The following is a 129,117-nucleotide window of genomic DNA, read 5'->3' as shown; positions in this document are numbered from 1 at the left end:
ACCATTGAGGGTGATGCTTGCTGTGGGTTTGTCATATATAGCTTTTATTATGTTGAGGTATGTTCCTTCTATTCCTGCTTTTTGGAGAGTTTTAATCATAAATGAGTGTTGAATTTTGTCAAAGGCTTTCTCTGCATCTATTGAGATAATCATATGGTTTTTATCTTTCAATTTACACTTTGCATTATTCTTAAGTCAATCTTCCTAGGACTGAAGAGCTCCATATGTGCCTTTCACTTGGTACCAAGCTTTATTCTACATTTTTAAGTTTCAAACAACAGCTTTGGATTGGTTGGTTGGTGAATTGGTTTCCAATGCTGGCAGTTATTTCCTGAGACCCACTTTTCATCTGGATGTTTGTGGAGACATAAATGAAATAAGACAAGATAATGGAGCCTAAGGACTGAGCTGGGAAAATCACAGAGCTCCCTAATATGTAAACTTTACTGTGAACTTCTAAAATGTGTTACTTGAATGTGACCTGCATCAATATGCAGCCTTCAAAAAAAAAAAAAAAAAAAATCTCTCAAAGAGAGACCATAAGAAACTAAAGAGAGAAATCTTTGGTGGAAATGGATTATACCTAAGAAATTTAAAATCCATGCTGTGAGGAAAACCTGCCTCCTATTTCCTTTCCAAATTTGAGAAAATAACAGAGCTTTGATGAGCCTGACACCCACGAGAATTGGTAGTGGGCTGAGTTCACAGGTATGGTGTTCAAAGAAAATTCAGGGATCCAAAGAACTCTGGTATAAGATACATGAGTAAAACCAGAGTTCGCCTACTTTTTCGGAAGATTTATTTTAAGATCTGATTCATTTATCTTTAAATATACCTAATTCCACAACGTGAAGTTCTTATGGTTTTTTCCTATTTCAAGTTAGCCAAAAGCACAGTCTTCCTTTAGCTGTGACTCAGACTTCTCTGGGGGAAACCCTTTCAGATGCATCACTCCCACTGAGATGCAGGAGTCAGCCTTCTGCAGAAGTGGATGGAGCTTACCTGTGGTGAGTCATCTCTGCCTTAATTGTAGCCAGAGCCAGAGTTAGAAGCTCCATTTCCCACAGGGTGATCTCTGATTGCATTCATTCACCCTTTAATGACTCACTTTTGCCAGCCCTGGGACGGGTTGTTAAGAGACCAGCCAGGAAGGAAGTGCCCTTATATTGTGCCCTAACCAAGATCCAAGGGGGAGGAACCAGAGTAAGGTCCAGGGGAAAGCCATGAGCAGATGGTTTAGACCTGTTTCTCTGGATTTGAAGGCAAAGATCTTTCCCCTTATGTTTATTTCCTTATACTGAATTATGTCACCTTTCATGGAAGGAGACCAAGTACTTCTTCAGCTTGCTTTTATGTAGCTTAGCCCAGAGGCCCAAAAGAACTCCAAATACTCCCTTCAGAAGACAGCCCAGTTTTCTAGGGCTGAGATTTGGGGCCAATATCATTGCTGCGTGTAGAATTCTTAAAGTCAGATATTGTGAAATTAGTAGTTTTATACAAGGACCAGATCTCCCATACCTCATCCTGTTTTTGAGCAGTACTTATGGACCCCAAGGACATTTTATTTTTCACTCTTTAATGAAACCTCACCTTATCTGGGAGGAGCTGATCACAATTTTCTCTTAACCAAAAATTAAATATAAACTGTCAGCCTTTTTTCAGTTTATAGTGAATGTCATTCAATTTAAGTAAAATTCAAAGCAGCTAAGACTACACATAAATTGATGAAAGCATGAAATCATGGCAATTTAAATCAAAATTTTGATTTGGGAAATTGGAATTTACTAGATATAGTGGCCACAGGAGAACTCACTAGCAGAAACTATTGGCAAAATTTGAAATGAACCAAAAATTGACTAATAAATTTCCATTGTAAAATGCTTATAGAAAAGACTGGATCCCAATGAACAGAATTACAATAAAATGAAAGTACAGTGCATAGAAAATTGATCCAAGAATTGAGCTGACTTAATGGAGTTGCTTTATAGAATTTCTTGATGAAAATTCATCAGTATTAGCCCAGTTAAAATATCTTTATTCAAAAACATTGAATAAGGGCCTTCCCTGGTGTTTCAGTGGTTAAGAATCCACCTGCCGATGCAGGGGACACAGTTTCGATCCCTGGTCCAGGAGAATCCCACATGCCACGGAGCAACTAAATCCGTGGGCCACAGCTATTGAGCCTATGCTCTAGAGCCGGTGAGCTGCAACTTCTGAGCCCACGTGCCACAACTACTGAAGCCCATGTGCCTAGAGACCATGCTCTGCAACAAGAGAAGTCACTGAAATGAGAAGCCTGTGCACCGCAGCTAGAGAGTAGCCCCTGCTAGAAGCAACTAGAAAAAGGCCGTGCAGCAGCAAAGACCTAATGTAACCATAAACAAATAAATCTTCTAAAAACAAAAAGCATTAGATGAAACCACCACAGAGGTTCAAAATGTCCAGGGCCTACATAGGGGCTATCAAAGTGAAGTTGTCCAGATAGTCATTAGCTGTATGGAGCAGGAGAGAAGTCTAGACTCCTGACAGAGGGAAATCATCAGTGAGTGATATTTCAATGTCTGGATATAGATGAGATCAATGAAGGAGAATGTAGAGTAAGGAGAAGAGCACTTGTAACATCCTTTGGTAACATGGAATATCTACATTTAAAGCATAAATGGAAAAAATTCCATGAGAGAAACTGGGCCACAGATATAGGCAGAAAAACAGAAGGTGACACCCAAGTTATAGGAGGAAAAAATTTCAAGGATAAGCAGCAGTGTTAAATGCCAGAGAGACATAATGACAAAAATGCTTGTTGGATTTGTCCAGTAGGAGGCTACTGATCCTAGCAAGAGCAATTCTTGTAAAGTGGTGGGGACTGATTGCAGTGGGTTAAGGAGTAAGCAGGGTGTAAAGAACAAAAGATATATTTTAAAAAACAAGGGGTTTCATTTTATACAAGGACCTTCAATGATCCACAATCGAAGGACACAGTACAGCTATATTAATCCTTCCCCATAAAACATACCTGATCCCCAGGCTTTTTTAATAACTTTTTCTTAAAAGACTTATCTCTCTTAATTAATAGCTTTCTCCATATCTTATATCTAACTTGCATTCCAATATCATTGATATGGATGTGTTTTTTCTCCTCCAGTTCTCATATTAATAATATCATCAAACAAATATTAGATGACATTTTTAGGGTAGAAAAGGAGAGTTACACTATAGTACCAGTGAATTAAAAAACAAAACAAAAACACCAATAGTCACTGTGGTAGGCTAAATAATACCTCCCCACTCCCCCAAAATGTCCATGTTCTAATCCCCAGAAAGTGTGAATGATAACCTTACACGGCAAAAGGGATTAAGCATATGGGATAAAGTTAAGGATCTCGAAATGGGGAGATTATCCTGGATTATGCAGGTGGGCCCAACATAATCAGGATTCTTTAAGAGGGATGAAGGAGAAGTTAGAGAAGAAGGTGATGTGATGACAGAAACAAGGATTGAAATGATACTTTGAAAATAGAGGAAGCCAATGAATAGAGGTAGCCTCTAGATGGTAAAAAAAAAAGGGGGGGGGGGAAAGATGGAAATAGATTCTCCTCTCAGAGCCTCTAGAAGGAACCAGCCCTCCTGACAACTTGACTTTTTGTTGTTGTTCAGTTGCTCAGTTGTGTCCAACCCTTTGTGACCCCATGTACTGCAGCTAGGCTTTCCTGTCCTTCACCATCTCCCAGAGCTTTGCTCAAACTCATGTCCGTTAAGTTGATGATGCCATCCCACCATCTCATCCTCTGTCATCTTTCTCCTTCTGCCTTCAATCTTTCCCAGCATCAGGGCCTTTTCTAATGAGTCGACTCTTCGAATCAGGTGGCCCAATTATTGACTTTGGCCCAATGAAAAGAACTGTAAATGTCTGACTCCCCAGACTGTAAGAGAAAAGTTTGCTGTCTTAAGCCACTAAAGTTCATAATAATTTGTAACAGCAGAAATGGGAAATCAATCCAGACACTAAAATTATTCTCCAAAATTCTAAGAGAAGTTAACAATAGTTCCTTAATAGTTCCTGTAATAGTGACAAAAGACAATGGACACCTGGTGCTGAGGGATGGTGGTGAAGAACATGGGTTAAGACTGCTTAGGTTGGGACTTCCCTGACAGTCCAGGGGCTAAGACCCCACCTTCCAATGCAGGGAGCACAGGTTCCATCCCTGTTCAGGGTGTGGAAGTAAGATCCCACATGCTGTGAGTTCTGGCCAAAAAAAAAAAAAAAGACTGCTTAGGCTTGCATCTGGTCCTGTCACTTCATGGCAAGTAGAAGGAGAAAAAGTGGAAGAAGTGACAGGTTTTACCTGGGGGGCTCCCAAATCACTGCAGACAGTGACTGAAAGACACTTGCTCCTTGGAAGGACAATTATGACAAACATAGGCACCATATTAAAAAGCAGAGACATCACTTTGCCAACAAAGGTCCATATTGTCAAAGCTATGGTTTTTCCAGTAGTCATGAGAGTTGAACCATATAGAAGGCTGAATGCCAAAGAATGGATGGTTTTGAATTGTGGTGCAGAGAAGACTCTTGACAGTCCCCTTGGACTGCAAGAAAATCAAACCAGTCAATTCCAAAGGAAATCAACCTTGGATATTCATTGGAAAGACTGCAGCTGAAGCTCCAATACTTTGGCCACTTGATGCAAAGAGCTGACTCACTGGAAAAGATGCTGATGGTGGGAAAGATTGAAGGCAAAAGGAAAGGGGGTGGCAGAGGAAGAGATGGTTAGAGACCATCACCAAGTCAATGGACATGAATTTGAGCAAACTCCAGGAAAGGAAACACCAAAGCAAACATTCTCAGAAAACATATCTCACAAAAGGAGATAGTGGAGGACAGGGGAGCCTGGAGTGCTGCAGTCCATGGGTTTGCAAAAAATTGGACATGACTTTGCAACTGAACAACTGTCCATCACTTTCTAGTTGTATAATCTTGAAACATTACTGAGCTTTTAGTGGGCTCAGTCTCTTAATCTGTAAAATGGTGACATTAAATGTCCATGATGTAGATTATTATGAGGTGTGCTTAGAAAAGTGGCCCACTGTAAGTGCTCAATCAATGTTAGCGATTTCTATTTGATTCACCAGCTGTAGTGGCACCACCATGTGGTAATATCACAGTTCCCTCAGCCTACCAGCTTTGAAATTGTGTTTTACCTAACAATTTTTAATACTGGCATTTATTTCAGATTTTGTACACAAAGCATAGTTGATTTACAATACTGTGTGTTTCAGGTATACAGCAAAGTGATTCAGTTATACATACACATGTATATATTCTTTTTCAAATTCACTTCCCATTTAGGTTATTACAGAGAAAAGAGATTTTTATCCACTTACCTACATGGGCATTAACAGAAAAATACAGCTCAAGGAGATGGTTAGAATTTGGAGCTTATACATTGTCTTAATAAGGTGTTGTTGCAAATAATCAATAAACAATCTAAATAAGAATAGAAGAGAGTTTTATTCAAGCCAAACTAAAGATTATAGCTTGAGAAACCACCTCTGAGTAGCTCAGAGAATACCGTTCCAAAGAGGTAGGGGAGGAGCCAGTATACATATAATTTTTGACTAGAAAATATATACATCTTCACTGATCAAGCATAGATGTTGATAAAACATTACTGCTAGTCACAAAGGACAGATACCTCAAATTAACGATTTTAGTGACTTTCTATATATGGGAAGATGCAAGAATCTAGGGTCATTTAAATTCTTCCTGAGGTATGCATCTCAACTATCTAGGGGCCAGCTTATTCAAAACACAGAATGCCTCACCCTGTTTTGGTCCCCACCCCCCTCAATTCCCTTCAGGGCTCCCACTGCGAGTCACAGCAGTGGGTTGTGACTTAGTCCTTTATATAAAAGATGGTGGGCAACATTCTTTGGATGGTTAAAGTATGTGTACAATGTATGGTTGACAAGTGATAAGACAGACTGTTTTAGTTAGCATAAAGTTCAAGCCAAATTATGTATAAGCCAGAATAACTTCCCCATACTTCAGTATGTGAACATTTCTTCCACCAAAGGGAAGGGAAAGGGGAAGGAGAAGGGGAAAATGAGACCTATGGGAATGCAAATGATTTTTAAGGAAAAGACAAATAGGTTTTTCAGAGAATAGAGATGATAGTTTTGTGAGAATGTCTGCTTTGGTGTTGTCTTATTCCTAAGCCAAATTCCCCTCTTCAGTGATAGGAGTCCATCTTTCCTGGTTGCTAGACTGTTGGGGAGAGGATTTATAACAGTTGAATTCTTTTGTGAGGCTCTATTTTTAGGTAGATAAGGGGAGTTCAAAACAAAATTCCTGAAGTGGTATATTCTGGATGCCTTCAACAGAAAGAGATAAGTATGTGAGATTGGGCAAGGCTCTAATAGTTTAGAAAGTCCATTTCCACCACCACCTTTTCTCTGCAAAGTAAAATGTGCCAAGAATGAGGAGGAAATGGATATCTTTAGAGTAGCTAATAAAGAGAATGATTAAAAAACATATATAACACCAGTATTTTGAATAGAATGAGTTCACTAAGATAAGTGTGTTTGAACTCAACTGTGTCTGACTTTTTTGCGACCCCATGGACTGTAGTTCACCAGGCTCCTCTGTCCATGGGATCTCCCAGGCAAGAATACTGAAGTGGGTTGCCATTCCCTTCTCCAGGGGATCTTTCCAACCCAGGGATTGAACCCATGTCTTCTGCACTGCAGCCGGATTATTTACCGCCTGAGCCATCAGGGATTCTTGCCTGGAGAATCCCGTGAACAGAGGAGCCTGGTGGGCTACAGTCCATGGGGTTGCAAAGAGTCATACACGACTGAGCAACTAACACACACACCTGAATTGAAGTTTGTCAATTAATCACACACAAAAACGGGAAAGAGTACCTGGAATGAGGTCCCCCAAAGTGCTTAAGAGGCAGGCAGATGAAACCCTGCAAAGGAGAAGGAGGAGTAATCATAAAAGTAATCGGCACAACTGGCGGTTGTAGTGCCAGGGAAACTAAGGAATGAGATTATTAAAGGAAGGAGAGACCCTCAGCATTTGATGTTCTGGAGGTCAAGAAAGGTAAAAATGAATAAAAATCCTTCAAACTCAGCAACATGGATGATGGGGGTGGTCTTGACTAGAGCAGGTCCCCTCCCTGCACCAGTGGAACACAGAAGGCTGCTTTTGATGGTTTTGATCTCAGGGTGCCTCAGTCTCCAGCAGCTTGAAGCAGGATTTCAGTTTCCAGCCAGAGGTTGAGGTCAGGCCGTATCACTGACAGCACTGAATCCCAGACACTAGACCACCAGGAACAGTGGCCAGGGACAAGTGCCTGGCCTGTCACTGTGTGGCAATGAAATTCCACATCAAGATGGAAGGTAGTAAGTAAAGTGTTTATTAGGAGGAAAAAGAGTACGTGTGGGTAGACACAGGGGTGGGCTCAGAGAACAAGTTGCACCCTCCTGGTAGTTTGAATCACTTGTATGGGGCACTTCTTCCGGGTTTCCTTTGGCCAGTTTGAGGAGTGGGAGGTGAGAAACTAGAGACTAAAACTGTAGGCAACTCTTACATCACTCGACTTTGCAAGAGGAAAAAGTCTTTTGAAGGTGGTTTGGGGCAAGGCAGGATTTTTCTTGTAGGAAGAAGTAGATAAGAGACAGAGAAGTTGAAGATGAGAGAAAAGATGGTTCCTAACTGGGGTATATTCTTGGGCGGAGAAGCCACATTGCGCACTTGATTCAAGGTCTAGAAGACAGTAAAGGGTCAAGCTGTGGATGACACTGAAGTCTAAAACGGGTCAGAAAAGAACGAAGCCAATACACAGCCTTGAGTATGTAAACTGCACTCTCTTCAGCCCTAGACCAGCTGTAGTCTGAAGCCCCACCCATCCCTTAAATGCCTCCCCTTGGATGCGGTCTCAACCTGTCTGACAACAAGTGTGTTGTGTCCATTCCAAAACCAAGGGGAAAAGTGAAAGTATTAGTCGCTCAGTCAGTGTCCTATATATTCTACATATTCTATCTATATATATTCTATCCTATATTCTATCTATATATATTCTATATATTCTAGAGCAGTGCCTCTCAAATGGTAGCTTGCATCAGAATCACCTGGAGGGTTTGTTAAAACCGATTACTGGATCTCACCTACCAAGACTGCGGTTCAGTAGTTCTAATGTGCAGCCTGATAATTCGCATTTCCCACTCGTTCCCATGAGGTTTCTGCCTCTAGTCCACACTCTTGAGAACTGCTGCTGTCCTAGAAAAAGCTGTATACCCCGATGAGACTCTGCAGAGTGGATAATGAACTTTGTACTGTGCTCCAGGAACTAGCCAGTGCTCATGTTTATGCCACAGAAGGCAGCTCCGCACCAAGGTGAGTCTCTGTGCGTGCTGAATACAAGCCCAGCCTTACCCGGAGCCATATGGGCCTCACGGAAGGAGGGCGGTCAGCTAAGGGGCTGGAGGAAGGTGAGAACCTTCTCAGGGGATGCTACAGGGTGACTTTTGAGCTGGGGCCAGATGGCAAGAAGGATTCTACCAGAGGCAACAGGCAGGGTTAGGGATGGGGAACAGCATTCTGCTCTGCAGGATCAGGTAGTGCAAAGGCAGCATGCATCAAGTGGGAAAAGCAATGTACCGTTCCGCGTATGTGCGGAGTCCCTCATGCTTACTTGACACCTGCGCAGGCATCACAAGAATTTCTACCCGCCCCCAGCCCCCGCGTTGCCCAACCTTATGAAGCAGATAGGTAATGGTTTCAAATTCATTAAAAAAAACAAGGACCATGGCATCCAGCCCCATCACTTCATGGCAAATAGATGGGGAAACAATGGAAACAAAGATAGATTTTATTTTCTTGGGCTCCAAAATCACTGCAGATGGTGGTGAGTGCAGTCATGAAACTAAAAGACACTTGCTCCTTGGAAGAAAAGCTATGACCAACCTCAGTTCAGTTCAGTCGCTCAGTCACGTCCGGCTCTTTGTGACCCCATGGACTGCAGCATGCCAGGCCTCCCTGTCCATTAGCAACTTCCGGAGCTTACTCAAACTCATATCCATTGAGTTGGTGATGCCATCCAGCCATCTCATCCTCTGTCATCCCCTTCTCCTCCTGCCTTCAATCTTTCCCAGCTTCAAGATCTTTTCCAGTGAGTCAGTTCTTCGCATCCAGTGGCCAAAGTATTGGAGTTTCAGCTGCAGCATCAATTCTTCCATTGAATATTCAGGACTGATTTCCTTTAGGATGGGCTGGTGGGGTCTCCTTGCAGTCCAAGGGACTCTCGAGAGTCTTCTCCAACACCACAATTCAAAAGCATCAATTCTTCTGTGCTCAGTTTTCTTTATAGCCCAGCTCTCACATTCATACATGACTACTGGGAAAACCATAGCTTTGACTAGGTGAGCTTTTGTCGGCAAAGTAATGTCTCTGCTTTTTAATATGCTGTCTAGGTTTGTCATAGCTTTTCTTCCAAGGAGCAAGCGTCTTTTAATTTCATGGCTGCGTTACCATCTGCAGTGATTTTGGAGCCCCCCCAAAATAAAGTCTGTCACTGTTTCCACTGTTTCCCCATCTATTTGCCATGAAGTGATGGGAGCAGATTCCATGATCTTAGTTTTCTAAACGTTGGCTTGAGTTTTAAGCCAACTTTTTCACTCTTCTCTTTCACTTTCATCAAGAGGCTCTTTAGTTCTTCACTTTCGGCCATAAGGATGGTGTCATCTGCATATCTGAGGTTATTAATATTTCTCCCAGTAATCTTGATTGCAGCTTGCACTTCATCCAGCCCAGCGTTTCTCATGATGACCAACCTAGACAGAATATTAAAAAGCAGAGACATTGCCGGCAGAGGTCCGTCTGTCTAGTCGAAGGTATGGATTTTTCAGTAGTTGTGTATGGATGTGAGTTGGACCAAAAAGAAAGTTGAGCGTGGAAGAATTTATACTTTTGAACTGGTGTTGGAGAAGACTCTTGAGATCTTGAGATCAAATCAGTCAACCTAAAGGAAATCAGTCTTGAATATTCATTGGAAGGACTGATGCTGAAGCTGAAACTCCAGTACTTTGGCCACCTGATGCAAAGAACTGACTCATTGGAAAAGACCCCGATGCTGGGAAAGATTGAAGGCAGGAGACCCGGTTGACAGAGGAGGAGATGGTCGGATGGCATCACCGACTCCATGGACCTGAGTTTGAGCAAGCTCTGGGAGTTGGTGATGGACGTGGAAGCCTGGCGTGCTGCAGTCCAGCGGGTCGCAAAGAGTCGGACACGGCTGAACTGAATTGAACTGAACTGAACTGAAGGGTTTCAAATAGCCAGACTCAAGTCCGCCGGGCCAGTTCGCAGCAGCGCCGCGAGCGGCCAGTAGGGTGCGCTATTCCCGGTGCCTTGCCGGATCTAAATTGACCTGCGCCTGCGCTCACGCCTGCGCGGGGCTTCGGCACGTCTTCGGAGGCAGGGGGAGGCGGGGGTGGGCGAGCGGTCTGTCCTACGCCTGCGCACTCGGACTAAGATGGCGGCGGCGGCCCGCTTGGGCTGGGGAGCTGCTGCCGCTGCCGCGGGGCTGCGGAGGCGGTAGGTGGTGATCCCGGAACTGCATAGGGGTGCCGCTGGGCTTAGCCATCTGAGCGGTGGTCGTCCCGTCCGCCCCCTGTTAAACTGAGTGGGGAGAAGTGCCCCTGACCTTGCTTTGAGGTTCACTCCCATCGCCGAATTAGACTTGAATCCAGAGGTGGGCACCTCTCGGTGAGGCAGCTCTGCGACCCAGGTTCTGTCGGACCGTGCCATTCCTGGTCCCAGGGTCCGAGACCCGGTGCCTGAATCCCTGCGGTGGGGAGACTCGCAGAGACCGACTGTAGGGACCCCACCGAGGAGCTCTTTTTAAATCGTGGCCCCTCCGTCTCCTCTACTACGTGCATTTCCTCTGCCCTTTAAACACAAAATCAGAATGTCAGACAAAATGTCATCATTTTCTCAGTGTAGCCCGGAAAGGGAACGTGACCTATCTGAGGTCACACAGCATCTAAGTGATGAACTCATGTGCATCCAGAACCCTAGATTTCCCCCGCCCACTCCTACCGACTAAACCCTCTAGGTTTCCTTGTCTTTCCTCTTTCTGTTTGCTCTGTCTTTGACATCTGTCAGCATGGATTAGGCGAATGGCATCGAGGGCATAAGTACCTGTTGTACCCTGATTTCTCGAATGGAACAAAAGGATCAAAGGGCATAACAAAGGTTGACCTCCTCAATGTTAGGGATTTTAGTGCTAATGATGCTCTTAAAGTTAAAATGCATTTCCTAAAAAATTAGCTTTGCAGAAGGAGTTTTTGTTAGTCACCTCTTGTCTCCCCCTCTTACTCCTGGAATAATTTAACTCACCTTTACTATTTTATTACTCTAAACTTATTTTTTGTCAGATTATTTGTCCTTTCTGCCTTTTCTGTCCTCGATGTCCTTCCATAGTCCAAGGATCCAAGATTTAGGGAGTGTGCTATAGATAAAAATGTCTTCACCCCAAACCTGAATTCCGTTTAATAAACAATTGTACTACATGGTCTAGCACTGTTTTAATCACTTTACATCGATTATCTGGATCCATCTTTGCCTTAATCTTTATGAGGTAGCTGTGAATATTAACTTCATCTTAGAAATGAGGAACGGAGGTAAGTCATCAGGCAAGTGGCTAGGGACAGAAATGAAGACAGTTCCTCCTTTTTGCAGGTGAAAAGAATCAGAAATGTAAAAAACAAAAAATGATAATAAATATGCTTAAAATTCCTCAGTGAAATAAAAATTGGAATGGATGAGTGTATTAATATTTAAAGTAAACTGGATTTTAAAGTAATTACATCAGATTTCTAAAATTTTCGCAACAAATGTCTCTTTTTGTTTCCTTTTCCAGTACTATTTGTTTTTCCCTTCTCCTTTTGTTTTTAAGTTGTCAAATCCATGAAAAGAATAGCCAGTCAACACTTGGGAAATTTTGTAACTCTGGGTACTCCATTCTGATTATATTCAGGGTGAAATACAAAACAGGGTCAATATGTTGCTAATCAAAAAAGCACATAGGCTGTGGACTTCTTTAGCAGTTTGGTGGAGAATAGTATACTTTCTGTTAGACTTTTGGAGGCATTTGAAATACATTTCAAAACAAATAGCAGAGGTTATCTTTTTCCAGGGAAACATAGTGGTAAAGACTGAAAAGGAGGGAGAGTTTTCACTGTATTTACTTTTATTCCCTTTGAATTTTGAACCACGTGACTCTATTACATAGTTGTTTTTGTATCTGAAAAGGGAAAAAGTTAGTAGCTTCGCCTTCAAGCATAGCTAATAGTCTGGAACTCCAGATTTTAAATCACAATGTAGATGCATTTCTGTTTCTTTACACCAAATATTACAGTATCTGTATACACTCGGTTTTCAAGGCTGTACATTTCACCTTGAGCTCTTGTTTTTAAATTGTAGATATTGCTTGCCTCAGGGAGTGGAAATAATGATGGAAAATGAAAATTCACCTTGGTTATTGTTTTCATTATGGTTTTTTTTTATATATGAGAAGTAGAAACTTGAGCTTATCTCCTAAAATGTCATTTTTGTTTTTAAATATAGATTCTGTCATGTGACGAATCCATATACAATTAAGAAACAGCTTCTGCACCAGTTTGTCCAAAGACCGCTTTTCCCACTCCCTGCAACCTTATGTAACACAGGTAAAATTTCATCTCTTTTAGAGCAAACTGCCGGAATGAAATTTTGTAGGTCGCAAACAGTGAGAATTTGTGAATTTTCTATTCAGATGCTTATGAAAAGAATATAACATTTTTTCTATCATAAATCACACTTTATTTGCTTACACATATCATTTGGCATTAAATTTCAAGAATCCTGAGTACGGTGTCCAGTAAATCTGTGAAATCTTAGCATGTTGTGTAACACATGTTCTGAAACATAAGAGTTACTCAATAAGTAATTTCTGAAATGGAGATATAAAAAGAAGTTACAAATGTGTATGAAGAGAGGATTTGAACATTTTTGCAATGTGACCACCGTCTTGTGGTTAGGGAACCTTGGGGCAAGGGTGTGTGTGTCTGTCTGTCTGTGACTGCCTACCTAAATGTGCTTATGGAGCTGTAAGAGTTTGGATTCAGCTCTTGGCCCATCTCCATTTCCATTGCTGTCTTAAACTCCTTATGGCCATTCTCTGGAGGGTGGCCGACTCGGTCTTAGGGCAGAGACCTTACCTCCCCTGTATCCTGGGGCAAAAATAGGATTGCCTTCTTTGACTCTTTCCTTGAATCACAGAGCAATTTGGGCATAAATAATAATTCACCTTAAGCTACTTTAATTAGACTTAAATTTTGTGGGACTGAATTATGTAGTCATCTAGGCTTTCAAATTGGAAACCTACTTATTTTAGTCTTTGATATTGACTTCAGGAACCATTTATCTGTATTTTGGGGGGGAGATTTTATCTACCTTTTTATCTGTTACCTATTGTACCCAGCATAATAGGAAAGATTTTACAGCAGTCTTTCTCTCTTGTTGTAACCCTTATGACACTTTCAGGGGATCTTTCTGGATGATGGAGCTGAGAGTCATTTTTGAAATACCTAATTAAGTCTAATTTAGACTGTAACTGGAGTGATTTTGTTAACGCCTAGTCAGATTGCTCCTTTTGAAGTACCTTTGTTCATTGTTAAAATTTATGTAGTAATATCATATAAGGTCATATTGTCTACTTCAGACATATTTACACTATACTCTTTTAAAATATTTTTTACATTTATAGTTCTAAAGGTATTTCTAAAGTTTTTTCTTTCTGCATGTATAGTTTTACACACAAATGGAGTAAGCAGAATAAAGCCAGATTTAATTCTTTGAATATTGGCAGAGTGCCTGATATGTGCAGAGATTTTGGCTACCAATAAATTATTAAGAAAGGCCCCAGGAATGATTGATCAGAAACAGGGTTAAAAGAACCTTATTTTCTGTGTATTTACAGAAAGTGGTGGCAGCTTTTTCTATCATGTTCCGTCTGAAAAATTGTTCCCTTGTCAGAGGACCTTATTGCTTGGAAGTATAAATATTTTAAATCAAGTATTAGGTTGGCCAAAATATTTGTTTGTTTTCCATAAGACAGCTTTAACAGAGTTTAGTTGTCTTTGATAGTGTGTTAGTCGCTCAGCCGTGTCTGAGTCTTTGTGACCCCATTTACTGTAGCCCCCAGCCTCCTCTGTCCATACAATTTCCCAGGCAAGAATGCTGGAGTGGGTTGCCATTTCCTACTCCAATTGTTGTCTTTAACTTCATTCAAAACAATTTTGTTAGATTGTATTCTACAGCTGCCATATCAACATGCATTTTTAAAAAAGCTTATCGAATTTGAAGAACTTTTTATAGTTATTATAATATTGAAGACGGAAGAAAAAAGGAACATTTTCAGCATATTATACTTTATTATTTCAAGAAAGGTTAAAATGCAGCTGAAGTGCAAAAAAAGATTTATGTAGTGTATGGAGAAGGTAGTATGATTGATTAAATATGTCCAGGTGGTTTGCCAAGTTTCAAGCTGAGGATTTCTCACTGGATGATGCTCCATGGTCAGATAGACCAGTTGAAGTTCGTAGCAATCAAATAAAGACATTAATTGAGAACAGTCAGTGTTATACCATGTTGGAGATAGCCAACACACTCAATATATCCAAATTAAGAATTGAACATCATTTGCACCAGGTTGATTATGTTACTCACTTTGATATTTGGATTCTGCATAAGTTAAGCAAAAAAACCCTTCTTGGCTGTATTTTGGCATGCAATTCTCTACTTAAACATAATGTAAATGTTCTATTTTTAAAACAAATTGGACAGGCGATGAAAAGTGGGTACCATTCAATAATGTGGAACAGAAGAAATTGTGGGATAAGCTAAATAAACCACCACCAACACACCAAAGGCCGGTCTTTATCCAAAGGTGGGATTGGAAGGGAGTCGTATATTATGAGCTCTTTCTGGAAAACCAAACAATTCCAACAAGTATTTCTCCTAATTAGACCAACTGAAAGGAGCAGTGAAGGAAAAGTGCCTGGAATTAGTCAACAGAAAATGTATAATCTTCCATCAGGATAACACAAGATCACATGTTTCTTTGATGACCAAGCAGAAACTGTTACAGCTTTAAAGTTTTTTATTTTGAAACTAAGGGAACTTTCAGGCCAACCCGGTACTTTAGTGTTAAGGTTATCATTTAAAATTTTTCTCCTTTATATAATTTGCCTGGTCACCAAGTCACCAACCCAAATCTTTACAAGACAGTGACTTAAGCAAAATGTATGGGAATTTTATTCTACTTTACCAAGGAAATGACTCATCATCAGTTAGCTGGAATTGTCTGGAGAGGTGCAGAAACCATCTCAGCTGTCAAATTAGAATGTTCTTTTGTAATAGTTAAGAGAAGTATTTTTATACCAACCATATGTTTTGCCAAATTTAATCATTTTCTAATTTAAAATAAAACTGTTAGTTTGTGATATTTTACTCTTTCTTAAGATATGTGATGTGAGGATTATGACAGAAAGACTGATCTTAAACATATTTTTCTTTTATGCTTGGCACTAATAAGTCTGAAGTAGCACTGTGCACAGTGGTTAAACAAGTGTTGCAGAATTGGCCAGGCTTGAATCCAGGCTCTGTCACTTAACTAGGTGAGTGACTTTGAGGTTTAGTTTAGTCATTTATAAATTAGGATAAAAACAGTGCTTCCTTGGCAGGATGTAAGGATTAAATGATATAATTCACATAAAGTGCTTAGCTCAATATGCAACACATGATAATTACTCAATAAATTAACCTATTTCCATGTACTGCTCTAAGATGAGAATTGGGTGTTTTTTTTTTTTTTTAAAGTAAGAAGGTTTATTTTCATCATAAATAACCAGAACCTGTTAAATAGTTTTAAACTATTAAGACCTCAGTATTATCTTTTTGTCCTGCAAGCTGTTATCATAAAAGCAAGGTAGGAAATTCAGGATTCTGTTATTCTCAATCTAATCATGGCCTGAGAAGAAACAAAGAAGAATTTCTGAAGATAATTTTAAAATATCCTGAAAAGTAATTCACGTGGAGTCTCACTTATATGATGATTTATAATGTCACTATACCTTTGGACAAGTTATTTAACTTTTAGTAACTTAACAAGTAATCTCTGAGTCTCAGTTTCTTTTTTTGTAAAGTAGGAACAATAATACCTTCTTCATCGGATTGTTAAAGGCTTAAATATATTTAAAGCACTCAACCCTGTCTCTGACATGTAATGAGTAAACATAAAATAAATGTTATTATAAATTTATTTGTTTTTTAAAAATGTTAGCACTTTGGGAAGTGATGATCATTTGTAATTAGAGCCAATTTGGTGTTGAGTTACCAAAGAGAATGCATCAGACTCCTGAATTATGATATGCCTTCCTACTTAGGTATACGATTTTGCTAGAGTTTGTTGAGTAACAAAACTATCTAAATAATCAATATAAAATTCAATGTAGGGACTTCCCTGGTGGTCCAGTGGCTAGGACTCTGAGCTCCCAGTGCAGGAGGCCCAGGTTCGACCCCTGGTCAGGGAGCTAGATCCCACATGCTACAACTAAGACCCAGAGCAGCCAAATGAATAAATAAATAAAATTAAAAAAAAAAAATTCAATGTAATTATCCTAAATATTTTGATAAATTTGTTTATCTTTAATAATTCTTCTTTTGTAAGCTTGAGCAAAAAAGCTTTATTTTTTTGTTTTCTAATTTTTCTTACATCTTTTGGTTCTCTGAAAATGAACACTTCATAGTCCATAAGCTTGTTAACGAATATTTTTTCCTAGAATAACATTCCTTTTTCTTTTTCTCTTTTAGTGAGATACATGTTTATTCAAACACAAGATACCCCGAATCCCAACAGTTTAAAATTTATTCCCGGAAAACCAGTTCTTGAGACAAGGACCATGGATTTTCCCACACCAGCTACGGCATTTCGCTCCCCTCTGGCTAGGTATAGTAGTATTTTTTATTTGCTTTTACCGAGAGACATAAATAACTGACTTCAGGGGTTAAGGTCGCCTTAGCTATTGCACTTTTATGTGCATTGCATCTCTTCAGTATAAAGATTGTTTTCTTTTCAGGTAAACAATAAAGAAAAACAAGATTTGATATTGAGAAACCCTTCTCTTGAAAAGTGATGTACTTAAGAGATCTGTAGCATGACTAAATAGAATTTATATTTTTACTTTTAAAAAATCTATCAAAATGATAATATGGCAGATATCCTTTCTAAATCTTTAAAACGTTTTTTAAAAAAAACATAAAAATGTGCTCATTTTATTCTCAAGGATAGCTGAATTTCTAGATGCTTCAAAATGGAGTAGTTTCTAAAATATTCCTCTCAATTATGAATGATAATAATTATTAGATGTGGCATGAATTTTTAATAAACTATTGAGTGGTGACAGTTTTTATTCATTTTTATTGAAGTATAGTTGATTTACAATATTGTGTTAGTTTCAGGTGGATAGCAAAGTGAGTTTTTTATTTTTCTTTTCAGATTATATTCTATGATAGGTTATTAAAAGATACTGTATGTAGTTCCCTGTGCTACATAGTATGCACCTGTTGGTTATCTGTTTTATGTGTAGTAGTCTTTATCGTTAATCCCATCTTTCTCATTTGTCGTTGTCTTCCTTTCCCCTTTGATAACCGTAAGTTTGTTTTCTATGTCTTTGAATCTGCTTCTGGTTTGTGAATAGATTCATTTGCATTATTTTTGAGGTTCCACATTTAAGTGATATCATGCAGTATTTGTCTTCTTCTGACTTACTTCACTAAGCATAATACTCTGCTGCTGCTGCTAAGTCGCTTCAGTCGTGTCCGACTCTGTGCGACCCCATAGACGGCAGCCCACCAGGCTCCGCCATCCCTGGGATTCTCCAGGCAAGAACATTGGAGTGGGTTGCCATTTCCTTCTCCAATGCATGAAAGTGAAAAGTGAAAGTGAAGTCGCTCAGTGATGTCTGACTCTGTGCGACCCCATGGACTGCAGCCCACCAGGCTCCTTCGCCCATGGGAGTTTCCAGGCAAGAGTACTGGAGTGGGGTGCCATTGCCTTCTCTGATAATATTCTCTAGGTCCTTCCATATTGCTGTAAATGGCATTATTTCATTCTTTTTTATCATTGAGTAATAGTTCATTGTGCCACATCTTCTTAAGCCAGTTATCTGTTGATGGCCACTTGGGTTGCTTCCATGTCTTAACTATTGTAAACAGTGCTGCTATGAATCCTGGGGTGCATGTATCTTTTGGAATTAGAATTTTCATTTTCTCTGGATATATACCCAGGAGTGGGATTGTTGAATCATATGGCAGCTCTTATTTTTAGTTCTCTAAGGAACTGCCTTACTATTTTCCGTCCTGGCTGTACCAATTTACATTCAGTGGTGACAATTTTTAAATTCACTAGATAAAGACATATTAAATGTATGTCAGATGATAAGCCACAAAGGATAAAATTTTAAAACCCCTTTTAAACTGATAGCTAGAGGAAATCATTTAAAATAAAAAATGTTAAAGTCAGTCACATCAACTGAAATTTTTGGTGACCTAAGTCTGATACTGATTGCCAAGGATATTGAGAAAATAAAACTTAAATAACTGTTTCTGTGTACACAGAGCCATTTTATGTGTCTCATTTAGGGGAGCCAGAAATATGCTTATCTCAAGAATGGTTTTTAAAGTTTCTAGTTAATCAGTGTGCAAATTTCCTTTGACCTAAACGTGCCACTTCTTGGAAGATATCTTAGAGCATTTGTTTTTTGTGCTTTTAAATACAAGCCACAGTAAGAAATATATTATGATGCACTATACATGTACACACATACACATATACATACAAAGATATACCTATATCTGTGTATACATATGTGTATATATATATGAATCACATACATATGTGTGTGTGTATATATATATATATGAAACAAGTGTTTGATGAGGCAATTTTTGCCCTTATAAGGTATGAAACTTGGTTATATTTCCTTTCTTATGCTTTTTATATTATTTTGTTCTGTTTTATTTTATTGAATAAAATCTTGGTTACTACATAATTCATTTTACAACTTACTGGTGGGTTTGAAAAACACTACCTGAAAGAATTACCATGTATATACATAAGATGTGTTCAGTGGTGTTCATTGTAGCCTTGTTGATAATGGTAGTAAGTTAGAAACAATCTAAATATTCATCAGTATGGATAGTTAGATAAACTTTGTCCATCCATAGCCCAGAGATATTGAAAAGGATGAGGTGGAACCATATTTACTGTTATAGAGTGACATCTAAGACATATTGTTAGTGAAAAAAGCAAGTTGCAAAGCAGTGAATACATTATGTGTTATTATGTGTATGAAAACAAAAGACAAAAGTGCACTGACAAAAAAGGTATGGAAGAATGTATATCAGACTGATAACAGAGAGTTCTCCAGGCCAGAATACTGGGGTGAGTAGCCGTTTCCTTCTCCAGGGAATCTTCCCGCCCCAGGAATCGAACCAGGGTCTCCTGCATTGCAGGTGATTCTTTACCAGCTGAGCTATTCAGTTCAGTTCAGTAGCTCAGTCGTGTCCAACTCTTTGCGACCCCTTGAACCGCAGCACACCAGGCCTCCCTGCCCATCACCAACTCCCAGCAATAGTTTGAAATGTGTACATCAAATATGAGCTCACATATTTAGTATTTTTAAAAAAGTAAAAATAAAAAAGCCCAAATTGATTCAGTTATAGATTGGTTGGAGATGATTTCTGTCAGATGTTCAATTGGCCAAAACCCTTTTCAGATTAATCTTTGGGAAGTCACCCATTTCTTGAGTTTACAGAATTTGTTATCTTCAGTCAATCTTATTTTTGTTAACAGAGAACATTTTTGCTGTAAACATGAGGACGGAAACCAGTCTGTCCTACTGGTCATTGTGTCCCTAATGCTTAGAATGGCGTCTGTTACTCTATTCAAATATTAGTTGAATGAATGAGTAAACAGTAATATGTCTGACTTCAGGGAGGCATTTGAGTTGTTTTTTCCTATCCTTGTAGAGAAGATGAAGAAATACAAGCAGAAGGTAGACCTACCTCTAAGGACATGTGAAAGGGCTCTGAATCTCTGTAGTTGGCATGTTTATTCAGGACATTTTTAAAACCAGCAACATTAATAAGATGTAATTACCAGTTTTTCAGATGATAGGATTTGCTTACCTGTTGGATGACAAAATTCAGAGATATTTTAAAAAGTTTCATTAGGCTGGAATGATAGGTTAAAGCAAATAAGATAAAATCTAGCAAAAATAAATATTAAGCTGTGTGCTTAAATTTTTTAAATGCCTAGCACAGTTATGGGATAGAAGAATCTGACCTCTCAGTTACGTTAGACATATGCTTTAAAAAGTCAGTCAAACTTTAACAGAGTCCTAGTGTCCAGCATAAGAGAGGTAATAGTTTTTGTATTCAGAACAAGTTAGACTACCTTTGGGAGAGTATGTTCAGCTCTAGGTATTGTATTTTTTTTTTTAATTTTTAAAATATTTTCCTAATTACTCACAAGGTTGATCAACTTCTCATGTGTTTGTGAGTGAAAGTCGCTCAGTCGTGTCTGACTGCTTGCAACCCCATGGACATCCATGGAATTCTCCAGGCCAGAATACTGGAGAATACTTTCCCTTTTCCAGGGGATCTTCCCAACCCAGAGATTGAACCCAGGTCTCCCCAGTTGCAGGCAGATTCTTTACCAGCTGAGCCACAAGGGAAATCCTAGGTATCGTATTTTGTTTTGGACATTGATGAATTGAAATTTTCCCAAGGAAAATAACCTAAATGACAAAGCATTATAATAATGCCTGAAACTCCTGTTTCAGCTTTTTCTTTCTTTTAGGGACAGAACTTCTTTTTTTTTTGCGGGGGGGCACAGAACTTCTAAACTCTTTCCTCCAAGCAGTCTCCATGATATGACCCATTCTTCTCTAGGGAAGAATACTGGAGCGAGTTGCCATTTCCTACTCTAGGGGATCTTCCCAGCCCAGGGACTGAACCCCCACCTCTTGCGTTTCCTGTATTGGCAAACTGATTCTTTACCATTGCATCCCTTGACATAGATCAGATGTCTTCTTTTGCAGCGTGCTTTCATTTGGGGAAAGAAAAAGCTTTGCTAATAGTGCTAATCTAGGGTCCTACTTAGAGGTCTGTGTTTTGATTTATTGGATCATAAGCTGCAACCAAAAACTTTGTGACGACTTGCAGATTTAACATTAAGTGGTTGTGTAAAGGACCCAGCTGACATTGTCTCAGAAAAATTCCTAAACAATTTCAAAGCAGTAATTTTGATAACATTCTTGCAATGATAGACAAAGGAAAGGAGAACTCCAACTTCCTTGGAGTATGTCAGCTTTTATTCCTAAAGTTGGGGGAAAAGGATACTGCTCTAGTGTCTGCTAGGTGTGGTACATGTATCAGTGTTTGGGGAGGGGGCCGTATTTCAAAATCCTTTGAAGGGTTTTTCAAATTATAATCTGCCCCTCTTTCTCTCAAAAATTAGCTTTACTGAAGTATAATTTACGTACAATAAAATTCGCCAATTTCAAGTGTACAATTCATTGAGTTTTGATAAGTATATACAATTATGTATCCACCAAAAAAATACAAATATAAAATTTTTATCACAGCAAAAGATCCTTCATTTCCCTTTGTTTTCAGTCTCCTCTTGCTTCATCTCCCTGGTAACTTTTTTTTTTTATGGCAATGACTTAATTTTTAAAATTTTATTAAAAAATGCTTTTTCTAGAAGGGAGGGGATATATGTATACTTAAAACTGATTCATATTGTTGTATAGCAGAAACTACAACTTTGTAAAACAATTATCCAATTAAAAAAGATAAAACCAAATAAAAAATGATCAGTTAATCCAATAAATGTTTTTTCTAGCTTCTGTGAGATGTAGTTGTCATAAAACATTGTATAAGTTTAAGATATACAGTGTGATGATTTGATACAGATACATATTGTGAAATGATTACCACAGAAAGGATAATTAATACATCTCTCACCCTGGTAACTGTTGATCTTCTTACCCTGTTGTTCAATGGCTAACTTCTGTCCAACTCTTTGCAACCTCATGGGCTGCAGCACACCAGGCCTCCCTGTTCCTCACTTACCTCCTGAAGTTTGCCCATGTTCATGTCCATTGAATTGGTGATGCTACCTAACCATCTACCACCATTTTGCCTTTTCTAGAGTTTCATATAAATGGAACCATACAGTCTTTTCTGTTTGGTCTCTTTCATTTAGTATGATGATTTTGAGAGTCATCCTTGTTCTTGTAGGGATCTGTAGTTCATTTCTCCTTACTGCCAAGTAATACTGTTGATACAAAGTATGTGTGTGCTCAGTTACCCAGTCCTGTCTGCTCTTTGCGGCCCTTTGGACTATAACCCTGGGCCATACTGTCCATGGGATTTCCCAGGCAAGAATACTGGAGAGCCATTTTCTCCTCCAGGGGATTTTCCCACCTCTCCTGCACGCCTGGCATTGCAAGTGGATTCTTTACTGCTGAGACATTGGGAAGATCTGATACATTGTATGGTTATTCCCAATCTGTTTTGTCATTCCCTCGGGCTTCCCCAGTGGCTCAGTGGTAAAGAATCCACCTGCAGTGTAGGAGAGTGGGCTGAATTCTTGGGTTGGGAAGATCCCCTGGAGAAGGAAATGACAAGCCACTCCAGTATTCTTGCCTGGGAAAGCCCATGGACAGAGGAACCTGGCGTGCTACAGTTCTTGGGGTTGCAAAAGTATCAGACATGACTAAGTTATTATCTCTCAATTTTTATTTTTTCACAGGCAGTTATTTAGGATTGAGGGAGTAAAAAGTGTCTTTTTTGGACCAGATTTCATCACTGTCACAAAGGTAAGCATAGAATTATATAAAACAAGATGTTGTACTTTTGGTTTTTTCTGAGTCCATTGCTGCTCTCCAGAATATCCATGTTTAATGTGTTTTACACATACTGTTATTGAAAATCTCAAGTTTACTTCTCATATTTCTCAAGATAATTATTTAATAGAATTCTCAAGTTGAAATTAACTTCCAGATCCTTTGTTTTTCAAGAAAGAAAAACATAAGCTTCAGAGAGTTAAATGCAGTATGCAAGACTCAACCTTGGCAGGACTAAAATTTAGGTTTCCAAGTATTGTTTTTACTAATTCTTAGCTTACATTGATAGAGTACAAAGAGAAGCTAGTAAATGATCTAATATATGTATCAAATATATATATATATATATATATATATATATATATATGACCAACAGGATGATTGAATATTTGTCTTCTTTCACAGTGAGCATTTATAAAATGGCACCTGGCACATTTTTGTGTCAGCCTGCCATCCCACAATGACACTTTAGAGCTTCACAGATGAGAGCAGTGGGTTGTGTACTTCTGCAACACTTGGATAATCTCTTAATGTCAAAAAATCAAGCTAAATATGCTATACCCATCCAACATCTGAGATCATATTTGCTACAAAAGACTTTTGTTTTTAAGTGTACTAGATTAATGAGAAATGAATTACTTAAATTTAAACTCTGCATATTCTTTTAAATCTATAATTGATACATACATGCTGAACTTAATCTCTTGTCCAGTTTTGCACCAAAATAAAAAGTATTCAATGAACTCCTCTTAAGCAGTTTGGAAGGATTCCTCTTATTGATTTACTTAGTTTTATTTTTTACTGTACTGGGTCTTCGTTGGTTTCTGTGGGCTTTCTCTAGTTGTAGCGAGCAGTAGCCACTCTTCCTTGTGGTGTGTGGGCTTCAGTAGTTGCAGTACCTGGGTTCAGTAGTTACAGCTCGTGGACTCTAGAGCACAGGCTCAGTAGTTTGTGGCCCATGGGTTTAGTTGCTGAAAGGCATATGGAATCTTCCTGGACCAGGGTCGAACCAGTGTCCCCTGCACTGGCAGGCAGATTTCTATCCACTGCACACCAAGGAAGGCTATGGATTGTTTCTTAAGAATACCAGTCTTGTTGACAGTCCACAAGTCCTCTAGCACAGCCATAGATGAGACATGTTATAGTTTGGGTTCAAAAGTTACGTCTTCAATGCTTTTAAGTAATATACATAGGTTGAATTTTTTTAATAGTCATAGGATATCCTGTATAGTTCATCAAGCAGTTATATCCTATTTTATTAAAAGAATGGAAAGTCTGTTTATTATCCACTGTAAACATAGAATCCAACTCTTTTTACCTTATGAAAAAGTTATCATTTAATCATTTTTATATCCCCTCTATGGGGCATGTACACACACCACACTTAATACAGATTTGATGAATGATTGAATGGGGATATGTTCTAAGATTGTATCTTCTAAAAGTCATTATAAGCCAGCTCCTCAACAATAACTGACATATTTTCCAGAAATGTGTGCTATTGCATGTTATAGAATATAAATAGGGGAAGAGTCCTAAAAGATTCAGAGTCTTGTTTTGTATTTGTCTTTGCTCTTGGATGAAAATGTAATGTTTTCCTTCAAATATTTACAGGAGAATGAAGAATTAGACTGGAATTTACTGAAACCAGATATCTATGCTACAATTATGGATTTCTTTGCATCTGGCTTACCTTTAGTTACTGAGGAAACACCTTCAGGAGAAGCAGGTAATGTGTTGGGAATTAATATTTAGCTTTTTAAAAAAATTGTTCTAGTTTCTTCACATTTGTCTTGATTTCTGAAAGCATGGGTAACAGAGTTTTGTTATTATACTATATTTAGCTCTGGAACCAATTCCAGAGGGGATAAAACCTCATGTGTACTAGTTTTACCCATCATTTTATGAAACGTGTGTTTACATGGAATATATTATAAAAAACTAAAAATTTCAACTATAAAAATTTCAAGCTATTATTTATTAAATTATATTTATGATATTATACTGTAGTATAATATAATATTTATATTGTTTTCAAAATAATATAATGCTCACCAGTTTGCCCTTCTCTCAGATTTAACAGGAGTTAACTTTCTGCCTTAATTACTTTAGAATCATTTCTAAACGAACTATTAAAGATACTACCCCAGTTTACTTGCCTGGAGAATCCCATGGACAGAGGAGCCTGGCAGGTTGCAATCCATGAGGCTGCAAAGAGTCGGACACGACTGAGTGACTAAGCATGCACGTGTGCACATGTCTACACACACACACACAAACATTTGTATAATCACCTTTAAATGATACAATTTAACTTCTAGATATATACTCTAAATGAGTCTGATAAATGTACACAAGACAACATGTGGAAGCATATTTCAACATATTTCGAACATATTTCAACATGTTCATTGAAATATTTAAAAAATATATTAGCAGTTAAAAGGAGTGAGCTTGATTAGGAGATACTGATGTGAGAAGATATAAAAAATATTAAGTGGTAAAAGGAAACTGAAGGGTTTACATATTCTTACAAATGTACCATTTATGCAAATTTTAAATAATACATGGAATAGTTATATGTGTTCTTGATAGAATATATGTAAAACTGATGTATCATTTTTAGAGCCTTTAACTACCTCTGCCAAAATGTAAAAATACACAAGGCTGTTGACCCAGCACTAGAAATTTACCTCATAGATATATTTGCAAAAGTACACTGAGGAATACTTTATATCAACACATAGGATTGTTAGAAATAGCAGCAAACTGGAAACAAATGATTTAAAAACTAGCCAAATGAAGACAAATTCATACAAAAATTATTTTGCACTTATTTGAAAATTGAGCCACATATTTACATGCTGATATGGAAAAACCTTTTAGGTCTATATTAAATAGAAAAAAGCAAGATATATAACAGTGAGTGTAAATATAGACATGTAAATGTAAACATGTACTAGAAGGGGGTTATATACTAAACTAATGATAGTGGTTGCCTATAGAAGTGATGATGGCAAAAGGCACTTAGGTTTGCTGATGTAAGAGAATTTTAACTTAATTATATTCTGTTTATTTTATTAAAATCAAAGTTGATATAATTTAATATTAATATTGGTATTTATATTGTTGCCAGAATCCTATTGTTTGTCACAATGTAATTTGAATTAGCTGCATTTTTAGTTTTCCCAATGATAAAGAGATTTTTTTCCAAATAAATATAAAACCCATAAAAATAGACATATGTGAAGATCTATATATAACCTTAGGAAGTAAAAAGGAAAACAAAAATGGGCCTTCCTGGTGGTCCAGTGGTTAAGAATCAGCCTGCCAGTGTAGGGGATGTGGGTTTGATCACTGGACTGGGAAGATGCCACATGTCTCGGAGCAGCTGAGCCCCTGCACCGCAGCTGCTGCGGCCGAGCCCGCTAAAGGCTGTGCTCCAAACGGGAGAAGCCCCCGCAGTGAGAAACCCAGGCAGCGCCGCTGGATAGGAGCGCCTGCTCCCTGAAACCAGAGAAAGCCCACGTGCAGCAGTGAAGACCCAGCATAGCTAAAAATAAAAAATTAAATAAATAAATTTTTTAAAAAAGAAAAAAATGAAACAAAATGAAAAAACCAGGTTTTTGTTCAGATTTGTAGAACATTTGAGAATTCCAATAAGGCTTATATCTGTACTTAGTATGATTGTCATCATGAAAACCACTAAATTGAGGGATTAAAAATTTAACTTATAAAGTAGTTAAAAAAAACTTAAAAAGTGCCTTTTTGTCTCAAAGTTTTCATCAAGATCCAGACAATGTCTTTTCTTTGCTTCTTTTCAGTCCTTGAGAAGGATGAAAGTTTACAAATGTATTGGCCAAAAAATTAAAACCCTAACACCATTAGTAGATCACGTTATTTCAGTATATTCACAGTTATCACCAAATGTTGATCAGTGCGCCTTAGTTTTTCTTCAGAGAATCAAATGAATGATCCTTCCATTTCCCCCATATTACTTATTTCACTATACCAAGTTACATGTTCTATGCTTTTATTTTTTTAATGAGACATTAAGTTAAATCACTTTATTTTAATATTTGTACTTGCATGGATGTAAAATTTCTTTTGTTGATATGTTTTATTTGTAATTGTTTCTAGGATCTGAAGATGATGATGAAGTTGTGGCAATGATTAAGGAATTGTTAGATACTAGAATACGGTATGTGTTCGTCTTTCTACCTGATCAGTTATACTACAGTGTAGCAATGAATTTTTGAATCTCTGAGTAGTACAGAGGAACTCTGTAGTAGAGTTCCAAAACAAGTATAAATTAATGTAAACAAAATAGGTAACCATAGAAATTGAATTTTAAAGTCTGCAGTTTCTTTACCATCTGAGACACCAGGAAAGGTCCCTCCAAAATTTATAACACTGTCTAAATATAGTCAATAATTTATGTAATTTATCTTTCATGGTCACTATTTCGATTTGATATTATTATAATACCAAATTTCTTAGAGGAAAATGACTTAACAGTGTTTGGGAGGACTGTGAGGAGAGAAGGAGTACCTCTTTTCAGGCTGCTGCCCCAATTTTGCTTATAGTAAACCAACGGTCCTGCTGAGAGTTCCAAAAGAATCTAGGTAAAATACACAAAAAGTTTGTTGTTGGACAGTATGATATAGCTGCCAAAGCAAATAAGATTCTGTAGAGAGGGGAAGCACACTGAAGCTTCTCTTGGAGTATTTACTCATTCTTGGTGTGAGGTTAGAATATGAGAAGGTGGGCAAAGAGCAGCCACTGAGAAACAGAGAAACTGTGTTAACCTTTAGCAAATTTGTTGAGATTTGGAAGAATGAAGCTTTGACTTTAAGGAGCAAGACCCCAGAGGAAAGAAAAATGTAAGCCTTAGCACTCAGAGCTTCTCCCCACAAGGCACTTACTTGTTTTTAGCTGTGGAAGGGAAGAGACTAAGAAGTGAAACAAAAGACAGCTGAAAACCTGAGCAGAATTTTGGCACTTTTATGGTGCTGGGAGCGATAAAAGTTGAAGTTTGGGATCTGTCAAGGTGAGTGGGGCCTCAGAGAACATCCAGGCTCTTAGTTGGGTTCTCTAGAGGACTATACCGTTGAAAGAGAGAAGCCAGAGGTAGACCAAGTCTTATGAAACTATAGGCCAGTATTGAATGAACTTAATTCCACAGAGGGTTAAGCTGCTGCCACAAGATAGGATGAACCCTTTCTAGTATAATATAATCCCAAGTCACTTTCAGTTCAGTTCAGTCGCTCAGTCGTATCCGACTCTTTGCGACCCCATGAATTGCAGCACACCCAGGCCTCCCTGTCCATCACCAACTCCCGGAGTTTACTCAAACTCATGCCCATTGAGTCGGTGATGGCACCCAGCCATCTCATCCTCTGTCGTTCCCTTGTCCTCCTGCCCCCAATCCCTCCCAGCATCAGGGTCTTTTCAAATGAGTCAACTCTTTGCATGAGGTGGCCAAGTACTGGAGTTTCAGCCTCAGCATCAGTCCTTCCAATGAACACCCAGGACTGATCTCCTTTAGGATGGACTGGTTGGATCTCCTTGCAGTCCAAGGGACTCTCAAGAGTCTTCTCCAACACCACAGTTCAAAAGCATCAATTTTTCAGCACTCAGCTTTCCTCACAGTCCAACTCTCACATCCATACATGACCACTGGAAAAACCATAGCCTTGACCAGACGGACCTTTGTTGCAAAGTAATATCTCTGCTTTTTAATATGCTATCTAGGTTGGTGATAACTTTTCTTCCAAGAAGTAAGCGTCTTTTAATTTCATGGCTGCAGTCACCATCCACAGTGATTTTGGAGCCCCCCCAAAAATAAAGTCTGACACTGTTTCCACTGTCACCCATCTATTTCCCATGAGGTGATGGGACCAGATGCCACGATCTTAGTTTTCTGAATGTTGAGCTTTAAGCCAACTTTTTCACTCTCCTCTTTCACTTTCATCAAGAGGCTTTTTAGTTCTTCTTCACTTTCTGCCATAAGGGTGGTGTCATCTGCATGTCTGAGGTTATTGATATTTCTCCCGGCAATTTTGATTCCAGCTTGTGCTTCTTCCAGCCCAGCGTTTCTCATGATGTACTCTGCATATAAGTTAAATAAGCAGGGTGACAATATACGGCCTTGACGTACTCCTTTCCCTATTTGGAACCAGTCTGTTGTTGCATGTCCAGTTCTAACTGTTGTTTCCTGACCTGCATACAGGTTTCTCAAGAGGCAGGTCAGGTGGTCTGATAGGCCCATCTCCTTCAGAAATTTCCACGGTTTATTGTGATCCACACAGTCAAAGGCTTTGGCATAGTCAATAAAACAGAAATAGATGTTTTTCTGGAACTCTTGCTTTTTTGATGATCCAGTGGATGTTGGAAATTTGATCTCTGGTTCCTCTGCCTTTTCTAAAACCAGCTTGAACATCTGGAAGTTCACAGATCACGTATTGCTGAAGCCTGGCTTGGAGAATTTGGAGCATTAATTTACTAGTGTGTGAGATGACTGCAATCGTGTGGTAGTTTGAGCATTCTTTGGCATTGCCTGTCTTTGGGACTGGAATGGAAACTGACCTTATCCAGTCCTGTGGCCACTGCTGAGTTTTCCAAATGTGCTGACTTACTGAGCGCAGCACTTTCAGAGCATCATCTTTCAGGATTTGAAAAAGCTCAACTGGAATTCCATCACCTCCACTAGCTTTGCTCTTAGTGATGCTTCCTAAGGCCCACTTGACTTCACATTCCATGATGTCTGGCTCTAGGTGAGTGTAAGTGATCACACCATCGTGATTATCTGGGTCATGAAGATCTTTTTTGTACAGTTCTTCTGTGTATTCTTGCCACCTCTTCTTAATATCTTCTGCTTCTGTTAGTTCCATACCATTTCTGTCCTTTATTGAGCCCATCTTTGCATGAAATGTTCCCTTGGTATCTCTAATTTTCTTGAAGAGATCTCTAGCCTTTCCCAGTCTGTCATTTTCCTCTATTTCTTTGCATTGATCACTGAGGAAGGCTTTCTTATCTCTCCTTACTATTCTTTGGAACTCCGCATTCAAATGGGAGTATCTTTTCTTTTCTCCTTTGCTTTTTGCTTCTCTTCTTCTCACAGTTATTTGTAAGGCCTTCTCAGACAGCTATTTTGCCTTTTTGCATTTCTTTTTCTTGGGGATGGTCTTGATTCCTGTCTCCTGTACAGTGTCACGAACCTCCATCCATAGTTCATCAGGCACTCTGTCTATCAGATCTAGTCCCTTAAATCTATTTCTCACTTCCACTGTATAGTCATAAGGGATTTGATTTAGGTCATACCTGAATGGTCTAGTGGTTTTCCCAACTTTCTTCAGTTTAAGTCTGAATTTGGCAAGAAGGAGTTCATGATCTGAGCCACAGTCAGCTCCCGGTCTTGTTTTTGCTGACTGTATAAAGCGTCTCCATCTTTGGCTGCAAAGAATATAATCAATCTGATTTCAGTGTCGACCATCTGGTGATGTCCATGTGTAGAGTCTTCTCTTGTGTTATTGGAAGAGGGTGTTTGCTATGACCGTGTGTTCTTTGCCCTGCTTCATTCTGTACTCCAAGGCCAAATTTGCCTGTTACTCCAGGTGTTTCTTGACTTCCTACTTTTGCATTCCAGTCCCCTATAATGAGAAGGACATCTTTTTTGGGTGTTAGTTCTAAAAGGTCTTGTAGGTCTTCATAAAACCGTTCAACTTCAGCTTCTTAGCGTTACTGGTCAGGGCATAGGCTTGGATTACCGTGATATTGAATGGTTTGCCTTGGAAACGAATAGAGATCATTCTGTCGTTTTTGAGATGGCATCCAAGTACTGCATTTTGGACTCTTTTCTTGACTATGATGGCTACTCCATTTCTTCTAAGGGATTCCTGCCCACAGTAGTAGATATGGTCATCTGAGTTAAATTCACCCATTCCAGTCCATCTTAATTCACTGATTCCTAGAATGTCAATATTTACTCTTGCCATCTCCTGTTTGACCACTTCCAATTTGCCTTGAGTCATGGACCTAACATTTCAGATTCCTATGCAATATTGCTCTTTACAGCATTGGACCTTGCTTCTATCACCAGTCCCATCCACAACTGGGTGTTGTTTTTGCTTTAACTCCATCCCTTCATTCTTTCTGGAGTTATTTCTCTACTGATCTCCAGTAGCATATGGGGCACCTACCGACCTGGGGAGTTCCTCTTTCAGTATCCTATCATTTTGCCTTTTCCTACTGTTCATGGGGTTCTCAAGGCAAGAATTCTGAAGTGGTTTGCTATTCCCTATCCAGTGGACCACATTCTGTCAGACCTCTCCACCATGACCCGACCGTTTTGGGTGGCCCCACACAGCATGGCTTAGTTTCACTGAGTTAAACAAGACTGTCGTCCTGTGATCAGATTGGCTAGTTTTCTGTGATTCTGGTTTTAGTGTGTCTGCCCTCTGATGCCACAAGTCACTTTTGTTCTTCATATGTGTTGTCCTCATTTATTGTCCCCAGAATTACTAGTCATAGAATTTGGAAACTGAACCAACAGAAAATAAACAAATCCATTGATAAACTAGATGTGAGAGTTATCAGACATGATCTTTAAAATGATTGTGAATAAAACATTAGAGAAAACAGAAATCAGATGAATTTCATCAGAAGACTGGAATCTATAAGAAAAAGTAATTCTGAAACTAAAGTATACAATAGCTAAACTTAAGAATTCATCAGGTTGAATGTCACATTGGATACTGTTGGAGAGATTAATGTACTGGAATGTATTAAAAGGGCAGTAGAAAATATCCAGCTAAAGCACAGAAAAGAGAATGGAAAATACAGCCCCAAAAAATGATAGACATAGAATATGTGACAAAAAAAAGTCTCACAATATCCTGTAGGCTTTTTAATATATGTAGAATTTAAATACATGACAAAAATGTATAAGGTGATAAGTATAAGTGTTCTTCATTCTTGGCATTATCTGGGAATTAATAAAAGTATAATTTATTTTGCTGTGCTGTGCATGCTCAGTCACGTCTGACTCTTTGAGATCCTATGGAGTGTAGCCTGCCAGACTCCTCTGTCCATGGGATTTTCCTGGCAAAGAATACTAAATTGGGTTGCCATTTCCTTCTCCAGTGGACCATCCTAACCCAGGATCAAACTCACATCTTCTGCATTGGCAGGCAAATTTTTTTACCACTGAGCCACCTGGGAAGTCGGCACTAATCTATATTAGAGTCTAAGAAGTCAAGTAGGCATCTGATAAACAATCGATAGTAAAAGACCATATAACCAAAATTCAATAGAGGGGTAAAGTAGAATAATAATAAAATAATACTTGTTTAATCCAAAATAATGCAAAATGATAAATAATAAGATGGTTGTATAAACCCAAATATATTAGTTAATGTACATAGGTTAATTAACAAGAAATAAAAGTGTCAGATTAAAAAGAAAAAAAAAAGTGTCAGATTGCCTGTTGAAAAAAAGCTATGTACTGCCTATAAGAGAAACATATCTTAACTGTAAGGACAAAGAAAGGTTGAAAGTAGAAAGATGGAGAAATACATAGCATGCAAAGAATGGATAAGAGAAGGCTGGTACAGTTGTACAGATATCAGACAAAATAAACTTTATAGCTAAAGACATTACTAGCAATAAAGAGAAATCTTTCATAATAATAAAAGGGTAATTTCTGTGAGGAATATACACTAATTTTAAACATATGCATCTAATAACAGCTTCAGAAGAGATGAAGAATATTTGACAGAACTAAAATGAGAAATAGATAATCCGCAACTATGGTGGGAGACCAACACATCTCTCTCAGTAACAAGTAGATCAAACACATACAGTGATGAGTAAAGATATGAGAGTTTTACACATATGATTAACAAACCGGACTAAATTGACACACATGAAACATTACACCCAACAAGAAGAAAGTACTTATTTTTTTTCAAGTGTACATGGAAGATTTTCTAAACGGGACTATATTCTGAATCATAAAGCAACCCTGAACAAATTATATAGATTGAAATCATTGAAAATATTATTTTCTACAGTTAGATTAAGCTAGATGTCAGTTATCAAAAGGTATCTACACAATCTGTATGTATGTGGAAACTAAACAGTGCTCTTCAAAAACACCAATGGTCAACAAAGAAATCACAAAGGAAATTTAAAATAGACTATTTGCCTGACCTTCGGATAGGCAAATTTTTTTTTTACAAGACATAAGAAAACTTAAGAGAAAGACATAAAGTAGACTATAATAATAATAAGACTTCTTCATCAAAAGATATCACTTACCGCAAAGAAGCAAATCACAGATTAGAAGATATTTATAATATGTATGTCAGAATATATTTAAAATCTCTTACATAATGTTAAGAAAGAGACAATCAAATAGAGCCTGGGGCAGTCTCTTCACAAAAGCGCTGGAGTGGCAATTTATGAAAGACAGTAACCAAATGACAGTAAACATGAAAAAGTACTCAACCTCCTTACAGATATTCAGATTAAAACTGTAATGAAATATCACTGCAGATCCACTGGAATGATTAAAATTATTAAAACTGACACCACCAATTGTTGGCAAGTTTCGGGAGCAACAGGAACTCTCGTGTACTGCTGGTAGGAATATAAGTTTAAATAACTTTGGGAAACCATTTGTCAATAGCTACTAAAGCTGGACAGAAACATATTCTTGATGAGCAGTTTCACTCTTGGGTACATTCCCAGTTGTAGTTTATTAGTATGCCATAGGACATTTGTAAGAATCTCCATAACTGTGCCATTTGTAAAAGCCAAAAGCTGGTATTAACCCAGATGTCCATCAACAATAGAATGAGTCCTTCCCTGGCAGTCCAGTGGCTAAGACTCCATACTCCCAATGCACGGGGCCCAGGTTCAATCCCTGGTCAGGGAACTAGATCCTACATGCTATAGCTAAGATCCAGAGCAGCCAAAGAGATAAATAAGTAAAAAATAGATATTAAAAAAAGAATGGATAAATTCTGGCATATTCACTTAATGGAATACTCTGCAGCAGTGAGATTGAATGAACTATTACTATATGCCACAATGTAGACGAATCTTGCAAAGAGAAAAAGAAGCCAGATTTAAAAAGTTAATACTTTGTGTTTTCTAAATGGAATTTATGTTTGTAAACTATAAAGTTAAAAAGCAGGCAGAATTTGTCAGTGGTGATAGCAGTTGGGATAATGGCTACCTTTGGTTGGGAGGAGTGGTCAAAAGGAAGAATAGGGGGGACTTCTGGGGTTCCAGTGTTCTGTTTCTTGGTCTAGAACATATATATGTTCAGTTTGTTAAAATTTACTGAATTGATCATACGTGATTTATGCATTTTTTTGAATTATCTATATTTCAATGAAAAGTTTTAACTGAAAAAAAAAAAAAGCCAGCACATGTCAGTCTCCCTCCATTTACTTAAAAGAAGTGAATGAGTATATCTTAGGTAATCAGTATAATTATTAGGAAATTTGAAATCTTAAATGATATACAAGATTAAGATGCAATAAGCAGATAAAGTTCTTGTATGAATGAATTGGCATTTTATCTGAAAGTTACAAATGAGACTAGCTACTAACTGTTGTTATTCTTGTTTATAAAAGTGACTCTAACTTTGAATTTATTAATATAAAATCTAAGCTCTATGTTGTATTAAGTTTTTTCAATAAAAACTTATATTATTTTAAATATATCTGTGTCTACAGGCCAACTGTGCAGGAAGATGGAGGAGATGTAATCTATAAAGGCTTTGAAGATGGCATCGTACAGCTGAAACTCCAAGGGTCTTGTACCAGCTGCCCCAGTTCAATCATTACTCTGAAAAATGGAATTCAGAACATGCTGCAGTTTTATATTCCAGAAGTAGAAGGCGTAGAACAGGTATGCCAATATTGTATGACAGTTTAGATTTAGTATTAAAATGAATTTTTTGGAAAGAAAAGAAATTCATGACCTGACATTTTCTTCAACTGCTATATCATTGTGTTACCATTATTATCAGGCTCCTTCTTTGAGAATTATCTTAGTGCTAATAATTACCTGCTATGTGCTCAGCAGTTTTCCAAATATTACCTCATTTATTTTCTAGTAACACAGTTTGTTAATATTAAATAAGTCACTTTCATTTTGTACTTGGGAAACAGAGGGCATATTGCTGTTTTGACTGTAGAAAAATTATGAAAGGGAAACATGGAATTTTATAGATGACATTTACAAGTCTTTAGTGGAAGAGCTCTACTACTTCATATTTTTTTAATTAATTGATTAATATTTGGTTGCACTGAGTCTTTGTTGCTGTGTGCAGGCTTTCTCTAGTTGAAATGAGCAAGCGCTACTCTTCATTTTGGTGCACAGGCTTCTCATTGTGGTGGTTTCTCTTGTCACAAAGCATGGGCTCTTGGGCATGCAAGCTGCAGTAGTTGGGGCTCATAGGCTCCAGAACACGGGCTCAGTAGCTGTGGCGCACAGATTTAGTTGCTTCACGGCATGTGGGATCCTCCTGGACCAGGGATTGAAGCTGTGTCCCCTGCATTGGCAGGTGGACTCTGATCCACTGGACCACGACGGGAGCCCCTCCACTGCTTCACATTTAAATACTTCTTGTTCTTAAACATGCAGGCAAGAAGCCCTTCAAAGAATCACACTTTGTTGTACAAAGTACAGTTATAGAGTTTTAGAGCTTTATTTATAGCCTGAGGTCAACATTTTTTTCCTGCCCAAATATATCTAAGGAATATATACTACCAGTATTTTTCTCAGCAGTAATAGTGACCTTCACTGCAGTAATTCTCAACCAAGAGGCAAGGACTTATGGAGAGCGATTATCAAGGAAGGAAAGAGTATATGGAAATTAAAAATTTGAAAAAACACCAGGTAATTCTGTGCCTTTAAGGAGAGGGCATCATCTCTCAGCTCCTGTGAGACTCACTCTTTTCTGGGCAGCACTGAAACCTGTCCCTGTGGTCCAGCACACGCCGTCTCCTCTTTGAATTCTTCCTAGTTCTTCAGTTGGCGTTAAGCTCTGCTTTGGTGCAAAGCTTCTGTGTGTCTCGTTCAGCTTTCTGGTAATGGATACGTTCCTTGAGAGAGTTACAATCGTACCTAGGTCTCTGTGTTCTTCTGTAACACTTAGCCTTGTGTGTTGTACTTGTTCTTTACATAGTTTTCATTAAATATTTAGAAACATTATTCCAAATTTAGGAATATTTTGCCTAAGATAGAAGTTGATTGACAACATTTTTTTGATTGGATGGTGCTGAGATAGGATGTAAAAATATCAGTTCCCTGAAAGTAAATATCCATTTTTTATTCAGCCCAAAAGAATCTGTGAGGGAATTGATTGTCTCAGATCAGAACCAGATTCATCTAGATTTTGAAAAAATTAATTTTGGCCCCCATTATCCTCTGTATGCCTTTTTAAAAAATAGTTAACACTTTGCTAGATTGACAAAGGAAGGTTTTTATTCACTTGTCCAGGGTTGGGTGATGAATTGGCAGTAGGATTATAAACCTGAGTTGGTTTTAATTATACTAGGTGTGGTTAAGAGAAAAAATAGTGTTAGGTTTATATAACCCTTTTCTTTTCCAGAGGAGTTGGTTTTTATTATCTGAGTAATATATTAACTCATGAAAAGATACTAATCCTTTCATTTTTTCCTTTGAGTATTCATTAGTATTTTTCCATAACTTACTTGAAATGAAAATCTTCATATTTTTCTAAGGTTTAAAATGAACTTTTATCTGAGTAAGACCAATGTAATTAGTTGCTAGTATATTTTCGAGCAACTATAAAGGTGTAGTTTCTTTACCTTTTTTAGGGATTCATTTTTCTAATACATATTTTTGCAGTAACAATTCAGTATATTTCCCTAGGACCATGCTTAGGGAAATAAGATGCTTTTGAAATAAAAACAAAAAAAATCAATTCTATAAGTCATAGAGCTAGGAAATACCAGTTCATCATGATAGTCCTCTTTGTCCACCTGTGACTCTGCTTTTGGAAACCTCCTTTGGAACAAGGAACAGAGACCAATGTTTTAATTAACTTGCTGCCTAATATGCTACTGGAGATCAGTGGAGAAATAACTCCAGAAAGAATGAAGGGATGGAGTTAAAGCAAAAACAACACCCAGTTGTGGATGGGACTGGTGATAGAAGCAAGGTCCAATGCTGTAAAGAGCAATATTGCATAGGAACCTGGAATGTTAGGTCCATGACTCAAGGCAAATTGGAAGTGGTCAAACAGGAGATGTCAAGAGTGAATGTTGGCATTCTAGGAATCAGTGAATTAAGATGGACTGGAATGGGTGAATTTAACTCAGATGACCATATCTACTACTGTGGGCAGGAATCCCTTAGAAGAAATGGAGTAGCCATCATAGTCAAGAAAAGAGTCCAAAATGCAGTACTTGGATGCCATCTCAAAAATGACAGAATGATCTCTATTCATTTCCAAGGCAAACCATTCAATATCACGGTAATCCAAGCCTATGCCCCAACCAGTAATGCTGAAGAAGCTGAAGTTGAACGGTTTTATGAAGACCTACAAGACCTTTTAGAACTAATACCCAAAAAAGATGTCCTTCTCATTACAGGGGACTGGAATGCAAAAGTAGGAAGTCAAGAAACACCTGGAGTAACAGGCAAATTTGGCCTTGGAGTACAGAATGAAGCAGGGCAAAGGCTAATAGAGTTTTGCCAAGAGAACACACTGGTCATAGCAAACACCCTCTTCCAACAACACAAGAGAAAACTCTACACATGGACATCACCAGGTGGTCAACACCGAAATCAGATTGATTATATTCTTTGCAGCCAAAGATGGAGACGCTTTATACAGTCAGCAAAAACAAGACCGGGAGCTGACTGTGGCTCAGATCATGAACTCCTTCTTGCCAAATTCAGACTTTAACTGAAGAAAGTTGGGGAAACCACTAGACCATTCAGGTATGACCTAAATCAAATCCCTTATGACTATACAGTGGAAGTGAGAAATAGATTTAAGGGACTAGATCTGATAGACAGAGTGCCTGATGAACTATGGACAGAGGTTCGTGACATTGTACAGGAGACAGGAATCAAGACCATCCCCAAGAAAAAGAAATCTAAAAAAAGCAAAATGGCTGTCTGAGGAGGCCTTACAAATAGCTGTGAGAGGAAGAGAAGCAAAAAGCAAAGGAGAAAAGAAAAGATATTCCCATTTGAATGCAGAGTTCCAAAGAATAGCAAGGAGAGATAAGAAAGCCTTCCTCAGTGATCAATGCAAAGAAATAGAGGAAAACGACAGACTGGGAAAGGCTAGAGATCTCTTCAAGAAAATTAGAGATACCAAGGGAACATTTCATGCAAAGATGGGCTCAATAAAGGACAGAAATGGTATGGAACTAACAGAAGCAGAAGATATTAAGAAGAGGTGGCAAGAATACACAGAAGAACTGTACAAAAAAGATCTTCATGACCCAGATAATCACGATGGTGTGATCACTTACACTCACCTAGAGCCAGACATCATGGAATGTGAAGTCAAGTGGGCCTTAGGAAGCATCACTAAGAGCAAAGCTAGTGGAGGTGATGGAATTCCAGTTGAGCTTTTTCAAATCCTGAAAGATGATGCTCTGAAAGTGCTGCGCTCAGTAAGTCAGCACATTTGGAAAACTCAGCAGTGGCCACAGGACTGGATAAGGTCAGTTTCCATTCCAGTCCCAAAGAAAGGCAATGCCAAAGAATGCTCAAACTACCACACGATTGCAGTCATCTCACACACTAGTAAATTAATGCTCCAAATTCTCCAAGCCAGGCTTCAGCAATACGTGATCTGTGAACTTCCAGATGTTCAAGCTGGTTTTAGAAAAGGCAGAGGAACCAGAGATCAGATTTCCAACATCCACTGGATCATCAAAAAAGCAAGAGAGGTCCAGAAAAACATCTATTTCTGTTTTATTGACTATGCCAAAGCCTTTGACTGTGTGGATCACAATAAACTGTGGAAAATTATGAAAGAGATAGGCCTATCAGACCACCTGACCTGCCTCTTGAGAAACCTGTATGCAGGTCAGGAAACAACAGTTAGAACTGGACATGCAACAACAGACTGGTTCCAAATAGGGAAAGGAGTACGTCAAGGCTGTATATTGTCACCCTGCTTATTTAACTTATATGCAGAGTACATCATGAGAAACGCTGGGCTGGAAGAAGCACAAGCTGGAATCAAAATTGCCGGGAGAAATATCAATAACCTCAGACATTCAGATGACACCACCCTTATGGCAGAAAGTGAAGAAGAACTAAAGAGCCTCTTGATGAAAGTGAAAGAGGAGAGTGAAAAAGTTGGCTTAAAGCTCAACATTCAGAAAACTAAGATCGTGGCATCTGGTCCCATCACCTCATGGGAAATAGATGGGTGACAGTGGAAACAGTGTCAGACTTTATTTTTTGGGGGGCTCCAAAATCACTGCAGATGGTGACTGCATCCATGAAATTAAAAGATGCATACTCTCTGGAAGGAAAGTTACACCCACCTGGACAGCATATTAAAAAGCAGAGACATTACTTTGTCAACAAAGGTCCGTCTGGTCAAGGCTATGGTTTTTCCAGTGGTCATGTATGGATGTGAGAGTTGGACCATAAAGAAAGCTGAGCACCGAAGAATCAATGCTTTTGAACTGTGGTGTTGGGGAAGACTCTTGAGAGTCCCTTCGACTGCAAGGAGATCCAACCAGTCCATCCTAAAGGAGATCAGTCCTGGGTGTTCATTGGAAGGGCTTATGTTGAAACTGAAACTCCAAAACTTTGGCCACCTGATGCGAAGAGCTGACTCATTTGAAAAGACCCTGATGCTGGGAAAGATTGAGGGCAGAAGGAGAAGGGGATGACAGAGGATGAGATGGTTGGATGGCATCACTGACTCAATGAACATGGGTTTGGATAGACTCCGGCAGTTGGTGATGGACAGGTATGCCTGGCATACTGCGGTTCATGGAGTCGGAAAGAGTCGGACACGACTGAGCGACTGAACTGAACTGAACTGAATATTCAGTTGGCTTTTATGTTGCTAGAATATCAGATTTTGATGCAAACCTTGTGCTGTTGATAGATTTATTCTTACTAGATTGGTGTGCATTGTTGCAGAGTATTTTAGGTAAGCAAGTAAGATTAAAATCATGAAAATAGCAATTTCTACTCCTTAATTCTTGTATTCTCTTTTTTTTGTTTGTTTTAGGTTATGGATGATGAATCAGATGAAAAAGAAGCAAACTCACCTTAAACTTATTTGAGTGTTCTGTGGGCCCTGCTGTTGGACTTGTTGATAATATGTACTAAGCTTTTATTATTAATCTGCTAAGCAACTAGGATTAATAAAATATGTCCCTTCGGAGAATGATATATAAATATTGCATGTTTGCTTTACCTCATATGAGTTATTTATAACATCCTGAATCATCTTCTGTACACGTGGATTTTATCCAGGGATATTTTTATTTTTGTTCTTCATTTCTCATGGTTCCTTCTTTGCATAATGTGTAAAGCAGTTTAAAATACATTCCCTACCCCCAATCTGATTTATTTACTCTTTCAATACAGAAGTAAATAGGGAGAATCTTAAGATATTTTAAAATGGCTTCACTTTTTATGAGATGTTTTAAAATATTTTTACTGAATTTTTACCTTGTTAAACACTAAACAATTTTAGTTTTAAAATAGTATCTGGTGACTTCCCTGGTGGTCCAGTGATTAAGAATCCACCTTGCAATGTAGGGGATGCAGTTGGATACCTGATCAGGGAACTAAGACCTCATGTGCCCCAGAGCACTTGAGCCTGCATGCCACAGTGAAAGATCCCAAGTCCTGCGACTAAGACCCGATACAGCCAAATAAATAAAATATTTTTAAAAAATGGTATCTGGCTAGTAGCTCCCAATGTAGTATCATGTAACTTCCCACTGAAAGACCAAAAAAAAAAAAAAAAAAAAGAAAAAATCATAATGTTGAAAACTGATAAAGAACTAAGTCCTAGAATATAGACAAAATTTCTATTGATTACAAGACAGCAGACTGAATTGAGAAAAGCTGCCTTAGTGTGCCATGCCAGAAATTTCGACAGTTATCTTTCTATTAACATAATGCAAAGAGCCAACTCATTGGAAAAGACCCTGATGCTGGGAAAGATTGAAGGCGAAAGGAGAAGGGGGCAGCAGAGGATGAGATGGTTAGACAGCATCACCAACTCAATGGACATGAATTTGAGCAAACTCCGGGAGATAGTGAAGGACAGGGAAGCCTGTCGTGCTGTAGTCCATGGGGTCGCAGTGAGTCGGACACAACTTAGCAACTGAGCAACAACAACTTTCTACCACAGGGGTAACTGTTTTCAGATGACCCAAATAGCAAATTACACGTCTCTCTTGTTTTTGATGGGACTTCCCTGGTGACTCAGACAGTAAAGAATCTGCCTGCGATGAGGGAGACCTGGGTTTATTCCTGAGTTGGGAAGATGCCCTGGAGGGTATCAACTACCCACTGATAGCTGATAGTGGGTAGGGAACAGCTACCCACTCCAGTATTCTTGCCTAGAGAATTTCATGGACAGAGGAGCCTGGCAGGCTATAGTCCATGGGGTCGCAGAGACAGACAGGACTGAATGACTTTCCCTTTCACCTTCTTGTTTTTCTTTAGGAATTCAGAGACAGCAATTCATAGACAGTATCAGGGAAGGAAACATAAGTACGTTGGATCTTTGGAACTTTGTTCCTCAAAAGTATGGAGGTTAACATAGGGATGGAAACAAAAAGAACTCCAGCAGTTGTGAGTGCTGGAAAGAGAAGTTTTTATTTTTTTTCTTTTGGTTCATAGAACCGGGCATTGCGGTTGGAGAATTTGTTTCCTGAGCCATTATGGATGAATTTAGGTTAGACTTACTTTGGGAATTACTTTGTAAGCTAGGCACATTAAGCTGCCCTTTAGCTGAAGCTACAGGAAATTGAGATTGTGGAGGAGATGCAGTTAATCAGTCTTGGGTCTGGCCACAAAATAAGTGGCTGAGTGGGGGTGGGAGATTCAGTTACTGGAATATAGGAACTCACAGAACTGAGAGGCCAAGTTATTGGAAAGATTCTCTACAAAAGGGAGCAGCTATGAAGAACAAGGAGGAAAGGTGGAGAACATTTCTCAGCACACAGTGTTGTAATCAGAATCTGGAAGCTGTGAAATGTATTTGGAACTGCAGGAAGCTAAGTAGGACTTGAGTGTGAAGTGGAAGGCCTCAGCTGGAATGGGGCAGAGGTAGGCAGTGCTTCGTGCAGACAACGCTATAGAAGTTCTTGGCTGCCTACCCTTCTTACACCCAGAGAGTTTATGCTGAGACTTTCTTCTCACTTCGAGGTCTTCTCAGTTACCATTTGCTTGCCCTGTCCCCAGGGAAGATAGGTCTCACCTCAGTCCCAGGGGATAAATTATGACTAGTCTAACTCAGTACATCTTGACTCCTTTTTTCTTTGCCAGTCATTAGTCTTAAGTATGGACACAGTCGTGTCCGACTCTTTGTGACCCCATGGACTATGCAGTTCATGGAATTCTCCAGGCCAGAATACTGGAGTGGGTAGCCGGTCCCATCTCCAGGGGGTCTTCCCAACCTGGGGATCAAACTCAGGTTTCTCTCATTGCCGGTGGATTCTTTACCAGCTGAGCCACCAGGGAAGCCTCTTAAGTATCGATACATGACCCAACTCTGCCTGTGAACTGAAAGAGAAAGTCTATTAGAAAGTTCTGGAAAGGTTGTCTTCCTTGATTGAGAGAGAATGAAGTTTATATGTAAAGAAAGCTCTTTGCCTCTCCATTACATTCCTCCCTGCTAGGTACACTGTAATATGAATACTTGATGTCCAAGGCTCTGACAGTTAGTTTGTGGTCATGAAAAGCCAGTTTGCTAAGAACAGCAAAGAAAAGGGGGAAAAAAAAAGGAGACCTGGATATTTGAGGACTCTATTGACCTTTGAGCTAGTCCAGGAACCACCCATTTTCAGAGTATCATGTGAGATAAAAGGTTTTCTTGTTAAAGCTACTGTTATCAGTTACTCTCATTTGAAGCTGGTTGCCTTCTAACAAAGAACCTGGTAAGTCATGGAGAACTTTGTAAGTAATTTTACTGCTTAATTATTTGTGGCAGACAGTGCCAAATGTCGATCCTAAAATGACAACAAATTTACATTTTTATTTACTTAATTTTTTTTTCAAATTTACATTTTTAACTAAGCCACTTTTTCAAGTTATTTTTTCAATCAAATATTAATTTAGGTGTAGTTTAATCAGGTAATTGTTTTTCATTTTGAATGTTTTAAGTTATATTTAATTTCCTCCTCCTGGACAGCCCCAAAGAAAGTAATCATTAGTTAGTTGTTTTTCACTAAAACAAAAATAAAAATTAACCTCTCAAAATGTATAAACTTTTGTTACATGAAATATTCTTGGAAGCACTTTATGGGACATTTCAATATGTATTTGAAATAGAGATTATTGGCCAAAAGTAAAGAGAGCACCTGGAGGACTTTTTACTAAACAAAATTAGGGTGAAGCCTATCATGGAAGGAGTAATTTCCCCCTCTACCTCTCTTGAGTTCTTATGAATGGACACATAATTAAATTGATACAAGATAGATTAGCTGGAGAAAAAGAAAAAAATTTAATTCTTATAGAAGTCTCATAGTAATGCGACCTAAGAAGTGGCCAAAGCAGTTAGCTTTTATATTTTCAGACAAAATTGAGAGGGATTGACAGAACAAAGAAATTTAAGTTTGGGTGCTTAATTAGTAGGACTTCCCAGGTGGCTCAGTTTAAAGAATTTGCCTGCCGATGCAGGAGACTTGGGTTCAGTCCTTGGTTTGGGAAGATTCCCTGGAGGAGGAAATGGCAACTGACCCCAGTATCCTTGCCTGTAAAATCCCACGGACAAAGGAGCCTGGCAGGCTACAGTCCATTGCGTTGCATTAAGCCAGACATGACTGAGCACACACGCTCAATTAGTAAGGAAAAAGTTTGGACTTGGGTAGTAAGGTAGAAAGGAAGTGACAAAGTTTGTTTAGATAACCTTCTGGTCTGAATTCCTTATCTCTACTGATAAGGATGTCTTCCTACCTCCCAGTACAGGAAGGGTACCTGTCACATGGAAGATTTATTTCCTGCTTTCAGAGAGACAGGAGAGTCAAAGAGTCCCTCTTGTAATGGCTATTTCTTAAGTAACTTGAATTCAAAATAATATGTCTGAGGCATATTTTGGGGTGCCTGCCTTGAGCCCCAACAAGCCCTAAACAGAATGATGAGCAAAGTATATAAAAGGAGCAAACTTTGATTGCACATTCACTGTGTGACACTGTTGTAAGCACCTTATATTTATGAAGTCATTTAATCCTATGAGATTGGTAACTATTATTGTTTCCATGAGGCACAGAGAAGAGAAGTACATATTCCATTGCCATAGAACTTAAGGGGAAAAGCTGGGAACATGAACCCTGGGCATTCTGGTTGCAGAGCCTTTGCACAATACTATACTATTTTGCCTTTAGGGAATTGAACCCATGTACCTTTCCTGAGTATTACTATATCAGAGAAGGAAAAAGGCGTCTCTTGTCTTCATAGCTGCTGCTTTCTAGTGGACAAACGTCTTTTCCATCTGTTACTTGCTCCAGACCATTATGAGCCAAAGCAGTGCATATGGTGGACAGTTTTTAATGCAGGAATATGAAGCTAGCTACTCTCCAGTCCAGTGGGAATTTACATCCCTTTGTGAGGGTAAATTTACACTCCTAGCCTTATGCTCTGCTTCTCCACATCAGAATTATCAATGACAATTCCACAGGGTGCTTACAGTCTGCAGAATCCACTTTTGGAAGAAACTCCAGAAAACAGTATTTTCTGTCACTGTACTTTTCTAGCTGTCTTTCAGCTCTAGGCACCTCCCTAGAATGGTCCACTTTTATTTTGGCGCTGGTCACATCCTAGAGGACAGAAATAGTAGACAGGACTGGTTAATCTCGTGGTGTCCAATTTGTTGACAATTTCTTGGCAGTAGAATGAGTTTCTTTCTAGCAGAGGTAGAAAACTTGCCCCAGGTTCTGCCTACTGGGGAAATTTGGAGCCACCCTAGAGGGGAGTATTGGGAAGTGTGTTCATTGTTCATTCTAGTTGGAGTCAGTACCTCAAGTTTGTCCTCAAACCTGAGGAGTGGACATCTTTTGATTGTGTGTCTTTGGTGACCCCTCATTCTTTTCATCCTTTCCTTTGAAGACCTTCTACATCTTCCTGACTCCATGTGGCTCTGTCCAATCACCATATCCTGTCTTCTTTTCCATGGAAGTGGGGCATATGACTCACACTAGATCCATCAGAATCCTTGCCTAGAATATAAAAAATGAGGATGGAGAAGTAACCTCCCTCCCCTTGGACTGCAAGCTGGAAATACGTGATTTCAGAGCTGTGTGGAGGTCTTTTCCTTGTCCATGAGGTCACACAGAGAGACAAAGAGTTCTGACACTGTTTGTGTCCCTGGATATAGATGTACTTGAGACACTTTGTATCTCTGTCCTTCCAATTACGTTAGCCAATAAATCCCCTTCTTCAACTAGTTTTGAGTTTTCTCTAGAAATTTAAAATAAATACATATATTCACACTGAGGAAATCAGTAAGATCAACCTTGGATGTATTAGGGTTCTCTAGAAAAACAGAACTATTAGAACATACAGGGAGAGAGAGAGTGAGAGAGAAGGAGAGAGGGAAGCATCTTAATGCTTCTTTTTTAAAGAGGGAAAATGCAAAGATGCAAAAGTTGAGGATTTTTCTTTAGGGAACTGCCAATAGATTAAATATAGTTAGACCATAAGATGCTTGAATAGAATGGTGGGAGATGATGCTAATAAAACTGACAAGAGCGAGATCTGAATAACAAATGGTGTGTGCGTAGGAGTCTGGACTTAATCCTGCAGGTGAAGGATACCCACTGAATTGGAAGCAGAGATAAACAGGATCTGATCTAGATTTTTGAAAGATCACTCTGGTGTGAAGGTGTATAGGATTAATTGGGGTAGTGGTGGAACCAAAGGGGTTCACTAGAGGGGTCTTTCTGAGGCCGCGACTGGTGCCTTCTGTTCTGTTACTTTCCTCTCAGAGGCCTTTGTGGCTCAACCTACTTCTTTTTCCTTTGATCCTTGTTACCATCTTCTCTGTTCACTGAAGTACACTTCTCCACATAACTCCAGAAAAAGTGGGCTATTCATGTCCCTGCTTCCCATATTCTTTTAATGCACAGACCTTTTAAAATATTGAGATAGGGGCTTCTCTGGTGGTCCAGTGGTTAAGAATCCACATGCCAATGCAGGGGACACGGGTTCCATCCCTGTTCCAGGGAGATCCCACATGCTGAGGAGCAACTAAGCCCACGGGCCACAATTACTGAGCCTGTGCTCTAGGGCCTGTGTTCCGCAACAACAGAAGCCACTGCAATGAGAAGTCCATGCACCACAGTGAAGAGTAGCCCCTGCTCGCGGCAACTAGAGAAAGCTTGTGTGCAACAACAAAGACCCAGTGCAGCCAACAATAAAAGTTAATTAATTAAAAGTACTGGGATATAATTGACTTATATTAGTTCCATGTGTATAAAATTATGGATTTGTACTTACTACAAATGATCACCACAATAAGTCTAGTTAACATCCATCACTGTACAGCTATAATATTTGTCCCTGGGGATCAGAACTTTTAATATCTTAGCAACTTTCAAATACACAATATGGTTTCATCAATTATAGTCATCATCCTGTACACTACATCCTCAGGACCTATTTATCTTACAACTAGAATTTTGTACCCAGGCCTTTTTAATTTTAGTAATTTATTGCTACTTATTATTATAATCCAGATGAGGGATAACAAAAGTCACAAACATTGGGGCATTTAAAAATCTTATAAAGCTATTTCAATTATGGTTCTTTGTTTCATTAGCAAAGACAATGAAATCTCTAATGGCCTTCAGCCCATCAGTTAGCATGGCAAGGAGAAGGCTGAGAACCATCATATTCAACAGGATCAGGGAAATGGACTTACATAAAAAGAAAATGAATTACACCTTGTTACTGTCATTATTATTATTATCATTTTTTTGAGTTCAGTTAGTTCAGAACTTTCGTTCAGGAAAGAAAATCTTTTCCATTTCCTTAGATGTTTGAATTAGACCCAGATGTCCTGTTTCTTTCATAGATCATTTTCCTTCTCCTCCAGTCCGTATCCCCAAAGGTCCAACTATGGCAAAGCGCTGTGGAGATGGAGGTAAGACAAAATTCTTCAGTATTAGTGTCTTGACTGATGGTTACAAAGGCTCTTTGTTGCAGTTGGTGGGTGAGCTTGCTCAAGGTTGGGCTGGGAAAATATTGACCTTCAAAGTTTCTTCCTGGCAACTGGTGCATAAGCATCTTCCAAAATAGCTGTAGAACGGACAAGACAAACTGATAATCACGATAGATGAGCAAGCAGAAGAGGAAAGCCAGGGTCCGACAGATAATTAAGTTTGAGCATGAGAACTTTGGTGACACTGGGTAACATTTTCTTTGTGGCATCAACAGGTTTTCTGGTGATGCACAAAAGTAATGTTCAAACTTTGGAATCATACCTTCACTCCTTGGCAATATCACGAAGATTCTGCCAGAACCTCTTAGATGACAGTTCTGGGGCTAATATGTACATGCACAGAGACTTTTTTGCCTCTTGGTCTATTAACAAACAGCAAACAGCTCACTGTTTTTAAACTTTGCTATGGGTAATTAAGGAGCCTATTTCAGGGCCTGAAATATTAAACGACTTTCAGGTGAGAAATACTTTAATTAGTTAAATGTGACATTTTCCTGCCTTCCTTTGGTTACAGTGATAAAAGGGCATCTTTTTTCTTTTTTTGAAAACAAACAACTTTTTATTGAGTATAGTTGATTTACAATGTTGGGTTAGTTTCAGATGTACTGCAGAGTGATTCAGTTATATACACATATATATATATTCAGTTACACATTCTTTTACACATTCTTTTCTATTATAGGTTATTACAAGATGTTGAATGTATTAATAGTTTCCTGTGCCATACAGTATGTCCTTGTTGGTTATCTATTATATAGTATACACTACTACAGTAGTACACACTACTCTATATATACTATTATATAGAATTTGGGGGTTAACATATACACACTACTATCATATAGTATATATAGAGTAGTGTGTATATGTTAACCTCCAAATTCTAATTTATCCGTCCCCCCTTTCCTTTTTGGTAACCATAAATTTGTTTTCTATGTCTTTGAGTCTATTTCAGTTTTATAAATAAGTTCACTTGTATAATTTTTTAGATTCCACATATAAGTGATATCGTCTGATATTTGTGCTTGTCTGATTTACTTCATTTAGTTTGATAATCTCTAGGACCATCCATGTTGCTGCAAATGGCATTATTTCCTTCTTTTTATGGCTGAATAAAGTTCCATCATATATATATATATATATATATAATATATATAGAATATGTAATGGAATATAATGCACCTTCTTTATCCATGCATCTGTCAATAGACATTTAGATTGCTTCCATACTTTGGCTACTGTAAATAGTGCTGAACATTGGAGTGCATCGTATCTTTTTGAATTAGTGTTTTCATCTTTTACAGATACATGCTAAAAGGACATCTTTTTTCCTCTAAGAAAAACTGGAAAGCCCTTTGCTCTTGATTAGATAACCAACCATAGAAAGTCAATTCTGCTAAGAACATAGGACTTTTCCCACTCATTCAGAAACATTTTTGATCTCTTACTTTGTGCAAGGGTATACTAGGTGCTGGGTATGCAAAGACTTGTTCTACTCTCAAGAAGCTTAGTTTTGCAGGGAAATATACAAAAAAAATCATAAAATATAGATGCATATTGCTTTAAAGGCGGCAGCTCAAAGAATGAGAGGTTAACGAATAGACTTAAGTCTCTCTGGGGAAGACAAAACGGGTTTTCTCCAAGAAGCAGTACTTAGGCAGAGACGGGCTGGGGATTCCCTGAAGATTATCTAACACGTGCAAAAGATTGAGGATGTTGAGAAACTGCCTGTTCAGAGTGTCAAGGGCTGAAAGGTAGACTAGGAAGACATCAGTAGTATGAGAGGCGTGGGGTCAGAAGATCATGCGGTATTCTGTATATTACATAAATTTTACTTGATTCTAGTCTTGGGCCATTAATCGAATTATGATAGCGCTCTACATTTGATTAAAGATAGCAGTTAAGTCTTCTTAAAGCAAATGCTGAGGTAGTAAATTTTCAGAAACATCATCTCTCTCTGATTAAGTCTCTCTTGGCAGGAATGGTGCCTTAATTCATAGAATTAATCATTCATGAGCCCAAGCTAAGGCTGTCAAATCTAGGCAATTCCTACACTCCTCTCCTGTTGGCCATCCGAAGCCTGGGCCAGCAGAGTTTCTTAAACCCGAGCGCATAATGTTCGATAGTTGAACCTTACAGTCAGCCCCTCCGCCTCTGCAAAAAACGGTGGGGATGGGGAGCAGAGGTTTTAGAGGCCACGCATGTGACTTAAAGCTTAAGCTGGGACCTGAATCTCCTGTCACCAGAAAGACTGGCCGAACCTGAATACTGCGTTTCTCCCCTCCTTTCACTCAATCCTTTGCAATTTCTCATCAATCTTCTGTCCTTTTCTCTCCCTGACTTTTTGTTGGTCCCCCAGGGTAAGGCCTCCTGTTCCCTTCCTCCTTTTACGCTCGATAGGGTGCTGGGGCTTGGGGCCCTGGGCTACACGAGGCGGACGACGCACGCTATTTGCTTTGCTAACAAGTCCATCCTCTTTACTAATCCTTTCGTCGTTCCCTGCCAGCCGCCGTGTTCCTTATTCCCCGCAGGGCAGTGCCTCGCGCTGCTCGCCCCTGGGGCGGGCGTCTCCAGGAACCTCAAGCGGATGCGGCCACGAACCGGTGCCACGTCTCCGCCGCCAGCAGGCCAGGGCCTGCGTGGGATCGGGGGCGGGGCGGGGCGGGGCGGTGCGAGGAGGCGGGACCTGCGCATGAGCGGCGCGGGCGCGGCCCAATGGGACCTGCGGGCGGTGGCGGCGGCGGCGCGGTGCGCGCCGGGGGGCGGGGCCCGGCGGCAGTTGCTGGCAAGCCCGGGAGGCCGAGACCGCTGTCGTTGCCTCCGCCGTCGCATCCCCTGAGGGAGTCGTGTCGGCGCCCCCTTGGTATCCAAGCCCACGGGTTGCCCTACAGGCTCGTGTACGCTCCCGGACTCGCCAGCCGCTCGCCATTCGCCTTGCCAACCGTGCCTCCTGCAGCATGTGTGGTAAGGGGGCCGCGGGCGGGGGGCGTGTTGCAGGGCGGTGCTGGGGTGCAGTGCGGGCGCCGCCGAGGCCGGTGGCGCCGGCGGGAGCGGGAGTGTGGAGGGTGCGAAATCTGAGTATTGGGCCGGGGGCGTCCCGCGGTGGCTGAGGCTGCTGGGGGCGGGGGCCGCTTCGGGGAGCTGGAGTGTGGGGGGGTGGACCTAGGAGGGCACCTGAGAGGAGGGCGGGCCCTAGAGGAGATCTGGGGGGCCGAATGGGGGCTTTGCGCCAAGAAGAGAACCAGGAGGGAAGAGCAGTGTGTGTATTGGAAAAGGGGCGAGGGCTGAGGGAACTGAGGTGTGGAGGGGAGTGAATTCAAAAGAGTCCAGGTGAGTGAGGCAACCTGTGGAACATCAGGTGAGGTCTCTTGAATTTATCTCGCATGGTTCTAGGATTTATCCTTTAAAAAATACTTAATTTTAGTTGCTTTCTTTCGGGCACGCCCAGCAGAAAATAGAACTATACGATAATGACATTACGCATGATCTTACTTCCTGCCTCCCCCCCCCCCCCCGCCCCCATGTCAACAGAACCCAATGCTGATCAATACCTTGGCGAATGGGCCCGGAAGTGACCGTGGAGAGAGATCGTACTTCATTTATCACTTGAGTGTGCTTCCATTTGAAACACTTCCTTATGAGAAATATTGGCCTACATTTAATGAATGTTTTACCTAGAACAGCTAAAACCTGAAGTTAGGCCCTTCTATTCCATGATTTGAGATTTAGTCATTTTAATAAGTAACCTGAAAGTGGTGTGAGTTAAAAGGGGCTTCCCAGGTGGCGCTAGTGGTAAAGAAACGACCTGCCAATGCAGGAGATGTAAGGAGATGTAAGGTTCGTATCCTGGGTCCGGAAGATTCCCCAGGAGGAGGGTATGGCAACCCACTCTAGTATTCTTGCCTGGAGAATCCAAAGGACTGAGGAGCCTGGCGGGCTACAGTTTATAGGGTCGCAAAGAGTCGGACACGACTGAAGTGACTTAACACGCAGGCACAGTGAGTTCAAAAGGAATTGTCAGAATTATATCTGAAATGACTGATATGCTCTAAAATTGGTACTAACTGGGCTATTGTAGGTAAAAAGAATTGAATTCTTACCTTCCTTATTGAGATTTACAACGACCTTACCCCTGGAAGAAAAACACCTTTTAAGGGAATTACGATTGTAAGAGAATTGAAGCTATCCGGGAAAATTACTCTTTGTAGCCCTTTTCAAGAAGAACTGAGCAGGAGGTAGCTTGTGCTGATTAGTGTCTCTTTTTCTTGTATTTAACTTAATGCTAATTTCAGCCTCTAAAATGAAGAGCAGGTTTAAATTTAGAGTAGACTTAAAAAACTGCACAAAAAACAAACAACTATAAATAGCTTGCTGAGATTATTAGTGGGAAAGCTGACTTTAGAATCAGTTACACTTTTGCTATGTCTCAGGGTAGCAGAATGGTTTTCCGAAAGACATAATTTAGTTTGGAGCTGTAGGGTAATGAATTTACAGTCCCCCAGTGTGCTTGGTTTGGTAATTAAGTGTTACTGAGTGATGAAGCATTCACCTAGTCAAGTACCTGGCTTTCTGGTTGCAGATCATTTCTTATCTTGTTCCAGGAAAAAGGAAGTAAAAAATACAGTACTATAAAAGAAAACATAAGATCTGGTGTAGACAAGGTTCAGATAAGAGTGGAGGTTCAGATTTTAGGGTGGAGATTAAATGTTAGACATTTTCACACAGCCAGCACCCCCATTCCTCAGTGTTTCACTACTGAGGAAACAGGTGATGGAGCAAGAAATAAAGAACTAGTATTTGAGGCATTTCAAAGGTCCTGCTTTTAACCTGGACAGAGTTTTACATGATTCCAGGAATATCCAAAATTTATCTCCTCTTTGGTGTATGGTTCTGAAAGTTAACTGTTAAGACAAAATTTGTCTTTGTTTTCTCCCACATATTAATTATTGAAATAAAATTTCTAGGCAGAGGAACTGAGTGGGGATGAGATTAGATGGGAAAATTTAGAGGTTTACTTTGTGAATACCTGCTGCTTGTTAAAGGTTTTAATGAGGGTAACAATTCTCTTTTGATAGGTTTTTCCAATCAGAAATACTGGTAAAACTGTTATTTATCAGATTGTATTGGGATGTTAGTGTTACTGAGGGGAAAAAAGATTTTATGGTCAAATAAATTTGAGAAGCAAATTTAAACAATGCTGAACTGACTTTTAAAAAAATTTTTTAAATTGCAGGACGAACATTTCATGTGACCTTCCAGAGAAAAATAGTGTATCTATTTTCCAAATTTATTTTGTCTTCCTCTTATTCTTGATTATTTGGAATGTACTTTGTCCTTTATAATCTGTTTTACCTTTGGCTTCAGCGAGAGAGTGTCAATTCACTTAAACTTCACACAGCTCTTAACAGATTTTGCTGTTTTTTTTTTTTTTTTAAATAAATATGGGATTATACCTTTTTGTTCCAGTGGTATATATAAGTGACATTTTCATAAATGAGATCGTATTTAAAAGCAGTTAGAGAGCTGCAGTTAAAAAATATTCTGAAATGAATCCTTAAAAATTGTTTTGTAATTATACTGTGTAATGGCTTTGGGTCTATTTAAGTGATGCTGAGACTGGCTTCTATGATAAATCATAAAATTAGTGATATTGCCATTTTCTTAAACATACTGAGTATGAAGTAGGTGTGAAAGAAAAGAATTATTGCTTAATGAGCATTTTCTCAGTTGTGTTCCCTGGAAAAGGAAAAGTTAACAGGTTCTGGTAATGAGCAGTATAAGGTGGGAAAGAGTTTTGTAACACATAAGTTTGGGTAATTCTGCTTTTGGAGATTCTCAATTAGCAAGTTTAAAGTTTTTAGGAAGTTCTACAAATAAACCTGTTAATTTTGTTTAACCCAGTATTTCTTAAATCTTTAATTATGGAGACTTTCTTTTACTGTATGCCTACTTAGCATCCTGCAATAGAGTGTTCTCTCTGTGGTTTCAGAATTTTTGACTGTACATTTTAGGTACCTAGAAAGTACTAGAAGGTATTTGATATGTATGTATAACTGAGTCACTTTGATGTAAATCAGAAATTAACACACCACTATAAAGCAACTATACTTCAATAACAAAATATTGGTAAAAGAAAAGATATTTGAAGTGATCTCTTTGTACTTGGCACTCTGCCCTTAGGAGAGACGACTAGAACAAGGGAATTGCCTTTAAGGAATTGCTGTCTGATTGAAAGGAACAGTAAATACACGTGCAACAGGTGTGGGTGATAATTACAGTCCTTGTTCATTGCCATGTTTTAGAATGCGAGTGAAATGAATAGAAATTCAGAGACTTGTTAGGCCAGGAATGTTCCAGATGACAGGATAGGACTCTTGGTAAGGACTGCTGCCAGCTGGTAAAGAACTAGTGCATTGTGAGAGACGCCAGTGATGACACATTTTACCGAACAGTGTATGAAGTCAGAAATAATAAATTAAGAACCACTACCAGTGGGTTTGAAAGAAGAAATTGAAGTACCAGCAAAAGAGGCCAAAGAATAGTAGTTAGAGGCACAAACATTCCAAAGTGGTATATTGCCTTAGTGGAAGGTCTGTAAGAGTTAAAAAAAAAAGTCATTCATGTTTAATACTGCAGAGAGAGATTAATTGGCATTTGGCTATAAAGAAATCGTTAGAGAAGTTACACATATGAAGGTAGAAGAATTTAAGTTTGCGTTCAGGAAGAGAGCATGTATACCAACAAAAGAGACAAGATTGTGAAACTGAAGTCCCTGATAGAGTTGAAAAGTTGATTTCCAACATGTAAGCTGTGAAGTTAAAACCAGGTGTTAACTGGTTGATGCACACCCTAAGCATTGTCTCTAAATTGACTGAAAGTTGAGCTAGATCATCAGATAATGAAAATTCAACCCACTGTTGTGTAGGACAAGGATGCCTGATGTGCTGCAGTCCATGGGGTTGCAGAGAGTCAGACACAACTGAGCTACTGAACTGTTGTGTAGGATCCTCATAATATTTTGATGTTAACAAAAAGTTCTATATTTACAAAATCAAGGACTCACTTATCAAGACTTACAAGTAGGAGAGGTTTGTTCAAGTAGGAGAGGTTGGTTCATCGAATAGTGTGTAGAATATCTTTCTCTATTTTGAGTTTATAAGGAAGGATAAAAGAGTTTATAAAGTAGTATACCCTTAAGATGAAGAGGAAGGCTTCAGTTCTGCAAAGAATCTACCAGAAATGAGAAAGAAGCTGGGAAGAGAAAAATGAGGATTTAAGAGTTAGTCTAGATTCTAGACTTTAGCATAATATCTGGGGGTGATTTGAAAGTTAGACAAACAATGAATTAGCAGAACTGGTCAGCAGTTGGGAGGGCCTCTAGGAAAGTAGACCTCAGATGGATGGATGACCTGAAATGGATGGATTTCACCGTAGGAGTGCTCAGGGACACAGGTGACAGCGTAATGGGCCCAGAGAGGCTGACTTGGCAAGATGATGAAAAATTGTGGTCTGATGTGATTGATCAGAGAGAAGCAGGAGAGATGGAATGTTGGAAGGTGTGCAAGCAAGGAATGCATGCTTTTTCTCAGGAAAGATGATGACAAAGGTAGACTGTGAGGGAGTGTATAATTAGCGATGTCAGGGTTTAAACACTGCTTTGAGTTCCAGGGTGTTAAATATGCAAGAGAGAAATGTTTTGGAGCTCCTTCCAGTGGCCACAAGTATTTACAACAAAGTAGGGGACAATTCAACCGGCATTTTGTAACTAGGAAAAAGATTTTGAACAGTTAACAAGAAATTGAAATTTCTCTTGTGTCACTCCATATAATTTTTTCTTTGTGTTTTTGAGGTTGTAGAAAATGTTCTTTCAAATATTTCATCTTTTAGAGGAATCTTACCTATAGACTGTGCCTCCATAATTATAGTATTGACTGTGTTTTTATTGCAAGTATCTAGTTGGTGTGTATAACTTTAATTGCAGAATTGTTTATAATTACAAAGAGTTAGGAAAGCCTCAATAAATAGGTAAATGGCTGGGCAAAAAATGAGAGCTCTATTATGAACTATTATTATTATGCAGCCATTAAATAGACTGGGGTGGATGTGTTATACTGACATAAAAAGATCTCCAGCATCTTAAGAGAAAAATACAGAACAATATGTGTATTATCACATTCATATGCTTTTAAAAAAACCTCTAACACCATATACATCTAAGTTTATATATGTTGAAAAATTCATACCTGAAGGTTTGGTGCAATGTGTGTGGGATTAACAGTAGTTATCTCCTGTATGGAGGTAGAAAAGAGATTTTTTACAATTCATTCTGTAGGATTTGTATAATTTGAATCTTTAGTGATAATTTGTAACTTGTTATAAGAAAAAATTTAAAAAGGAAACAAGTGATATTGTGGTTGGATTGTTTCAGAAAATATAAAATTTGGAGAAGGAATTTGATCTTAATACTGATAAACTCCAATGTCTAGGTTCTCATCAGAATATTGAAGCTGTCAAGTGAAAAAATACAGAAGAGCAAAATTTCTTCCTGAAACTAATATAATGTTGCAAGTCAATTATGCCTCACATAAAGTAAAATTTTTTGTTCATAAGAACCTATATTAAACCAGACATAGAAACTTTAATAATTTGATTGGTCAGCTAAATTGCAGTGTTTTCATTTCAGTACAATCGAACAGTCTTTGCCTATAAGTAGATTGCTTTTAAGCAGGTGTGTCAAGTCTGTGATCTAGGTCATGTCTGAATATCTTGTTAAACAAGGTGCTTATAAGTGCTTTTATGTCATTGAATTTAAGTTGCCATTTTCTGAGAATGATGCTTGTAGGTGCAGCCTCTTGCTTCAGTTAGGGATATATTTATTCCAGGTATATTACATTAATAAGAAATTTTCACTTTGGAAACACAAGCCGACTTGGCAGTAGAAAATCTCCTGTGCTCTTTACAACTACTACTGTTTGTGGCATTGGAACAATTACTGAAGAGCTGTGAAGAGTTGGTTTTTAGACTTTTATAGTTACCTTAAGCAGAATTGTTTATTGTGAGGTTTGACAAGACAAATATCAAAGACCTGAAGTAGGGATTGCTACTCTGTCATTTTGAGTTGTGAATACCTACCCTGTAAACAGCTGTAAATATGCTCTGCATGCCCAATTGGCAATTGTTTGTGGTTCTGTTTTCCCCAAGATTACAGATAACCCCCTAACCCGAACAAGTGGGCCAGCTGTGCTCTCAAGGGGCTGGTGTGTAAATCAACAGATTCATCCTCTTTATCTTTCATTTTCCTAATGCTGGATAACTAACTTTCTTCTCCCAGCTCTGATACTTTGATCTTAGAAAATTTCTCTATGTGTGTCATCCTTTTAATCCTTTTAGTTTCTGCCTAGTTATGCAAGGAGAAATATTGCTCCTACTACTTCCTCTATTCTACCTCTTCTCTTTTACTTTGTTCCAATAGTGAACCAAAACAGTGACAGTAGTGATTATTGGTAATTGTAGTGCTTCCTCTCTTGAGAGAAAGGCAGGTTTTGAATTGGAATTGATATATGGTATTTCATTGAATCTAAGATGCCACTTATTGGGAAATGTACCATTTTTATATGGACCACAAAGAGAAAATATGAATGTCTTGAACTCAGTGTTGGCAGTATCTAAAGGCCTAGAAATTGTTATGAGAACACTTTCAGAGTATCATAGGCTAAGCAATATAGTTGTCTTTACCTTAAAGCAGCGGTGAATCTTAGTATTGCTAATAGGGAATCAACAGACAATATTAAAAAACATACATACTTATGTGAAACTTTCCTGGCGGTCCAGTGGTTAACACTCTGTGCTTCCATTGCCGGGCGCACAGGTTCGATCCCAGGTTGGGTAACTAAGATCCTGCATGCTGCAGTGAAGGTCAGAGATCCTGTGTGCTGCAACTAAGACCTGGCGCAGCCAAATAAAAGAAACCTTAAGTTTGTTTGGAGAGAGATATTGGTTTAGAGAATATTTCTCTTCCTATAAAATTGTACTTAGGATCTCAGGATCCACACAATGAACCAGTGTAAACCAGGGAGATTGAAGTTAGGAAAAATATCAAAGTTGAATGTTGTTGAATTACATGTGTTGAAATTAGTGAATTTAATATGACATCACTCTGAATTTTCTTTAAAAAAATGTATTGAGTCTGTCTATAACTTGTCTTAAAAACAATGTTTTTGTCATTAACATTTAAATTGTTTTAAAAATTTGTATTTGATTATTGTATTTCATCTTTAATTCTCTGAATATATTATTTTTTTGCCATCAGAATTACATTTCTTTAAGTGAACAAACCAAACAAAAACAAGAATGTAGAAACACAGAACAGAGTGTATAAAGTATACAGAAGTAGAAATATAATGTTGTGTGTGTGTGTGTATGTTAGTTGCTTAATCGTGTCCGACTCTTTGCAACCCCACAGACTGCAGCCCACCAGGCCCCTCCATCCATGGGATTCTCCAGGCAAGAACACTGGGGTGGGTTGCCATTTCCTTCTCCAAAAGAAACTATAGAAAGAAAGAAAGTGATGTCGCTCAGTCATGTCTGACTCTCTGTGACCCCATGGACTGTAGCCTACCAGGCTCCTCCATCCATGGAATTTTCCAGGCAGGAGTACTGGAGTGGGTTGCCATTTCCTTCTCCAATAATGTTGTATACATGCAACTTATTACCTCAATAAAAAAATAAATACTTCATAAGTTATACTGAGTTAGAAAGAAATGCCTCAGTATTACCTCAATAAAAAAAAATTAATCTCAGGAAAAAAGGAATTACATTTCTTTTATTTTTATTTATAAAAAAATTTTTGGCCATGTTTCACCACACGCAGGATCTTAGTTCCCCAACCATGGATTGAACCCACATGTCCTGCGTTAGAAGTGCAGTCTTAATCACTGGACCGCCAGGGAAGGAATTACATTTCTTAAGGGAGAGCTGATTTAGTAGTGAATTTTTCTGAACGTGCTGCATTATTGGGATTTGGACTTCTTTAAGGCTTTCCAGAGCCCACAGCCTGCAAAGAATTGTTGACAGTGTAATATGTCATATTAGTTAATGATTTTTATTTTTTAAATTTTTTTTATAAGTTAATGATTTTTAATTGAATTAGGTTGTATCCTCCTTTAGCAGATTATTTAGCTGATGCTAATCACAGTGGCGGAGAGTAGGCTAGTTGAGAACGTGTGTTCTGTTAGCACAGTTATATTAAAGTTTTATTTTGGGAAAATATTTATATTTTGTGTATTGTCCATTAATGAGATAACACAAATACTTATTTGGGAATGATAGTTTTCTGTGTGTTTAATCTTTATCAAAGGCCAGTGACCCATGGGGGTTAAAGGGTAGAACATATAAAAGTTTGATTTACAGTTGGGTTATTATTTTAGTTTTTACATATTCTAGATACTTTATAAAGAAACAGCAGTAACAACAAAACCCCCAGACCTAATGTGGTGTTGTGGTGCTGTGCATGTGAGATGTTTGTACAGTGCCTGATAAATTAATAGATCTTTACAATTATAATTTTTCAAAATATGAATGAATATAGAATTTCTATAAGATTGTGGCCTTCTGCTACCTTTTTTAGAAAAGCTCAAATAATTGTTTCATGTTGTTTTGGAGTTTAGTTTTAAAATGTGATTTTCTTTTTTTTGGGGGGGTGGTATGGTATTCAGAGAAAATTGCACTGTACTCAGAATGGTGTTCGGTATACATGTTATGATTTTTTTTGGTCAAATATTAACAATGTAATATTTTTGTATTCTGAAATTCTTTGATAAGACCAAACTTTTAAAGAAACATAGATTTTCAAATGAAATAAAAGCTGGTCATTCCAGAGTTCTGCCCCACAGAATTAATCCCTTTAAGAATCAGTGGCATTATAGTGTAAGATAGTTAAGAAAAAGGAAAGTTCTTTCATAAGTAAGCTACTTGAATTTATATTTCCTTATATTTTGATTTTCAGTTTTTATACATTTAAGCTATATTCTTGCTGGCCAAAGCACAATCATGGAAGACCTCAGAATATTTCCATGCTGCTATTCCTAAAATGTGGATTTCCTTTACCTTTGTTCTCCTGCCACTTTACTGGATCAGTTTATGTTGTACAAGTCCCTTTGTTTATAGTTTTGCTTTTCCAAATGATCGCTCCTTTTCTATGAATTCTCAGTTCAGGTTCAGTCACTCAGTCGTGTCCAACTCTTTGCGACCCCATGGACTGCAGCATGCCAGGCTTCCCTGTCCATCACCAACTCCTGAAGCCTACTCAGAATCATGTCCATCGAGTTGGTGATGCCATCCAACCATCTCATCCTCTGTCATCCCCTTCTCCTCCCACCTTCAATCTTTCCCAGCTTCAGGGTCTTTTCAAATGAGTCAGTTCTTCGCATCAGGTGGCCAGAGTATTGGAGTTTCAGCTTCAACATCAGTCCTTCCAATGAATATTCAGGACTGATTTCCTTTAAGATGAACTGGTTGGATCTCCTTGTAGTCCAAGGGACTCTCAAGAGTCTTCTCCAACACCACAGTTCAAAAGCATCAATTCTTCAGTGCTCAGCTTTCTTTATAGTCCAACTCTCACATCTATACATGACTACTGGAAAAACCATAGCTTTGACTAGACGGACTTTTGTTGACAAAGTAACGTCTCTGCTTTTTAATATGCTGTCTTGATTGTCTCAAGAGTGAGAATTCTCAAGAGTTATTAATATGTATTATAGTTATTTGTCCTTTACTAGAATCTGGTGAACAAGTGAGAAACCGTTGCTCCTGTGATGATTACATACTTTTTAGCCCATTTTTCTTTATGATTAAATGATTTAGATTGTGAGTATTCTTCACATCATTGCTATTTATAAGTTATTTATTCCTAAATGTGTTGATAGCATGGTCATTGAAAGTAAGAAAAATTATTCTGTCTGTGTAAGTTTTGTAGGGTACATATGTTGCTTAAAATATTTAGTTCAGAAAATGTTTTCCTTTAAAAATAATGCTCAGTGTATAGAACATAAATCCCAAATTTGCTGGTTAATTTTGAAAAATAAATTTTAGTTGATAAAATGTCAATGATGAAGGTAAGTCACCAGTCTTATAAACTTCTTTGAAAAACTAAACATATTTGCTTCAGTCTTCTTTATATGTGTAAGAATTTCCGCTTTGAAAAAATTTCACTGCCTTTGAACAATTTGAAGTGGAGATTTCGTATGGCAAAACCAATACAATATTGTAAAGTAGAATAAATAAATTTTAAAAAATGAAGTGAAGATTTCTTTTGTTTTCAAAGATAAACTCAAGCTTCACCTTTTTTGCACATCTTATACATTATTATGCAATATATATATTATAACTATGCCAATTTTGATTCTCTAGTCAGAATTTTCTATTAATTAAATTTGTTTATTTGCAGGTATATTTGCTTACTTAAACTACCATGTTCCTCGCACAAGACGAGAAATTTTGGAGACGCTAATCAAAGGCCTTCAGCGATTGGAGTACAGAGGATACGATTCTGCTGGTATTTCCTTTAAAAAATGTTACGGGTGTTGCATGATATCTTGACTCTCAATAAAAAGTGTTTTTTGTTTTCAGTTACTAGACTTTTTAATAATATCCATTTTGTTGTTTCTGGTAAATCTAAAATCTGAAGAATTTTTGTTTTTTATCGTATTTAAAGGGTTTGTTCATTCAATTTCAACAACATTACCATTTATGTAGAGTATTGCTTCTTATGGGTCTCTTCTTGTGCTAAGAATGTTACTGTAAAAAACAAGTTACTGGGGACATTTTCATTTTAGAACAGAGTTTTTGAAGACCTTACTCTGGAAATTTTTTTTTCTTTCCTATAACTTTTAATTTCTTTTTCTCCATGGATTCCATGCTTCTGGCATGTGATCTTGCCCAAGATTATGTCTTAACATAAATGACAAAGCAAAGAACGTTTTTTTTTTTTTTTGTCAACTTTATGTTCTACTCCAACTCCTTCCCTTAATCATATCTGGCTCCCCAAGACCATCTCCGGTTTCAGTGATTCCCTCGGAGCATTCAGCATATAGTTGTACTCATGGCTATAGTTTATTATAGCAAAAGAATAAAAAGCAAAATTAACAAAGAGAAAAGGTGCATGGGGCGAAGTCTGGAGGAAGCCAGACATAAGCTTCAGAATTCTGTCCCTGTGGAGTCCCCACACATGCTTGATTCCCACAGCGAGTTGGACAACATGTGTAAAATGTGTACCAGGGAAGCTCATTACTAACTCTGTGGGCTGGTCGTGTAGATACCTGGTGCCTAACATGTACCAACATTTCAGGCTCTTCGAAGGGAAGTGCATGTTCAGCAGAAGCCACATTGTTTGCTCCAACAGTATAAGTGCAGTAAGCCATTCTTAATCAGTTAACATGGTGGGAACCCTCTTAACATTCAAGTTCACAGATGCCAGCCAAGGGCCAGCTTTGCAAGCAGGCCTTTCTAAGATAGCAGTCTTGGGCCTGCCATATTAACTCTTTAGTGTACACTCAACATTGCCCTAGGTAATGGGCATTTATCTTCCTTGACTCTTCCTCGAATAATGGAAAGTCAATTCCTCAACTCCTTTGTTTTTCAGATTCTCTCTTTCCTTCACCTCTGACAACATACCTTCTCATTCTCTTCCTAACTTGATGATTATTTCTTTTTTGTCTGCTTTGGCAGCTGCTTTTCTTTCACCTATTACTTATTTTAAGTGACCTACCTTTAATGGTACCTCTAGAGTAACTTTTTCAAATTCTGTAGGAACTTTAGTAGAATCTTGAGAGCTGTGTGTCCTGACATCCCTTCCTTACCCTGCTTCTGAGGTGGTGCCAGTCTTCTGTGTATCTCCATTGTGCTGCAGTTGCAACCTGTAGTACTTTTATTATAGCCACATAACATATTAAAACCACACTGTATGGTAATTATTTTTTCCTTGTCTGTCTTCTCTTGGCAAATTGGAGAATAGGAACTGAATTTTCTTCATTTTTGTCTCTATCATGGTTCTTGACATATAGTACATTTTCAGTAAATTTTGAATTGGTAAGTAAATGAATTAATTAGATGAAAAAAATTTATTTTTCACTTATAAGTTCTGCCTTATGGTCATAGTTTCTAAGTGGTAGCCAATTTCTAAATCTTGCTTTTCTACCTCTGAATGATTCAGGTGTGGGAATTGACGGAGGCAATGATAAAGATTGGGAAGCCAATGCCTGCAAAATCCAGCTCATTAAGAAGAAAGGAAAAGTCAAGGCACTGGATGAAGAAGTTCACAGTAATGTACTTAGTTTGTTTTTTGTCCCCCCTCCTCTTTTCTTCCTTCTCCCTTCCTTAGCAAATTATTTTTCCTCCCATATTTTGGGGCCCATTTGAAGAATAGTGATTCTTAAAGTTGAAGGGAGGGAAGAAAAGTAGTTTTGATATTGTTTGTACTGCTTTTAATGTACCTTAGTTTCAGAAATGGTATTAACTAGGGAGGGAAATAGCCATCATTCCTGAGGAAGGGACATTCATAAGACAAAAAGTATTTTTGACAGTGCCCTTATTCACATGGCTTCACTTGGTGGTTGGCTTCACTTTGGACTAAAATGCTAAGTTTGGATATATCATCAGTCTGGCTGTTGCACCTTACAGTAGGTCTGATACAATCAGGTAACTATCATATTTTTACCTCGTGATTTTCTTACTTCCCGAGCATAAAGTAGTTGCCAGAGGTACATGTTCCATCATATAGGGCATACTTTACAGTATTTATTATTTTATGCATATACATTTTATTTTTTCACAGAAAACTTGAAAGCAAATACTTTGAAGTAAATTGATTGAAAAAACATATTAAAAAATCTTCCAAAAAACAAAACAAAACAAAAATCTTCCACAAAACCCAGGAAACAGTAGGTTTTTTTATATACCCGCTCAAATGGGCCGTCGTTATCATTGTAAAGGGGTATAGGTGAAAGAGGAGAACAGTGGACTTAGTCATCGTTAACTCTTGCATAAGCCAAACATTCAGCTTTGTGGCGCAGTTGATGCTTGAACAACATGGATGTGAACTGTGTAGATTCATTTATATGGACATTTTTTTTTCCAGTTGTAAATACTACAGTGCTATACCATCCATGGTTGATTAAATCTGTGGAGGTGGAACCTTGGACCCAGAAGCTGGCTATAAGTTACACGTAGGTTTTTGACTGCTCACTGAGTCAGCACCCCTAACCCCTGTGTTGTTCAAGGGCCAGCTGTACTCGTTTAACAAATTGACAGTATTTATTTTGAATCTGTTGTGGATAAGGTTAGCTTGAAATAAAGCAGACACGCAAACAGCTACACTTCAAAAACTTGGTTATAAATATTTAATCTACTATGTGTACTGCATCCTGTTTACCAGTTTGAATATAGTAGGTTTTATAGGAGAGAACAAACGGATTGGTTTCAGTTTCAGAGAGAGCTAGTTCCCACAAGTTGGAGAGGCTAAGAATATGTAGGGATTGGCTGCTAATTATATTTGGGCAGTAAAGGTGAGAAGGGAGGACCTTCTGAGTAGATTAGCTTGGGTAAAAGTAAGAATAGAGAAGGCAAGTTTGATGGAATGGTAGATACCTTTTAAAGCTTCATTGTTGGTCAGTGAGTATGGGAGGCTGGAAGGGAAGATGGTGACCAGAATCACCATCTCTGAATGTCGTCATATTGAAGCATGATCCTTCCTGCAGGAAAGTGATCCTTTTTCTGGAATGGTCACTTGGAGACAGAGCTGGCGAATTTGTACCTGATGAGTCGCTTGGGAGAGCAGTCTGGCACTGTCTAAATGGGAGATGCCTGTCCCTTATGGCCAGGCACTTCCACTCGGAGACATGACAGTAAGATGGCATTGCAGCAAAGTTTAGAAGCAGCCTCAGGGTCCACCAGCAAGGGAGTGGGAGAATACGTTGTATGTGACAGTGAATGACCATATTTAGCTTTGGAAGGTGTGTACCAGATCTGACTCTGCTTTCTGAGAACCGAATATTGGAGTGAAAAAAAAAAACCAAAACAAAACATGTGGAAGGGTATGTACAGTATTGTGCTATTAAAAAAAAGAACACTATAATTTATAGCTGTGTTAGCACAATAGAAGTTTGAAGGCACAGGTGGGAAAGCTCTTGTGACTCTTTTGGGGAGGAAAGGAATGAAGTAGGGTATAAAGGAGGCACCAATTGCATTTTTTTAAATTTTATTTTAACATTTCAGGACTCAAAGAGATCTAAAGCATAAATGGCTAGAAATTAACATTTGTTAATTTGGAGTGTGTTGTTTGGATATTTGTGGTGTTTATTTTGTTATTGCCAGCAAGTGTTAGTGTTTAACCTCTTAAGATGAAAGGGAAGGAAGACATCTTAAAGAAGGTCATTAGACTGGTTATTGGTAGCGTCTGACTTTGATAATACTTGCTGACATTTGTTGCTTTCTGTGTCCCAGACGCTTGACTGAATGCCTTCTGCATAGTCTTCGTTGTAACTATGGAGTAGCTAAAATTATCTTCCTCATTGCAGATGAGGAAATTGAAGCTCAGAGGAGCAGGTACTGACTTTAGATGGTGTCAACAGTAAAACCAGTGAGGTTTGGGAGCAGAGGAAAGGCAGAGGATTGCTATCCTAGATCGTGACAACTAAAGATTTTTTTAGTATTTTATATCTTAAAGCTGTAAAGCACAAATGGTTATATTAATATGTTAACATTTGTGCTCTGGGTGTAGGTATTTAGATGTTTCGTTATTACCAGCAAAGTAAATATGTTTGGACTATTAAAAAAAGAAAGACGACACCTGAGAAAAGGTACACAGAGAACAAAGCCTCAGGGGTGAGTGTGGGGGGAAGAGAGAAGATGCAAGAAAGGAAGTGATGGCGGCGCTCCAGCTCAGAGAGGTGGGCACAGGCCGGGAGTTAGCTTTCCTAGGGGCTGAGGGCAGAAGAAAAGCTGATTTAAACAGTTATGAGGTGAAAGAAAGCTGAGTAAGGTAGAGATTGAGGGACTACATAGAATTGAGTCTTAAGGAGAGTATAAAAGATGTCATGAACTGTTTGGGAATTAAATGAGCGCTCTCTCAGTTTAATTAATAAGGAAAATGGGTACATGTTCCTTAAATGGCAGCAGTGAAATAGGCTTGGTAATTACTATGAACTTGAAATAGACTCAATTAACAGAATTTTGTGACTGTCAACGTTGCTTGGTAGCTTGGGGTGTAGGGGGGAGAGAAAATTGATTGTAATGATATCTAGACTTAAGGTTTAATGAGGGGCTTTAGAGTGGATAGAACAGTGAATAGAAACAGTCAGGATTGGAACCATGATTAATCTGTAAAACCTGAAAATACTACTTGTGGGGAATTTGTATTGTTGTAGCAATGATTGTTTTCTTATTAGACCTTAAATAAAGTTCCTTTGGCAACAGTGTACTAGGTATGGTAATTACCTTGAGTTTGAAATGGATTCATTTTATAGATGCTTTTTACTTTCTCTGATGTACTTTCTCTTGCCAGTGTGTGGGGGGAACATACTGCTTTCAATTACAGTTAATGTTAATCCAAAAAAGCTAGTTACATGTTTTCATTGCTTGTATTGGCCTGTTAAGTAGTAATAAATGGTGATCCTTACTTTTCTGGAGGTCATTTATCAGATTGCCTTAATTATTTAGAACACCATTAAATCGGAAAAGACATTGATGATTTTTCTCCATTGGTTGATTGAGCTAGCCAACAAAAATTTGAGTATCTGCTCTTTATAGCTTAGTGCTTAGTATTCAAAGATAATAAGACAAACTCCTCCTCTTTGTAGAACTTAAATTCTGGTGGAAGCCGGGTTGACAACATGTCCAATGTTGTAATAGTACAGCAGAGTGTACACTGTGGTTTTAGTCTTAGGCTCTGAAGGCAGCCAGTCTTGGCTTCAAATTCTCTCTCTGCTTCCTATAGCTATGACCTAGGGCAGGTTTTATGACCTTGTGAGCCTGTTTCTTCATCTATAAAATGGGGACAGTTATACCTAATAGTACGTAATTGTATTGTGAGGATTCAGTAACAGAATGAATATCTATTGAGTACTTGTTGTATACCAGCCATTGTTCTAGGCCCTGAGGACAGAGAACAAGATAAGCAAAGTCTATGCCCAGATGGAGCTTACTGTCCAGTGAGAGAGCCAGACAACAAATAAATACATAATATCAGGTAGAGGTCAGTGCTATAAAGGACAAGTATGGTAGAGGTGACATTTGAGCAGAGATCATGTGATTGTCTGTATGAGGGAATTCTAGGCAGAGGGAACACCAAGTGCATAGATTGTGTGGGCTTAGCCTGCTTGCAGCTGGAAGTCAGTGGGGCTAGAGCTCAGTAAGTGAGGAGTAGAGTTCAGGAGATGAGGCTAGAGAGGAGGCTGATGGTTAGGGCACAGAGGGTCTTGAGAACAATGGATTTTGCTGTTTGCTGGGAAGCCATTGGAACATTTTGCATAGGGAGTGACGTGATCTAACTTCTTCTTTGAATGGATCACTTTGGCTAGATTGTGCAGAAGGAAGGCTGGACACAGGGGCACCAGTTAGGATTCTGTTTAGTAGTCCAGTGTAGAGATGCTGGTCAGAGTGATAGGAATAGAGTGAGGAGGTGTCTGTAGTACCTCACACAGGGTAAGTTCTCCATAAATGTTAGCTGTTATTCTTTGTAACAGGTGCATTGAGAGCTTTGAGGAATGACTGGAGAGGGTTGGGAGATGAGGATGGAAAGGGGATGGAAAAGGTAGGTGGGGGCCAGATGGTGAAGGGCCTTGTATATCGTGAAAAGGTGTTGGGGCTTTATCTTGTGAGAAAATAGTTCTTGAGTTGATGTTAGAATTTGAGAATCTATGTATAAATCCCTGACCAGGTTTAGGATGATTCATATGGGTAACTAGGGATGCAAACCACATTTTAAGTAATTGGAAGTCTATTCAAGGATTTTAAGCATTGTTTCTTGATCATATTTGTATTTTAGAATGACCTTTGATTAGCCAGGATAAAACCCACAAAGACTATATATGAAACTGCATGGACTTTCCTGTTCAGACTTCTCAGCAGTTTGCTCTTAATGTCGACCTAATTTGATAAGCTTTGTTATCTGCTTCCTTAGCCAAATGAATTTTGTATGTAGGCAATTAAAAAGGGGACATTCTTAATAAATACTAGAACTCTTTTTTTTTTATTTCTTTCCCCTGGAAGAAGCAAAAAGAGTTCATAGGGAGAAGGAATTAGAGTATGTGCTTTTTAAAACAGGAACACGAGCCTGTAACCTCATGCTTTCATAGTGTTGCTTTGTTCTCAAGGACTGTTCTTTGATTTTGGAAACTCTTCATACTTGCAGTTTATGGTTTGAGATACGGGCCATTTACTGGGGACCAAAGACACTGTGGTTCATAAGGCTGTGTGGCACTGAGAAAACGAATTTCTTTTAATATACTAATTAAAATGATACTAATTTTTTTTCAAAGAAAGGATTAAATGAGATTTTTAAAGATCACATTAACTCTTTTTGACCATAAGTGTGAAAATTGTCAAATTTGTAGAAAAATGGAAAGAATAGTACATTAATCATCCATATACTTCATCTGTTTTTACCAGTTGTCAACATTTTGTCACATTTGCTTTATCTCTTTGTACATACTTCTGGGGTTATTGGAACCATTTACCCTAAATGTTTCAGCTGCATTAACTCCTCTAAGTCTTTTAATTACTGTTTGAATAAGCCTGATCTTCAGTTTTAATAATTGTATATTCCAGATGAATAAGACTGTAATAATTTAAATACAGCTTATAGCATTGTCCCTACAGTTTGATTTAATATTGGAATTTTTTATTTTATCTTCTTCAGAACAACAAGATATGGATTTGGATATAGAATTTGATGTACACCTTGGAATAGCTCATACCCGTTGGGCAACGCATGGTGAACCGAATCCTGTCAATAGCCATCCCCAGCGGTCTGATAAAAATAATGGTATGGACGGATTGTACACACTTTGGAATGTTTGTATTTTGGAAGCCAGTAGGTAGCACGTAGATACATATATCACAGCTAACTGGATATCATAGCAATTAATCTGTAATTATGTAAGTGTGTGTTTCTAAAAAGTAAGGATGTAGCAGATTGATTTGTCTCCGAAGAGACTTCTCCTTTTCTCTCCTTTCTTCCTTGCAGTTTACTCTGTTATTTGTACTATTGAGTTTGCTACAGTCTAAATCTTGCTAATGGTATGCATCTTGTGGTATCATTTCACATGATTCATGATTTTCTATGTCTAAATACTTCTATAAAGAGAAGTTTCTCCATGTTAACAGATTGATTGCCCAGATGTACAGATTGTCTAAGAAAGGCAGGATAAATGTTTAATTTTCCCCCCTTTATTTACCATTTTTCAAATGAAGTGGTTCTAATGGTCCAAGATGAACAGATTTCTTCATTGTTATTATAAATTCATGGGTTTGAAATATTTTGTTTCAAAACACTGAAGTAGTTCTCTGTATTGATGCACAAAATTATCTTTAGTCACTGGGAGCTTCTTCAGGTTGACTCCTGAGTACTTTTGATGTGATCCAAGTAGGTCCAGTAGTCTTTGTTATTTTGGTATTTGAAGATATGGCAGGTTTTCTAATCCTGCCCCAAACTTGAAATCAGCCAACTTTCTAAGGAACCCTAGTTCCTTTCAGTGGAAACAATAAAGACTCTAAGCCTGGGTATCACAGTGGCTGTGGTGGTGGGTGTGGAGCAGATGGTGGAAGTAGGGGTACCACTTACAGTGGGAGCTGCGGCCTGAGGGAGTGGGCGTGGCAACCGCTGAAACACAGCCCTCTCTGTTCCCTCTTCTCCTGGGGCCTTGTTACTCCCCTCTGCCAGCTGCACTGGGTGAGCACCTTTGCTGCAGGAAAAGGAGAAGGAAAACATTGAAGAAGACCACCAAAGGAGTAGTAGAAACCTTGTCTTTCATAACTCCTGGGACACAGAGTCTTCCAGCAGTGTTAGTGGTGGGAGCAGCAATGGCAACAGCATCAGTAACCTAGACAGGGCCAGTGGGCTTGAAAGCAGCTTAAACCACCTCATCGCCAGTCCAGCCCAAAGCACCCCCAGCCTGTGCCGAGCAGTCCATGCTGTGCCAAGGCTGTTACTTCCACATCAGCCAGACCCTGGAGGAGGCCCACTTTTATAGCCAACACTACTAAGAATGGCTTCCCATGTGATGTGCTGGCAGTTTCTTGCCTTCCGTGAAGGAATAGTTCTGTGCGTGTTTGATATTTCAACTTATAGTGTTTTAAAAAGTTGCACAAAAAAATGCCTGTTGGTTTTTCAATCAGTATTTGAAATAACAGGTTAACAGGCAGTTGTTTACTTGTGGTTTTGCTGCACTATTATGATTTCAGAAAGATTTTGAAGCAGTTTGTTATAGGCTGCTTTTGAGTGTGGGTATCAGGGTAACCATAGGAGGAAATCTCATCTGCATGTTGAATCCATAGTTTGTCCAGTTCAGATTGGTTTCTTTTTTTTTTTTTTTCAGATTGGTTTCTATATAGACCTGTAAGTTAGAAATTCTACTTGATGTAAAAAAGGCCTTTAAAAAATGTGAGAGCTTCAGTTTTTAAAATTCAGTACACTAGAAAAGGGGGTGCTTCCCAGGTGGCGCTAGTGGTAAAGAACCCACCTGCCAATGCAGATAGACGTAGAGACATGGGTTCGATCCCTGGATGGGGAAGATCCCCTGGAGGAGGGCATGGCAATCCACTGTAGTATTCTTGCCTGGAGAATTCCATGGACTGAGGAGCCTGGTGGGCTACAGTCCTTGGGGTCGCAAAGAGTCAGACATGACTGAAGTGACTTAAGCACAGCAAAGCAAACTAGATAGAAAAGAGTATCTAGTTTCTAAAAAAAAAAAGTCTGAGTTTTTTCCCAGAATACAGAAAGCTTGATTTAGTTTTGCTAATTGGTATACTACCTCTTAGTATGCAGATGTTCTGTTGAAAGTACTCTTTCCTCTGCAGTAGGAGAATAATCAGATCCAAATTAAACTATGTAATAAGCACCCTCCCTGATAATTGTCTTCTCTCTTTATTGTATATTTGTATTTCCAGAGAGGTCTTTCAAACACTTGGATACCCAGATAACTTATTACCATTATTCCTCCAGAATTACCGTTATTCCTTCAGAGCCTACATCACACTGCTCAGTTCTGACAGTCGAGAAATATGTAATGAATTTTTGTCTTATAAATTTGTCCAACAGTAGCTTATGTGATCTCATTGATAGTTCCACCTTATAGCGTCAAGAATTAAGGCGTGGGCCTCCCTGGTAGTCCGGTGGTTGAGAACTCACCTTGCAGTGCGGGGATACAGGTTTGATCCCTAGTCTGGGAAGCTCCCACGTGCCCCCAGGCAGCTAAGCCTGTGCGCCACAACGGCTGAGTGCATGTGCTCTAGGGCCCGCGCTCCACGGTGAGAGAAGCCGCTGCAAGGAGAACCCTGTGCACTGCACCCAGAAAGTAGCCCCCCTTTCACTGCAACTACAGAAAAGCCTGAGCAACAGTGAAAACCCAGCTCAGCCAGAAAATTAAAAACAACAACAAAATCTAAAAATGAACTAAGGCATTGGTGAAGGCTGACAAAGTGTAAGCCATCTGAACTGATGTCTGAAATCACAAGTACTGTGAAATTATGGGAGAAGGATTCACTTACTGCTTCAAGTAAGCCCCAGCAGGAACTAGAGGGCCACATTCTACCACTGAACCTGGAAAAATGGATGCAGCATAGAAACAGATGAGCAGAGGCATCTCTAGAAGGAAGTGTTTATTTAGAGACGGATTGTTCCCATGTCATTTAGTCATACTAGAGAGCCACCCAAGTTTGAATAACTTAAGGCATCTGTGAGTCTTCTTCCTCAGTGACAAACTCTCTGAATGAGGAGCCAGGATGGGTTGAGTCATCTGCTCAGGAGAGGGCTGTGGGGAAGCCTGCCATTGTATGTGGAGGAAAGTGCCATAGAATCTACCTGAGTCCTCCTGTCACTCACCCTCCTCTCTGCTGTGAGTCTGCACCACATACACAGCAAATCTGAGGAGTGCAGATAGCTCTAGAAGGGAACGTTCCTCCTTGTGAAGATTTGAGAAGGATACGGGGGCAGAATGAGATTTTTTCATGTGACAGAACTAAAGGTAGAAGATGAGGGTAAACTACGTACCCCCTTTTCATGGTTGGTTTGTTCCTCTAAATGGGTAGGGTTGAAAGGTCGGTTACTTGAAGTAGAAATGTAGAGTTGTGAGGGAAAGGTTCACAGGCCTGTGCTTATGGAGTAGATGGTTTGTGCAAGAATTTTTTTTTTTAACTACCACCTTCCAAGTTCTAAAATCATCTGTTTGACAACGATTTTAAATTTCAATGGGTTTGATGTCAGGGAGTATGAAAGGATACATTGCTAATATTTTATCTAACAAAAGAGCAAACAACTAAGTACTGTAAGAAGACAAGCTGTCTGAGCTCTCAGACACACGTGTACGCAACACAATTCAGAAATACCCAGGAGGACTCCTGCAGGCTTAATGGATGGCAGCCTACTGAAACATGTATTCAGAACGTGGAAAACTCAAGAAAACACATTTTTAAATTTCCTACCCAGCTGAAAGAAATAAAGATGAAACCGTCACTGAAACAAAACAGTTTTTTTCCCCAAATAAGTGCAGTTTTATAAAGTGCTAGGCTAGCAATTAATTCTTTAAATTTTAAACTTTATTCTTGGAATTTTCTGTTAAACACAAGAAATAATCTCCATCCCATCCTGCTTATTTTCTGCAGTCTTGGAAGCCTGAGATACATTTCTGTTATGAGGCTTCTTGATAGTAAATGGGCACCTTTTAAAACTTCTGTTAGTTCAAGCTACTAACACTTATATATATTTTTTTCTTATATATTTGTGCTCCAAAAAAAAAAGACTATAAACCAGGGAAGTGCTTATTGCATCTAGGCCTTTTCAGTGGGCAGAGTGTGTGTGTCCATGTGTACATGCATAATTTAAAGAGAAAATTCAGATAATTTTACACTAATCCAGGGCTATACGGTTTTTATTTTACCTCATTGATTTATATGTTTCCTGTCAATAACACTTAAAAACTTAGTTCTTAACACCAGCAACATACTTATATGATCTATGAAATGATACATGTACAACAGAATCATAATGCCAACACTGCCACAACAGTATATTTATTGTCTTTTGTTACTTTCTTTTGTACTTAAGGGATATCTCTCTAGGGATGTATAATCAAATTACTGTATTTTGGAGTCACTTGGACTAATCCTTCTGTACATGGTTGTGCTGCTAGCTGGGTACTGCATTCTGTTGATGTATTTTATTTTGAATTTTAGGGATTTTCTTAAACAGCTTTTATGTAAAATATTTGCATAGTTCTCTGAGGTCACACCTGTAAAAAAGACATACTAAAATAAGTCTAGCTTCTATCTTATTTCCTCTTCCTTATTTCATCTCTTCCTGTATATAAGCATTTAACAAAATTTTTAGTGTCAGTTCTTTCATGGTTTTTAAAAATAAGCGAATACATACATATGTATATATGTACAAATATACATATGTATGTGTGTATGTATATCCCTTTGAGGTAAGATTTTGTAATTTAATTCAGAAGCCACCTTTTCTAGGTTTTTCATACTTCACGTAATTATTGGATTGGATTAGAAAGCTAACAGCTGAAATTTTTAACACTGACAATCTTTATAAAAGATTCCTGAAAATGTATATCTATGATTATATTTTGAGAATTTGGCCTTAACTTCAGGCTTTATATCAGCTATTTATGATTCTCTGTGTTCTAGCATTAAAATTTTTTTAAAGTTTTTATAGTATTATTTTGTGGTATCTTAATCAAGTGACATGTTTATTTTATCATTTGATTTGTAGTGCATTCAGTTCAAGCTCATTTAATGTAAGACCAGAATATTAGATCTTTAAATATATTTTCATAGTTATCAAATGTTATCAAAATAAAATTTTGATAATTTGATATAAAATTGAATTGAGTAGTAACTTCTCTCCTGACTTACATGAACTTTGAATAATAAATACACAGTAATAGTCTTTACATACACTCTAAGTGGCTAAAAATAGTGTTGTCAACTCTTGATTTCACATTTTTAACATTTTTGAAAGTTAATCAAAAATATGAATGAGAATTATCCCACTATCATCTGTATTTGATCTCAGAATTTTCTGTAACCTCAGGTAAATAAACTATGGAACTGAATAACTGTTTTTTTTTCTTGCTGAGTTCTATAACTTTAGTTTTGAACTCATTTAGTATAAACTGGATAAAGCCTTTCTCTTTAAACTTTGGATTGTTTTATGCATAAGAATGAATGAACAAAGAAGTGAGAATATAGTTAGTTCAACCCTTTCATTTTGCAAATGGAAGAAACTGGCCCAGGAACATGCTGCTTTTGCGTGATGACATTGGACTGGTATTTTAGCCACAACTGAAGTTGATGCCTCTAAACTCCAGTTTATTCTGTTAATTTGTTATACCCACATCTAAGCACTGTGTGCTTTTACACATGGACTATGCTGCTGATCTACCTGAAGGTAATCTGATGATGAAAACTGGATAATACTTGATTACACCTGGAAGTACAGTGTGTTACAAATTTTTTGACTTGAGAAAAAAATCTATTAATAGTAATGGCAATTTATTGTGTTTATTAGACCTATAATTTTTTGGTCATCAGTGATTTTATCTCTTTTTAGAATTTATTGTTATTCACAATGGAATCATCACCAACTACAAGGACTTGAAAAAGTTTCTGGTAAGTAAAGTGACCTAAAAAGACCACCAGTCTTTGAGAATATTTCTGATGAGAGCATTGAGGTTGTTTGGGATGTGCAGTAAATCCTATCTGGATATGATTAAATAATTCCTACGACAGTTATAGGGTATGGTGGTTTATTGGACTTTTCTTTTGTTGACAGTGGAACTTTTTTGTTTCTTATATGAAAAAGAAATAATTATTTGGCTTTATTATAAATAAAAGCTTCAATAAAATTAGAATTTGGAAGGGTCTCTTTTGCATTGTGAGAGACCTTGTTTGTAATTTTTAAAAGTTTCTAGAGTGTCAGAAGACTTAAGACAGGTTGAATGAAAGCTCTATGCCCTAAATAGCTATGTACTACATAGTCATGATGATGATGATGACCTTCATTAGTGATTGAGCAGAGCTGTCCAGTTCAACTTTTCTGCAATGATGGAAACTTTCTATACATGTACTGTCCCAGAATGGTAGCCCCTGTCCAAGTGTGGCTGTGGAGCTGGGATGAATGCGGAACTAAATTTGAAATATTATTTCACTGTAAATTTAAGCAGCCACATATAGCTAATGGCCATTGGATTGGATAGTGAAATATCATTATTAAAGAAAGAATCATTATGTTCATAATGAAATTAATGTTTTGTGAATGTTACATATTTCATTATATTTTAATTATTTTAAAATTTATTTAATTCATATATGTCATATATAGATTTGTATAATTATAAGTATTTGTTCACAGGGAATACCTTACTATTTTGGGTTCCACATAATTAGATGGTGACCTTAATTTTGAACAGTAGGTATAATTAGTTGTATGGTGGTCAAATTAAAAGTTGGCTAATGAGATTTTTGAGGAAAAAAATTAGGTAGAAAAGATTTATATTCTAAGAATATTTCCTTAAATGTGTCAATTTTTTTTTCCTTTCTAATTACAGGAAAGTAAAGGCTATGACTTTGAGTCTGAAACAGACACAGAGACAATTGCCAAGCTTGTTAAGTACATGTATGACAATCGGGAAAGTCAAGATATAAGTTTTACTACCTTGGTGGAGAGAGTCATCCAACAATTGGTATTAAACCACACTTTTAAAGATAGTTATTGCCAATGTTAATCACAATAAATAAACTCTTAAAATATGATAAGTAGGAACTAGCCAATTTTTTAAGTATTTTTTGCTTTTATTCCTCCATATATACAAAACTGTTCAATTTGAATAATTTTGAGACTGCTTTAATGATTTTACTTGTTTCACTATAGTTCAGTGTCATGGGAATGAAAAATAGTCTAAATGTAAAGAGTTTGTCGACAAACTGCATACTCATACACAAACCCATACATACCACACACAAGCATGTATATAGTACATAAGTTGGGGATTCATCACTTTCTCACTTCCTGCTCATTCAAATGTTCTTCCTAGTCAGTAACTTAGCAAAAGGTAGCTTTGGTGAAATACACACTTCTTATTCTGAGATAATGTCTGCATGTCTCTGAGCCACTACAGTCAATCAATTTTTCCTTATAGGGACTTTTACTTGGCACTGTACCTTTTCAGAAAAATATTTCCCAGCCCAAGAGAAAGGTGGTATTTTTTTTTTTTAATTTCATCCCAATTGTCGTACTTTACAGATATCAAAGATATAAAAAGGCCCAAATACATAGTGACTTCCACTCCACCCTTCTACCCCCACAACTCTAGCTTTCCCATTTGAAAGCTGTTTACTTCTCTGTAAAGGTCCAACCCTTCCTCCCATCTCCACCCAAACCTTATGGTGTCTGCAGCAAAAGGAGTGAGGAAGACAGAGAAGGTAGAGGACTGTTCTTCCCTTTACTCAAGGCAGAGTGGTGTGCTCTCCGAGTGTTTTTTTGTTTCTCCTCATTGTATAACCCAGATTGTTCTGTTCCTTCCCTTTCCTACCTCACGTTCCTCCTTTATTCATTCTTGATTTCCGTAGACCCTGTCTCTGAGGAGTTTGGGTTGAGGGGGTGGTATGGTGTGCATGTTAATAATCATGATTGTGTGTGTATATGTCTCAATATCAAGGATCGCAAAGAGTCAGACATGACTGAAGTGACTTAGCACAGCACACACAGCACATCAAGTTCAAAAAGAATGAAAGTTAACAGTGATGTACACTACAACATTTTCCGCAAACTAATAAAATCCATGCAGTCACTAATGTCGAAAGGGGCAGGGGACTTCCAGGGGGTTGGTTTTGCTTGTTTTTCTTTTATAGACAAGGGCATGGCGTTAAGATGTAAAGTTGGGAGAGGCAGTTTGGATAAAAACTTTGAAAGGGTCCCTGCAGTTATTCATTTCTCCATCAAGATGTGGATGTGTGTTTCTTAAAATTCTCACACATTACATCATTCAGCCTGGAGACCCTGCAAAAATGTAAGAAGTGGTATCACACTGGTAAGGGAAGCAAGTGTTCCCTCTCACTGGCAGCCATGGTGGACCCTGAGGCCACCTGCAGCAGAGTCAGCCAAGCGACAAGACAGTCTTACAGTGACACTCCTCCTTGAAGGGAAACAGGATTTTGACAGTATTATATGCTCATATTCAGGAACGAACAGTGAAAGAGGAACTATTAGCTACTTAAATAAGAGGGTTGTGAAGTACGGGCTTTGGGAAAATCTGTTTTTCATGAAACAGAATGAAAGCCTAAACCCAGTGTTGCTGACTTTGCCCCCTGAAATAACAGAGCTTTGTTGAGACAAAAAAGTCAAGGGAGGAAAAGTAAGCAACCCAGGGATGAACTGTGGCTCCTTTAGAGCGATAAAGGGACTGCCCTCCATTACCAAACACCACTTTTGCCAGGGCCTTTGCTACATGCGTTGTTGTTGCCCCAGTTCTGGCCCCTTATCATTTTGATAAGGACCTTGTCTTATTACCAACTTAGTACTTGAAATGATAATATTGTCTGTTTGCTGTTTCAAGACTGTGATATATTTTCCTATTGGTTTGGTTTTCAAAATAAATAAGACTTAATTTTCTTCCAAAAAAAAAGAAAGTTAACAGTGATGTAAAATTGCTGGGCCAGAGAATGGGTTTTGAATACGGAGCTTAGTATCTTTTCTGACTCTGCCCTGCCTTTGCTAATGCATAGTATGGGACACATGAGAAGTGTTGGTAGCATGTACAAAGGTGACTTTTATAATGCTCTGTTTTGGAACTATTATCTGTTGATCCTATTTTAAGAGTGGGCTTGTTTAAAAAGTGAATATTGGATACATCAAAGCTGGAATAAGTGTCTGCCTGAAATTTAGGCTAATTTACAAAGTAGTGCAAAAGAGCAGTGTGTGAACTGAAAATCTTTGTGCTGAAGCCAGTATATTTTAGGCATTTCTCATTTGACAGTTGATTATAATACATATTGTTAATGCACTTTTTTTTCCCTCCATAGGAAGGTGCTTTTGCACTTGTATTTAAAAGTGTCCATTTTCCTGGCCAAGCAGTTGGCACAAGGTATATATAGATTTAATAATGACTAATATTCATATGTATTTTGAAACTTAAATTATAAGCTTATTCTCTTTACACTATAAATGATCCTTCACTCTAATGGCTCTGCCTTTTCTAGAGATATTTGTGAGAATCATCCCTTGGTATCCATGAGGGACTTGTTAAAAACCCTTGTGAATACCAAAGCCCATGGATGCTCAAGTTCCCTATATAAAATGGTGTGGCATTTGTGTATAACCTGTACACATATCCTGTACACTTAAAAGCATGTCTAGATTACTTAAATACCTAATATGATGCAAATCTTATGTACATAATTGTAAATCCAATGTATATACTACCAGTGTGTAAAAATGTTGCCAGTGTGTGGCAAATTCAAGTTTTGCTTTTTTGGAACTTTCTAGAATTTTTTTTCCTGAATATTTTTAATCCACAGTTGGTTGAATCTGCAGATGTGGAGCCCATGCATATGGAGGTCGACTGTATTTTTTTTCCACGTGTCTTATCTGTTGTTTTACTATTCTTCCATGTGACAGAATCCCTTAACAAAGCAAAACCACCTGGCATTTGTAATTGGCCTTTTGTCTGCATTGGGCCCTATTGTTACTTTGTGAGTTTGGAGGTTGAGTATTCTATACAATACCCAGTCCTAGATGATTGTACAATTATTGCTTTTGCTGGGATATTTCAAGCCTAAGCATTAAGTCCTTCTGAAAACAGTGGGAGGCCTAAGACTTGGTAAGAAAGGGCAGTCTTTAAAAAGTCAGAGGAACTAAGGATAAAGTGCTGAATATTCATATATTGTTCATATATCAAAAGAAAGTTTCCATTTGATGTTAAAAATGAGAAACTTTTTAATGCATCATCATAGAACAGGGGTCTGCAAACCTTTTCCGTTACAATGCAGGCATGCTCTGTTGCTTCAGTTGTGTCCAACTGTTTGTGACCCTGTGGACAGTAGCCTCCCAGGCTCCTCTGTCCATGGAATTCTCCAGGCAGGAATAGTGGAGTAGGTTGCTGTTCCCTCATCCAGGAATCGTACCGACCCAGGGATGGAACCTGCTTCTCCTGCATCTCCTGCATTGCAGGCAGATTCTTTACCCACTGAACCACCTGGGTAGCCCTTTCTGTAACAAGCCAGACAGTAAATTAGGCTTTCTCGGCCATGTCCTGTCGCTTCTGTGGCAGCCTCTCAGTTTGCTGTTGTAGTGTGAAAGCAACCGTAGAAACAAGTAGAAGAATGGGCGTGGCCATGTTCCAAAAAAATAGACAGACCTGGCTGTGGGTCATAGTTTGCTGACTTTTGAATATTTTTTAAAAACTCATTCTTTTGTTGTATCTGAAGTTGACCTCAGAGGGAGAATTTAAGCATTATTTGAATAGCATTCCCTCATCATATTTAAATTTTGTATCATTACTGCATTATTTATAAAAATGGTTTAATTCTGTTTAATTTTGTACTAACAGACGAGGAAGCCCTCTGTTGATTGGTGTACGAAGTGAGCATAAACTGTCTACTGACCACATTCCAATTCTCTACAGAACAGGTAGAAACTATTCCTATATTATGGCATGGGGAAAATGTATAAATTGAGTGCAGTAGATATAAAGACTTGTTTTCCATAAATTGATTAAATGCCCATTTGATCAGATCCACTCATATATATAGTTCTGTCTAGACATGAAAAGGATTTGTTTTTGTGATTTCTCTGACGAGTAGAATTTTTTTCTGTTGTATATCCTTAGCTAGGACTCAGATTGGATCAAAATTCACACGGTGGGGATCACAGGGAGAAAGAGGTGGGAAATGCACTCTGCATGGATGGGGAGGAACCTTTATCCTCTTTTGTTCATTCTTTACTAATTCTTTGTTCTTGGAGTGAATGAATGTGCTGGGCCTCTAAAAATGTGCTTATTTTATGGGGATACATATTTTGACCTTATTTTTCTAATTTGCAGAGTATATTTTGTCTGTCTGCTTTTGCCATTTAGAAAACTGCTTTTAATAATTTGTTTCTTTAAGATCTCTGAGATTTGAGAAAATGGTTGAAATTGTAACTTTTTTCCCTTTGTTTTAAATTAAAATCATGTAAGATATATTATTATAAATAAGATGCTAAGATTAGGAAAAGAGCATTGTGTGTTAGGCTATTATAGATTGAACTCCATGGTAGTTATTTGGATAATTTAGCTGAAATATGTTTAAATGGATTTTGTTTTATGCATGACATTTTACTTTCAGATTTATGTTTGATATCTTGATTGGGTTTGTTTGAATTTGGAATTTTTTAAAAATTTATGTTTGAAATTTATCTTTTCAGCCATACAAACTGGATCATTTTATTGATATAATTAGCAAAAAATGATGTGTTCTTTTAGTTTACCTTTTTACTAAACACTTTCCAGGTAAAAGACACAGGGAGTGGTAAATTCAGGAGATTGAAACCCACATTATTGATGCAAAATTCTTGGCTTTTTAAAAAAGATTTAGCAAAGTACTCTAAGCCTATTCATCCTTAGATAGTGGCTGCTTTCACTATTTTATATAGAGCAGACAGTTATTTCCTTAAATAACCTTCAAATCCTGAGGTGTTAGAATTTATTTTCCTCTTCCCCTCCAACTCTTTTTAGAAGTAAAGCTAGTCTACCAGTATAAATTTTGGATCCAGAGTTCCAGGTTTCTTTTAATGATTCTGCTTGTGTATATTTATTACTTACATGTTAACCTTGTACATTGTCTTAGGCTACTTTTAGAAGCAATAGAAAAATATTGGCTAAGGTCTTAAGAGGCTGGAAGAAAACGTTATAATGAGACAGATCTTTTTGAGATCAGGGGTTGTGTTATAGTAATCCTGATTTTTCTAGCTCTTAGTAGTTAAAAAGTTTTTGAAGTAGAGCCTCCTGTTGAAGAGGCTGTGTACAGGGGAAAACATGGGAGTGGCTTTCAGGCATTGCTTTTTCTCCAGGTGTAACCACTGACCAAATAAAGTAGGATGATAATAATTGTTTTCCACTTAAATCAGATGAAGTAATCAATAGATGGAAGACATTTTACAGATTGTAACAGTCATATAGATGTATGTAAGCAATGTTCATTTAAATAGGCAGTGATACCTTTACTTCCTCTATATATTTGTAATTAAGTATACCTTGTTACTTGAAGAATGAAATAACCAGTATTGGAAGAAAGAATATGGTGAAACTCAACCCTGGTAGGATATTTTATAAGCAAAGCTAGTTGTTTTTATGTAAAAAATGTAGGTGCTAGCCTATCCTTTCGCCCATTTTTTAATTTACTTTTTCACATACAGTAAAGTTCATTCTTTCTGATGTACAATTTCATGAGTTCTGTCAAACACAGTCAGTTGTATAACCACCTCCACAGTTGAGATAAAGAGCAATTCATCCCCTATAAAGTTCCTTCAGCTGACTGACTGTAGTCAATCCTTGTCCCTATATCCAGCCTCTGGCAAACACTGACCTGCTTTATCTCTCTGTAGTGTTGTCTTCTCTGGGATGTCTTATACTTATTTTTTAAAAGCATGATGTCATTTGTACTGTTGGGTATGGATGGGAAGAGCTGTTTTGTTTTCATGCCTAAACCACATCAAATAATCAAATAATAATAAAAATAATCAAGTAATAATAAAACAAGTGGAGAACTTTGGATATATGTTACTAAGAATAGTCACTAGCAAGTTTTTGTACACATTGATTTTAGAGGATGGACACAGTAGGAGTTCTTACAAGTGTATTTATAGTATTCTTGGGCCATTGTGTCCATTGGTTGTAAGGTCTTCTGTGTCCTGATCTTTGAGAAAGGTGCTTTTTTGTCTCTGAGAATTTATATATATAGTCTTAAGTTAATAGTATTTTCTGTATTTGGCTAATTGGTCAAACTTCATTATACCTTCCAGTTTTGACTTTAGTCAAAGAGGAAAAAGAAATTCTTCATCAGTAGCTTAACAAGTTAAGTAGAGATGCCAGAATCCTAAAGTGCCAGAATTAAAAGATGTTACCATTACGGAAGGACTACACTTTATCCTGACTTAAAAGAAATGTAAGAAAATCCAGTTTTAAGAAAGGAGAGGTTCTGGGTTTACAGTTCCAGTCCTTAGCAGTAGCTACCTTGTATGGTATACCATAGTTAGAGAATATCATTGTTTTGTTTTTAAATCAGAATTAGTATAGCCTGAACTTTGATTTGTTACTTACCTTTAAAATCTAGAGAAGTTTTATTTGGAGGTAATAAAAATATGCCACCAGCCTTCATTTTATTTTTCATTGCATAATTTTCATATTTTTAATGTAATTTTAATGTTTAAGTGCACAAATTTATGTCTTAATTCCATTAAGTTTTGTTTAAAGTTAAAATTAGGCTATACATACATTAAAAAAGTTAGTGACATCATTTGCGTTTTTCTTGGAAAATAAATATTACATTAAAAAATGCATAACATAGCACTGTATATGCCACGCTGTCTGATAGTTGCTCTTTCACTCTACGCCCTTTGTTCTTGTTGGCTTATTGCATGAAAATAGGGTGATCTACCTGGCATTGAAAAGTTGCTGGAATTATTTTGCATTGCTATGGTTTTTTTGTTGATTTTGTAGAAAGTTGTGTATATTTATAAATCAGCCATGGTTTTCTACGGTTGGCTGACTCCTTTAACTCCATGCTCTAGGCAAAGATAAGAAGGGAAGCTGCAATCTCTCCCGTGTGGACAGCACAACTTGCCTTTTCCCTGTTGAAGAAAAAGCAGTGGAATATTACTTTGCTTCTGATGCAAGGTGAGCGTCATTGGTTGATACAGAGAGAATTTTTAGTAAAGCTTCTTATGCTGCAGGAAACCAAAAAGTCATTTTGTATAAATCTAGTCACGCTGTATAGGAGAACTTTGTTAATTAAGGTTGTGAAGGTGACCATTCTGGGGTCCTAGAATGTCTTCTCTCTCAATTCAGAATATGTAGGTCCATCTACAAAGAAGAAATAATGGTCCTTGAGACTTGTTCTGATATATTTACTTTGAGCTCATGTATTTTTTTGTCTCTTCTTTTAGAGCCATTACCCAGGTTTTATAGGGAGGAGAGATTTTATTTATTTATTTTTACCTGTTTTTTTTTTAACTTTTTATTTTGTATTGTGGTATAGCTGATTAGCAATTCTGTGATAGTTTGAGGTGAATAGTGAAGGAACTCAGTCACATATGTATTCATCCTCTCCCAAACTTCCCTGGGAGGAGAGATTTTTAGATTGGAGAGTAGAATGGCTTGGCATCATACCAATGATAGTATAATTGCTTACCTAGATTGTAGTTTTAATCCAGTGTGGACACATCTTTTTGATTGAGAAATAACTGGCAGCAAAATCACTTATATAGGAGATAGTAACTAGACTGAGACATTTTGAGAGAAAATGCAGTAGGATGCTTTGAGGCATTTATAAATGAAATTTAAATAGTAATGAGGGTAAAATGGAATCACCCAAATTGTCAGCAGGTGTGTGAGTCATTCATTTTGTCTGAAAGTAAGGGGATCTAAAAATGAATATTCATGTAGGTTAGGACTGCAAGGGGTATATTATCTCAGTGGGAAAGCGAGCTTCACTATTTTCTGAATTTTACAGGTGTGTAGGTTATAGAGTCAGTGCTGAGATATGTCCTTGCTGTCACTAAGTAGACTTGTTACAGAGTTGACAGTTTTGGCTTAGGTAAGCTGGAAGTTATGAAAGCATTTCAACAGTTTTTCTTTCACTCGTACATTCATATTGAATACTCCAGCAAAGTCATGTACTGGGCTCAGGAGACAACGGTGAGTAAAAATAAAAATATTACTTGTCCTTAAGGATCTCTTCCTTACTGGGGGGAGACGGATTTTAGTCAATAGTCACCAAGTATAGAATTCCAGTTATGACAAGAGCCATAGAATGCGTGTGATAGAGTGATTTAACTTCCTACTGGTACATTTCTTTAAGAGAATGATGTTTGAACTGAGACTTAAGGAGATACTAGGAGTTAACCTGGTGAAGAGGTGGAGGGGAAAAACATGCATTCTCTGCAGTTGGATCAGCCTGTGAGATCTAGAATGGGTGTGAGTGTGGCTGGAGTAGAGAGAGGAAGTTTGATGGGAGATGAGGCCAGAGAAAGAGGTAGGGGTCGTGGTAAAGGCATTTCGCTATTTTCCTAAGAACTAAAGGGAAGGTGTCAGTTGGTTTGTTGGGTAAGGGAGAAACCTTGATTGGAATTGACCTTTGATACACGTTTTGGCAGAAATGGAGAGTGGACGGAGGGAGGTTAGAGGGAACAGGGTTGGAAGTTAGGAGGTTGCTGCGGTAGTCCTGTGAAGGCTGGTGGTAGCTTGAACTGGTTTGTGGTGGTAGACACAGAGAGAAACTCTGGGAAATATTTAGGAGTTAAAATTGGAGGACTTGGTGATGGGTAGGATGAGAAAGAAAGAACCATGCCTTCTGATCTGATCTCATCAAATTTGGCTTTGGTTGTTACACCGAGGTTTTGTTTTTCATTGTCTGCATTGACCACCCCCTCCTTCATTTCTCTGTAAGGAATAGCGTTGATAACCAGAAATGTATCAGAGATACTGCCAGATGCTACTTTGTATTTAAACTTGGTCCTTTTGTTCTAATGGTAGTTATATTTATAATAATCATCCTAGATTATTGATTGTTCTGTCTCCTGGAACATTTTGTAGTGCTGTCATCGAACACACCAATCGTGTCATCTTTCTTGAGGATGATGATGTTGCCGCAGTGGTAGATGGCCGTCTTTCTATTCATCGAATTAAACGGACTGCGGGAGATCACCCTGGACGAGCTGTGCAGACCCTCCAGATGGAACTCCAGCAGATCATGAAGGGTGAACGTTTTTGTCCTGTTATAGCTCAGTGTCCTCGATGGAAAGGATACATCCTCCTTTCTGTCCTGGTGTAGGACTCTGATAACACAGAATAGTGAACAGTTCACACCAGAAAGGGGGATGATTCTTTGGAGAAAGTATCTGCTGGTTTGACCATATTCTGCTACCAACTAATTCATGGTTTGTTGTTTCTCACATTAAAAAAGAAATCAATCATTTAAATAGTATGGGGAATCCTGGCTTGCTGCAGTCCATGGGGTCACAAAGATCAGACACGACTGAGTGACTGAACTGACATTTTTAAGATGCTTTATAAACATAGTTTGTGTTCTCTTCTTTATTCCTCTCTTCTCTTTGTGCTTTAGTTTTCTCATATATGAAGTGGAGATCGTAGGACTTAACCTCATTAAGGTTGTTTTGGGGATTAGCCCTGACAACAGTGCCTGACATGCGTAGTGAGCTCTACATAATGTTTGTTACTATTAACTATTGTGATTATGGTGATAGTGGTTTTTATAGTCCTTTCTGATGGGGTTGCAGTGAAAAACAAGCTTAAGTTTATTGCATAATGGCTATATATATCAAGTCTTTACTATATTAACCCACACTATCACACTATGAAGTAGCTGCTAGAATAGATTTAACTGGTTAAGGAGTTTCCCAGAGCCTCTTAGATAATAACGATAGAACCATTATTTGAATCTAGATCTGACTCTAAACCATAAGCTTGTCCCACTCCCCTGTTTTGCTATAATTACATATTTTAGGTATAAAGTTAATAAAAGCATTTTTTCTCCTTACTTGCTTATTTTTCTTCCCATAGGGTAAAGTGTCATAAATGAATATTATTCTCTACTGCATGACCTTTTGTTTAATTTCATTTACTAAGGCTATATTGAAGGAGATAGACTTTTAGTTGAATACAAACTTCCTATCCTTTGGCTTGTTAATTTTTGTTTTAATGATACAATTTATTTTACTTTAGGCAACTTCAGTTCCTTTATGCAGAAGGAAATTTTTGAACAGCCAGAATCAGTTGTGAACACAATGAGAGGAAGAGTCAACTTTGATGACTATACTGGTAATTACATATGAACTATGTTACTATTTCAAAGTCTCATGGGGGTTGACATTGACAGCCTTATTAGAGTTCATTGTCCTTTATAGCCATATAGAGTAACTATGGTTGCCAGCTATCAATGGAGCCCAGTCCTCTTTTAAAAGTCCTTCAGTGTGTGATTCCACTGATATGAGGTATATTTAAGTTATCTTTAGGGGCTGAGGAGAGGAGGGAATGGGGATTTAGTGTTTGGTGGATGTATATCTAAGTTAGATTTGTAGATCTAGTGGTTAGCAGGGGCTGAGGAGCAGAGAGAATGGGATTTAGTGTTTAATGGATGCAGAACTTCAGTTTGGAATGATGAAAAAGTTCTGAGGTGGGTGGTAGTGATGATTGTACAACAATGTGAAGGTGCTTAATGCCATTAAATTACACACTTACAGATCATTAAAATAGTAAATTTTATGTCAGGTATTTTACCACAGTAAAAATAAGGGAATAATAAATAATAGTTGCCAGGAGCTGAAGGGATGGGGGTGGGGAATGGTGAGTGACTACTAATGGATATAGGTTTTTTGGAGGTGATGGAAATATAAAATTAGAGGTGATGGCTGTATAACTCTGAAATACGAAACACCACTAATCATACACTCTGAAAAGGTGAATTTATGGTAAGTGGTAGCATACCTAAAATGGTTATGAAAAATATATAAGATGGCTAGAGAGTCACATTTGAAAATTGTTGTCAGTTATGGGAGTATTTGGGTTTCCCTAGTGGCTCAGACAGTAAAGAATCTGCCTGCAATACTGGAAACCTAGGTTTGATCCCTGGGTCAGGAAGATCCCCTGGAGAAAGGAATGGCTACCCACTTCAGTTTTCTCGTCTGGAGAATTCCATGGCTACAGACGTTGGAAGGTTGCAAAGAGTCAGACACGATTGAGCAACTGGCAGTTTCACTTTCATGAGAACATTAGGATGATCTTCCTGGGGCAGGGAAGAGTCCTTCGGTGTACCGTTAGAAACATTTAACCTGTTTTCAGTTCAGAGATCTTTTATTTAGCACTTGATATTACCGGGGACTGTTCTGAACACTGAATTCTCAGAAGAATGAGATATGGTCCCCTTATTAGGAAGCTTCCTTGTATCTGTTCAGCCTGGGTTTTTTCTCTCAGTTTATAAATGAGTGAGATGTGAACTTCACAGAGGCTTTCAAGCGTTTGTCTAATACCTTTTGTGGCACTTTGCCTTCCTGTGTGTGTAAGGTGGGATGACAGTGCAGCTCTGGTCCTATTTCTGAAAATTCTCTCTAGACCTTGTGTCACAGGATTTTCTGCACTTGGTAAAATGAGTTTGAGAGTGACTTTCTGTGGTCATAGAAAATCAGATTTTCAGAACATTCCTTGTGACCAGTTTCATAAACAAGCTTTGGGCTAAACTTCTCAGTGTTAGGAATCAGTTTTTGAGAGATTATGTCTAGTACACAGAAATCTTTTCCTGAATTTGTGTCTTAAATATTAAGTGCCTTCTCCTTTTTTGTGATGTCCTGCTAATTGATGGAGAATGATTTCTCTGAAGAAGTGTGGTTTTTGTATACTTTATTGTCTGAGACACATCATACTGTTTCTCAGCTAGAGAGATTTGTTGATGGCTGAGTTATAAGTGACATCTGTGGGAGGAGCACCATGCTGAATGCATCAGGAGCTGTAGGAAAGTTCTCTCTGCGGTGGTCTCCTCCTCTAGGTTCTTAGAAGGGGGAGGATTTGCATAATTTTACATAACTATTTAAAGAAAGGTAAAATATGATAAATGACATTAGACCCACAGTTTAGTGTTGAAATGTTTAAAATTGAATTGAGAGAGAATGAATCTGTGTGGACAGGGGGCCAGGCCAGGTTCCATGATGTAGGCAGGTATAGTTGTAAAGGATTTGGAAGATTGTAATAGGTGAGAGGGAGTTGGGAGCTTTGCAGCCAGGTAGAATGCATTAGCTAAGGGGAGATAGTGGAAAACCATTAGACATTTATTTGTGAGATAATGGGTAGTCCAATTTGTCTGCCATGTCTTGTACATGAAGAGGGGTAGAGAGCAGTAAGTCAAGGCAGGAAGGTGAGAGGATCTGTCAAGGAGGGCCTTGAATGCCTTCTATTGTGTATGAAGAGTGCCTCCCTTTGTAGAAATTACAGAGCTGTTAGGAAAATTAGGAGAGGCTTGGGAACCAGGAGTGATCCTAGCTTCACTGAAGTGACTGACTACCAGTCTCCAGTGTGCACTGGAGGAACGAGAGGCTGAGATGCAGCCACCAGTTGGAGTGTTGTCCCATCTGGGGTAAAGCGATGGGGAAGGGGAGGCAAGTGGAGGCTAGGAGAGAAACAGGAGCATTGCAAACCAGAACCTGCATCTGCTTGTGTGGGGCGAGGGAGTTGTGGAAGGTGGTGGAACTGAAAGAACTGGGAGAGTAGCAGTAAGTAAATACTATTAACAGCATCGAAGGGAAGTAAGAATTCGGAAAAAGCATTGTTTTATAAGGGAAGAGAACAAGATAAACTTTGAGAAGTCATGACTTTAAAAAGCACTTTTATCTATGGTATGTGTTCCTCATAAAAGTTCTATAATATAAACAGGATGACTGTTATCCTTTTTCGTTGTAAAGATAAGGAAGTTGAGGCCCTGTCAGTTTGAAGTCTTGCCAGAGGTCACACGGCCAGTCACTTATGGAGTCAGTCGGGCCTCCAGCGTTCAGGGGTTCCCACTGAACTCCTGCCCATCCTCCAGGCGCTCCTGCCGCAGTCATGGTCTCCCTTACCAGGAGCAGGAGTCTCTCCAGAGCATCCATTCAGACCATGGGCGACTCCTTCCAGAACTCTCCCAGACACCCCTCAGCCAGCAGGGAATGGCAATCCCACTCCAGATTTCTTGTCTAGAAAACCTCATGGACAGGGGAAACTGATGGGCTATAGTCCATGGGGTTGCATGGAGTTGGACATGACTGATTGACTAACACAGACAATTTTAAGGAAACGCTTGATGACCAGCTAACCTCATGGTCCAACCTTGCTGTCCATCATCTGAAAATACAGTTCTCTCCAATAGTCTGTCTGCTTAAACTTAGTCATCTCCAGACTGATTTGCTTTTACGTGACCCCCTACCTAGACTCTTAAGGTTGTTTACTCTCCCCTCCACCCCCAAATCTTTTCGGTGCATGCTGAAGTCTGTGGAAAAATGCCAGAAAGAAAACTATACATAAAGGAATAGCAAGGCCAGTCTGGCTGGAGTGGCCTCGGTGAGAGGGCAAATGCCAGGAGATTAGGTCAAAGTGAAGCAAGAAACAGGGTGTCTGCCTCCTGAAAGCCATAATAAGGAATTTGGACTTTATTCCAAAGTTATTTGAGAAGCCATTTGAGGCTTTTATTATTGTTTTATATTCTGTTTTACTCATTTCTTAAAATAGAGAAATACAGTATGCCCTCTCAGTATTGAAATTTAAAAGGAAGAATATAAAGTTATTCAAAAATATACAAAAACCTGTATCTTGCTTCCATTTTATAACTAGTTAAGGTAGAAAAAAGAGTGGAGGGGACAAAGAGCAGGGGCAGAGTAGACAGACTGATGGTGGGTTAGACGGAGAAGGAGTCTGCTTGTGGGCGTGCTCATCACTCTCACAGTCAGATGCTGAATTCTCTGGTAGCCACACAGGGCCTTGGACAGTGTGTGCACTTGGTAGGTGCTCAGAATATTAGTTGAATGATTGAATAAATTCTGGATGAAAGTTTCTCACAGGTAGAAAACTAGCCATGTAGCCTTGTGTAGAAGAATCCATAGACAAGGCACCCTTAGAAGGACACATACGTGGCTATAGAGACAGACTCATTGGAGGGTTTTGAGATCAGATTTGTTTCTAAAGAATCCCTCTAAAAGATCATTCTGGCTGTGTGTGGAGAAAGGCTTTAGGAGGTGGAGAAGAGGTTGGAGAATGTGGTCCAGGGTAGAGATGCTGGATTCGGGTGGTGACATTAGAGGGGCACTTTGAAGGTAGGGCTCTCAGGACTTGCTTGTGCAGTGGTTGTGGAGCAACCAAGGATGACCCTGATGTTAGGTGAGTGGTTGGCATTTACTGAGATGGGAAAGACTGCAAGGAGCATGGTATATATTGTGTTCAGAGCACTGTTCTGGGCATGTGGTAGAAATGGACGTAACTAAGACAATTGTTTTTCCAGGCAGACTTACTGAGAGATAATCAGGTATAATAAAACTTGACTGTTCTTAATGTATAATTCAGTGAGTTTTCACAACTTCTTACAACATGGTCATAATCCTAAACAACCTGTACAACAGTCAAGAGTTAGCACAGATCCTTCTTAAAAATTCCCCCATGGCTCATTTAGTTAGACCTTTCCACATCTCCAGGCACCAACATCTACTGATCTATTGTCTGTGTTCCTACCGTTTTGCCTTTAAGAGAACTTTTAATCTGAAGAGAGGAATGTAAAAATGACCAATCAGGGTAGGTTGTGGTTAATACTGTAGTTGTGTAGGCATGTTTGTGGAGTGAGGAAGGTTAATTACAAGTTTGGGGTGACCAGTAACGTTCTGATTTACTTACTTTCAAAACTAGAGAGAACTGTGTTTCCTAAGAGGAATATGAATGCTTTAAAACAGCAGTGTTGTTTTCCCAGAGAGGCAGTGAACACTCCTGAAAAGTGATTATCTGTTTCATATGGTTCTTTCCTAAATAAATATATCCACAAAACTTTCTTTTCAGTGAATTTGGGCGGTTTGAAGGATCACATTAAAGAGATCCAGAGGTGTCGGCGTTTGATTCTTATTGCTTGTGGAACAAGTTACCATGCTGGTGTAGCAGTAAGTGGCTTCTTAAAATTTTAGTTGTGTTATTTTGGTTATTAGAAAATATCTGCAGACAAATAGTACCTTCAGTAACATAGCATGTTACTGAAGTAAAAAAAAAAAAAAAGTAAAACTTTTTTTTTGTTGTTATTGTTAAAACATCATGTTTTCATGTTTTGATGACAAAAATCAAGAAGTTTGAGGAACGGAATTTTAATAGCTACTTGGAATTACTTATCAGTGGATCATCTGCTTTAGGAAGGTCCTTAGATATACAGGTGGACCGCCTGCAGCTGATTTAACAAAAGGCAGAGAGTGGCACGTTCTTGTTCCCTCCTGGCCTTGTGGTTCACACCGCACGCCTGCTTCTGTTAGAGCAGCTCCTGGGTTCTATGTGTCGTAGTTCACTTACCGCAGACAGGGGGATGGGGCAAGTGAACCTCAACAGGATTTTACCTGGTAAGCACATTTCTGCAGAGAAACGACGTCTTCTTTTTTGATAGACTTGACTGTTGATTTTGGAAGCTGAAATTCTGTATCAAAGATGTGTGTTGGCTGTCACTGTGGAGGTATAGGAATTTAACAGTCTTTTAGTCCAATAAATCAGATCCACATGTAGTTACCCTGTAAAGAGGCAGGTTATGTGCTGTTGATATCAATTTCTGTAAGTACAGAAAACCCTTACACACTCAGTTCCTGCTTTAGGATTGATTTCCAAAGTTCATGACAGTAATTTTTTTATTTGCTGGGGCATAAATATCACTTATCTACACTTGTGGGAACCATTCATTTGATGAGTGAGTAAAACCCAACCCTTGCATCTCAGTAGGCTTTGTTCTTCTCTAAAGCACCCTCTCCTCCCTCCTTCCCCACTTCCCCCAAATTACATGGTCCTAAAAAAGAAAATCTGTGCAGTTTTGAAGGGAAGAGTCGTAAGAAAGTAATTGTTTTGAGCATTAGAAATAAAAAGAATGAACTAAAGACATTAATGTAAATTAAGGGATTGGTTAATTTAGTGGTGGCTTAGATCTGTTATTGAATGAACCCTCTATTCAGAAATAAAAAATTGATTAAATGTTTCATCTAATGCTAAGCCTGTATTGTGAGGCATAAATTATATATATGCTGTGTTAGAATTCTCTAATTTGAAAAGATGTAAGGTCTTCTTTTGTTTGGTTTGTTGGAGACTACAGTATTAACAAATATTAAAAATCTCATGTGGTGGTACTTCCCTGGCAGTTCAGTGGTTATAACTCTAGGCTTCCACTGCAGGGGGCACAGGTTTGATACCTGGTCAGAGCACAAAGGTCCGCATGCTGTGCCACTGCAGCCCCCACCCCCCGCAAAAAAAATAATTCTAGTGTGGTTTAGGATACAAAAGTGTCATTGAATTAATCCTATCTAGTTATCTACCCCCTACTCTACCCTCCATACTGCAGAGTTTGAAAATAGTGAGCTTTCTTAAATAAGATTTCTAAAGTGTATTGACTTTTTTTTTTAAGAAAAAGCATTCTTAATGAATACATAGTATTTTGAGGTGTTTAATTTTTCATTTGGTGTTTCTGCATCTGTTGTCTCACTTGAAATCTCTTACTGATCTGGTATTATATGAATTGTCATTTAAAACTTAAGAATTGGGAAGGTAGAGTTAATATGGAAGCTAACTCAGAGAGTTAATATGGAAGCTAACTCAGAACAGTGCTTTTTCCACTACTCAAAACGTTTTATGTGTGTGAGTGTATTTGCTTATAAGAATACATGCATTTATTATTGTCTAAAGAGACTTGTGCTGAAATGTTAACAGTGCTTATCTCCTGGGTGGTGGGATTTTTTTTTTTAATGCTTTAATCTGTGTTTATATTTTCTAACATTGCTTACATTTTTATAATCAGAAAAAGTAAAAACTATACAGTGAGTCTAAAGTATTCCAGTGAAAAAGAATATTTGAAGTACAGTTGTCTGACCAAGGCATCTTTTTTCTCTGCAGACACGTCAAGTTCTGGAAGAGCTGACTGAGTTGCCTGTTATGGTGGAGCTTGCCAGTGACTTCCTAGATAGAAACACCCCAGTTTTTCGAGATGATGTTTGCTTTTTCATTAGTCAGTCAGGTATGCTAATTTTAAAGACTTGAAAGTCATTCTTTCTAACAACTACAGCATATATCAGCAAAATTGATATTTAAAGATAAACTAGTATTTGCTGGTAACATGACAAATATAGATTTATTTTGATATTATGGAATTCTTAATGAGTTGATAAAGGCAACACATTTTACACTCAAAAGAGCTGAAGTTTTAAAGACAAAGAAGAAAAGGAGATCCTAAGAAGTAGGATCCTGTTATTAAAAGCTTTGTAATTTTATCCTTTTAAGTACATGTTTTAAATTTTATATAAAACAAATGAGGGGGAAGTCAGGGTAGGGATAAATTGGGAGTTTGGGATTAACAGATATATACTACTATATATAAATAAGATAAACAAGCACAGGGAGATATATTCAATATCTTATAATAACCCATAATGAACAAGAATCTGAAAAACATATATATAACTGAATCACTTTGGTGTATGCCTGAAACATTGTAAATCAACTATACTTCAATTAAAAAATAATAAAGAGAATTGTCAGTTTTCTGTTTATGCATCTGTGGAAGAGCAAATGTTCACTGCTCTGTCTGCTACTATTGTCCAGGAGAGACAGCAGACACCTTGATGGGACTTCGGTACTGTAAGGAGAGAGGAGCTTTAACTGTGGGGATCACAAACACAGTCGGCAGTTCCATTTCGAGAGAGACAGACTGTGGAGTTCATATCAATGCTGGGCCTGAGATTGGTGTGGCCAGCACAAAAGTAAGTTCTTGACTTAACTCTCATGTGGTAATTTAATCATAGTGTTGATTAAATAGACTAATCTGTATCTTCTGTTTCATTTTTTAGCACTTGTACAGTTCATATAGTTAACTAGTCATTGTAATTATCCTAAGACTTAAGGGTCAAAAATAGGTAAAAACACTTGTCATCTCCCTTCCTCACGCTCATCTTAAGAGCTTAAAAGGGATAAAGGGATATAATGTAAGTTCATTTTGCCTGAGTCTTTACTGGCTCTCTCCATTCAACATTTATATTCCTCCTGCCCTGGAAGGGTAGGATGTGTGGTAAGTATAACAGCCTCTTCTTTGAGAATAGTAGGGAATTAGAAAAATAACAGAAACACCCAGTTTAATTCTAATAATTTTTGACATCTTTATTTACGTATTTATACTGTCCTAATAAATATGCCAAAATATGGACACTACCTTTGAAGATTTGTAAAGAGAAATACACTTTCGGTATAAAACTTGGTGATATTAAAAAAAAGAGTATTATGTGACACTATCTGTTTTTTCTTTAAATATACCATACATTTGTGGAGATTTAAAAGCATCTTTATTTTTGTTAAGGCCTAGTGAGACTACTTTGCTCTTTGAAATTAGGATATGCATAATTCCTATTATAGGAAATCTTATGAAGTTGTATAAATGCAGAAAATGTTCTTCACACATGTATTATTCTTTGTGATTTCAAAATTTCAGTTTCTTGTCTTATGAAGTTGTATAAATGGAAATAGGAATCTTATGAAGTTGTATAAATGCAGAAAATGTTCTTCACACATGTATTGTTCTTTGTGATTCCAAAATTTCAGTTTCTTGTCTCTTCTGCTTAAATCTAATATTTATTGCTGATTGTTGAATAAGATGCTTAGGTATTGGTGGATTTATGTTAAAGATGTGTGTAGTATGATGTTAACATATACTAATGACATTTGGATTCTTTTTTTCATTTAAAGAACCCCATGGAGAGTTTTTTGTGGAAAAGTTACAATTTTTAAGTAAAAACTCCCAAGTGAGGTTTTTGTTTCTTGATTACTTCGCTTTTGCTAACACTATAGTTTACAGAAAACTGAAGCCTGAATTTTCTCCATGTGGTAATTAAAACATGTAAGATATTTGTTCTTGGGTTTCCATTCTGTGCCTGAATGAATAAACAGCCACCCTCAGCAGCAGTTTGTGGATTCTTGGAAAGTGTCCAGACAGATAGCTTTTGATCAGGGGTTAGAGTCCCAGACCCTTCATTCAAACACATTTGAAGCAAGGGCTTCAGCATGGCATGTGTGGGACGTGGGATTGTACCAGTGGACAGGGGCTGTTGACTTATCTTTTCATTGAATCTTTGTTAACTATGAACTGCCAGGAGAAATAGATTTTTTTTGGATTTCTAATTCTGTCATTCATGAAAAGATAATTTTCCTCAGTGTTATATTATCATTTTCAAACTATTTAGCGGAATGAAAAGAATTTTGCATTTAACACCTCTATACCCATCACTTAGATTCTGCTGTTAACTTTTTTCCTACAGCTTTATTGAAGTATAATTTTCGTACCATAGTATTCACAAATTTTAAATTATACTTTTAGTAAATTTGGCTGTTTATCACCATAGCCCAGTTTTAGAAGACTTAATTACTTGAGAAAGTTCCTTTGTGCCCTCTTTCTAGTCAATTTCCACTTCTACCGCTCAGCCTCAGCTTCAGACAAGTATTACTTTCTCTTGCTATATTATTTCATATTTAGCTTTCTAGAAATTTCTTATAAATGGAATTGTAATAATACATGTCTTTTGTATCTGGCTTCTTGCATTTAGTGTGAGGCTTTGAGATTTATTCATTTTTTTTTTTTTAATGTCAGTAGCTTTTTTGTTTTGGCAAGTCATTTTCTAAAATCTTTTTGCTTTGAAATAACTATAGCATTATAGGAAGTTTCAAAGATAACAGAAAAGTCCAGGTACTCTTCACCCAGTTTCCCCCAATAGTTGCATCTTGTATAGGAAAATAAGCATCTCTTTATAGTATATACTTCAATTTCTTTAAAAAATATGACTCCCTGAAAATTTAGTATTATGACAGTTCGGTCTTAATTTTTCTTGGATTCACTAAAAGAAAGCTGCAGGCCAATTATCACTGAAGAACATAGACAAAAAAATCTTCAACAAGATATTAGCAAAGCAAATTCAATAATACATTAAAAGAATCATACACCAGGATCAATTGGGATTCACCCCAGGGAGGCAAGGATTTTTCAGTATCTACAAGTCAATCAGTGTGATACACGACATTAACAAACTGAAGAATAAAAACCATATGATCATCTCAATAGATGCAAAAAAAGCTTTTGATGAAATTCAGCATCCGTTTATGAAAATGCTCTCTGGAAAGTGGGCATAGATAGACTCTACCTCAACATAATAAAGATCATATGTGAGAAACCCATAGATAACATCATATTCAAAACTGAAGGCATCAGTGCAAAACTGAGGGCATTTCCTCTAAGATCAGGAAGAGACAAAGATGCCTGCTATCACCATTTTTATTCATCATAGTATTGAAGCCCTAGACATAGCAGTCAAACCAGAAAAAGAAATAAAAGGACTATAAATTGGAAAGAAGTAAGACTGTCACTGTTTGCAGATGACATAATACTATACATAGAATATCCTAAGGATATCACTAGAAAACTGCTAGAGCTCATCAGTGAATTTAGCAAAGTTGCAGAGTACAAAATTATTACATAGAAATCTGTTGCATTTCTAAACACTAACTAAAAAGCCTCTTGATGAAAGTGAAAGAGGAGAGTGAAAAAGTTGGCTTAAAGCTCAACATTCAGAAAACTAAGATCATGGCATCTGGTCCCATCACTTCATGGCAAATAGATGGGGAAACAGTGGAAACAGTGTCAGACTTTATTTTGGGGGGCTCCAAAATCACTGCAGACGGTGATTGCAGCCATGAAATTAAAAGACGCTTACTCATGGGAAGGAAAGTTATGACCAACCTAGATAGCATATTGAAAAGCAAAGATATTACTTTGTCAACAAAGGTCCGTCTGGTCAAGGCTATGGTTTTTCCAGTGGTCATGTATGAATGTGAGAGTTGGACTGTGAAGAAAGCTGAGCACCGAAGAATTGATGCTTTTGAACTGTGGTGTTGGAGAAGACTCTTGAGAGTCCCTTGGATTGCAAGGAGATCTAATCAGTCCATCCTAAAGGAGATCAGTCCTGGGTGTTCATTGGAAGGACTGATGCTGAAGCTGAAACTCCAGTACTTTGGCCACCTCATGCGAAGAGTTAACTCATTGGAAAAGACCCTGATGCTGGGAGGGATTGGGGATAGAAGGAGAAGGGGACGACAGAGGATGAGATGGCTGGATGGCATCACTGACTCGATGGACATGAGTTTGAGTAAACTCCAGGAGTTGGTGATGGACAGGGAGGCCAGGTGTGCTGTGATTCATGGGGTCGCAAAGAGTCAGACACGACTGAGCGACTGAACTGAACTAACTATGAGCTATCAGGAAAAGAAATTAAGGAAATGATCCCATTTACCATTGCTTCAAAAAGAATAAGATGCCTAGGAATAAATATGCCTAAGGAGGGGGGAAAGACCTGTACTCTGAAAACTATAACATGGTGAGGAAAAAAATTGAAGATTACACAAGTGGATGGAAATACATTGTGTTCGTGGATTAGAAGAATTAATATTGCTAAAATGAACAGCTGCCCAAGGCAATCTACAGATTCAGTGCAGTGCCTTTCAAAATACCAATGCTATTTTTCACAGAACTAGAGCAAGTAATTTAAAAATTTGTGTAAAAACATGAAAGACCTTGAATAGACAGAACCGTCTTGAGAAAGAAGAACAGAGCTGGGGCATGCTCCCTGACATCAAACTATGCTCCAAAGCTATAGTAATCAAAGCAGTATGGTACTGTTACAGAAACAGGCACTTAGATCAACGGAATAGAATAGCGAGCCCAGAAATAAACCCATGCACTTATGTTCAGTTAATCTATGACAAAGGAGGCAAGAATATACAGTAGAGAAAAGTCAGTCTCTTCAATAAGTGGTACTGGGAAAACAAGACAGTTACATGCAAAAGAATGGAGTTAGAATGTTCTCTAACACCATATACAAAACTAAACTAAAAGTGGATTAAAGAAAGACTTAAATGTGAGACCAAAAATCATAAAATTTCTAGAAGCAAACCTAGGAAGAACACTCTTTGACTTATATCGCAATAATATTTTTTTGTATCCTTCTTCTAAAATAATGGAAACAAAAGCAAAAATAAACAAACGGGACCTAGTTATACTTAAAAGCTTTTGTGCAGCAAAGGAAACCATCAGCAAAACAAAAAGAAAACCTGCTTAGTTGGAAAAGTATTTGCAAATGATATGACCAATGAAGGACTAATATCAAAACTATGTAAACAGCTCATACAACTTAGCATAAAAAAAACCTGATGAAAAAATTAACCAAAGACCTGAATAGACCTTTCTCCAAAGAGTACCTGTAGTGGCCAACAAATGCATGAAAAGATGTTCAACACCACTAATCATTAGGAAAATGCAAATGAAAACTATAGTGCGATAATCAGCTCACACTTATCAGAATGGCTATCATCAAAAAGGGCACAAATAATGAATGTAAATGAGGATATAGAGAAAAGAACCCTCATACATTGTTGGTAGGAATGTAAATTGATACTGCCACTGTGGAAAACAGTATGGAGAATCTTCAAAAAATTAAAAACAATTATCAGATAATCCAGCAATTTCACTTCTGAGTGTACATCCAAAGAAAATAAAAAATACTAATTCAAAAAAATACATGCACCCCAGTGTTTGTAACAGCATTATTTACAGTTGCCAACTTATAGAAGCAACCTAAGTGTCCGCATCAACAGATGAATGGATAAAAAAGATATGTGTATAAATCACTTCTTTTGTATCCATTCACCTATACACACACACATTGGAAAAGACCCTGATGCTGGGAGGGATTGGGGGCAGGAGGAGAAGGGGACGACAGAGGATGAGATGGCTGGATGGCATCACTGACTTGATGGACATGAGTTTGAGTAAACTCTGGGAGTCGGTGATGGACAGGGAGGCCTGGCGTGCTGCGATTCATGGAGTCGCAAAGAGTCAGACACGACTGAGCAACTGAACTGACTGATAAACCCACACACACAGTGGGATACTACTCAACCATTAAAAAAGAATGAAATTTTGCCATTTGAAGTAACATGAGTGGACTTGGAGGATATTATGCTAAATGAAATAAAGATAAATATTATCTTTGTGTCACTTGTATGTGGAATCTAAAAAATACAGCAAGCTAGTGACTATAACAACAAAGAGGCAGAGTCACAGATTTAGAGATCTAGTAGTTACTAGTGGGAACAGGGAAGAGGAGAGGAGCAATATAGGGGTAGAGGATGAAAAGGTACAAGCTATTATGTGTAAAATATGCTATAAAGCATAATACTGGAACTATATCCAGTATTTTATAACTATAAACCAAATATAATCTTGAAAAATTATGAATCACTATATTGTACTCCTGTAGCTTGTGTAATATACATCAAGTATTCAATAAAAATAAGTTTTAAAATATACAGAAATCTTTCTCTGTAAGCTGACAGTGGCTACTTAGAAAAGTATGGGTGTTAAAAAATGAAATAAAATAAAAACGCCAAAAAAAGAAAAGTATGGGTGTGTGCATTTGGAGGGGGGATTCTTTTTTTTTAATAACTGTGTTAGTTGCTCAGTCATGTCTGACTCTTTGTGACCCCATGGACTGCCAGGCTCCTCTGTCCATGGGATTCTCCAGGCAAGAGTATTGGAGTGGGTGGCCATTTCCTTCTCCAGGGGATCATCTTCCCAACCCAGGGATCAGACCCAAGTCTCCTGTATTGCGCGCAGATTCTTTACCATCTGAGCCATCAGGGAAGCTATAAAAATACTTAAAATACTTAAAAATAATTCTACTAAGAAATGTGTAAGATATTCATAAATATTTGTCAAACAGATGAAAACTATATAACTTTTTTTTTTTTTTTAAATGGGCTTCGCTGTGGCTCAGTGATGGAAGAATCCACCTGCCAATGCAGGAGATTCGAGTTCCATCCCTGGGTTGGGAAGATCTTCTGGGGTAGGAAATGGCAACCCACTCCAGTAGTCTTGCCTGGATAATCCCATGGACAGAGAAGCTTTGGTGTAGGCTACAGTCCCCAGGGTTGCAAAAGTCAGACATGACTTAGCAACTAAACAACAGCAACATATAACCTTCTAGACTTTTAAATTCCTAAAAAAAAAAAAAAAAAAAAAAAATTCCTAACAAATTGATAGAAACCATGTTTCTGGATGGGACGATTGTCTTGTAAATACTAAAAATGTGAAGCAGGATCTATATTCTGTGACATAGCTCTAGGATATCAGAGAACTTAGGCTACAGAAAGTGTCTAAGGAAAAAAGCAGAAAGGGACAGTGGAACCAACAGAATTAAGAATATTTAATAATACTTAACTGATGTTAGGGTGGAAGGACTGTTCATGCTAGAAAGTATGACATAAAGTTAAAAAATTAAAACTTTTGTGTCAATAAACACCACTGTAAAAGATTAACCTAAACTGGGAAAATGAATTTGAAATTTAACAAGAGAGATCTTTCAAGACCAACTGAAAAGAAAACAAACCCAAGTCAAAAAAAAAGCAAGTGAAGAATAATGAAATTAATTTTCAATAGATAAAACATAGATGACTGACAACCATGAAAAATAATCTTAATTTTTTGAATTCAAGGGCTGTATGATGAAGTAGTAGTGAGTCTATTGTCCAGCTGTCTGGTAAAAGTTTGTTAAAAGGATGATTCTCCACATTGCAAAGAATGTGGTAAAATAGGCATATCTCACATTCACATACAGCTAACAGGAATGAAGAGGGTCTGGACAGTGTGATCACAGGTTTTTAAGATATTCACAATTCTGTAACCTCGGGAAATTTTTTGTTTATTTTCATCTTTTTTTTTAAGTTAAAAATTCCAAGTTCTTAAAACGCAGTGCAGTTAATTCTGCGCATTCTTGTGCTGTTTCAGGCATACACCAGCCAGTTTGTATCTCTTGTGATGTTTGCTCTTATGATGTGTGATGACAGGATCTCCATGCAGGAGAGACGCAAAGAGATCATGCTTGGATTGAAGCGGCTGCCTGGTATGAAGACCCTCACACACACAGTAGTTACTGTCTAAGGGAGTGGGGGATGGGTGAAGCTGTGGCTTCTGCCTATTTAGTCAGTAGTATCTTTTTTTTTTTTTTTAATTCAAGATGCATTTATTCTTTACAGCTTTGCCAACATGGGGACATGCTCCCTCACAAAGACAGGAGATCTTTCCATTCACTGTAACACCCAGTGCTGAAAACATGGGTCCCAAGGTTTCAGCTGTGAGACACTCGTTCTCAGGACTAGTTTGCAAACCTCATCGACATTCTCCCCTTGCGTGCGGGGATAGTCCAGATACAGCTCAGGACTGTGGGGTGGGCCCGCACACAAGATCCTGCCTGTACCTCCTGGCTGGAGGACACTGCCTCAGCCCTGCTGAACCACACGGAGGGGGAGAAGCACACAACTGCTACTGCTTTTCAACACACGACACGCTAAGCCCACACGTTCTTCTTCAGGGGAATTTCCAAGGCCGTGCCTCTCCCAGGCTCTGTACCGCCCTCGAGTCTGGTGGTGTGTGGCTGCTGGGCTGCTCACTGGGGTTCCTGCCTGTCCTGGCACGTGTCCTAAAGATTCCCACCTGAGGGCCCCTCTCCCATGGACCAGCTGCACCTACAGATCTTGGTCTGGAACGTGAGGCTGCTCACTCTTGCCTACGTTCACAGGCTCAGTCACCATCCTTCCCATCTTTCTGTTGGTCGCTGCGCCAGGGGGCAACCACCCACCTGCTGCCGCTCCTCACACGGCAACCTCTGGGTGTCCTGGGGCCCAGCCAAGCGCTAGGAGAGAATTAAGGCGTTCTTACATGACAGGCTTCAGGCAACACACACCCACCCTTGGTGGGCACTTTGTCAAGTGTCAGACTATCAATCATCCAGATGTCCACCAGCCAGAACACTGGGCATAGACTAAGCCTCTCTGCTCTCTGCCACCTCATGACTCAGAGATGACACGGCAGCCACACCTGCAACGCCTCTAGGGGCAGTAGTAGTATCTTTTTACTTTGTACCTGTTCATTAAAAAACCCCGCACTGATAGCACAGAAGATTAGAAACACTGGTGTTTTATCGGTTGTTACCCGTATGTTATTATTATATTGTTTGGTATATTGTCCTTTTTTCATAGATTTTGCTAATATTACTTCTTAACAGATTTGATTAAGGAAGTTTTGAGCATGGATGATGAAATTCAGAAACTGGCAACAGAACTTTATCACCAGAAGTCAGTCTTGATAATGGGACGTGGCTATCATTATGCTACTTGTCTTGAAGGGGCCCTGGTAAGTCTTCTCACTTCCAATTGTAGTTTGTTGACACATGGACCTGGCACATAGTCATATTTTCAGATTGAATGAAATAGGTAGAACTTTTACAAAAGTGCCTTTATATTTACACATTCTGATTTGTTTACCTTGAAAGGATAACAGAATACTTAATTCAGAAATTGAAAATCAAGGAAGTACACTTCAGAATGAGAACTTGGGTTTAGAAAGTAACTTCGGTTAATGTTTTGTCCACATGTGAATAAAATAAATAATATATTCTCTAGGTGTGAGATTTAATTGAGGTCAAATATGAAACAATTAGGAAAACAGTTACAAAGAAATGCCAGTACACGCGTGATAATCTAAAATCTTCAAAAAGTCCTTTTGGAGTTCTAAAACTCCCATTTACTTGTTGACATTATAGAAATAATTATCAGTAAACATATTAGCTCTATTTGTACATCACAGATCCTTTAATACTGTCTGATAAATAGGACAGGGATTTCCAATAGCAGATATCTTGTGTAATATTTATTTAAGAATGGGTTTTTGAAAAACTGAAGACTAATCTAGTTCTTTCCTATTAGAAAATCAAAGAAATCACTTACATGCACTCTGAAGGTATCCTTGCTGGTGAGTTGAAACATGGCCCTCTGGCTTTGGTGGATAAGTTGATGCCTGTCATCATGATCATCATGAGAGATCACACCTACGCCAAGTGTCAGAATGCTCTACAGCAAGTGGTTGCTAGGCAGGTAAGTCAATGGCTACTGTGAGGACACAGGCTGCACATGCAAGGGATCTCAGTTGCGTAATTATGAGAATCATCCTGAAACCATCCCAACCACCAGGTCTGTGGAAAAATTGTCTTCCACAAAACTAGTCCATGGTGCCAAAAAGATTGGGGACCACTGCCACAGAGCTTCTATTTCCTTGACTTATGCATGAGACTTACCACATGGGATTGTGAGTTTAAATAAGTCTACGTCAGTGTGGAAAATTCTTAGAGAGATGGGAATACCAGACCACCTGACCTGCCTCTTGAGAAATCTGTATGCAGGTCAGGAAGCAACAGTTAGAACTGGACATGGAACAACAGACTGGTTCCAAATAGGAAAAGGAGTACGTCAAGGCTGTATATTGTCACCCTGCTTATTTAACTTATATGCAGAGTACATCATGAGAATGCTGGGCTGATGAAGCACAAATGGGAATCAAGATTGCCAGGAGAAATATCAATAACCTCAGATATGCAGATGACACCACCCTTATGGCAGAAAGCGAAGAAGAATTAAAGAGCCTCTTGATGAAAGTGAAAGAGGAGAGTGAAAAAGTTGGCTTAAAGCTCAACATTCAGAAAACTAAGATCATGGCATCTGGTCCCATCACTTCATGGGAAATAGATGGGAAACAGTGACAGACTATTTTTTTGGGCTCCAAAATCACTGCAGATGGTGACTGCAGCCATGAAATTAAAAGACTCTTGCTCCTTGGAAGAAAAGTTATGACCAACCTAGATAGCATATTAAAAAGCAGAGACGTTACTTTGCCAGCAAAGGTCCATCTAGTCAAGGCTATGGTTTTTCCAGTGGTCATGTATGGATGTGAGAGTTGGACTGTGAGGAAAGCTGAGTGCTGAAAAATTGATGCTTTTGAACTGTGGTGTTGGAGAAGACTCTGAGAGTCCGTTGGACTGCAAGGAGATCCAACCAGTCCATCTAAAGGAAATCAGTCCTGGGTGTTCATTGGAAGGACTGATGTTGAAGCTGAAATTCCAATACTTTGGCCACCGATGTGAAGAACTGACTTATTTGAAAAGACCCTGATGCTGGAAAAGATTGAAGGTGGGAGGAGGAGGGGACGACAGAGGATGAGATGGTTGGATGGCATCACCAACTCAATGGACATGAGTCTGAGTACAATCCGGGAGTTGGTGATGGACAGGGAGGCCTGGCGTACTGTACTCCATGGGGTTGCAAAGAGTCGGACACAACTGAGTGGCTCAACTGGTATCAGTGAGGCCACATTGAATTGTGCAGTGCACAGTGTGCATGTTCATGTGTTACAGCCCTGCTTTTGCTTAACCAGTGATCATGCGTGTGGTCTCTCTCCCAGGGACGGCCCGTGGTGATCTGTGACAAGGAGGACACCGAGACCATTAAGAACACAAAGAGAACCATCAAGGTGCCCCACTCGGTGGACTGCCTGCAGGGCATTCTCAGCGTGATCCCCTTACAGCTGCTGGCCTTCCACCTGGCTGTGCTGAGAGGTTACGATGTGAGTGATGGACCACTGTGGAAATTTAGATAGTTTCCTTCCAAGTTTTTAGCAATAGAATTTGATAATTCCATCATACATACATCTGTCACCTGTTGTAGTTCCATGGCCCAGTTTTGTAGGTTACATCCTGACATTTTCACACCCATGGAACCTGAAGGAATCTTGGACATTAGCTCCATCAGTGGAGATTACCTCCTTGGGGACCCTCCACCTGTTTTCTTTCTGTGTTTCTCAGTGGGTTAGCTATTGGAAATTCTCTGTGATTTCCTCACACATTGAAGGACTCTCAGCATTCCTGGTCCCTCATTCATTGTGACAACCACAGTGACAATCAAAACATTCTACTCTTAACAGTCTCTGTGGCGGTCACTATTATTTTTCTATTAGGAGGACTGCATTACTGCCTCTGAGCTTTACTCTTGAGGGTCCAGTTGTACTTCTCATTCCACATTTTCTGAGGGCAGAAAAATGGATTAATCTGTGTTTAAAAGATTTTAATATAGATTCAAGTCAAAAGGGCTCCTTCTGCTCAACTTCCAGTTAATCTAAAGAATTTATTCCAAAATCGCATACAGCTAAAAATGTACTAAAATGTATCCTTCTATTGTTGTTTGTATAAAAAAATAAATACTCAGAGAATGCTGAAAAACAAACAAAAACATCCCACTCTAACACATTTCTAATGTCCCGAGAGAGGGATACCAGCTCATAGAGGACCACAGGAGTTTTCCATGTGCTGAACTGGCTCTTTTGGAATTCTTGTTCTGAATTGATTTCAGGTCATTTTAAGATGCATTATATTACTGTATTTCTAATCGAATTCTTTGTAGTCTCTAGTAAAGATGGTTAATGAACAAGTTGTTTTCTATTTTTATGGGATTTCTTTGGTTATTTATTTGGCTGCAGCAGCTCTTAGTTGTGACATGCAGGATCTTTAGTTGCAGCATGTGAACTCTCAGTTGGCTCGCAAGATCTAGTTCCCCAACCAGGGATTGAACCCAGGCCCCTACATTGGGAGTGCAGAGTCTTAGCCCTGGACCACCAGGACAGGGCTGTTTTTATGTTTGTATAAGCAAAAATAATTTGCTGATAGCAGCCGTCCCCAAGTGGCCCCCACCCCAGTTTGTATCATCTCTCAAATCTTACTCCTTTTTTTTTGCAGGTTGATTTCCCTCGGAATCTTGCCAAATCTGTAACCGTAGAATAAGAAGCATCTGAAACTGGGCGATTAAGCAACACAAGACACCTTTTGTATTTAAAACTTGATTTAAGATATCACCCCTTTAAGCCTTTTTTAGTAAATCCTTATTTATATATCAGTTATAATTATTCCATTCAATTTATGATTTTTGTAAAATTACCTCATATTTTTCCAGTGATTTGTGGGGGAGTTTGAATAGTGGAATCTATGTTGGTATTGGTATCAGAGAAATTTAGCTCTCATAGCTCTCATTTTTTTTAAAGGATGCTAAGTGTTGGATTTGGGGACCCTCCACTTCAAACTGAAAGGATTGTGTGTTATTAAAATAATTGGCATTTGTTTCAGCATACATTCATATTTCATTCAGGGCAATGAAAGTGTGTTTAATTGGAATATTTAAAGCCAGTGACAGTGTACTTGGATATTTAATTAAGGTTTTGCTAAGTTATAAAGAGAAAATGCCGTGATTATTTTGAAATTTATTGTTTTGTTTTTAAATCAGTCTATGAAACTTAAAAACTGAAAACTTCTTCATGGGATTTCTATCCAAGTTAACCGTAGTCTCTCAGATTTATTGCCTGTTTTCTGTAAATCAAGGTTTCTTAGGAAGCTAAGAAGTATAGTAGTGCATTGGTTTTCTCCAGCCTTTAGCAGAGAATGCTTGCACAATTTCATAGCACAGACTTTAAATCTGAGCTGCTTTGAACAGCTGACAATATGATTTTAAATTTGAAAATGGGGTGCAGATAAGTTGGATATCCTACTTCTTGTTTTTTTTTTAATCTCCTAAAAGTGGTTTTGGTTTCCTTGTATCTGTAGTTTCTTCTAAAAAATTACTGCTGAAGGACATTCTATCTTGTTCTTTGAAATCACCACAGAGAGTTGCTATCAAATATCTCAAATCAGTACTGATGTTCAGAATTCTCTTCAGTTTTGTCCCAGAGAAGAATTCCTTACAGTTAATTTTAACTTCCCTTTACTGCTTTGTTGAATCAAACTGTAGTAGCTTCATGCCAATTTGGAAACTCCTTGCAGTTGTTTGGAAGATTTGCAAGTCTTTTGACTAAAATTTGGCTAAATGTATATGATAGGCTAAAATTAGAAAAAGCTATCTGCTTTACACTTATATTAGTGAAGGATTATGTAACATTTTTAGTATTACTTTCTAGGTATTTTTCTCTCTGAATAGTCTGTGTTTTACCCCTGAAATATACTTAGGAATGAAGAAAATATAAATGTAAAAGTGATATTGAGGTGCCTTCAGCTGGCTAGTGTCAGAAATGGAAACTTAACAACTTAGATTAAAAAATTTAGAGTAGAATACTAGTTTGACACCCAAAAATTGTGAATAATAATTTCTTCACGGAGCTTTCTGGCAACATCTTGGGCATTACAAGGCAGTGTGTTTATGTTTTGGTTAAGTCCTTTTCCTTCAGAAGTTTTCATTTTTAAATTGAGAAGGTAAGATATTTAGCCTATTAAAGTTAGCTGAGCCTTTTCCATTTTCTGTGTTTGAACTTCTAGTAGCTATTGTAAGAGAAGCATAGAATTCTGCCTTGTGTTAGCATTAGAGAAAGAATTGGCATATGTTGAGGTAATTCAGAAAGACTCTTAGATTGAGACTAGAAACCTGTTTTTAAAATGAAATAGGATTACTATTCATGTCATTATATAGCTGCTGCAGGTATAAATTGATTATCTATTTTAATTGTTTGTAATATTATTTTGTGTAGGCCTGCTAGTTTTAGTATGTGTGTAGTGTCATCCTTAACTATGTTATTTTAGCATTTTTATGCACATGATTTGTATGATTTGTAGCATTTCTGAAGTTCAGATTAGCTTTCTAAGTGAAACTGGTATGTGAAGTCAGTCATTAGTTTCCAGTCTGTTTCCTCTCCCTCTTTGTGTGTGTGTTTGTGTCTTTTTCTCACTCTCAGACACACACAGATACACTACAGGCTAGGATAAGTTCTAAATCAAATCTCAAAAACCAATAGTAAGAAAAAAGAAGTGGTATTTTCCAAACAAACGTCGTTTTTCTTCCCTACCCCTTTTTCTTGCTCCCTACACTGTTTAGTGATTTTTAGATGCTTTTATGAATTATGAACACAAAATACTGTAATGAGGCAAACTGCTAGTAAGTGTGGATGCTCAGATAAAGCCAATGTAATAAGTATAAGAAAATCATTTTTTGAGAAAGATGTTCTACAAAAGGAGTCCTTCATATAAAAAATTCTTGTAGTACATTTAAAATTTAAATTCACTTGTGTATAACTTAGTACTCTTTACCCAGGCCATGAGTCCTTTTTAGGCCAAGGGTCATGTTAGCATGTAACACGTGGCCCAGTAAATGATTGTTACTTTGGCATCAGTCAACTTTTCTGTCTTTTTAAATCACCTATGCCATAGGAATAAATAGTTGGAGGAAAGTTGATGTTAACTGTTTTTGGCTTGTTATAACTCTGTCAGCAGCATATTATGTGAAAGTCACTGTGCCAGAAACTGAAAAATATACATCCTGTTTAAAGTCCACCTGTCTCCCGGTGTACTTATCGCTCCTGGAGACTCAGGTCATTGGAAGGTACAGGGTGAGAGAGTGGGAAAATGGAATTGAGCTTTTAAATGTTGGGAGTGAATTTGTTCATTTAAATGATGGTTCAAGTTTTGGTGTATATCATGTTCCTAAGAGGTGAAGTGCATTTTGCAGAGTTAGCTGTTACCACAGGCAATAAATCCATGTGTCTGTAGTACTGTAAGGAACAGCGGTTGTTAGATACAAGGTGAAAACAAGCATCACAGCTAAAAGGGAACTGACACAGGTGACATGTAGGTGAGATTGTTGGTTAGAGAGCTAATAAAGATTTTCTTTAAGGTTCTTAGAAAGATGTTTCTGAGATGATATTGTCTTAACCTTTTGAATACAGATCTCTTGACCTAAGTTAATTATGGAACCCCTTTAGCTCCTTGGTTATATTCCTTTGACATATTTCTAGTAACTCTTGAAAGAGGGAAAACTATCTGAAATGTTGACCTTAACAAACATATTTTAAGAAGTCCTTTGGGGTCAGTTTCCTTTGTCTCTCTCTCTCTTTTCAATTAGGCTATATACTATAGCAGTAAAAGGGAAAGACAGGTTAATTATTATATGCTACAGCTTAAGTGATTTTTCTAACAAGGACAATGTCATTGAAAATGTTTATTTAAAAAGAATTCACAGCTCACATTGAATTTATGAAGGCCAAAGAAATTGAAGGGAATGGTAAAGATAGCTTAAAAAAGTGTTATAACCACATATTTAATAGATTTTTTTTATATCAGAATACCAGGTAGTGTTTTACCTGTGAAAATGTATTTCAGATTACTTTCTTTGTTTTCTTGTGTTAGAGCCTCAAGTTAAAAATTGTAACAACTAAATCATTTTTTCCCCCGCAATATTTAAAGATTGTTAATATGTCAGTGTTTCTCTAGCTTGACGAGTTTAACTCTCTTTACATCCATGATGATAACCAATAGGACGGATAATACTAGCTTTGAACTGATAGTATCCATGGTTAAAATAAAAATCATAGTTAACTAGCAAAACTGTCAAGTTATGCCATTTTAACTTGTGAGTCTGTAGTAACTTGATATCAATGTTATGGAATATATGATAAATAATGGCTAATGATAACTTTTTAAGAAATCTCAAATTACCTTTCTTACTATACTAGTTTTCAGAATGAATATAGAAATGATCCTGTTAGCCTTTTAAAACTGTTCTGCAGTAGAAATTTTTTTTTGCTTAAATAAAACTTTTCATATTTGTTTAAGTTATATTTCTTTTGAGCTGAAAATTTTAGAATCATCCTGGCTTTGTTTCAGTTTTCTATTGTTTAAGATGAATGTTTAGTTTACTGAGCCACTTAGTCATTTCGTCCTCATGTCTTCTCAGTCTAATGACTGTAATTCCGAACTGTGAATAAGTTACCCAAATCTTGCTGAGAATTACATTTTTAAGCAATTTGCCAATATTTGAAGTATATACATGTTTGTCGTTGTGTTAAAAATTGTATTGTACTAAGAATGTAGCCAGTATTTACTTTAGTTGTCAGTAAACATTTTTGATGCTAAAAGTTTATTCATTACTGTTGCTTTTAAAAAGAAGAAATATTACATTTATATTCAGAAGTCATGTCTTCACTCCAACATCCCAATTACTTTTAAAAGGATCATTAGATAAAACAAAGGCTCTACTTTCTCTGATGTTATGCTCTGTTAATATTATACTTATTCAAGTCTTTTAGAACTTTTTGTGAGAATATGTTGTTTCTAGCGCATATACAGGGTATACAGTGATCAGCAACTTTAAGTTGTTGATTGTTGCAAAAGAAGGGTGTTTAGGATGGGTGAATAGTAAAACAGCATATTCTCCAAATCTAAAGTTTCTGTCATGTCTGGCAGTCTATTAATTGTAGAACAAAGAGTCCTTTTACAGGATCCTTTTATAAACAGCGAGCTACAAATCTCTATCCTTAGTGCTTACAGCACTTGCTGTGTTTTGCAGGAGACAGAGTTATGCCCAGCATGGTTTGAATGAATGGATGTGCTTTGTTGCCTTCCTGTAGAATTGAGCCCAATCTCTCATCTCCCTTTTGCTCTGTGTTGCTCTGCAGCAAAGCCCAGGGCTGCCACATCAGCATGAATCATTTTTTCCACAGGCCACATTTTTAATGTAAAATTTAGCTTTACTTCTAGTGAAAAGTTTCCTTTAAATCCTCTTCAATTCACTATCAGTAAGTATTTACTGAGTACTTTTAAAGGCCAAGAAATAATTTCCCTAGAAATTAAGAGGCCACTTTTCATTGGAGTGAATTTAAGGAAAAATAAGTTCTTTAATTTTTTGGATGAGCGAAAGAAGTCCTTATTAAGTTTCTCTCTTTATCCATGGTTAAACTGTTCTATCTCATTTTAAAAAATGATGTAGAAACTTTATTAGCTAGCTTTAACAAGCATCCCGGAGATCAAAACTAATCTTGTCATAATATAAGATAAGTCGCCAGGTTATAGGTCATTTAACCAGACAAAATTTATTACTATCTTTTTGGTTAGTATGTATACAAGAGATTATTTCCACAGTTGAAAAGACATGTTTGTGATGTTCATGTTAACATGATTCATAAAGTTCACATGTGTATTTTTTCATAAAGAATGCAGTTATGCAGCCAGATTTCCTTTTCCATATTTCAAAAAATATTTGAATATGGAGCATGGATATGTAATTGAAATATGGAATAAAAAGTGGAGCTTGTAAGCAATTGAAGAAGTGTTCTCTGGATAGAACTGTAGCTATTTCCTTCCCATTCATTTATCATTCTGCCTTTATATATGTTTATAAAAAGTAAAACATTTATGTTTGTTAGGAAAGCAGTTGGCATGGTTTCATATGTTTTTAATTTCTGTAGTATAGTGAGTATTGCATTATTTCCAACAATGCAAATAAGTTATATTGTGGAACTCACAGCAATTGTACACCTGGGGGATCTTTAGGGGTTAATTTTTGCCTCTGTCACTCAGCTTTGTATGTTTTGAAATGGAGATAAATACTGTGTGGTCTTAGAAGGAAAATTGCCAGAATTCCCGAGTTCTAGATCCATTGTACCTAAAAAGCAAATGATCACATGTTCTTAACTAATGTATTCTTAATTTGTGAGACCCAAAGGTTGATGTCCATTAATTTTAGATTGTCATGCAGTAGGCAAACTTCAAAGGTCTAAATCTGTCAGGATCACTACAGTTTGTTTCTGCAAACAGCCCCTTTTAGGTGACACTGTTGTTGGCATTAGGAAAAGCCAGTGTGGCGACAGCAAGGCTGTTTTACTATGGCAAGTTCAATGTGAGATGGACTCAATTAGAAAGCTTTGTCCTGCAAAGAATGCCCCACACTGGGATGGAAAATAATCTGAGACAATAAAAACTTTTCAGTTTCTAGGTAAGCAAAATTGCATTAAATTCAAGTTTCTTTCTGTGTTAGACTTGAATGTATCTAGCCAGTGTGATTTATGGGGGCTTTTGGTGGTTTTTTCCCCCCATTTGCTTTGTGTGTAGAATTGTTTTGAAATATTGAGTATATTTGCTTTGAATTTTATCTTTCTGTTTTGTATTCATCCTTTGAATAAAATTGTAAATCCAATATTGATTTTATTCTTAATTTACTTTTACTGCTGCTGTGGAGAAACCAAGGAACTGTGGGAGATCTTTGTAGGTTTTCTGTCTGAAGTTCTTGGTTATTAACTTGGAATCGTGTGTTACTGAAGTTCAAAGCATTTCTTTCTTTGAAAGAAACAATTTTAAAACTTAAACTCATATAGATTGTCTCTTTGTGCTTTAAGTGAAGTGGAAAAATATACTGGTCTCTGAAAGCAGAATTGACTTTACTGGCACAACATTAATAATTTAAATACTTTGAGTTGTTTTCTTGGCAGAAAAGACAGTTTTATATCAATTTATTTGTAAATTCCCAAGATTCCCCAAGATAGAGAAAAGTTAGCTGCCTTATGGAAATATGGAATAAAAAATAGAGATTGTAAACAATTGGAGAAGTGCTCTCTGCATAAAACTGTAGTTATTTCCTTTCCATTCATTTATCAGTCTGCCTTTATATATGTTTATATTAGTTAAACATTGGTCTCTTCAGTGTGATGTTCTTAAGTTAATGTTCTCAACTTGTTTGGGCTTAATATGCTGAAACAAAGTAGGGGCTGCTCTGAGAATGTTGATAGTCACCCTATCAGAAGATGGAGCTGATTTTTATTTTTATTTATTTATTTATTTTTATTAGTTGGAGGCTAATTACTTCAAAAAATATGGAACACTTCACGAATTTGCATGTCACCCTTGCGCAGGGGCCATGCTAATCTTCTCTGTATCGTTCCAATTTTAGTATGTGTGCTGCCGAAGCGAGCACTGGAGCTGATTTTTAATGTTAATATTTTTTAAATTGAAGAATCTATAATGGCTTAGCTTGTGCTCAAATAGTATGCCTGAAAATTAGATCATTATTTAAATAGATAATCTCTTCACAAAATTTAACTGCCAACTGTTGCTTTTCTTGTCCATCTTACCTTATGTTGTCCAGTGTACTGGGTACACCAGATATACAGATCATGTGAGAAGGACCTAAGGATAGATGGGCTTCCCTCATAGCTCAGTTGGTAAAGAATCTGCCTGCAATGCAGGAGACCCGGGTTCGATTCCTGGGTTGGGAAGATCCCCTGGAGAAGGAAATGGAAATCCACTGCAGCATTCTTGCCTGGAAAATCCCATGGACAGAGGAGCCTGGCAGGCTATAGTCCATGGGGTCATAAGAGTCATACACGACTTAGCAACTGAAGCACCACCAAGGATAGATGAGCTCAGCATAAACAACATATATCTTTGTGTCTGAGCCCATGACTGCCATAGTAGTTGGCTAGTAAAATACTGGCTGACCTAAGTTATACTCTAAATAGCATTTTCCCCCTTATTTTTTCTTTCAATGCCTTTGCTTGCTGAGTTAGAGTTTGGTCAAGAAATCATAAATCACTACTGGCATTTCCAGTAAGAAAGGATTTAATATGAGAATTGGGTTTACACAGGCATTAGGTCTGAGAAATGCAGATCAGGGAGGAAACGAATCTGCAGGAATTGCAGGGGGCTTCTGTTAGCTGTCCATAGCACCAGGGTGGGTTCTCAGAAAGATGCTTGGAAGATACTGGCAAGTCCCACATTAGCTGTCTGATGCTCATTAGTCTGTTCACAGTTGCCACTGGAGAATATTATTTGTACTTTTCTTTTTCCTTCCAAATTGTGTTCAAATGACTCTCACTGGAGAAATCGAATGGGATCTCTGTGTACAAGTATCCAGTAGGAGGGAGAATTTAGAAGGGTGAGTATAGTGTATATAGAATATTCAACAGATGTTGTCTAATCACAGTTCACCCTTGGGAATACACGGCATCTTTACTACCCTGGTATCCATATTTAAGATTCCAAAAAACAAAAAGAATATCATGATTCTGCCTGATATGCAGCACCTATCCCTGTTGAAATAAAGATGTTCTCAACTTCTTCCCAAGAAGAGATAAATTTCGTGAATTTCTCTATCCATCTCTGTGTGATGTTTGTTCTTTATCCTTAAAAACAATCTCCCTTGATATAAAAGTCTTATGTTTAGCCTGCAACTAAAAAAAAAAAAAAAAAAAAGTCTTATGTAGTCTTAAGTGGAATAATTGGAAGTAGAAAGAAGAAAAGTTGATTAATTATATAAATATACATATCAAGGAAAAACAATATGCATTGCTACTAAGTCCCTTATTTGTACAAAAGTCCATAGTTTTATTATATAAATACATGCAAGCAGATACCTACTTAGAAATATGTACATTTTCTCTTCCGTTACCTGTTTTGTGCTTCCTTAGCTCTCAGCCAGCACTCAGATAGATAGTTGTGATATTTGCCAGAACCTTTTGCTTCTCAAACCTCTTCAAGCTCCCACCCATTCTTGTACTTAAGCTGGGGGTCTATATATGTGAAAAATGACAACAGCAAGAATTTCTGACAATATGGTAGACTAAATGACCTGAGGAACTTCCTAGTACAAATTTTAATGCTGTATAAAAATGCAAAAAACCCCGCATTTCCTTTATATAGTTTAATGTGAGTTATTAAGAAGAAGAAAAAGAATTCTAAGACACAAAAAGTAAGACAACAAGTACTGAAGCTGATAGTTATACTAGGAGGGGGGGCATTGGTTAATATCTTGCTGACTAGATCATTCAGTTTTAATGGGTCACATATGGGAGATGGGAAATTAAGCCATGGGTTGGAGAAAGGTGGGAAGTCAACCAAAATGGAAAATGACATGCTTGGCAAAAGAATAAATTAGGAAATAAAATTGTCAGAGTTATTGTGAAGAAAATGTAGGCCTCAACTGAGGGTTGTGGATTAGAAAGAAAGCTGACATGAGAATCCCATGGGAATTCCTTAGCACAGTTAATCTCCACGTAGGTTTTGTGTAGAAGTTTGCCATACCCATATGTCCTAAAAAGCCTCAAACTGAATTTCTTTCATGGTGATTCCGAGTTGATGGAGTCCCAGGAAGCAACCCCAAATCCTTGCTGGAGGAGTGTGCTTTTTACACAAACCTCAAAGCATTCCCACTAGTATTCCAAGAAACAAGCTCAAATCCAAAATCACAAACATGCCATCATAAGCAAGAGAAGAAATAACAAATGACAGAATCAAACCTTCAAAGACTGCAGAAATTGAAAGTATCAGAAGAAATGTGGGAATAAGACAGAATTATATATGTATGATGAATAAGAGAATGTCCAGACAGAGTTCAGGACTAAAAATTAGATGTAGTAATTAGGATGGATAAATAGACATAATTGAAGAGAGAATTAGGGAACCGAAAGAAGGTCTGAAGAAGGTTTGATGAAGCTAAGAGTTATAGAAAACGAGTCAAAGCTTTTCAGAGAATTTCCTAGACCAGATTAAAGGCAAATTATGGAATTTCAGTTCAGTTCAGTCACTCAGTCGTGTCCGACCCTTTGCGACCCCATGAATCGCAGCACGCCAGGCCTCCCTGTCTATCACCAACTCCCGGAGTTTACTCAAACCCATGTCCATTGAGTCGGTGATGCCATCCAGCCATCTCATCCTCTGTTGTCCCCTTCTCCTCCTGCCCCCAATCCCTCCCAGCATCAGGGTCTTTTCCAATGAGTCAACTCTTTGCATGAGGTGGCCAAAGTATTGGAGTTTCAGCTTCAGCATCAGTCCTTCCAATGAACACCCAGGACTGATCTCCTTGAGGATGGACTGGTTGGATCTCCTTGCAGTCCAAGGGATTTAGGGAGCCCCCAAAGCATTAGAAGAAATTCCATTCATAGATACATTGTTTCAAAACCACAGAAAAAGAGACCTTAAAAGCAATTAGAGATAAGTTAAATAAGCAGGGTGACAACATACTTGTCCTACTTGTCAGCCTTGTCATACTTCTTTCCCATTTTGAACCAGTTCGTTGTTCCATGTCTGGTTCTAACTGTTGCTTCTTGACTTGCATACAAGTTTCTCAGGAGAGAGGTAAGGTGGTGTGATATTCCTATTTTTTAAAAAAATTTTCCACAATTTGTTGTGTTCCACACAGTCAAAGGCTTTAGTGTAGTCAATGAAGCAGAAGTAGATATTTTTCTGGAATTTCCTTGCTTTCTCCATGATCCAGTGTGTGCTGGCAATTTGATCTCTGGTTCTTCTGCCTCTTTGAAACCCAGCTTATACATCTGGAAGTTCTCAATTCACGTACTGTTGAAGCTTAGCTTGAATGATTTTGAGAATTACCTTGCTAGCATGTGAAATGAGTGTCATTGTGCAGTAGTTTGAACATTCTTTGGCATTGCCCTTCTTTGGGATTGGAATGAAAACTAACCTTTTCCAGTCCTGTGGACATTGCTGAGTTTTCCAAATTTGCTGGCATGTTGAGTGCAGCACTTTTTCACAGCATCATTTAGGATTTGAATTAGATCAGCTGGAATTCCATCACTCCACTAGCTTTGTTCGTAGTAATGCTTCTTAAGGCCCACTTGACTTCATACTCCAGGATGTCAGGCTGTAGGTGAGTGATCACACCATTGTGGTTATCCAGGTCATTAAGATCTTTTTTGTATAGTTCTGCATATTCTTGCCACCTCTTCTTAATATCTTCTGCTTCTGTTTGGTCATTACCCGATTAGACATAAGTTAGATCATCTCACCCTATTCTCTATGCCTCTCTTATCCTCTCAGCTGTATTTTCCATCTTTCTGTCTCTCTGTGAATCATTCCAAATGATTTCTTCTAATCTGTTTTCTGGTTCACTAGTTTACTCTCATCTGTGTCTAATTTGTTTTGAAGGCAATTCTTTGAGCTTTCTTTTTAAACAACTTTATTAAGGACTACTTTATATTCCATAAAGGGCTTCCCTGATAGCTCAGTTGGTAAAGAATCTGCCTGCAATGCAGGAGACCCTGGTTTGATTCCTGGGTCAGGAAGATCTGCTGGAGAAAGGGATAGGCTACTACACTCCACTATTCTTGGGCTTCCCTTGTGGCTCAGCTGGTAAAGAATCTGCCCTCAATGTGGGAGACCCTGGGTTGGGAAGATTCCCTGGAGAAAAGAATGGCTACCCACTACAGTATTCTGGCCTGGGGAATTCCACGGACTGTATAGTCCATGGGGTCGCAAAGAATCGGACGTGACTGAGCAACTTTTACCTCATACACCATAAGTTTTATCCCTTTTTACTGTAGAACTGATAAGTTTTTGTGAACTTAGAGTTGTGCAACCGTCATCACATTTCAGTTGTAGAATATTTTTATCTCCCCAGAAAGTTCCTTTGTGTCTGATGACAGTCAATCCACTGACTTTTAAAATTTCAATCATTTTTATCTCTCTTTAAATACTTAATATTTATTGTAAATATATTTATATAATATTTAATACAAACATATTTGTGTATTTAGCATAAGTATATACATATGTATATACATGTGTGGGTGTGTGTATATATATACATTTACTTTTTGGTTATTTTTCACTTTGGTCATTATCTTCTCTTCCTTGAAGCTTTTTTCAACCTCATTTTTACTTCTTTAAGCATGATGTAGAAATTTCTTTTAAGTCTATGCCTGATATTTCCAGTGTCTGGATAGTCTGTTATTTCTGCTGATATGCACTCCTAATGATTTATTACTTCCTGTGCTTTGTTCAGTTTGACTGTGAGTTCCCCAGTGAATTACTTTTGGGAATTCTTTGAAGCCTAGGCTGAAGACAGCTTCCTTCACAGAAGTTTTGCATTTATTTCTGTGAGGTGCCTAAGACTCTTATCTGTTCAGAATTTTGCTTTCTACATTCATGGTTTGAGATTTTTTTTGTTATCAAGTGATGTGAATTTGGGGCTTAAATGTGTACAACTCTAACTCCTAAAGGACCTGATTGGTATCTGGTCATCACTGATTCCCAATACAATTTTACAAAGAGAGACTACCACATCTTCCTTAGAGACATGTCTCCTTTTAGACCTTGGGGAAGTAGTTCTTGAGTTTTAATGTGCTAAGAAGCCTATTAAACTGCAGATTCTCAGGTCAACAGCAGAGACTGTGATTCAGTGAGTAGAGTTGCAGCCCAGAAATCTGCAATTCTAATAATCACCAAAGATAACCTGGCTATAAGCGGCCGAGATCCACACTTTGAGAACCATCACCCTTAGATCTCATAGCTTCATTGGATCCATTGTACAACCTTGAGCAAGAGTGTATGTGAGCATGGCTCTGTCTCCCTGGAGGAAAACATTCATTACAATGTTCAGTAACCATTTCTCTCTTTATGTGCATGGGCTGACCTACTTAAGTCTATTCTTTAGACCATGGTATAAGAGGGAGCACTCTGTCCTCCTGCAGATCTGATTCTGAGTGAAATAATAAGAGAAAAATACCTTGTATGTTGTGGTTTTGTGATTTATAATAGATATGTATTGTCTAGTCTCTGGCACAGATCTCCTAAAACACTTGGAATTTCCTGAGTGATGAGCATCATAAGATGCTCTTGTATTAATGAGGTGACTTTAGAAAAACTCCTGGTCACTTCAGGATGGTGGCTGGTGGCCAACCACATGATTAGAGGGTTAGAATTTTTAGTCCCATCCTCTGATTTTGAGGGAGGGGAGAGGGGCGGGAGGTTGAAACAGTCAATAATGGCCAGTAAATTAATCAACCCTGCCTGTGTGATGAAGCCTCTGGAAAACCCCAAAAGGATGGTGTTTGGAGAGCTTCTGGGTTGGTGAACACATGAAGAGGCTGGGAGAGCATAGGCGCTCCATGCCCCTTCCCCATGCCTTGCCTGTGCGTCTCTTCTATCTGATTCATATTCTTTGATATTCTTTGTAAATCAGTAACCTGGTGAGTAAACAGGTTTCCTGAGTTCTGTGAGCTGCTCTACCAAATCACCTGAACCCCAGGAGGAGTCCCAGATGGCGCTAGTGGCAAAGAACCTGCCTGCCGATGTAGGAGACGTAAGAGACGCAAGGTTGACCTCTGGATCGGGAAGATCTCCTGGAGCAGGGCACTACAACCCACTCCAGTGTTCCTGCCTGGAGAATCCCATGGACAGAGGAGACTGGAGGGTTACAGTCCGTGGGGTTGCAAAGAGTCAGACACAACTGAAGTGACGTATTATGTACGCATGCAAGGAGGAGTCATGGGAACTCCGATTTATAGCCAATGAGAAGCATAGGTAATACCTCAAGTTTGTGATTGGCATCTAAAGTCTTGTGGGATTGAGCCCTTGTCCTGTGGCCTCTGATACTCTTTCTGAGTAGATAGTGTCAGAAATGAATGAATTGCTTGGTGGCATGGGGAACACTCCTGCTCCCACATTGGAGTTATTATTAATATAGTTATTCTGGCACTAGTGATAAAGAACCTGCCAGCCAATGCAGGAGACATGGAGATGTGGGTTCGATCCCTGGGTCAGGAAGATCCCCTGGAGGAGGGTATGGCAACCCACTTCAGTATTATTGCCTGGAGAATCCTATGGACAGAGGTGGCTGGTGGGCTATAGTCCGCAGGGTCACAGAGAGTTGGACACGACTGAAGTGACTTTGTACAGACATTCAAATATTTACCACACTGAAGAAAGTAATGATGTAAAAGGTTTCATTTATGCAGACAGGTATTTAGCTCTTCTTTTCTTGCAGGAGTTCATGCCATTCTAAGCAGAGAACTGAAGTTCATGCAGAGCTCTCCAGTTCATGAAGAGCTAAGCAGAGGCTTCATTTTCTTGGTGTGACACTTGGATTGAAACACACCAGCAGAAGCCAGTCTGCCCTTCTCTAAAAGTCATTTTTGGCTCCCACATACCCTTGGCTGAGTTGGAAATGTATGAATTGAAGCCTGAGTTGAGATCGAAAAGAGGGTGAACTGGGGTCATGAAGCTCTTAAACACTTATTACCTGAGAAAATATCTATAAAAGGACTTAATCCTGTAATGTATATAACATATGTAACATATGTAATACAGGTAACATATGGAAGGGGAAACTTACCAGAAATGTGAATGAGAAGTTGGTAATACAGAGAAAAGCTATTACTTATTCTCTATTAAATTAAGAACTTTAAAGAGTAAGCAAAACTGTAGTAAGCCAGGTTTAAAAAAAAAAGAGAAATCTAAAACGTTACCAAACTTAATAAATAACTTTGTGTATTGCAACCTCACTGTATCTCTCAGACCTGATTTCCTGGTGTCTCAAGGAGAACACATCGTTTGGTAAAAGCCAAACGATGCTCAATCATAAATCCACTTGAAAATAATAAAGTTCTTGATTCCAGTTAATTTCCCTTTTATATTATCAATACCCCGGAAATGGCTACCCACTCTTGTACTCTTGCCTGGGACATCCCATGGACAGAGGAGCCTGGCAGGCTACAGACCATGGGATCGCAAAAGAGTCGACATTACTGAGCGACTAACACTTTCTGTCCTTTTGAAAACTGGAACGTGGAATGCAATGTGGCAAATGTTAAGAAGTGGGAAACGCGTTTGGAAAATAATCTGATGTCAATGTACTTTTCTCCTGGAGTAGAGCAATCCTTTCCCCCAGGGCTTGGGCCCAGACCATGAGCCTCAGGCGGGCAGATGGAGAGGGTGGATGTCACTGCTGCATTCTCTAAAGGTCTCTCCTGTTGGCGGGATTGGAGTTCCCCACTTGGGTGTAAGTGGGTCAGACAGGCTGGGACATGTCTGAGCTGGTAGGCGGGGCCCCCAGATGCCTGTTTGGGTGAGGGCCTGAGCAGCCTCTGTGGATTAGACTGGATGCTTTGACTTAAGTCGCTGGAGGCGAGGGTGTCCTGAGACACGCCAGGCGCCACCAGTTGGACTGGCCTTTGGATATGTGGCTGGGTTCTTTGGATGCAGGGACATCTGCTACAAATGCTAGTAAGACAATCAGTGGGCACAGTAGCCTGGTTTGATGTGTGTTAATTGAGCAGAACATCAAGGGATGCGAGGGCTTCTCTGGAGTTCCACCACACACCACTGGGTCCCCTGACTTCCAGGGAGAGCGCAGAGGTGATGGGGACCCTGTGGACACCATTGAGGGAGAGGCTGCACTGTTTCACATTGGATTTGTTCAGGGGCACCTCTAAGTATACCTCTTAAGATACTCTGTGAGCAGGTAGGAGAAAAACCCAGAATACGGGTTACAGCTGCCTGTATGCTGATGTTATTTCATTGGTCCTGCAGGCTTGTGGGGCCCAAGGAAACTTTGGTTACATAAAAAAGGAAAAGCATACTGTAACTGGCAAACAAAATATTTGTGTGTGTGTGTGTGTGTGTGAGAAAGAGAGAGGGTGAGAGGGAGAGAGAGAAAGAGAAAGAGAAATGAGCTTTCATTTAGAAGCTTTGGATGTGGTTGCAACCAGTTCCCCCACTACTTTTTAAATGACATTTTCTGAGCCTGGAAACCCAGCAGGCAGATCATGGAATTTTGGCTGGGGATGTTTTTAAAAAATGTAGGCTAGCAGTGAAAAAGGAGGCGGGAATTTGGCTGGGAGGCTTTAGGCTGTAAACCAAGCAGGGTTACCATGGTGGTGCTTCTACTGTTTATATAAACAAAGGTTTTTCCTGACAAACATACTTCATATTTAATAATCTTCAATCCACAGGGGCCTCGTCTCTTTGCGTGTAGCTAGTTCAAGCCATTTGGACTTGAGTAGAATTTTATTATTTTGGGAGGCTGTTTTCAGGCACCCTATACACTTCAAAAATTAAGCGTTGAGTACTTCCATCTTGAAGTGTAAGGGCGAGAGGGGTCTAATGATTGGAAGAGAGATTAACCTGCAATATGATAATGTCAAACAGGCTTCTCATGGATCTAAAGTCTATAGGACCAGCCTCCACTGAGCCTTCAGAAGTATCGACTGCCATTTTAATTCAGTTCATGTGTCTGACAAAACACGTACTCCACCTCCCTGACTTCTCAGCCTCTCTTAAGAGCACTGAGCCCTCCCAGACAACTATGCTTCATATTGCCATTGCCCGAGATGGTACCCACATCCAATCATATGTAAAGCTGTAACAAGCTCCTGTTTTGTAAGAGGACTCATTTGGTTATTACTAAAGAAAAATCCGACTTTTTTGAACTGAAGCACAAAAGGGGATTTATTGGTTCATGTAACTGCAAAGGCAGGGGTAGATCTGGCCTACACACGCATATCTCCAGAGGGCCCCAGATTCTGCTACATCGGACATTGCTTGCTCCTCAGAGTCTTTAGGTGGACTTAGTCCTTCTATAAACTTTTTTTTTTTTTTTGGCTGCACAGAAACTGTAGTTTCTGACCAGGAATTGAACTTGGGTCCTTGGCATTGAGACCGTGGAGTCCTAATCACTGGACCACCAGGGAATTCCCCAGTCCTTCTAGAAACGTAAGGAATGAGATAAGGAACTTGAAGAGTGCTTTCAGGCATCCTTTCCCCAGGACCATGAAGTGATCAGGAATCTCCTAAAGCCTCTGGGTAAAGCTGTTTGCATTTTTCTCCCTCCTGAACATCTGGACACATGTCCAGATGCTCTGAGCAGCCTATGGGCTCAGAACAGCTTCTTCAAGTGTCTCGTCATGGCCCTGTGGGATCTCCAAAGCCTGCAGGGAGCACCAGCTTCTGGGCTGTTGCCCCTTCCAGAGTTTCCCTAATAAACGGGTTCCATTCCAGGGGCACCAAAGTGCATGAAGTGTGTACACATGGCACGAGGATTCCAGAGATCCAGATGAACCCTGATTATATCCCCTGGGTATCCCCAGGACCAGCCAATCTGGGGTCCATCCATTACCTTCATCATCCCAACTTCAGGGCCCCTAACAACTACAGGGCCTCTGGGTTCCCTGCTATTCCCCGTGACATAGGAGTTTTGCTCAAGTGGTTGGGAAAAGCCCACTCGTAGGTCTTCTGCCAGGTCTGGGCTGGATGTCTGTCCCACTTGTCATGCCCTCTCCTCGGGCCATGCCTGGCCAGCCCAAAGGTGCAGCTTTGAGGCATCACGGCTCAGTTCCTGGACTGGATGGGGCTGGGATGACACACCATGATGTCCACTCTCTCGCCCTTGGCTCCACTATCTCCTCAAGATTCTTCTCCACCAAGTGCCCATTCCCCTCTCCTCCATGAACACCAAAGGTCCTACTCTTTCAGGCTTCCTTACTCACTACTTGTATTTTAACGGGGAACAAATGATGCACAAAGAGACGTCTAGATTCACAGAGCTGGTTGGTGACCACAGGTGTCCTCATTCTCTGCTTCTTTCTTTTATCACCCCCACCCCGCCAAAGAGCACAGTGAAAATACAGCCGGTGTTTTAGTTCTGACAGTCTAATTTGAGAACCTTGGGGGATGCCAGTGCAATTATAGTGTCGGGGCTATTGGCACCAGGGCCCTGGGAAAGAGAGTGGCTGAAGGCAACACCAGACCCTGATGCTGGGAAAGATTGAAGGCAGGAGGAGAAGGGGATGACAGAAGATGAGATGGTTGGATGGCATCACTGACTCAATGGACATGAGTTTGAGCAAGATCCGTGAGTGGGTGATGGACGGGGAAGCCTGGCGTGCTGCAGTCCATGGGGTTGCAAAGAGTTGGACACGACTGAGTGACTGAACTGAACTGAAGGCAACATCAACTTGGTCTGAGGACAGTGGTTGATGGTCAGAGAGAAAGGACAAGCTTTGAGTAAAGTGGCCTCTGAGAGCGCCGCTATTGGCGCTCTGAACTGAGAGTACTGGGAAGAGACGGAGATCAGTGGGTGGTGAAAGGGTCACCTTGGTAAGAGAAAACAGTGGATGTCACAAAGGGACTCCCAGGGATTTGTTAAACTAATTTGGTTGGAACTTGTTGGGGTCCACAGTACTCACAATTCCTCAAGTGGGGCTGAACCAGAAAAATGTGGTTCTGTGCTGTTACTGCGATCCTCAGGTACCTGCTGCCAGGTGGATGTGATCAGGAGGAAGCAGAGGGTGATTCAAACGTACAGAACCGAGAAATTTTGTTCAGTTCCGTTTACTCGCTCAGTCGTGTCAGACTCTTTGCGACCCCATGGACTGCAGCATGCCAGGCTTCCCTGCCCATCACCAACTCCCAGAGCTTGTTCAAACCTATGTCCATCGAGTCGGTGATGCCATCCAACCATCTCATCCTCTGTCGTCCCCTTCTCCTCCTGCCTTCAATCTTTCCCAGTATCAGGGTCTTTTCCAATGAGTCAGTTCTTCGCCTCAAGTGGCCAAAGCATTGGGGCTTCAGCTTCCAGAAATTTTTGTTACAAAAGGTGAAAATCTCGGACGGAAGACAGTTGCTGTGACGGGCGGTGGCCACAAGGGGGCAGTGCCTCTCCAGTCTTTTCGGTCCAAATGTGCAAAATCCCGCGGGAGTCGGAGGAAGAAAGGAAATGTAGCCACATCGCCAGGCCTTTTATCCACACTGGGCATCCGCTCCCACTGCAGATCCCGGAGGCACCCCGCTCCCTGCTCACCCACCACAGCCCCCTCCCTCTTCCCCTTTCCAGAAATGTTTGGTAAGCAGCCACTGTTCCTCGGGCACTTTTCTAGGCTCTGCAGGCACCCGCAGTTCTGGGATCTAGATTCTGGAGGGGAGGGACCGAGGTCTCCCAGCAGCTCCTCTCACCTGGCCACCACCTCCACCTGCGCCCGGAGCCCCAGACGCGCCCGGCCCAGCGGCAGATGCTGCAGTCGCCCCAGGCCTGACTTGAGAAGGCCGGGTGACAGAGGGCCTTCAGCCTTGCCACATCTTCTGTCTCGCGCACCCCGGGTGTGGCTGGGATAACTGAGAATGGTGATCGGGTGACAGAGCTGCAGAGGCCTGCAGTGACCACCAGGTGGCGCGTGGAGACACCAAAGGCACTGTGATCGCAGGGCCCCAACAGTTCCTTCTTTGGGGATGCCATAGGTCACGGGGACAGGGCAAGCACAGCATAGCTTTAGAACAGTTCACTTGTCCCCTGCGTGCTTAGAAAATTCCCAAGAGTGCTCTAAACACAGAGATAAATGTTCAACTGCAAGATGGGCCCAGCCCGCCTCCCACCCAGGGTCATGGCGGGAGTAAAGGAGCTGGTGTCTGCAGGGCATGATCCCGAGGCAGAAGACTGTTTCCCTAAGTATTTTAGACATCTGTGGTTTCTTCCTGCCTCCTTAACTGGATCCAGGAAATGACTGTTCCCTGGGACAGCTGGGTCCTGAGTCCTGGCTTCTAGTGGAAAGAGGGGCTGAAGGGAAGTGGGGTTTCTGATTGATGATGACAACCCTAGATGGGTGTATTAGTTAGATGCTGGATTTATTGGTAAAGAATCTACCTGTAATGCAGGAGACCCAGGTTCAATCCCTGCTTCAGGAAGATCCCCTGGAGAAGGGAATGGCAACCCACTCCAGTATTCTTACCTGGAGAATTCCAAGGACACAGGAGCCTGGCAAGCTTTAGTCCATGGGGTCGCAAAGAGTTGGACACAACTGAGTAGCTAACATTTTACACGCAGAAAGCCCTCCTTCAGTTATGCAAAGCCATGAATCGCTCCTATTTTTGGAGGCTAAAGCCCATCTCTTGTGAAAGCCCACTCTTATTCTCTGCTGGTTTGGAGTAAAGAATTCAGGGTCTGATATAGCCATCCACACCAGCCAGACATTTGCCTGATATTTGATGGCAAATTGCAACTTTCCAGGGCTTTAAAATTCAGGTGTAGAAATCAAGAAAGTAAATCCATCTTTAAATATTCTTCTCCTTAAAATGTGTTGTCTTTTTTCTTTTTGGCGGCTGCCCCTTTGACACAAGGAATACAGCTGAGGGTCACAAAGCTGTAATGTTTCTTTCTCTGTCCACAGCACAGTGGGGATGAGAAAAGAATGTCAGTGTCCTCAAGGTAAGTGTGCTGTCTGCCTCAGCGTCCCAGGCTGGGTGTGACCAGGGCACCTTTATCTCTGACTGTAGCTAAAACGAGAGTCCGAGGTAAGTGGGATTTCACCTTGATTTGGAAGTTGGATCTGGTTGTTCAAAACAATTTGGGATTCCTGGGTATCGAGGTAGCTTTGGGACCCTGGGTCTCATTGGTGCCTGCCTCTTGCTCCATGAGCAGTGATCCTGGTGTGGAGAAGAGCAGACATCAGCCTCTCAGGTGGCCAGCTTGCCAGTTAATCTTCAGGGTCAGCTTGCAGGGATCAGAGGTCTGGCCGAGAGCAGGTCTGAAAAGACCTGCTAGGGGATGGGGCCAGGAGAACCAGTCACACTGAACGGCAGATACAAACAGGTGGATGGCGATTCAACCTTGATCTCCCAAATGCCCAACTGGCTTGTCCTGGTTTGGCCAGTATGTGTGACGATCAGCAGTGACCTGCTAGTAGAAACACATTTCAGTCAGCTTTACAGATCCCTGCCCACACAGGGCCCTTCCTTCCCCCTCCGCGCTCCCCAGCCTCTCCCAGCGTGCTGTCTTATAAGAACTTACCTGTGGTCCTGGCTCTGCCTTGGGTCAACACGTGGCTGCCCTGGCTTGGGACAAGGACATTGTTCTCCTTTTTGCTATTCCATGCAAAGATGTGTGTGTCAAATAAAATATCTAGTCACAACCTGAAAGTAGAAGGTTATTTTATTTGGTGGGACCCTGAGCCTAGGAGACAGCATCTCAGTATCTCCGAGAAAACTGCTCCAGGGAGGCAGGAAGGGGAGTTAGGGCTATATACGAGTTTGCAAAAAAGGGGGCAGGTAGCCTGAACATTAAAGATTATTGTGAGGTAAAGAAAATCAGATACCAAGTTAAGGAATTTAGCATTCTTCTTTGTATGGGAAGATGCAAGCCTCTGGGCTCACTGAATTCATTCCTTTCATACACACCTCAGCTGTCTGGGGCCAAACCCTGTTTCCTGGTTGTTTACATCCTTCTTTCCTTGTTCACCGTATGGGGTGGCAGATGGCTGCTTCTGCACTCCCCTCCTTCCCCAGCTCCTCAGCAATCACCAGGGCGAGAGGGTGGCGGCATTTGCTGGATCCCGCACGTTGTGTTGCATTTTGGGAGTCCTCCTCCACATTTGGAGGCCCGAAATCGCTGATGGCTGTGACTTTTCTTGTTTATTGATATAGCAGCAGATATTCCATTTCACAGGGGTAAGCTTTTCTTTCCATGCCCTGTGATGTGGCTGGGATCAGCTGACATATTTCATAGGCTGTAGGGGAGGCTTGGACAAGCAGAGGTCTGTGAGACATGGAGTGTCCTGGTATCCACCTACCTGATGTAGTGGTACTTCGGGCCACCAGCCCATCCTTGGGGAGCAGAGTTCTATCGTCATTCTCTCTCCCCCTAAGAGAAGGCCGTGTATGCCCTCCCTACACCCTGGCCTTCAAGTGTGAGAGAGGGTGGGGACTGGAATTCACCTTTGGGACAGACTTTACTTTATCCCCAGGCCCAGAGAGAAGAGGAAATGCCTTTTCACCGCAGCCCAGGACTCAGATCCTTTCATTTCCTGTGCTGGGACCTGCCTTTCCTAGGACATTTGACAGTGGGGCTGTTCATCCAGCCCCACCCGTTGGGGTTGCTCTGTCTTCTTGCCCAGCAGGATGGACCTCTCGGAGCAGCAGTGCGCTATGGCAGACTTGGCGGGTGTGGAGGATGTCAAAGTCCAGTCCCTCTGCCTCCCCTCAGCACCAGGTGAAGCTCTTATTTGCCCAGAACCTCTGCATGCAGCTTCCTGGTGGCTGCACAGGTCCCCTTGGGGATAATGTGTGGACATTTGCTGGACTCAATGTGGTTTTCTCAGAAAAAAGGCAGCTCTAGAGAGGTTAAACCCACCTTTGGGGGTGGGTTTAACCATTGACCAGTCCTTATGGACATAGACTGACACAGCCTCGTGAGAGACCCTAGGTCAGAGGACCCAACCAAACCTGGCTAGACCCCCAAATGCAGGAACTGTGAAATAATAAATGTTTGTTACTCTAAAATGCTAAGTTTTGGAATAATTTATTACAAGTCTATTTGTTGTGGTTGTTCAGTCATGTTAGTGTAGTCAAGGAAGCAGAAGTAGATGTTTTTCTGAAAGTCTCTTATTTTCTCTATGATCCAATGGATGCTGGCAAATTATCTCTGGTTCCTCTGCCTTTTCTAAATCCAGCTTGTACATCTGGAAGTTCTCGGTTCACGTACTGCTGAAGCCTAACTTGAAGGATTTTGAGCATTATCTTGCTAACATGTGAAATGAGTGCAATTGTAACGATAGTTTGAACATTCTTTGGCATTGCCCTTCTTTGGGATTGGAATGAAAACTGACATTTTTCAGTCCCATGGCCACTGCTGAGTTTTCCAAATTTGCTGGCATATTGAGTGCAGCACTTTTAACAGCATCATCTTTTAGGATTTGAAATAGCTCAGCTGGAATTCCATCACCTCCGCTAGCTTTGTTCATAGTGATACTTCCTATGGCCCACTTGACTTTGCACCCCAGGATGTCTGGCTCTAGATGAACAATCATACCATTGTGGTTATCAGGGTCATTGAGATCTTTTTTGTACAGTTCTTCTGTGTATTCTTGCCACCTCTTCTTAATCTCATCTGCTTCTGTTAGGTCCTTGCTGTTTCTGTCCTTTGTTGTGCACATTTTTGCATGAAAATTTCCCTCAGTATCTCCAAGTTTCTTGAAGAGATCCCTAGTGTTTCCCATTCTGTTGTTTTCCTCTATTTCTTTGCCTTGTTCACTTAGGAAGGCTTTCTTATCTCTCCTTGTTATTCTCTGGAACTCTGTATTCAGTTGAGTATATCTTTCCTTTTCTCCTTTGCCTTTCTCTTCTTTTCTCAGCTATTTTTAAGGCCTCCACAGACAACCACTTTACCTTCTTGCATTTCTTTTCCTTTGGGATGGTTTTTGTCACTGCCTCCTGTACAATGTCATGAACCTCCATCCATAGTTCTTAAGGTGCTCTATCAGATCTAATCCCTTGAACCTATTTGTCACCTCTACTGTATAATCATAAGGGATTTGATTTAGATCAGACCTGAATGGTCTAGTGGTTTTCCCTACTTTCTTCCATTTAAGCCTGAACTTTGCAACAGAGAGGCTCATGATCTGAGCCACAGTCAGTTTCAGGTCTTGTTTTGCTGACTGTATAGAGCTTCTCCATCTTCGGCTGCAAAGAATATAATCAATTTGATATTGGTGTTGACCATCTGGTGATGTCCATCTCTTGTGTATTTGCTATGACCAGCATGTTCTCTTGGTAAGACTCTGTTAGCCTATGCCCTGATTCATTTTGTACTCCAAGGCCAAACTTGCCTATTACTCCAGGTATCTCTTGACTTCCTACTTTTGTATTCCAATCCCCTATGATGAAAAGGACATTTTTTTTTTTTTTTTTTGGTGTTAGTTCTAGAGGTTCTTGTAGGTCTTCACAGAACGATTCAACTTCAAACTTCAAGCATTAGTGGCTGGAGCATAGACTTGGGTTACTGGTATAGCTATAGATAAGAATACAGGGGTTCTCATACTTGTCAGTTTCTTAGGTCTGAAAACTTTGAAAAGATTTGAAGATCTACATAAGGTTGCCAGCTTCTTAGTCTACAACATAGCTCTTGAAAAATGACAGTCAATTTTTACTTCCATTATTTTTA

The 129,117-nt window shown here is 38.9% G+C and overlaps 2 protein-coding genes and 2 non-coding genes across 7 annotated transcripts; 2 read left to right on the top strand and 2 right to left on the bottom strand.

Annotated features, from left to right (window-relative positions):
• The first annotated feature begins 10,471 nt into the window (after nt 1–10,471).
• NFU1 (NFU1 iron-sulfur cluster scaffold) lies at nt 10,472–40,438 on the top strand. Of its 3 annotated transcripts, none has more exons than XM_043468981.1 (8): nt 10,472–10,600; nt 12,635–12,735; nt 16,922–17,057; nt 22,932–22,998; nt 24,640–24,754; nt 27,166–27,226; nt 34,773–34,947; nt 40,286–40,438. In XM_043468981.1, exons 1-8 carry the CDS (start codon nt 10,539–10,541, stop codon nt 40,328–40,330), a joined length of 762 nt encoding a protein of 253 aa, XP_043324916.1. In that variant the 5' UTR covers nt 10,472–10,538; the 3' UTR covers nt 40,331–40,438. The 3 variants fall into 3 exon arrangements, with proteins under 3 accessions (XP_043324916.1, XP_043324918.1, XP_043324919.1); XM_043468983.1 differs by lacking the exon at nt 10,472–10,600 and adding an exon at nt 10,738–10,757; XM_043468984.1 differs by lacking the exon at nt 10,472–10,600 and adding an exon at nt 15,645–15,726.
• Nucleotides 40,439–50,227: 9,789 nt separating this feature from the next.
• On the top strand, nt 50,228–111,600 carry GFPT1 (glutamine--fructose-6-phosphate transaminase 1). Of its 2 annotated transcripts, XM_043468979.1 has the most exons (19): nt 50,228–50,419; nt 60,900–61,007; nt 62,664–62,771; nt 68,367–68,492; nt 74,289–74,347; nt 75,286–75,420; nt 77,759–77,820; nt 79,285–79,364; nt 82,503–82,608; nt 84,526–84,689; nt 85,675–85,770; nt 90,511–90,608; nt 92,581–92,701; nt 93,286–93,443; nt 100,562–100,676; nt 101,838–101,965; nt 102,538–102,705; nt 104,066–104,227; nt 105,393–111,600. In XM_043468979.1, exons 1-19 carry the CDS (start codon nt 50,413–50,415, stop codon nt 105,435–105,437), a joined length of 2,046 nt encoding a protein of 681 aa, XP_043324914.1. In that variant the 5' UTR covers nt 50,228–50,412; the 3' UTR covers nt 105,438–111,600. The 2 variants fall into 2 exon arrangements, with proteins under 2 accessions (XP_043324914.1, XP_043324915.1); XM_043468980.1 differs by lacking the exons at nt 50,228–50,419; nt 60,900–61,007 and having other exon boundaries at nt 62,683–62,776.
• Nucleotides 101,541–101,672, bottom strand: LOC122442792. Its single transcript, XR_006269777.1, has one exon. It is a non-coding gene; the product is annotated as a small nucleolar RNA SNORA17 (small nucleolar RNA).
• A 667-nt stretch (nt 111,601–112,267) lies between the features above and the next one.
• LOC122442715 lies at nt 112,268–112,374 on the bottom strand. Its single transcript, XR_006269711.1, has one exon. It is a non-coding gene; the product is annotated as a U6 spliceosomal RNA (small nuclear RNA).
• Between the last annotated feature and the right edge of the window lie 16,743 nt (nt 112,375–129,117).

The sequence above is a fragment of the Cervus canadensis genome, chromosome 5, assembly GCF_019320065.1.
Source record: "Cervus canadensis isolate Bull #8, Minnesota chromosome 5, ASM1932006v1, whole genome shotgun sequence".
NCBI lineage: Eukaryota > Metazoa > Chordata > Mammalia > Artiodactyla > Cervidae > Cervus > Cervus canadensis.
Note: the sequence above shows the minus strand (reverse complement) of the source record. Positions and strands in the feature narration are given on the sequence as shown.

Excerpts from the sequence above, each read along its gene's own strand:
- NFU1 (XM_043468981.1), top strand. The coding sequence starts at position 10,539 with ATGGCGGCGGCGGCCCGCTTGGGCTGGGGAGCTGCTGCCGCTGCCGCG. Across the intron at positions 17,058-22,931 it reads TTTCGCTCCCCTCTGGCTAG|GCAGTTATTTAGGATTGAGG; the intron begins GTATAGTAGTAT and ends ATTTTTTCACAG. Across the intron at positions 24,755-27,165 it reads AACACCTTCAGGAGAAGCAG|GATCTGAAGATGATGATGAA; the intron begins GTAATGTGTTGG and ends AATTGTTTCTAG.
- GFPT1 (XM_043468979.1), top strand. Across the intron at positions 93,444-100,561 it reads TTGGTGTGGCCAGCACAAAA|GCATACACCAGCCAGTTTGT; the intron begins GTAAGTTCTTGA and ends GTGCTGTTTCAG. Across the intron at positions 102,706-104,065 it reads AGCAAGTGGTTGCTAGGCAG|GGACGGCCCGTGGTGATCTG; the intron begins GTAAGTCAATGG and ends TCTCTCTCCCAG.